General features: G+C 39.4%; 6 protein-coding genes across 18 annotated transcripts in view; 4 read left to right on the top strand and 2 right to left on the bottom strand.

The window, feature by feature from the left end:
* The window catches only part of taf1 (TAF1 RNA polymerase II, TATA box binding protein (TBP)-associated factor), a 35,550-nt gene extending 2,312 nt beyond the window's left edge, over positions 1 to 33,238 (bottom strand). Inside the window, exons 1-41 of one of the 8 annotated variants that reach the window (XM_052109280.1) lie at positions 33,185 to 33,210; positions 32,957 to 33,062; positions 25,294 to 25,408; positions 24,140 to 24,263; positions 23,859 to 23,975; positions 23,643 to 23,768; positions 23,199 to 23,443; positions 22,871 to 23,092; positions 22,496 to 22,780; positions 22,161 to 22,350; positions 21,751 to 21,858; positions 20,498 to 20,662; positions 19,510 to 19,637; positions 19,264 to 19,371; positions 18,982 to 19,155; positions 17,990 to 18,163; positions 17,679 to 17,783; positions 17,317 to 17,517; positions 16,818 to 16,959; positions 12,243 to 12,373; positions 12,046 to 12,126; positions 11,804 to 11,953; positions 11,550 to 11,669; positions 11,170 to 11,345; positions 10,852 to 11,084; positions 8,566 to 8,773; positions 8,247 to 8,412; positions 7,942 to 8,153; positions 7,731 to 7,839; positions 6,060 to 6,158; positions 5,799 to 5,976; positions 5,639 to 5,706; positions 5,440 to 5,562; positions 4,593 to 4,685; positions 4,416 to 4,500; positions 4,230 to 4,297; positions 3,958 to 4,074; positions 3,378 to 3,482; positions 1,774 to 1,869; positions 1,466 to 1,679; positions 1,221 to 1,371 (exon numbers count right to left, since the gene is read on the bottom strand). In XM_052109280.1, the coding sequence (XP_051965240.1) occupies positions 1,221 to 1,371; positions 1,466 to 1,679; positions 1,774 to 1,869; positions 3,378 to 3,482; positions 3,958 to 4,074; positions 4,230 to 4,297; positions 4,416 to 4,500; positions 4,593 to 4,685; positions 5,440 to 5,562; positions 5,639 to 5,706; positions 5,799 to 5,976; positions 6,060 to 6,158; positions 7,731 to 7,839; positions 7,942 to 8,153; positions 8,247 to 8,412; positions 8,566 to 8,773; positions 10,852 to 11,084; positions 11,170 to 11,345; positions 11,550 to 11,669; positions 11,804 to 11,953; positions 12,046 to 12,126; positions 12,243 to 12,373; positions 16,818 to 16,959; positions 17,317 to 17,517; positions 17,679 to 17,783; positions 17,990 to 18,163; positions 18,982 to 19,155; positions 19,264 to 19,371; positions 19,510 to 19,637; positions 20,498 to 20,662; positions 21,751 to 21,858; positions 22,161 to 22,350; positions 22,496 to 22,780; positions 22,871 to 23,092; positions 23,199 to 23,443; positions 23,643 to 23,768; positions 23,859 to 23,975; positions 24,140 to 24,263; positions 25,294 to 25,407 (5,711 nt within the window). In that variant the 5' untranslated portion in view covers position 25,408; positions 32,957 to 33,062; positions 33,185 to 33,210. Of the gene's footprint in view, positions 1 to 1,220; positions 1,372 to 1,465; positions 1,680 to 1,773; positions 1,870 to 3,377; positions 3,483 to 3,957; positions 4,075 to 4,229; positions 4,298 to 4,415; positions 4,501 to 4,592; positions 4,686 to 5,439; positions 5,563 to 5,638; positions 5,707 to 5,798; positions 5,977 to 6,059; positions 6,159 to 7,730; positions 7,840 to 7,941; positions 8,154 to 8,246; positions 8,413 to 8,565; positions 8,774 to 10,851; positions 11,085 to 11,169; positions 11,346 to 11,549; positions 11,670 to 11,803; positions 11,954 to 12,045; positions 12,127 to 12,242; positions 12,374 to 16,817; positions 16,960 to 17,316; positions 17,518 to 17,678; positions 17,784 to 17,989; positions 18,164 to 18,981; positions 19,156 to 19,263; positions 19,372 to 19,509; positions 19,638 to 20,497; positions 20,663 to 21,750; positions 21,859 to 22,160; positions 22,351 to 22,495; positions 22,781 to 22,870; positions 23,093 to 23,198; positions 23,444 to 23,642; positions 23,769 to 23,858; positions 23,976 to 24,139; positions 24,264 to 25,293; positions 25,409 to 32,956; positions 33,063 to 33,184 lie in introns of all 8 variants that reach the window. The other 7 variants (XM_052109270.1, XM_052109294.1, XM_052109288.1 and 4 more) reach the window with 7 other exon arrangements.
* Positions 33,239 to 34,147: 909 nt separating this feature from the next.
* LOC127631334 (rho-related GTP-binding protein RhoG-like) lies at positions 34,148 to 36,824 on the bottom strand. Of its 2 annotated transcripts, none has more exons than XM_052109438.1 (2): positions 36,783 to 36,824; positions 34,148 to 36,208 (listed from the first exon to the last, which is right to left on the bottom strand). In XM_052109438.1, the coding sequence occupies exons 1-2, from the start codon at positions 36,814 to 36,816 to the stop codon at positions 35,610 to 35,612; spliced, it is 633 nt and encodes a 210-aa protein (XP_051965398.1). In that variant the 5' UTR covers positions 36,817 to 36,824; the 3' UTR covers positions 34,148 to 35,609. The 2 variants fall into 2 exon arrangements, with proteins under 2 accessions (XP_051965398.1, XP_051965406.1); XM_052109446.1 differs by lacking the exon at positions 36,783 to 36,824 and adding an exon at positions 36,484 to 36,775.
* A 16,155-nt stretch (positions 36,825 to 52,979) lies between these two features.
* On the top strand, positions 52,980 to 72,322 carry LOC127631275 (calcium uptake protein 2, mitochondrial-like). The gene is made up of 12 exons (XM_052109349.1): positions 52,980 to 53,215; positions 54,021 to 54,156; positions 54,840 to 54,871; positions 55,054 to 55,129; positions 58,142 to 58,189; positions 66,022 to 66,104; positions 67,415 to 67,468; positions 67,727 to 67,821; positions 68,555 to 68,726; positions 70,440 to 70,548; positions 70,697 to 70,854; positions 71,126 to 72,322. Exons 1-12 carry the CDS (start codon positions 53,021 to 53,023, stop codon positions 71,225 to 71,227), a joined length of 1,260 nt encoding a protein of 419 aa, XP_051965309.1. The 5' UTR covers positions 52,980 to 53,020; the 3' UTR covers positions 71,228 to 72,322.
* Positions 72,323 to 73,568: 1,246 nt separating this feature from the next.
* Positions 73,569 to 95,182, top strand: LOC127631254 (RNA-binding protein Nova-1-like). 3 transcript variants are annotated; one of them, XM_052109330.1, is made up of 5 exons: positions 73,569 to 74,187; positions 82,903 to 83,046; positions 85,909 to 86,075; positions 88,581 to 89,591; positions 90,785 to 95,182. In XM_052109330.1, the coding sequence occupies exons 1-5, from the start codon at positions 74,031 to 74,033 to the stop codon at positions 90,830 to 90,832; spliced, it is 1,527 nt and encodes a 508-aa protein (XP_051965290.1). In that variant the 5' UTR covers positions 73,569 to 74,030; the 3' UTR covers positions 90,833 to 95,182. The 3 variants fall into 3 exon arrangements, with proteins under 3 accessions (XP_051965290.1, XP_051965296.1, XP_051965301.1); XM_052109341.1 differs by lacking the exon at positions 73,569 to 74,187 and adding an exon at positions 78,399 to 78,776; XM_052109336.1 differs by lacking the exon at positions 90,785 to 95,182 and having other exon boundaries at positions 88,581 to 89,737.
* Positions 95,183 to 112,605: 17,423 nt separating this feature from the next.
* LOC127628902 (alpha-ketoglutarate-dependent dioxygenase alkB homolog 6-like) lies at positions 112,606 to 118,061 on the top strand. Of its 3 annotated transcripts, XM_052105871.1 has the most exons (6): positions 112,606 to 112,753; positions 112,855 to 112,923; positions 113,000 to 113,060; positions 115,578 to 115,729; positions 117,069 to 117,167; positions 117,279 to 118,061. In XM_052105871.1, exons 1-6 carry the CDS (start codon positions 112,673 to 112,675, stop codon positions 117,546 to 117,548), a joined length of 732 nt encoding a protein of 243 aa, XP_051961831.1. In that variant the 5' UTR covers positions 112,606 to 112,672; the 3' UTR covers positions 117,549 to 118,061. The 3 variants fall into 3 exon arrangements, 1 of the variants encoding a protein (XP_051961831.1); XR_007968710.1 differs by lacking the exons at positions 115,578 to 115,729; positions 117,279 to 118,061 and having other exon boundaries at positions 117,069 to 117,141; XR_007968709.1 differs by lacking the exons at positions 115,578 to 115,729; positions 117,069 to 117,167; positions 117,279 to 118,061 and adding an exon at positions 113,516 to 113,597.
* A 1,289-nt stretch (positions 118,062 to 119,350) lies between these two features.
* Positions 119,351 to 142,982, top strand: LOC127621148 (calpain small subunit 1-like). Its single transcript, XM_052094640.1, has 11 exons — positions 119,351 to 119,476; positions 120,182 to 120,252; positions 120,389 to 120,425; positions 120,938 to 121,030; positions 123,256 to 123,313; positions 127,528 to 127,592; positions 132,432 to 132,500; positions 135,640 to 135,718; positions 138,165 to 138,281; positions 138,614 to 138,672; positions 142,147 to 142,982. The coding sequence occupies exons 2-11, from the start codon at positions 120,206 to 120,208 to the stop codon at positions 142,171 to 142,173; spliced, it is 651 nt and encodes a 216-aa protein (XP_051950600.1). The 5' UTR covers positions 119,351 to 119,476; positions 120,182 to 120,205; the 3' UTR covers positions 142,174 to 142,982.
* The last annotated feature ends 1,197 nt before the right edge of the window (positions 142,983 to 144,179 follow it).

The raw sequence follows: 144,179 nt of genomic DNA, 5'->3' as shown, positions 1-144,179 counted from the left end.
CCTGAAAGGTAAATTGCTTCCTTCTGCTATGACAATGTTCCCCAACACTGAGGATTGGTTTTTCCAGCAGGACAATGCTCCATGCCACACAGCCAGGTCAATCAAGGTGTAGATGGAGGACAACCAGATCAAGATCCTCTCATGGCCAGCCCAATCTCCAGACCTGAACCCCACTGAAAACCTCTGAAATGTGATCGAGGAAAATGGATTGCCATGAGCCAACAAACAAAGCCGAGCTGCTCGAATTTGTGTGCCAGGAGTGGCATAAAGTCAACCAACTGCAATGTATATGTGTGACAGGGCGGAGGGTGGGGCCGGGTCGTGATTCTCCACACCTGGGACCTTATCAGGCTAATCAAGCTTCCGAGAGGGATAAAGGCCGACTGCGGACGGAGGTGCGAGAGAAAGAGAGCGTTTACGGGCAGCTGTCCATCATATGTGTGTGTTTGTATATTTTGGTTTAAGTTCTTTAAATATAAATATATATATTTTTTTTTTTTGTTGTTGTTGTATCAAACCCTTCGTTGTAGTACCATATTTTACCCTCCAAAATAGAAGCTGCTATGGCAAAATTGTAGCACTTGGCATAAATAGATATAAATATAGCATCCTAGATATAAATAGCATCATGAGGAAGTAAATTTATGTGGATATATTGAAGCAACATCTCAAGACATCAGCCATGATTTTAAAGCTTGGTCACAAATGGGTCTTCCAAATGGACAGTGACTCCAAGAATACCTCCAATGTTTTGGCAAAATGGCTTAAGGACAACAAAGTCAAGGTATTGGAGTGGCCATCACAAAGCCCTGACCTCAATCCAATAGAAAATAGAAGGCTACCCAAAACGATTGGCTAAGTTAAACAATTTAAAGGCAATGATACTAAATACTAACAAATTGTATGTCAACTTCTGACCCACTGGGAATGTGATTAAAGAAAGATAAGCTGAAATAAACAATTCTCTCTACTATTATTCTGACATTTCACATTCTTAAAATAGTGATCCTATCTGACCTAAGACAGGGAATATATATATATATTATCTGAATACCTTTATTTTGTATAACATTTTACAAAACAAATCAATAAAAAAACAATACAACAGACAATACCACAGAAACAAATTGTAAGGATTACAATTGTGATTTAATTTATAATTTTAATCTACAAAGCCGTGGTGTACTACATGAAGTGGGTTTGTGTGCATGAATTCTAACCTGACGTTGCTATCCTCCATGTGCGTTTCCTCATCAGGCCCATCCCCTTCATATGACATCATACTCTCTTCCTGCTCTAGTCCAATCCGTGTGCTTTCCTGATGCCCCAAGTCAGTATCACTATCACTGCCACTCTCTGACAGTTGGATGGCTTCAGTAGAGAGTAGAGAGAGTAGATGTTACCTACACAACTTACATATTAAACACACTTACATATGCATATACACACACACACACATACTCACAGCAGAATGGATTGTCTCCCTCCTCCTCACTGGCGTCATCTTCTGCATCTGACATCAGCAGATCCTGGTAAAGCACACTGGCCTGTTGTTGCCGACTGGAGCCTTCATCATCCTCCTCCTCCTCTTCGTCTCCATGCATACGCCTCTGTGGCCGCATGAGGAGCTCATCGTCATCATCCTCTTCATCCTCATCATCCAGATCTCCCTCTTCAGCCTAAAAACACATATGGTATTACATTTCTGACACTGTGTATGTTTATTATTTTCAGAGCAAGAGTTGTAGGAGTTTGTTTGTCTGCGTTTATTACCGGAGCAGGTGTTTTAGGTTTGCCATCATCATCTTCCTCATATCCTTCAATGTCCACATCAGACTCATCCTCACCCATTCTGCCTCTGTGACGACCCTAAGCAGCACACAAATACCAACTTAGCAAAAGGACAGCATAGTGCTACGTAGAAGGAAAGAATGTATTATTAGAGAATACCTGAGGCATGCAGGGATGGATGGATAGATGGATGTCAAAAATTTATAGAAGTTCAGAAATTTGGATATATACATTTTTGGATGCTAAACCTTTAGGTGTTAGATTTTAGGGTTGCAGAAAAGTTACAGGCTCTAACAGATAAGCAGTAATCACAGCAGTGATATTACTTTAAGACTCCAATAAAAATTAAAGTTTACCTGATTTTAGTTAATATAAATTAGCATTAAAGTCATCTAAATGTTAGTGTACTTCTAAATGTTGACAAAACATTTTTTCAGAAGATATTAGTATTTCAAATCTGCAGTCTCTCTTTTCTGGCTAAAAAGACTCGGGAACATCCATGACGTCACAGAGAGGATGAGAAACCTTATCCAATCAAATGCTTTCTAGTACAACGAGAATGCACACTCCCCCTACAACTCTTCAGCGCGTCTGACTGTGTTCTAACTGGCGCTGATCATGCCTTCGCAGGGCACTTTAAAGGGAGCACAATCCATGCAGTAGGGTTGTTTCAAACAGAATTTCCAATAAGAATCACTTAAAAAGTGAGTACTGGCTGAACGTTATCACCTTTCAGCCATCTGAAGCTCTCACATTGGAAGGTAATTGTCTTAGAAGGGAATAGGGCATAGGGATGACCACTTGTGAATGGGATGCACCAATGCAGAAGCGGAACATGAGGAAATTTGCTGGAGTTTATTTATATTTTTTGTGTAGCCGGAGGGATGTACAGTATCAGTAATTGTTCTTTATTCTTAGTGTATTGTGATTCAAAACATAGATATACAGTATTATCTTTTACTCGCCTGTTTCTCATTCATCTTGCTCAACGGCTCCAGCCTCGTCCTAAACAAAGACATGTGCTGTGTGCGTTTGTGGGCTGGTTATGGATTAACGTCGTCAGTTAGATCATCGTTCAGTTCTAAAAGTCGGTAGAAAATTTGGCTAGTATTGTGAACTCTTCTCACGTTTCCCCGGTAAGTGGTTCTGACACGAGCAGCATGATGAAAATGGGTATGCGTGTGTGTGTGTGGCTGTAAACTAAAGCCTACTGGTTATTTTTTAAAAAGGGTCCAGACATTAAACATTTCCCACCCCCCCTTCCTGTTTCGGCAGGAAATACATCAAGACACTTCACAGGGACTTAAAATATAGCTCAACTGTTTTGTAATTGGCTGGTTGAAATCTGATCAATTGATAGGACCTACCAGTAGGTCATATTACTAAAGACCAGCCTAGTCTTCCTTAAAAGGTGATGAAGATGGGAAAAAAAGTAAATTTAACAACATGCATAATCAGATTGGAGGTATGGCCAAACATATGGATTAATGAATGGAAAGACATTTAAATAGTCAAGCTGGTTAAATGAATGAAAGGATGAACAGATAGAGCAATAGATGGATGGAAAGAGAGGGAGAGAGGAGTACCTGCCCCCCTCTTTTGTCAGGGGTGGGAGGGATTAGCGTAGCCTCTGCTAACAGACTAGAATCTCCCTGCAAACTCACAGATACATTGCTCTCACACACATCAGGCTGAGAAAAAGAAAATTAATGAAAGAAAGAAAAAGGAATACAAAGAAAAAAAAAAAAGAACAAATACAAAAGAACAAAAGTAGTAATACAAAGGAATGGAAAAAGAAAAGAAGCAGAAAAGAAAAACAAGGAAATAGGAAAAACAAGGAAATAAAAAAAGAAAAAACGCCCAAAACACAAAGAAAAATAGGCAGCAATAAAGAGAAGAGGGGAAGAAAGAAACAGTGAGGAAATGTGAATTATACAGCTAAACAGTACAGAATGTTAGGAGAGAAAGGGAGAGATGCATGTAGCCTTCTGTTCTATTTTAGGCTGAGATTCATAAACGCTTTATGCTGACATGCTTCATTTCAGCTGCTATAAAAATACACTTGTACACAGAGCACTAGAAACATCCTCAGAACATGTCAGCACTTTATTGTGTGATGTATACGCAACAGAAAGAGACTGTGCGTGTGTGTGTGTGTGTATTTACTTGTGGTGTGTATGGTCCAGGGGTCAATGGATCTAAGCTCTCAAGATCTGCGGCGTCCAGAGCAGCTTCTTTAGCAGTAGAGATATCCTTCTCCAGCTGAGTCAGGTGTTCATCATACTAAAAGACAGAGACACACAAGCTAAAATTGCAATGCTCATGGCAAGACATAAAAAAAAAGCATGCAGACTGCTAAACAGCTAGATAAACTAGCTGACTTCATGAATCGACAAGTTGACTATCGTAACCCTTTCATATCACACATACAGACATACCTCTGCTAAAGTCTGTTTGCAGAGGTTCACAATTTCCAGAGCTGTTTTGGTATATGGGCTGTCAGGCCCTGAGGGTTTAAACAATAAAACAAACACAAATTAATAACTCACATCAAAAGTTAAATCATTTGATTACACAAGATGAATCAGATCACTTATGACTTAATACATTGGAGTGCTTCTCACCATTGTACTTGACACTGTTGGCGTGGATAAGACTGACATCAGCAAGAAATATCTCACGGTTCTGATACTTGTGCTTGGAGATGTTCTACACACACAAACACATACACCAAGAGATTTGTAAATGGCTCACATTTTAAGTTTCTCTCTCTCTCTCTCATACGCAGACAGATTTCTGACCTTGCGAAGTGTGTCAAGGTCCATGGGGTCGATGATGACTTTATAATAATCAGGAACAAACTTCTTATTTACAGGATGATGGAAGGGCCATGACTAAAAAAAATAAAATAAAAAAAAGAGATAAAATAAGAGAGATTATTATTCCCGATACCTCTAATATTTTGATGTTCAAATACTTTCTCCTATTCCAACTTAATATGTAGAAACAATTATAAGTAAATCATTAGTAGGTTGATTTTCCAGAAAAGAGTAAACACTGCGGATCTGTGACACTTTCAACATTCCTCTGTTTGTTTTGGGCGACCCATCCTGCCAGACACAACAACGTTGGCTCCACCAATTGCGTGAGTTTTGGGCAGGAATATTTGTTAATTCGACCAATGGCAGATGGACGGGTGTATTCAGAAAGCAGTTTGAAAACACTGGCTGAATTATGAATCATACACTACCATAAGAATCTTATTTCTGATGTATAGAAATATGGATTTAGCTAATGTTTATTTTTGCAATTCCATTTGGTGGCGCTAGAGGTAGAGTATTTACAACCTTCTGTTTAAAGCAATGTTCCAAGTATTTTCAGCATAATGTCGATGTACTGCATCTGTGGCACACCGTCAATTACCACAAACAAGAGTTACTGTAGAAACTGTAACTATGAATTTATTTACAACTGTATTTACTGTAAACACATTTCACCAGTGATTTATAAACACTGAGGGACGAGTCGTCATTATTTTAAAACATCATGCCACAGATGCATGACTGATTTACAAAATGTCACAAAATGGAGGGAACAAGCACCCAAGACCTCAGGAAAGGATGGCTAGGACAGGAAATGAACACTTACGCCAGGAACGGCCATCATCTTCTGAGTGACAATGTTGTCAAGGATAAAGGAGAAAGCGACTTGATCATCATCGTCCAGAAGAGGGTTAATGGCTTTCTCCAAACGAACCAAACGCTCCTCTTTCTGCAAAGATAGAGAAAATTAGTCCTCAGTATTTCTGCAAGTGTTTCTTGAATTCTGGTAAAAGATTCATATCTACCTCCTTCAGTTTCTCGTCACACAGATTCAGCATCGACTGAGCAACAAGGGTTAAGAGATGCTTTGCACCTGAAAACACACAAAAACAGATCAGAACATGTAATCCGCATTTATAACTTAAAAGTTTATTTCATCAGTGTGTGTGCACATGTGAAAAATACCATTATACGTGGCACTGTTTTTGAAGATGAGTTCGACACTCTCTCTGAACTCTTCTCGAGATGGGTATATGCGCTTGCGAACGTTTTCACGTAATGTCTGCAGGTCCATTGGCCGCGTGATAATCTTGTAATAATCCTTAATGACTTTGCCGTTCACAGGTGTGTGAAATGGGTATGTCTGATAGACAAACACAGTAATTACTCAGTGTGTCAGAGTATGTAACAATATCTAGTTTGTAACTGCAGATGAATGCGTCTTACATTAGGAAGGTCCCTCATGTCGTTGATGATGCTCTCCAGAACGGAGGAGAGCGTGACCATGGGATCTGTCCTTCTGCGATGGATGGACTTATGAGGACGCTGATAGAAAGAGAGAATAATATGATTAGGAATGCCGCATTGGGATACTGCAGCATTCTGATCGTTCATTCAAGGTCTAAATCAGGGGTCTAAACCTTTTTCAGACCACTTGGTGGATAGAGTGATGGAGCAGGGACCCTCTGTTACATAATGTATAAAACAGAGGGTTGCATTTTAAGCCTTCCTTATAATAACATGCTTTAACCATTTTAATGTATTTAAATATTTTATGACATTCACATTGCAAAACCATCAAAATAATAATCGAGTCATATACATTTTAACCTCCTGAGACCAGAGCATGACTGCTGTGTGCATGTTCCATTTCCTTTTTGATTTGTAAATAGTAGCACCTAATAAACATAACAAAAATAATATATATATATATATATATATATATATATATATATATTCCCTAAAAAAATCCAAAAATAATGGCAACATACACCGATCAGCCACAACATTAAAACCACCTGCCTAATCTTGTGCAGGTTCCCTTCGTGCCGACAACATAGCGCCAACCCTCATCTCAGAACAGCATTCTGAGATTATATTCTTCTGACTACAATTGAACAGAGCATTTATCTGACTTTGTCAGTTCGAACCAGTTTAGCCATTCTCTGTTGACCTCTCTCATCAACAAGGCATTTCCATCCGCTGAACTGCAACTCACTGGATGTTTTTTGTTTTTGACACCATTTGGAGTAAATTCTAGAGACGATTGTGTGTGAAAATCCCAGGAGATCAGCAGTTACACAAATACTCAAACCAGCCTGTCTAGCACCAACAATCATGCCACAGTCAAAATCACTGAGATCACATTTTTTCCCCATTCTGATGGTTGATGTTCTATAGGTTGATCAATAGAGAATGACCAGACAGTTTCAAACTGACAAAGTCTACTGTAACTCAGATAACCGCTCTTTACAATTAAGGTGAGAAGAATATCATCTCAGATGTCAAGCTATTCTGAGATGCGTGTTGGGGCCGTTATGTCGGCACGAGGGGGACCTATACAATATTAGGCAGGTGGTTTTAATATTGTGGCTGATCGGTGTATGTGGACAGCGGGAATAAGTTGTGAATTTAAACAAAATACCAATGTATATAGAAAGTCAGAATTTTTTAATTAATTGTTAAAATGTTTCTAGGAGTGTTGGTTCTTCATGCTTTTGAGACATTACATAAGAAATTGGCATAATTCATTCTAAAAATGGCATATCGGATGAAACTAGAGACTGTAATCTTTTGACTCAAATAGGTTCCAAACAATTGGTTTAAATGAATTTAAATTATGCATTGCGTATAGCGAAACCAAAATACCATGTCCACGCATGTGTACGCGGGGGTCGCACAAGGTTCATTTTAGAGGGGAAATTACACATTTAGCTGTATATAAGCTTTTTAACTTTAGCTTAGGTTAAAGTTAAAAAAAGTTTGTTAATTTCACAAAAATGTGTTTGAGATTAAACAATTGGTGGAACCCCTGCAGTACCACTGTAGACACCCCTGTTGAAGACCCTTGGTCTAAAGAGACCTACTGTATAAACAAAAACACAAACACATTCTTACATTAAGGTAGTCACAGTGCGCAGTTGTCCCAACACGTCTTTTCTTTTTGGGAGGAAGCTGTTGTTTGGGGAACTTCAGAACCAGAGATTTTCGCCGTACTTCATCAGCACTACAACAGTACATTGAACATTCACAGATTTACCCTCAGGACAATGCTATAGGGCCTAAATTCTACCACACCTCAACCACTGGACAAATAAACATGTGCCACCTCTCAATGAGCTGCTTTCCAAGAACGATCTTGGTTCCTTCAACTTTGATGAGTTCTTCATTGTCATTGTGGATCACTGTCTTCTCCAGCTCCTCTTCCTGTTCCTCAGTCATGGCCACTGGATTTGAGGGCGGGGCATTGGTTTGGTAGTACAATGGGCAAAATTTATTAGTCCTCATGTGGCCAATTGCACCACAAGCTCCACATTTCAGCTGGAGATGAAAAAGAGTATTAGTTCTGTGAGAAATATACGGTTTTACACAGTAAGCCACTTTCCAAAGAACATTTCTGCGAGTAGCAACTACCTTCAGGTCTGGTCGTTCTTTGGCCTTCTTGGCTTTTTTCTCAGGTGGACCTTTAAATTTGTCTTTCTCCTGATTTCGTTTGAGGCGTCGCAGTTGCTCCTGAATCCTTCTGCGTTCCTTTCTCATCTCCTCCCTGTGCTGCTCGTCAAACAACGCAAACTTACGACTGCAAACAAGTGCAGAAATTCACACCCAGACACACACAAAAACAAAACGATAATGGACCATTTAGAATAAATGGATTTCATAATGTTCAAACAATAAATAACCAAAACAAATCAAAGTGTCATCACATCGAGTATACAAAACAGACACTTACATGAAGTCATTGTCCTTTGTGGTGCGTATTCGCAAATAAGCATCAATTACAGATGGTTTGCGGACAGTCTCACAGCGCACATACTCTTTTCCATCCTCATCACAAAAGGTGCGATAAATCTTCATTCTTCGCCCTGTTGCAGATGAGTTCAGGCTAGTGACGGAGGATGCGTCATCATCTTTGTGAGAGCTCGTGGATAGGGCACTTGCTACAATACACAAATACATTTTGTGTCATTAGGTAAAAGGAAAAAGCATCAAGGTATAAATTAAAAAAGTACCACCTCAGTACCAAAAATACATGTCCAAAACATCATGGCAGTACCATGGTACCATGTCCAAAAAACCATGGTCCTACTAGGGATGAGCACTAGTACTCGGGTACTTGGACGTGATCGATCGTGAAAGTGATGATCGATGGTGATCATGCATTATGTGACTTTTCACATTCTAAATTCAGTGACAATTACCTGACAACTAAACACAAACGTGTCAAATTTTTAGATTGATTATGTTCTGATTTTGAGGGGTACACATTGATTGTCAGAGACGTCTCATAGCACCCAAACTGATATACGACACTGCAATACTATCGTTACGATAATCAAAAAGTATTATTAACAGTGTTTTTTGAACACCTGTCTCGGTAAAATGTTTGCTAAAAATATTTTTTATCATCATTTAATGTAAGAACTTTGACTTGTTAATGGATATTTTTTCATAAAAGTGAATGTTTGTCACTGACTGTAAACCTCCCTGCCCTGGGTACCGAAATGTTTGGGTGAAGTAACACACCTGCATCTCGGCGAAATAAGTGTTGAAGATTTCTGCACGAGTTTCCAAGTTAGAAGCCCAACATAAAGTGTCATTCCGTTGCACTTACCCCAGTGGAAAGGTGTAAATTCTGACTTTCACAGTGGAATGCTTAATGAATCATAGCAACAACAATACGAAGCATCAAGGCTTTCCCCACAGGAGCGAACACTTGGGTAGACACACACAAACACCAGGCGTGTGGCACTGGACTCAACACACTGATGCAATGCAAAAACAGCAGGTGAGTGTTTCAAACGGCTAGACAGAGCGCAGTTAAATGGAACAGAATACAGCATCTTCAAAGATGAACTTCACATTAACACACATATTAAAACTGCGATGGTTATGGCACCTCCTGTTAAGCCAACCGCAATTTGAAAATAAGATGGTTCAGACAGTCACTAAAAAAACTGGTACGCTTACTAAGATTACTACGGTAACCTGAAAGAAGAACAGACAGCCGCGCATAGTGCAAATTCTTTCATTGAGTTGGAGAGCAAATCTTCACATAATGACAAAATATGATGCATTATAATTGGATTATGCAATATTTGTACATCTGGTAACCGATGGGTAGACGGAGACCTGGAGAGGCCTTTAAGCCACAGTGTCTCGCACCCACTCTGAAATATGGTGGAGGATCGGTGATGATCTGTTGGTGCTTCAGCAAGGCTGGAGACGGGCACATTCATCTTTGTGAAGTACAAGGTTATCCTGGAAGAAAACTAGCTTCCTTCTGCTCTGACATTGTTCCCCAACACTGAGGATTGTTTTTTCCAGCAGGACAATGCTCCATGCCACACAGACAGGTCAATCAAGGTGTGGATGGAGGAGCACCAGATCAAGACCCTGTCATGGCCAGCCCAATCTCCAGACCTGAACCCCAATGAAAACCATTAGAACGTGATCAAGAGGAAGATGGATGGCCACAAGTCATCAAACAAAGCCAAGCTGCTTGAATTTTTGTGCCATGAGTGTCAAAAAGTCACCCAACAGCAATGTGAAAGACTGGTAGAGAGCATGCCAAGATGCATGAAATCTGTGATTGAAAATCAGGATTATTCCACCAAATATTGATTTCTTAACTCTTCCCAAGTTAAAACATCAGCTTTGTGTTTAAAAATAAATATGAACTTGTTTTCTTTGCATTATTAAATGTCTGAAAACACTGCATCTTTTTTGTTATTTTGACCAGTTGTCATTTTCTGCAAATAAATGCTTTAAATAAAAATTTTACATGGAATTTGGGAGAAATGTTGTCAGTACTTTATAGAATAAAATACAAATGTTAATTTTACTCATACCTATAAATAGTCAATCCAGAGAAACCGATAATTTTGCAGTGGTCTCTTAATTTTTTCCAGAGCTGTATACCAAATAACGATAGTGTGTTCATCTGATATCATCACTGTACCATGGTACCACCACAGTACTTTTTATGTAAAAGGAAAACACTGTCTCACACACGCACACATACAGCCTTTGCGTCGTTCCTTGCGGCCCCTCTCCCTCTCATTGTCCTCTCCCATCAGCATCCGCTGCAGTTCTTTCCTCTCCTGTTCTTCTCTCTCTCTGCTCAGCTGAGAGCTGGTTTTCTTATTCTGTAGCATGTTCTCAATGTTTTTTCCCATCTCCTCAAAATCACTGTCCTCTGCGGAACTGCTGTCTGTGTCTGTGGACAACACCTCTGTGGACTCCAACACCCTAAAACACACAAAGTATTTGAGAATCTGAATGTAGAGAGGAGTAGGAGATTGCAGAACCATGCTGGGTTCACTAAGGTTCTCACTTGTTCTGCAGGTCAAAGATCCTCTGGCACTCCTCTTTATAACGTTCCTGATGTTCTGCTACAGAGAACCGAGACCCACGGGCAAATTTACTCATAGGCCCCTCCCCTGAACGAGCCTGCTCGGTAGACATTGTCCTAACGACGTCGATCACCTCCCAACGGGAAAGTTTCTTTATCTACATACACACATATACAGATTAGAAAGCTGGCAAAAATAAACATTTTGTCAAGAAACTACTAAATTATCATTAGGGATAAATAGCCTTCGATCAGTGATTTGTCAGTTAGAGAAATTAATCTGTTAACTATTAAATCATAGGTCAATCAGAGGCAGTTTCTAGGATTAGATATTAGCTTGTTAAGAGGACTTTCAGTGTCACCTCTTCCTCAGGAACTCCAAACTTGCGGAGCAGCTGTTTGGCATTTTTGAGGGACAGGCGTCGGAGATCCGCATCAGTTCCTGTCACAGTCTTTTTCACTGGCTGGGGCTCTCGATCATCCTTAAAAAAAAAAAAAAAAAAAACGTGAACAGTGTTTGTGATAATGAAAGTATCAGTGTGTGTGGAATATTTTCATCTGTCAGAGACATTTTAATCTAGACAGGAGCTATACTAAAGGACCAGACAGCAAGTACCTTCTGCTGTGTAGGTTTATTGGGGACTTTAACATACGAGAATCCTTCTCCACAACCGGTGGGGTCAGCCACCCCCGTGACCTCCAGGAGACACTTTCCCTTCATGGCAGCAATGAACGCCCTGGTTGTGTTCCATGGGGCAGTGCGCACCTGATCATAGACATACACTGACATAAGCAAATGATCAAGACTGACTTCCTTGAGCACAGACAAAATGGAGATGTTCTCTTTAAACTCCTTGCCTCATCATCAATCTTCATCTGGAATTCTTCCTCATTCTCTTCGTCAGGTGCAAAGAATGACTTATCACCATACCCAGCATCCTGAGAACAAGAATAGTGTACTTTAGCTGGTGTGTGTCTGTGAGAAAACACCTATGCTCATATAGGCATAGGAGGAGTCTGTTAATTTGTTGGTGGGTGTGTGCATCTTCATATACCTTTAGTCTCTGCTCTGCTACCAGCATACTGTAGTAAGCACAGCACTGCTCAGGAGAGACCAATGCTCTGATCTCCTCTTCAGTAGGAAGCCGAAAATCAGGCTTTAATACCCACCAGTTAGAATCCATACCTAAAAGTGTGAGCATGAGAGGGCTTTAGAAAAGTGCAAACAAAAAAGAGAGCTGTGTGATTGGATCTCAACATTTTAAAGGGAGTTCACTCAAATTATTTACCCTTAAGTTTTTCCAAACAAGTATGACTTTTTTTATCCTAAAACACAAACGGTGTCATTCCAAATGTTAGTCTCAGTCACAATTCACTTTCATCTTGTTTCCATACAATGAAAGTAAATGGTAACTGAGGGCGTCAATCTAGCTTACATCTCCTTTTGTGTTTTACAGAAGAAAAAAAATTCAAACAGGTTTGGAACAACATTTTATTTTTTGGGTCTTATCTGATATTTTTCAGCCTAATGATGATATTGGATGTATATCTCCATATTTATGTATTTGTTATGAAATTACATTAAATTCGGAGAAAACAAAACAAACAGCCGTTGTTGATCAAAAGGCAGATTTAAAATGATAAATGCAAGAAAAATACTATATTAAAAATAAGGCTCTTTTCCACATTGTTTTTCACTAAATAATATTTAGTGAAAAAGAATAATAGAATAATATTTAAAAAAAAATTATATGCACCAGAGTTTTTAATCAATGCACTGAAACTAATAATTCCAACTGATTCATGAATTAAACTGACCAAATCTAATGCCAATTTTGCAAATGAAGTTTAAATTGGAGGCACTATTTAAACCTTTATGCTCCCATAGGCTCACAAAACTAGTCTACTGCCACAATATTTTTATTTATATTCATGATATGGTGCAATTTTACATTGCAGGTAAAATCATTTTAAAATATTACGTATATCGTCCAGCCCTAATCAGTGCTAACCAATTATCTATAGTAAAAGCCTGATTTATTTATTGGCAAGAGATTTTTTGTTTTTTTCTTCGGAAAATGAGAAATATAAAATGTTTCTAATCTCTTATTTGGTACCATTTCATGTTAGGCAGAATTATCTGATTTTGTGGTACTTACCACAACTTTCTGTTCCTGCCCTACCTTTCATATATCTTGTCTTTTCTGAATCTACCACCTCTCCTGACTGATAAATCACACACAGTGACAGCAAATACTCCTCCTGTGGCCTCTTCTTCCAGTACATTACACCATTATAATTATTGAAAAATGCCTGGGAACTGGGACTGAAACTTCATCTCAGGATCCGATTGAAGATAAACTGTATGTATATGTATGTACAGTGAGGAAAATAAGTATTTGAACACCCTGCTATTTTGCAAGTTCTCCCACTTAGAAAACATGGAGGGGTCTAAAATTGTCATCGTAGGTGCATGTCCACTGTGAGAGACATAATCTAAAAAAAAATCCAGAAATCACAATGTATGATTTTTTAACTATTTATTTGTATGATACAGCTGCAAATAAGTATTTGAACACCTGTCTATCAGCTAGAATTCTGACCCTCAAAGACCTGTTAGTCTGCCTTTAAAATGTCCACCTCCACTCCATTTATTATCCTAAATTAGATGCACCTATTTGAGGTCATTAGGTGCATAAAGACACCTGTCCACCCCATACAATCAGTAAGAATCCAACTACTAACATGACCAAGACCAAAGAGCTGTCCAAAGACACTAGAGACAAAATTGTACACCTCCACAAGGCTGGAAAGGGCTACGGGAAATTGCCAAGCAGCTTGGTGAAAAAAGGTCCACTGTTGGAGCAATCATTAGAAAATGGAAGAAGCTAAACATGACTGTCAATCTCCCTCGGACTGGGGCTCCATGCAAGATCTCACCTCGTGTGGTCTCAATGATCCTAAGAAAGGTGAGAAATCAGCCCAGAACTACAGGGGAGGAGCTGGTCAATGACCTGAAAAGAGCTGGGACCACCGTTTCCAAGGTTACTGTTGGTAATACACTAAGACGTCATGGTTTGAAATCATGCATGGCACGGAAGGTTCCCCTGCTTAAACCAGCACATGTCAAGGCCCGTCTTAAGTTTGCCAATGACCATTTGGATGATCCAGAGGAGTCATGGGAGAAAGTCATGTGGTCAGATGAGACCAAAATAGAACTTTTTGGTCATAATTCCACTAACCGTGTTTGGAGGAAGAAGAATGATGAGTACCATCCCAAGAACACCATCCCTACTGTGAAGCATGGGGGTGGTAGCATCATGCTTTGGGGGTGTTTTTCTGCACATGGGACAGGGCTGACTGCACTGTATAAAGGAGAGGATGACCGGGGCCATGTATTGCGAGATTTTGGGGAACAACCTCCTTCCCTCAGTTAGAGCACTGAAGATGGGTCGAGGCTGGGTCTTCCAACATGACAATGACCCGAAGCACACAGCCAGGATAACCAAGGAGTGGCTCTGTAAGAAGCATATCAAGGTTCTGGCGTGGCCTAGCCAGTCTCCAGACCTATACCCAATAGAGAATCTTTGGAGGGAGCTCAAACTCCGTGTTTCTCAGCGACAGCCCAGAAACCTGACTGATCTAGAGAAGATCTGTGTGGAGGAGTGGGCATAAATCCCTCCTGCAGTGTGTGCAAACCTGGTGAAAAACTACAGGAAACGTTTGACCTCTGTAATTGCAAACAAAGGCTACTGTACCAAATATTAACATTGATTTTCTCAGGTGTTCAAATACTTATTTGCAGCTGTATCATACAAATAAATAGTTAAAAAATCATACATTGTGATTTCTGGATTTTTTTTTAGATTATGTCTCTCACAGTGGACATGCACCTACGATGACAATTTCAGACCCCTCCATGATTTCTAAGTGGGAGAACTTGCAAAATAGCAGGGTGTTCAAATACTTATTTTCCTCACTGTATACACACACACACACCCACACCGATCAGCCACAACATTAAAACCACCTGCGTAATATTGTGTAGGTTCCCCTCGTACCACCAAAACAGCGCAAACCTGCATCTCAGGATAGCATTCTTAGATTATATTCTTCTCACCACAAATGTATAGAGCGGTTATCTGAGTTACCGTAGACTTTATCAGTTCGAACCAGTCTGGACATTATCTCTCTCTCATCAACAAGGGATTTCCTTCCGCAGAACTGCAGCTCACTGGATGTTTTTAGTACCATTAGGAGTAAATTCTAGAGACTGTTGTGTGTGAACATCCCAGGAGATCAGTAGTTACAGAAATACTCAAACCAGCCAATCTGGCACCAACAATCATGACACAGTCTAAATCACTGAGATCAATTTTTTTCCCCATTCTGATGGTTGATGCGAACATTAACTGAAGCTCCTGCCCATATCTGCATGATTATATACATTACACTGCTGGCCACATGATTGGCTGATTAGATAATCGCATGAATAATTAGATGTACCTAATAAAGTGGCCACTACAACACCTTATCCTTGATTAATCATGCTAAATTGCTACTTGAATTAGTAGCTAATTGCTGCTAAATTTGGTACTAAAATAAAAAATCACTTGCCACTATATCAAACACAGTTGAAAGATATTTGATTTGTTAATTGAAGCTTAACATTGTCTTTGTGTTTGTTTTTGAGATGCCACAATAAGCAAAAGACTGGCATGTCTAAGAGCAATATTAGGTCAAAAATGGCAAAAAAAGATACAGATTTCTCTAGAAACTCATCTGTCAAACATTGTTTTGAGGAATTAAGGCTATACAATGTTTTAAATTGCCAAATAACTGAAGATTTCCTACAAAGGTGTACACTACAGTCTTCAATGACAAAGGACAACTGGCTCTAACAAGGACAGAATGAGATGTGGAAGGCCCAGATGAACAACGAAATAAGAGGATAAGTACATCAGAGTCTCTAGTTTGAGAAATAGACGCCTACATTTCCTCAACTGACAGCTTCATTGAATTCTACCTGCTCAACACCAGTTTCATGTTCAACAGTAAAGAGAAGACTCAGAGGTGCAGGCCTTATGGGAAGAATTGCAAATAAAAAGCCACTTTTGAAACAGAAATACAAAAGAAAAGGTTTGAGTGGGCAAAGAAACACAGATATTGGACAACAGATCGTTGGAAAAGTGTTATGGATCTTAACCCCGTTGAGCTTTTGTGGGATCAGCTAGACTGTAAGGTGCGTGAGAAGTGCCTGACAAGATAGCCACATCTATAGCAAGTGCTACAGGAAGCATGGGGTGAAATGTCACCCGAGTATCTGGACAAACTGACAGCTTGAATGCCAAGGATCTGCAAAGCTGTCATTGCTGCATGTGAAGTAGTTTAAGAAGTTCAGAATTTTTGTTTTAAATTGTCATGTTATTAAATGTCCTGACAATACATTGTGATCAGTTGAATAACACATTGATGAATAAAAGTACAGATTTCTTTCCATAAGAGCAAAATCTGTACATTATTCCAAACTTTTGGCCACCAGTGTGTGTGTGTGTATATATATATATATATATATATATATATATATATATATATATAGTGTGTGCATGAGAGAGAGTACGTAATTGCACCTGTGCGTTTAAAGTCGGCACAGAGTTTGAGGCGTTTGCGGATGCTACTCTCAGAGTGAGAGGGAAAGGCCTTCTTTATGTCCTCCATACGTATACGCCGAGGACGATCTTTACTCTTCCAGAACAGACGATAGATGAACACCTACAGAGAGAGAAATTATTTAAAGACACAAAAAATAGAGGGAAAACTTCTCTGGATGTTCCTCAGGGGTCAATGCTGCGATCTGCCCATCAAAATATATGGAGTTCTTCATTTCTTACAAACTATGCACATACAACTGGAGTTCACACATACACAAAACGGCAGCTCATTTTACTCCTATCTTGTATAATCAGCACTGGTTAGTCATCTTTGTCAGCCTCCAACAGACAAAAACTTTCAAAGCTTTTCAAATCCTTGCCCATCTGTCTGACCTACTCATCCATACACTGCTGCCTATTGCTTTTCATTATTAATAGGCACTCATAAAAACATGGGGAGGGAGAATGAGGTACATACCTGTAGGAAGTCTCGAATGTGTGTGTTGGCTCGTTTTGAGTTGGGCCCTGGCACCTCATAGAGAGGACATTCCTGTCCCACCACAAATATGTCTACCAGTTCTCTTATTAAGTAACCCTGCCGTGTCCGGATAATCAGGAAATCCGTCTCAGGCATCTTATGCAGGTAGACTGGAGCTCTGAACAAGTTATTTTCAAAAGCCTGCGATAGACACAATTAAGCCATTAATTAACAATTGATACAGAATGACAATGTGTGGACTAATTATATTTGACACCATTAGTTTATAAACAATGCTAAAAACAGCTGGTAAATAGTCTGTACTTGCTGTGTCAGAATTTGTGTAAGAGTGTATGTGTTACCTGCAGTAGTTGTCCAGGGTGCAAAGATCCCAGGAAAGGTGATGTGTGACAGTAAACAGTCTCTCCATATTTACAGTCAGGTGCTCCTGGGTCTTTACCTGGTTTCTGGACACACAGGAATAAACAACGCCATCAGCAAAACAAAACAATCATTAAATGCCAAACAATAGTTCCAAACCAATAACGTTCTCCCACTTTATCACATCAAATCTTCAGTGTGTCCTTTATATTAGACCTCACTGGGTATGATAGTTCAGCATTGAATCTCCCAGTGGCTGCTGTTCTGTGTGAATTTGCTTATAGTTACTTACTCTTTTGTAGTAGTTCTTGATCTTAGTTGCCATCCCAACTTGCATGAGAAGCGGAGGATACTCCTCGCTATATTCTGCCAAAATGAGGTCTCCATCTTTTCCCGTAAGATCCTGAGCCGTGCGCATGAAGAACATGTCCCCTCCACCCGATGCCTGACGCTCCTGCTCTCGCATCTGAAAAACAGATGTTTAAAATACAAAAGGCCAAAAAAAGGACATTTACAAACTTTAAAACATCAATGTCAATAGAGCGCAACAGTACCCGCCCACTTTTTAAGCCGTCTGGGTTCCACAAGTATTTTTCACATACATTTTTTCCCAAAGGCTTTTCAGAATCATAAAGAGTTCTAAGCCATTAACAAAACCAACTAGTTTCGATGTGAATCACAACATTACAAGCTTTGATTTGAAGTGAAAACAGATTTGAAAATACAAGGGTACAAGACTGATTACAGACTGTCTTTCATGTGGGCATGAACTACAATCCCATGAAGCACTGCGAATGACTTAAATAAAAAATCATGGAAAAAATAAAACTCTTGATTTTAAGATGTTGATTATAAATAAAAGAAACAATATACTGTATTTTAATTTCATTGAAAATTAAAAAAATATATAATTTACAGTATGTCAATAGGGTGGACGGTCGCTGCAGTGCTAGTTTGGTGCAATTTGCTGGCCGCGATTCTCTGATTGGTGTAGTGTTTCTCTTAAGGATCATGGGTAATGTAGTTCTTTCCCTGGAATTATGCCATTTAAAAAATTAAGATTAAATAATGTGGACTGATGGCTTTAACAGAAGCATATTTGATCGATTAACAACCTCGAAGCTCATGGAATGTTTGTCTTTAAAAGTTTATAAGTTACAGTTACAAAAATATTAAATGGGACTTTTACATCCGGACTGACTAATGTGCTTTATTACACTAAATTGCACTCTCTTTTTTTTATATTCACAAACACACATTAATTTTCAGTCAGTGTAAGTGTACCTTAGCCTTCTTCTTAATGTGTTTGAGGAGGGGTTGGACCGGGTGCTGGCCAGGCTGGGACAGCGCTCCAAAAGAGTACTTCTTCAGGGATGGTCGATGGAATAGACGCAATTTCATGGGTCCCATGTGAGTGGGGAAGAATGGCTGCCTCAACTCCACAGTAGGAATAGAGTGCTGAGAACGAAAGAGAGAGAGACACACAAGAGGAAGAGAAAAAAAAGAAACATATTTAAGCACTGGGGAAAAAAGATTTTTGGTAGTGTCCTTGTTTCACTGGCCTACCTGTATGATGTTTCCTCCAAAGGATCCTCTGAGCCCCTGCTGTTTGGGGTAGTAGAACTCATCATTCGACAGATTCCAGGGATCCTTAATCTCTGGCTGGGACATATTCTACGGGAGTGAGAGAGAGAGAGAGAGAGAGAGAGAGAGAGAGAGAGATCACACACATCAAATGTCTTATTGTGTCCTCTTTCCACATCCACATTTCTCTTTTCCTCAACCCACATCTTTTCTCTCACTGTCTCTCACCTGTTGAGGCTCATCTTTGATGACGCCAGTCTTTCCGAGGAGAATGCGACTTTTCTTCAGTGCCGTCTCTTTCTTGTTGTCTTTGGATGGGGAATGAGAAGCTCTTTCCTCTTTTTCATCTGGGATGTCTGTAGACAGATCAAGGTAAAAAGTTAAAATCCATATACACTAACATATATTGCTATTAATGGGGAATTGAAGGTTCCTCAAGGTTCTGTTATGGACCATAAGTCTATTTTAGTCAGATCATGAACACAGTAATAATATTTAAGCATATAACTAATCAAATTTTTGTTGTTGTTGATTTACTGTAAATCTCCTACAGAGACATGGAGTATCTGGATGTTTAAAGAAATAGTTCACCTAAAAAAGAAAATTCTCTCATAATTTACTCACACTTAATGCTATCCCAGATGTGCATGACATTCTTTCTTCTGCTGAAAACAAAGACTTTTAGAAGAATATCTCTGCTTTGTAGGTCTCATAAAATGCAAGTCAATGTTGACCAAAATTTTGAAGCTACAAAAAAACACACTAAGGCAGCATAAAAGATAAAAAACTCCAGTGGTTTAATCAATGTCTTCTGAAGCGATCAAATTCATTTTGGGTGAGATCAGACCAAAATATAACTCCTTTTTCCCACTGTACTTCTTGCCATTGTAGTCAACTTGGTGATCATGATTTTGACCTCGATTACACTTCCTAGTTTTCAACACATGCGCAAATTGCTAAATGGCGCAATAGGAGGTGTAATCGAGCTATTGCTTAGGAAGACATGGATTAAACCTCTGGAGTTTTATGGATTATTTTATGCTGCGCTTATGTGCTTTTTGGAGCTTTTACATTTTGGTCATCATTCACTTGAGACCAACAGAGCTGAAATTTTCTTCTAAAAATCTTTATTTGTGTTTTGCTGAAGAGTGAAAGTCATGCAGATCAGGGATGGCATAAAGGTGAGTAAATGATGAGATAATTTTTAAAACTATACCGAGTATGATGTTTTCATCATTGGGGTCAAGAGTGAGAATGGGAGGAGAAGGGAGGCAGTCCATGCACTGATCATCCCAGATTATGTTGTCTTCCCAACGTCCATACACAAGCTCCTCATTATCAATCGGGAATATGGAGAACCACGGAGAATCATCCTCATGAGCTACAGCAGAAACACACACAAATAAATATGAACATACACACATGCCTAACATTGCAGTCAAAGACTATACAGGAACAGTTTATCTGCTTGGCTTGAATACATTAAATCAATGATTATTTAATTGTAATTTTTATTCGATCCCCTTTTTCTCCCAAGATTGGCATGCCCAATTCTTTCTAATTCCTCATGGTGGCACACTTACTGGCCTCAATCTGGAGCCAAATCTCAGTTGCTTCTGCTTCTGAGGCAGTCAGCCCACACATCTTATCACGTAGCTTGCAGAGCAAGTTACCATAGTGAATAAGCGCGTATAGAGGCTATCGCTCTAGAAGGCAACCAATAGAGGATTTTGCGGATACAATAACTAAGCTGGTGGAAAAGGTCCATAACCGATTAATCAGCCGATCGTTTTTAAAATCGCTTCATAGAATTCTACAACATTTTCCAAGGTGGCACAGACAGAGGCCAGACTGGGTTTGCATTAAGATTGGGTGCATAACGTGGGACTTTTAACACAAAACATGCCTGAAACAATATATGAAGTTGGAGAATCAATGTATATGCTGATGAATTACGTTTCCATATAGTTGCATTTTTCTTTGCATGCCCTAAAATCAATTGAAAGAACAATTATCAGAGGATCAAGGAGAAAAAAAAAAACTATTGAAAACGATGGGCACAGATTTTTGTCGATAACTGATAGTTCCAAAATGCAACTATCGGCACCGATTAATTGGTAAAACTGTTATAGCGGTCTACCTATATATCGCTCACTTGCCACACTGAGAGTGAGAACCAACAAATGGTGACAACAAGGAAGGTTACCCATGTGACTCTACCCTCTCTAGAAACTGGGCCAATTAGCAAGCCTGGCTAGAGTCAGTCAGCACACCCTGGATTCGAACTTGTGACTCCAGGGCTGGTAGCTACCCAGGCCCCCTTGATCATTTAAAAAAACATTTGAAGTTACAGTACAGTTATATAACTGTACTAAAACATGCAGCCAGTCTTAGCATCAATTCTGTCCCCTAAAGAGTGGATATGCTTCAAAGCTTTAAACCTGACCCCAGAAAAGTGGACGTTGGTACCTTGATGATCGTGGCTGTGTTTGTCTCTTTTGGAGCCTGTTGTGGATGGAGTTTTGGCCAGAGGGGGAGGAGTCAGGGGCACAAGTTGAGAATTACTGCGACTTAGACCTAAAAAACACAAACATTCCACAGACAATGACCAGAAAACCATCAGGAAAGCCAAAAAAAGGCATCTGAAGATACTATGAATACTATACTAAGTACTAAGAATGTATGTATCCACCACACAGATGAGTGTAATTTGTAATAAGTGCATTTGACGTACGGCAGTATATATGTCTTTGCAGAACTGTGTGTCCATTCTATGCATGAATATGCAATTTCTAACCATCTGACGCACTGTGAATGTTTAAACGTGAGCATGTGTGACCTTGCATGATTTCTGTTGCATTATGGCAGAACCCTCTCACCCTGCTGAGCATTATAAGCATTGGCATTACGGGTCATGCTAGTAGGCAGCCACCCGGCCAGACTGGCACGCTGGGTCTTTGTGCCCTTGTGTTTCACCTCATCTCCATTCCAGATGATGTCATCCTCCCACTGCAGCTGGGTCACCATTAAAAACATCTCATCCTGCATCTGAGAGACATCCTCCCCCTGCTAACACACAAACATGTTAATTGAGTGGTCTGTGACATATACAATTAGCTTTACCTTACACTTCATTAAAATAAATTCAATGCTGAATATTTCAAAGGAAAACGTTTCAATAAAGTACTATATAAAAACACAGTGGCCACCAGACCTCATCATAAGCATCTTGTTGTGGAGCCTGCTCGATGACTGGTGCAGATGCTGGTGCATTCACAGTCGTTTTTGCCACGGTGTCTGTACTGTCCTGCTGTTGTTCATCTCGGAGTTTAAATCCATAATGGAAGCCACTCCCATCCTCTGGTACGCCAAGCATGTCGTACCAAAGCTGTGCTGGACCGTAACGCCACTCTGCCACCTTTGGCCTCACTTCTGAAACTTTATCACCCTCACCAGATACCTGCATGAACTTAGACTCCACTGGAGCCATCATGGTGATCTAGAGAGAGAAACAAACACATATAAAGTGTCATTTCATTTCATGTTCATCGTTTCATGTTTTGCTATGCCCGAGTATGGTCTGGATTACCTCATCATCAGACAGACACTGCTCTGGTGGTGGTGGAGGTGCATGTTCATAGTCCCACCCTGATTTTTTCTTAGCTTCTCCCTCAGGTGGATCCGAATCATTGTCGCCTGGGGCCATGTCTGCCAGTGGCTCTCTCTGCTTTCGTTTCCGTTTCCTGCGAGCGCTTCGCCAAACAGAAGGCATGTTCTTACCAGGACCAAACAACCGCAAGAACCGCAACACCTGGTTGATCATAAACATGAAATCTCATCATGAGCCTCACTAACACTGTAGTGCAAATGGGTCCATGTTATTTCTGAGAGATATAAGCAGAAGCGTGTCTCATCACCTTTCCAGGTCTGAACTCAGGAAAAAGTTCTGTGACTCCTGGCAGAGCTTTAGCCGCATCTTTTTGCATAATGCCCGCAAGAGGGAGGGTGAGGCACATCTGTCTCTGTCCTCCTGTCCCTGAACCCTGAGACGGTCTATCACTCTCACTCTCACTGTCTGATGAACTACTGAAGTCAACCTTATCTCCCACAGATGATGGAGCGATAATGGAAGGCAGGATGATGCCATCACCCTCATCACTCACTAGAGAGAGAGAGAAAATGGAGAAAAAAGGGAAATAACGAGAAAGAAAATGGAACAAGCAAAAATAAAAAGGTAAGTATATAATATAAAATCAGCCCACAGCCTCCCACATACAAAAGCCCTCTATATGATAATAACATTTTTTGATTATTAACAGACTGATTCATTCTCAATGAATCAACTGCATGGTCTATTTTACCACTGCTGGTCTGAGTGGGTGTGTCCTCTTTCTTTGCAGGGATTGGCAGACTAGGGGGAGGGGGCGGAGGCATGAGTTTGGAATCAACGTCCTCACAATCAGCATCATAGTCATCATCCCCTTCATCTGCACACCAAAACACACACATCAGTAATCAAGCTGTGTTTGTACATCAGCATTTTCCTCACCATTTGTGGCTGTGTATCTGTGCGTTACCTGCTCTCCGTGCTGGCTGCAGGCTGCCCATGGCCTGTCTGTATTTACGAGTTTCATCCTCTGCAACTTCACTGATATCAGAATAATCAACTGCATCTTCAGTGCTCCTTACCCATCCTACATCCACACACAAATATTAGATGTTTTATTAGAACTTTCCAAATCAGAGCCCTTGGTCATTTTTCAGGATTCATGGCTTGATCATGGGGTGAGGAATCATTTTCCTAAAATGACTCATGAACATGTGATTCTTCTTTATAGAGAAAGAAACACAGACAGACCTTCTGAATCAATGTTGCTCTGGTCTGGCTCATTGTCAGCCGTTTCTTCCTCACTGGCTGTGATCTCTGTAATGAGTGAACCCAAACCCAGAGAGCCCAGACCAGCCAGGTGCTTCTTTGACTCCTTAAAGAGAGAGAGAGTGAGAGAGAGAGAGAGAGAGAGAGAGAGAGAGATGAAAAATAGGGATGGGCAGTATGGTCAACTAGTCGTCCAACAACCAAATAGATTTAAGGGGATGAATTATGATATGTAAGGATTTAAGTATGCTGACAGCGTGTTGTGCTTTAGCATCCTGTTAGGCTGCCAACAAGATAAACTCTGAAGAAGTTGCATCTCTAAAATCAACATCTGTCACTACAGCCATCCTAGCAAAACTTGTTTAACACATTCAACCTCCTCAGCAAAAAATTCAAGACAGTTTTCCCCCTACACTGAGCAACGTTCCTGTTATTATGTGCATTTTTGTGAACACAAAAACACACCCTATGTGAATGCTCCTAAAAGGATAGTTCACCCAAAAATGAAAATTCTCTCATTATTTCACCCTCATGCCATCCCTGATGTGTATGATTTTCTTTCTTCTGCAGAACACAAAGATTTTTAGAAGAATATTTCAGCTCTATTGGTCCATACAATGCAAGTTAATGGGTACCAACTTTTTGAAGCTCCAAAAAGCACAAAGGCAGCATAAAAGTCATCCATAAGAGTCCAGTGTTTAAATCCATATCTTCGAAAGTGATATGATACTGTAGGTGTGGGTGAGAAACAGACACAGATTTTGTCCTTTTTAACCATAAATCTATAAAGATTTATAGTAAAATAAATTACTTAAATATTGATCTGTTTCTCACCCACACCATCATATCACTTCTGAAGATATGCATTTAACCACTGAAGTCATGTGGATTACTTTTATGCTGCCTTTATGTGATTTTTGGAGCTTCAAAAGGTCTAGCCACTGTTTACCTGCATTGTATGGACCTACAGAGATGATACATTCGTCTTAAAATCTTAGTTTGTGTTCTGCAGAATAAAGAAAGTCATACACATCTGGGATAGCATGATGGTAAGAATATTATGAATATTATTGGGTGAACTATAACTTTAAGAAATATGTCTGATTGGGGGTCTGGTGAACCATCCACCCTCTTACCGTATCCAGCACGCTGTCATCCTCCAGCTGACCATTCTCATTGATGTTGCCAAACAGAAACCCTGTCAAGTGGAAGGGATGGTCCTGGTCCTCGTCACTGTCAGAGTCTGACATTCTAAACACCCATAAAGAAAATATATCAGTATTCATTAACCCTCCAATCGTGAATACATGAATCAACGCTCGTTTGTGGATCACTGTGCCACTTGTCAGATTTGCAATTAAGGAGTCATTTTTGCACCCCCAGCAACTTACAGTACCCTTATTAAATTAATTGTATACTTGGGACTCAAACCTCCAGCCTTTCCATTTCCAGCCAAGATCTTTAACCTCTACACCAAGGGTCTTTAACTATTTTTGGACCAAGGACCCCTTTATGGGTAGAGAGAGAGCCAGGACCTTTGTTACATATTGTATTACATTGAGTGTTGCGTTTTATGCCTATAAAAACATTGTATTTACATACAGTGCATCGGGAAAGTATTCACAGCGCTTCAATTTTTCCACATTTTGTTATGTCACAGCCTTATTTCAAAATGGATTAAATTCATTATTTTCCTCAAAATACTACAAAGAAAACCCCATAATGACAACGTGAAAGAAGTTTATTTGAAATCTTTGCAAATTTATTACAAATAAAATCACATGTACATAAGTATTCACAGCCTTTGCTCAATACTTTGTTGAAGCACCTGTGGCACCAATTACAGCCTCAAGTCTTTTTGTGTATGATGCTACAAGCTTGGCACACCTATTTTTGTGCAGTTTCTCCCATTCTTCTTTGCAGGACCTCTCAAGCTCCATCAGGTTGGATGGGGATCGTCGGTGGACAGCCATTTTCAGATCTCTCCAGAGATGTTCAATCGAGTTCAAGTCTGGGCTCCCCCTGGGACACTCAAGGACATTCACAGAGTTGTCCTGTAGTCACACCTTTGTTATCTTGGCAGTGTGCTTAGGGTCGTTGTCCTGTTGGAAGAAGAACCTTCACCCCAGTCTGAGGTCCAAAGTGCTCTGGAGCAGGTTTTCATCAAGGAAGTCTCTCTACATTGCTGCATTCATCTTTACCTCATTCCTGACTAGTCTCCCAGTTCCTGCCACTGAAAAACATCCCCACAGCATGATGCTGCAACCACCATGCTTCACTGTATGGATGGTATTGGCCAGGTGATGAGCGGTGCCTGGTTTCCTCCAGACATGAAGCTTAACATTCAAGCCAAAGAGTTCAATCTCTTGTTTCTCATGGTCTGAGAGTCCTTCAGGTGCATTTTACTGAGGAGTGGCTTCCTTCTGGCCACTGTACCATACAGGCCTGATTGGTGGAGTGCTGCAGAGATGGTTGTTCTTCTGGAAGGTTCTCCTCTCTCCACAGAGAATTGCTGGAGCTCTGTCAGAGTGACCATCGGGTTCTTGGTCACCTCCCTGACCAAGGCCCTTCTCCCCCGATCGCTCAGTTTGGCTGGGCAGCCAGCTCTAGGAAGAGTCCTGGTGGTTCCAAACTTTAATTTACGGTGGATAGAGGCCACTGTGCTCATCGGGACCTTCAATGCTGCCGAACTTTTTCTGTACCCTTCCCTAGATCTGTGCCTCGATACAATCCTGTCTCGGAGGTCTACAGACAATTCCTTGGACTTCAAGGCTTGGTTTATGCTCTGACATGCACAATTACAATAACTGTGGGACCTTATATAGACAGGTGTGTGCCTTTCCAAATCATGTCCAATCAACTGAATTTACCACAGGTGGACTCCAATTCAAGTTGTAGAAACATCTCAAGGATGATTAGAGGAAACAGGATGCACCAGAGCTCAATTTTGAGTGTCATGGCAAAGGCTGTGAATACTTATGTACATGTGATTTTTTTGTTTTTGATTTTTAATACATTTGAAAAGATTTCAAACAAACTTCTTTCACATTGTCATTATGTGGTATTGTTTGTAGAATTGAGGAAATTAATGAATTTAATACATTTTGGAATAAGGCTGTAACATAACAAAATGTGGAAAAAGTGAAGCCCTGCGAATAATTTCCGGATGCACTGTATGAGGTTTATATTGCAAAGCTATTGAAATAATTATTAAAAAAGGTACAGCAAGGGTCTGCATCTTTTCTGACATGAAGTGACATTTTTAATTTTCCTTCTTTATCACTGTTCCATACCACTCCTTACTAAAAAGAAAAAGACAGACAGATTGAAATGACTGAGTGAACCTTAATTATGTTGTTTTGAGTCACCGTCTTGTGTGTGGTACATTAAGAACTGTGTATACCAGTTTGATAATGTCAGCTGTATTTATTTACATCAGGCAAGTATGCTTATGTTCTGAAAACAAAACACCACTAAAAATAAAATAAACTGTAGGCTGTCATCTGCTCAACCGCACAGCGCGACCAACGCAGAGCAGACGCATTTACTCACGCGACCCTCTGTTGCAGAGCTGCTGAACCTGATGTGTGACTCATGATGAGCATGGGCTCATGACGGAACGGTTTGTCCGCGCTTCTGCTGACTAGCTCCGTTTCGTCACACTTTAACAGTGTTTAGCGTTCCAATCAGTTCATAAATAAAATACACAACATGCCTGAATATGATAAAAAAAAAAAATATGGAAAAATCAAATGCCATGGAGTTGCGAGGAACTTCAACATGTCGATGGATTAAAATTCATCCACTTATCTCTATCCCTCCCATATGAGTGAATATTACACACGTTGTTCCAACGTGCTTCAAGGCCACCACCATCATCCCCATGCCAAAGAAGTCTTCAGTGTCCTGCCTCAACGACTACCGTCCCGTCGCACTTACACCCATCATCATGAAGTGCTTCGAGAGGCTCGTCATGAGGCAGATTAAGACCCAGCTGCCCCCCTCACTAGACCCACTGCAGTTTGCGTATCGTTCAAACCGTTCAACGGACGATGCCATCACCACAACCTCCATCTGGCCCTCACCCACCTAGACAATAAGGACTCATACGTTCGAATGCTGTTCATAGATTTCAGCTCAGCATTCAACACAATCATTCCCCAGCACCTGATTGGAAAGCTGAACCTGCTGGGCCTGGACACCTCCCTCTGCAACTGGATCCTGGACTTCCTGACTGGGAGATCTCAGTCAGTCCGGATCGGGAACAGCATCTCCACCACCACCACACTGAGCACTGGGGCCCCCAGGGCTGTGTGCTCAGTCCACTGCTGTTCACTCTGCTGACTCACGACTGTGCAGCAATGCACAGCTCGAATCACATCATCAAGTTCGCCGATGACACGACCGTGGTGGGTCTCATCAGCAAGAACAACGAGTCAGCATACAGAGAGGAGGTGCAGCGGCTGACGAACTGGTGTAGAGCCAACAACCTGTCCCTGAATGTCGACAAAACAAAAGAGATGGTTGTTGACTTTAGGAGAGCACAAGGTGAACACACTCCGCTGAACATCGACGGCTCCTCTGTGGAGATCGTCAAGAGCACCAAATTCCTTGGTGTTCACCTGGCGGAGAACCTCACCTGGTCCCTCAACACCAGCTCTATTACCAAGAAAGCCCAGCAGCGTCTCTACTTTCTTCGAAGGCTGAGGAAAGCACATCTCCCAACCCCCATCCTCACTACATTCTATAGAGGGACTATTGAGAGCATCCCGAGCAGCTGCATCACTGCCTGGTTTGGGACTTGCACCGTTTCGGACCGCAAAGCCCTGCAGAGGATAGTGAGGACAGCTGAGAAGATCATTGGGGTCTCTCTTCCCTCCATCAAAGACATTTACAAAAAACACTGTATCCGCAAGGCAATCAGCATTGTGGACAACCCCACACACCCCTCACACAAACTCTTTACCCTCCTCCCGTCTGGCAAGAGGTACCGAAGCATTCGGGCCCTCACGGCCAGACTGTGTAACAGCTTCTTCCCCCCAAGCCATCAGACTTCTCAATACTCAGAGACTGGTTTGACACACACGTGTCTTGAGTTGCACTTTAATAACTGTCACTTTATAACTGTCTGCTACCTCAATAACTGCTATGTGCATAGAACATTATCTCATAGTATGTTATGTTTACATTTTTAGAAACTGTCATCTTTTTGCACTGAGTACTGGTCGGCGCTGCACTGTCTATTGTCCTGTTCATTGTCAGTAATTTGTTGTACTGTCCTGTACTTTTTGCACATGTTTGCACGTGCACTTTATATAGGTATTTTATTTCGTTGTGTAGTCTCATGTGGTCCTATGTTGGTCCTTTGTTGTTTTTATGTAGCACCATGGTCCTGGAGGAACGTTGTCTCGTTTTGCTGTGTACTGTACTAACTGTATATGGTTGAAACGACAATAAAAACCACTTGACTTGACTTGACTTGTGGCAATTGTGGATCAAACAATAATTTGCAAACCCCCTATCGAGCAGCTTAAGACCTCACAATTTTTTTTTTTTAAACGGTCTTGAATTCGTGAATTGTGTGGTTGAACGAGCCGATTTGGCAATCTACCTGAAGTTGACTAATCAGAAAAGAATATATCTTTATTGTTGTTGTGCAAGTACAATTACAATTGCACAAGTACAATGAAATTAGGTTTACAACTTCCTTACTCGATGCCATAAAACAATAATTAAGTTAAAATAAAACAATAAGATAAAAACTATAAGTAGTAATAAAATAACAAACAGCACAAACAAAGTCCAGCAGTGGTAAATATTGCAACAACCCAAATGTGAAGTGCAGCAACAGAATCAATACAGTGTGGAAGAGTAACAAATTAACAATAGGTAACAGAGTATACACGATATGAACAGTATTGACAGCATATAACAATATAGACAGTGACCAGCAGTAATATAAAAACAATGCAGACAGCTCAGCTGTGGCAATTGCTCATCATTTCCAGACAGAATGAATGAGAGTTGATCCCTGTGTACCATATGACTTATCAGTGTCATTGTGTGGAGTATGCGTGTATATAATATATTAAGTAAATTTGTACCAGACAGTTCTGTAGACCAACAGTACATTTTGAGGGGATACTTAGTTCGGGGCAGATACTTAGCTCTGGGGAAGAAGCTATTTTTCAGTCTGGAGATGCGGGCATAAAGGGCCTTATAGTCCCTGCCAGATGGAAGGAGTTCAAACAAGTGATGACATGGATGTGGGTAGTCCTTTCAGATGCTGATAGCTTTGCTAAGGCAGCGTGATCTGAAGAGGTCCTCTATGGCTGGCAGCTGAATCCCAATGATCTTCTGCGTGCTGAAGATGACCCACTGGAGCACTTTCCTATCAGCTACTTTGCAGCTGAGATACCACATCGAGACGCTGTATGTTAGGATGCTCTCTGTGCTGCAGCGGTAGAAAGTCACCAGCATCTGTTGGGGCAGACCAGCTTTCTTCAGCGTCCTCAGGAAAAAAATTGCTGTGCTTTCTTGACCAGTGCAGTGGTGTTTGTGGACCATGTAAGTTCCTCTGAGATGTGTGCCCAGAAACCTAACACTCGCTCCACTGTCTCCGTTGATGAAGACTGGAGAGTATTCAACGTTCTTTGACCTTCCAAAGTTAATAATTAGCTCCTTGGACTTTGCTGTATTAAGCGACAGGTTTTTCTCAAAGCACCAGCTCAACAGGATCTGCACTTCCGCTCTGTAGGCTGATTCATCATTGTTGGAGATCAGACCAATCACTGTTGTATCATTGGCACACTTAATGTATTAGTGGAGAATGCAGAAACACAATCGTGTGTAAACAGGGAATTGAGGATGGGACTCAATACACATCCCTGTGGTGTTCCAGTGCTCAGATTTATAGTGGAGGACAGGTGGGGGCCCAGTTTCACCACTTGAGGACGCAGGAAATTCAGAATCCAATTGCATAGTGATGAGCTGATGCCTAGTTGATGAAGTTTGGAGGTGAGCATATCAGGTATAACAGTATTGAAGGAGAAGCTACAGTCAAAAAATAACATTCTCAGGTATGTGCCCTGTCTTTCCAGGTGAGACAGGGCAGTGTGAAGAACCAGTGAGATAGATCTGTTTGCTCTGTAAGCGAACTGGTGTGAGTCCTGGGTGGCAGGGATGATGGCTATGATGTGAGAGAGGACTAGCTTTTCAAAGCATTTCATTTTTGTTGGTGTGAGGGCAACTGGACGATAATCAATTAAAAGAGAAGATGACACGATCAGTGAAAACTGAGTGTTCATGATGCTTTTACACATTTGGAGAAAATGGCTGTGTTAAAACTGTGTTTTTCCAATATTATTCATGACCACATCACTTCTACAGAAATGCCAAGGATGAAAGTTATACCTGTCAATCAACCGCAGTGCAAAAACAAGATTTTTTTTTTCAACTTTGCTACGTGCGGCTTTAAAGTGTGTTTTCATGGTCAAGACTTTCAAGAGTTTTCAGGTAATGCAGCCCCTGGCCATGCAAGTTTTTTTTTTCCTAAATCGCAAGCTGCAAAGAATGAAAACAATGTCCTCCTCTGGCTTTATTGTTTAAAATTATAAATAGCGTAAACATTCCTGTGATTGCTTCGGAAATCGCCAGGTCGTTAAAGCTGCTTTCACACTCCCAGTGACACGCAGCGACAAAACGACCTCATCTCATTCATTTTCAATGAGAGCTAGCGACTTCCGGCAACACGAGCGACGGCGACCGGATATGGGCGTATCTAGCGACGTGACAAAGTTGAGAAATGTTTAACTTTATGCAAATAAAGAGCGACTTTCGGGAGCGACAGCCAATACGAGAGAAGATGGTAGAGCTAACGTGAACCTAATGTTTTAATACTACCAGTAAAGAAACAGTGCGGTTTAGACTCCATACACACCACTAGCGACCTAACCGCCAGCCACTCCATACCTGTCAACACTCCCATATTTCCCGGGAGTCTCCCGTATTTCACAGCCATCTCCCACCCCTCCTGTTTTGTTATTTCTCCCGGAAAACTCCCGTAATTTGTATGGCCCAGACCTCGTTATATCACATCAATATATTTTTCCAAGGTTGTCCAGTTTCCAGATATTATATGAAACGCATCCTACTCACACAATCGACACATCATACACATTTCAACCCAATCGTGACCTCAACCTGGCAACCTACAATCCAGTTGCGCTGTTGATATCTGCGCAGGTAGTAGACGCGGGAAACTTAATGAAGCATCACTGGTAGATAGGCGGAGTATTACTCAGGTAGTGCTCCGGCGAAAAAAACGAAATATACTGGGCGGAAGAATTTAATTTAATATTTCGAAGCCATATCAACAATGCCCACGCCTTTTGCAATGTGTGTCGTACTGTATTCATAGACATTTGCATTGAGCTGGTCTCTGCTTCACTACATCATAACTTTGCACTCAAAAAAACCCTTATTGTATATACTCACATATTTTATTTATTTTGCACTTCTGGTTAGATGCTAACTGCATTTCATTTTCACTGTACTTGTATTTTGCACAATGACAATAAAGTTTAATCTAATCTTTAAAAAAAATTGTATTGTATGCCTCTTTACTGATGGAGAACAGTTCACTTTCTGCATACAGTGGGGAAGACATGTGTATTACACCGTTCCTCTTCTCACACACACATACCTTCTTACTACTGTCTCTGCACTTTTGCCTTTACTCTTATGTTCAATTTTAAACACTGTTATGAATTCAGCATAATAATCTTTGAATGCACGTACACGTTCGTCTGTTGGTATTATCCTGTAGGCCTCTCGGTCCTCGGGCTCGAGTAAAAGTCTGGCCGGAGGAGTCGTTCCCTACCCTGTGCCGATGACTGGTTAGAAACTAGCGAGTGGACATAAGAGCGCAGACTCACCAATAACGTTCGCATTCAAGAGTGTAATACACATAAGTCTCGTACTTAAGTTAGTATGATAGCTAGCTCAAAATAAGTGAAACATTCCTACCTGTGCGGACGGTTGCAGCAGTGTGTGTTTGTTTGTATCCGGAACTGAGCTGGCTGGTTTGTCTCCCCCCTCAGGTATAATACTGTAACTGTCAGTCTCTCCCCTTCTTGATGGACTAACTATTTTCTACAGCAGATTTCTCTGTTCGGGTAATATGCTGAAGGGGTATCATTTGTTTCATTAATTGAATTACAATTAAACGAAGCTAAACCAGGAGTCCCTAAAACACACATTAAATAATAGTCTTCCCTTACAAACTGTTCTGTAATGTTCATTGATTGTGTTCCATGATAATACCATGGTATGGTACTGTTTTTTACCAAATTCATGTGGTGCACCATAGAATTACTATGGTGGTTATTCCATGTTCTATTTTATGGTAATACCATAGTACGTTTAGTATAAGCTTATCTGCTGAATACTATGTCATAGTATGTTATGTTTACATTCACTGCATTTTCTATTATGTTGCAATATATTTTTGCACTACCTGTTTCGTCTGACACTTTCACACTAGAACTGTGTACTGGTCGGTGCTGCACTGTCTCTTACTATGCCTATTGTCCTGTTTCAGCAATTATTGTACCATCTTGTTCTGTATGCACATACACTTTATGTAGAAATGTGTAGGTCTTTTAGTTCTGTGTAGTCTCATGTAGTTCTGTGTTTGTTTTGTTGTTTTTATGTAGCACCATGGTCCTGGAGGAGTGTTGTTTTGTTTCGCTGTGTACTGTAATAGCTGTATATGGTTTAAATGACAATAAAAGCCACTTGACTTGACATGAAACAAATGTAAAGCATTCAGGCATTAGATCATTATTCGAAGTCTAACATGTCAATGCCTCGATACAATCACACATACACACAGCTGACAGTTCTGATATCTGTAAAGCATTGTGAAGAATGTAAGAGTGATACAGTTGTTCTTTATTTCTCACACTTGTTCTCACTCATTCCCTCCTTCTCTATCTACTTACAATATTCATGCAAAGTAATATACATTGAAAAGATGAACAGGAGCCAGGCAGTCTGGTTTACTTTACAACTGGTTTATTTTGTCATGCAAGTGGAGGTATAATCTTAAAATAATTAAAAATTTTAAAAGTAAAAACTGTTTTAATACAACAAAATTGGGCCAATTTTTGGTGTTTCATTAGTGTCCTAAAAACAAAAAATATGATAAAACAGCCTTTGGCTAAAAAAAAAAAAAAAAGTAGACATTCAATATATAAAATGTACATGTGGACCTAAATGAAGCCTAAACCTGCACTTTTAGTGTTTGTGAATATTAATCACAGTCCAAATATTTTGGAAAGAAAGCTTATCTCCTTCCTGGACAGTTCATAGCATGGCACTTCATTGGAGTGGATCAACATTTAAGTTGTGTAAAATACAAATAATTCAAATAGTAGTGGCACTTCAGTTTCAATAACGGGTTTGTAAACGGAGGATTCAGGCAGAGCGAGCCAAATATGGAAAGATCTTCATTACTTTCTCAAGAGTTTTATACAACAGCACTTTATCCCTTCATTAACAGCTCTAATAGGAGGCAGGTGAGCTACAACAGCTCTCTATAAACTAACATAGCCCACTGTAAACTTTCAGCAGCACTTTCCAGCAATAAATGTCAGCTGGCACCCAAAGTATCACCCTAGGTGAAATGAGCAGAGAGGATGCATTTATGAGATGTCAGAGGAGGAGCCAAGCTCGGGCTGAGCCTCTGAAGGCACGCTGGTATTCCACAACATGTCCTGACTTGAAAGGCAATCAACCCAATGGTGATCATTTACAGGTCATAATGTAGGGAAAACAGGATGGCATAGTTCCTATAGGTGGGTCAAAACTATAGGTCTTGTGCTAAGATACCACACATATTAGTAGGATTGCAAGGTCTTATGTTTTGCCGTTAGGTGTAGGGGAGAAGTATACACTGTTGAACAGAGTACAGATGTGCACAGGGGAAGACAGCAAATTCATATGTTTTAAGAAGACATCCAGGCACATTAGACAAAATTGACACTTTGGTGCATTAAATATCCTCTGAGTGTTTCCTTATTTTTTGTTATCTTTTTGTGCTGGGGTTTTAAGGCATTTTGGGAATGCAGCAGTCATCAATGCCCGTAGTCCTTCAGACAAATTCATCCTCTGCCTGCCTTCAGATTACAGCACTGTAGTGCTGTATTAATGTCTTAGGTGATGATATGTGTTTAAAGTTTAACACAAGCACAGAATCTCAGTCTCAAACACACTTATTAACAGTCTGTGCACCTACTGCTATCTGTAGTGAAGAGATACAAACATAAAATGGTAGTGACTCACACACACTCGCATTGTCAAATCAACAAGACAATCGCATCTAACTCCCATTCATACCCTCACTGAAACTCAGTAACTCTCTCACACACACACACCCAACCTCTGGTAGTTATAACAGCACACATTTCTTGGTATGCTTCTTGACGTTGGGGTAGAGAACAGCTCTAACTGCCTCGTTGAAGACCTCTCTGACTCCGTCCTGCAGAAGAGCTGAGCACTCCAGATATCGCACCGCGCCAATGCTGCGAGCCAGCGTGCTGCCCTGCTGTGGGGTGGTTGGACTCATCCCCTGCTCCTTCAGCCTTTCCAGGGTCTCCTTGTCTGCCCGCAGGTCTCTCTTAGTGCCCACCAGCAGTACAGGGACGCCCGGGCAGTGGTGGCACACTTCTGGGTGCCATTTATGCCTGACATTGGCATGAGAGGAAGGACTAGCCACTGAGAAACAGATAATGAACACATGCGTTTGCGGGTAAGAGAGGGTTCGCAGACGGTCATACTCCTCCTGACCGGCCGTATCCCATAGGTTAAGGCTGACGGCACGGCCGTCCACACAGGTCTGTGTGCTGTAGTTGTCAAACACCGTCGGAATGTACTCATCTGGGAAGGCATTAGTGGTGTAGGAGATCAACAGGCAAGTCTTTCCCACCGCACCATCACCAACGACAACACACTTTATGGTCTGCATTTTGCTGCCTGGCACAGGGGTCCCTGAGATAAAAAGAGAGAGGGTGAGATATCATAAGCCAGTGAATATTAAACAATCTGATCTGCAGTCTTTTTAGATAACACTCCAGACAGACTGCGTTTGCCCCCAAGTAAAAGGCAAGCATACACATAAACCCAAAACAAAGTAATAAATCTGTTCAGCTAGTGAGTTAGCAGCTGATCCGCCGAGTAAACACCGGCCATTATGAGATGCAGTAAGGTAGCACCACATAAACATTATGCATTTTAATTTTTTTTTTTTTTTTAGTACGACTCACTGTGTTTTGGTGGCCGGAGGAGCTAAATGAGTGTTTGCTTTAAGCTGCTTAAGTTTCCATCATCGCAGCGGCAACGGCGCTCTGCTAACCAACCAGCGGATGAGACTCACATTAATCTGTTATTAAACATATACATCAACACTAGGAGGAATATAACTACGCGTAAAAGTCGTATAAAAACTGATCGCGAGAGAAAAGGCTCAAAAAGATATTAAAAGAACATAACTGAAGGTAATTAAAACAAAATCTTCACTGTGAATCGCACTCCTTATCTCTTACTGGCTCTTTCTTCAACTTACGGGTAACGCAGACGACATTGAGGAACACGCCCATGTCTTCTTCTTCTTCTTCTTCTTCTTCTTCTCGTTTTATGGCCGTTCACTCCTTTGGAGTATTACCGCCACCTACTGTATACTTTGCGCACATGAGTAATGGATCTGATTTAAAAAAAAAAAAACTTTTACCATCCCAGAGTATCAGAGCCCGAGCTTCAGCTGACGCTGCGTGTTCAGCTCCTCCAGCTTCCACACTGAGCTCCTCAATCTCCAGGATGATCTGAGCTTGCTCTTCCTCAGGCTCTAGATCCTGTGATCTAGACCTGTAAGCTCTAAAAATGTTATCACGTCCTTAAACCTCTGTCTATCACTCTCTCTTATAACCCTTTCCCAATAGGTCCATGATACTCACTGGCCTGTTCTTTATATTACTAAAAAGACCACTACGCTGTTCTTCATATTTACTACAGTTAAAAAACACATGTTCTACTGATTCAATAATACCACATTCATCACACATACCATTTCCATGCTTTCCCATTAATGCCAGTGTTGATTTTAACCCTGTATGACCCATCCTTAGTCTAGAAATCATTACCTCTTCCTTTCTATGTCTTCCATAGCACGATTCTTTTTTCCCTACTGATTTTACAATACTATAATACCACCTACCTGTACTGCTACTTTCCCATCTTTGTTGCCATAATCTTATTATTTCTCTATTAATTATTGATCTAACTTCATTTCTTCCTAAAGGTATCTTAATATCTACCAAGTCTTTCCTTAACGCTTCTTTTGCTAATTTATCCGCAATTTCATTTCCTACTATCCCAATATGTGCCGGCACCCAACAAAAGTATACAATTATACCCTCTATGTTCAGCCTATATAATAATGTATAAAATTCTACTATCAGGTCTTCTCTGTCAGTTTTTGTTGACAATATACTTTTAAGTGCTGATGCAGAATCTGAGCAAATTACAGTCGCCATTCTATTTGGCTTAGTCTGCTCTAACCACTGCAGTCCTACTATTACAGCTGTTAGTTCTGCTGAATATACAGACATTTTATCACTCAACCTTAAACTTATTTTTGTCTCAAATTTTGAAATATATACTCCTACTCCAACTTTTTGTTCGACTGGGTCTTTAGATCCATCTGTATAGATCTGTATACAAGAATAAAAATGTTCTCTCATAAAACCATTGATTTCATAACTATTAGTATATCTTCCTTCTGCTTTCTCCCGATCCTCCAGCAATCTCATTTCAACACTAGGTTCAGGAATATTCCACACTGATACCCCTTTTAATGGCATATTGGGACAAATAACTACATTTTCCAGACCACATTTCTTAACCCATTTTTTATACTTCCATCCAAAACTATTCCCATTATTCTTCTTATATTCCCAACAGTCATTTAAAATTGCTCATGTACAATGACTCTTATTACAACCCTGCAAATTAACCCAGTACATCATTGTAAGCTTTTCCCTTCTTAAATCTAGTGGCATCTCCCCCATTTCAACCCTGATGGCATCTAGAGGGGTTGATCTTATTGCTCCACAACAGATTCTAAGTGCCCTAGCCTGTACGTTGTCCAACTTCTTTAGCTCTGATTTTGCTGCACCACCATACACTGCACACCCATAATCTAAACTAGACCGTATTAAGGCTTGATATACATGTAGTAGTGCGCTTTTCCTTGCTCCCCACTCATATTTGGCTATTGAAGTCATGCAATTTATTACTCTTTTGCACTTGTTCTCAATTTTCTTAATATGTCTATTCCATGCTAATTTTCCATCAAATATTAGTCCAAGGTATTTAAATTCTGTCACTCTTTCTAATAATTGACCATATAATTCCAAAGTCAATTGTTCCATTTTTCTTTTCTTAGTAAAAACCATATATTGGGTCTTTAATACTGAAAATTTTAGACCCCATTCCACTGACCACCTTTCAACTTCGTTTATTGATTCTTGTATTCCTTTGACTACATTCCCTAAGTTCCTACCTCTTTTCCACACAGCACCATCATCTGCATACAGTGCCTTCCCTATACTTGGTTTAACTCTTTCATAAATATCATTAATCATTATGTTAAATAAAATTGGACTGATTACACTTCCTTGAGGAGTCCCATTTAGAATATCATGCATTGTTGAGATTTCTTCCCCTATCCTAACCTGAAATGTACGTTTAAACAAGAAATCCAATATCCAGTTGTACATTCTCCCCTACTCCGATTTTATCTAGCTTAATTAATAGTCCCTCCCTCCATAAAGTGTCATATGCCTTTTCAATATCGAAGAAAACAGCAACAAGAAATTCTTTCATTGTTAAAGCTTTTTAACCTCACTTTCGAATAATAACAAAGCATCCATTGTAGATCTTTTCCTCCTAAACCCACTTTGGGCTGATGACAAAATCTCATTTTTCTCCAAAAATAATTTAATCTTCTTACTATCATTTTTTCCATCACCTTACATAATGTAGATGTAAGAGCAATTGGCCTATAACTACTAGATTTTGTTGCATCTTTACCTGGTTTTGCTACTGGTATCACTATTGCATTTTTCCACTCTTTGGGTAAGGTGCCTTCACTCCATATCTGGTTATATACATCCAGTATTACTTTAATGGCTACATCCGGTAAGTTTTTTAACATACTATAGCTTATCATGTCTCTCCCTGGTGTTGTATCCTTTGAATTACTAATAGCAATTTTTAGCTCAAAGAGATTAAAATCATCATCCATGTTACTATCAATTTCTTATTTTTTCTTACAAACATTCTCATACATTTTATTTAACTCTTGTCTTCTTTTTAAAAACGCATCACTCAAGTTTTCAATACTATGGACTTTAGCAAATGTTTTGGCCAATATTTCTATCTTTTCTTTATCCGTTCTGGCCACCTTTCCATCTTCCTCAATTACAGGAACTTGTTTGTGAGTATTAATACCATTCATTTTCCTTATCATTCTCCATACCACATGCATTCCAGTCTCTCTCCCAATTGTGTTACAGAACTCCTGCCATGCTTTCCTCTTTGCGCTTTTAATTACCCTTCTTACAGCTGCCCTTTTTTTCTGATAATCTATTACTGTATCTTGAGTTATTAACCTTTTAAAACCCGAATGCCTTATTCCTTTCTTTAATTGCCACGGTGCATTCTTCAGACCACCATGGAACATTTTTCTTTCTTTTTCCATTGCCTCTTATTAATGGAATAGATAGGTTCAGCTGCTAAAATAATTTCACTTACTACTTTTTAATATCTCTCCTCAATACTCCCTTCCATCTTCATATTTTTGAAATTTTCTTCACACAACACACAAAACTCCTCCCATTTTGCCTGTTTAAATCCCCACCTTGCACACTGGTTAAAACTTTGCTTTTGTACTGCACTCTGAATCTCACAGACTATAGGCCAGTGATCACTGCCCAAATTATCCTCTTGTACGCTCCAAGTGCACTTACCTGCTAATGCAGCTGATGTTACTGTGAGATCCAAACATGACAAGCCGCCTTTAACGATATCCATTCTTGTTGATTTCCCATCATTCAAACATACTAATGAGTGTTCTTCTATAAATTCTTCTACAACTAACCCATTATTGTCTGTACTCTTACTACCCCATAGACCATTATGTGCATTAAAATCCCCACATATAATGACTTTACCCTTTGACTCACCCATCACATCTTCTAGAATACTATTATTTATTTCTTTGCATGGGTTATAAAAGTTTGAAATTCTAATTCCTTCATATCTCCCCGTTACTTCTATACTTACACATTCTACATTATTACTTGTGTTTATTCTCTTATATATTATATTTTCTTTAATAAATGTTGCACACCGCCCCTCTTCCAGTTACTCTGTCTTTCCTCTCTACTACATATCCGTTGATCTTAAAGTCCAAAGAATTGTTTAACCATGTCTCTTGAATGCACATGATGTCTGGTGTCTTTTCCATTTCTGATATATGTTTTTTAAATTCTTGACCATTTGCTATTAAACTCCTAGCATTCCAATGTAGTAGTAGGAAAGACATCGTCCAGCTAAGGATTATTACTCTGAGTCATACCCATGGCAGCAGTTCCTTCCTCCGCTTTCAAAATCCCATGCACCTCCTCTGCTGAAACTCCTGTTAACTTGAGAAATTTATTAGCACATCCTACGATAATCCTTAATTTATCAGATCGCTTTTCCACTTGTGAAGTGCCATTCACCACCGCACAAATGAATGCCACAAAGTCAATTTTGTTTACTGTGATATGCAGATCTGGCTCATTCCTCTCGTGATTCACTTCTCTCTGAGAATAGGATTCCATCCTTTTTCCTGGCACATTATTTACCTTCGGTTCAGCTTTACTTTTGTCTGTTACCTTACGCATAGCTTCTGCATATGTTAAATTTTGCACAGTTTTTATTTTTTGAACTTCGCGGGCTTCTTGTTGTACAGGACATCCTGCGTATGCTGCGCTATGTCCACCGCCACAGTTACAGCATTTAATCACTATGCCCTCCTCACACTTGCCATATTCATGTTCCCCCACACTTTACACACCGCATTCTCCCTTTACAAGAATTTGCAGTATGTCCCATCCGTTGGCACTTGAAGCATCTCAAAGGTGGAGGTATGAACTCTCGCACCAAGAAGCTAACAAATCCTAGCTTCACTCTTGTGGGCAAATTACTCCCTTCAAACAGAATCATCACACTCAGACTTTCACACCTTTTGTTGTCTTTCCACATCTGCAGTCTTCTAGTAGAGATAACTGTGCCTCCACTTAGATTTCCTTTAATATCATCCACACTTACATTAAGAGGTACTCCTGAGATAACCCCTCTGACTCCATTACCTATTTCTGTGCATGATATCTTTCCTCCTGCCAGCGTTTTCATTTTCAGAATTTTTTGTTTTTGCTTTTCATCCTTACATTTAATCATTATTCTTCCATTATTTAGACAAGCTACAGCTTTCACAACTCCTATCTCTTTCTCAATTGCTTTTGATAATTTAACAGGATGAGTTTGTTGTTCTGACTGCTTAGCAAAAGTAATTAGGACCTTGATTTCTCTTTCCTCTTCTTTATCAGCTTCACTTCTCGTTTGTTTTACTTTATTAATTGCTCGTTCACAATCAGATCCATCACCCATGCTGCTCTTTTTCTTCCTTTTATTAAACCTTACTTCTTTATAATCCATTTCTTGTTCATTATCGTCATCCGATGTTTCTCCCCACACTTTCCTCCCTTCCGCCGCCATTCTTCCTCAAGAAAAACCAGCTCAAGTCTCTTCTTGCTTCTCTCGACCGCCGATCAGTTTGAATTCAGACGCTGCGTCTGACGTAAGAGCCTACGTCATTCCACACGCCCATGTCGCAAGGAACTGTGGGGAATGTAGTGTAGTTTCAGAACAAAAACACAACAGAATAATTATGAAGGCTTCTTCTGTCTGTGCATATGCGTCGAGGATCAACCAATCTTACAAAATGGATCATATATTAGTACCACGTCATCAAGGAACATTGAGATAGTTCATAGTGTCAGAAAACTCAATTTCAGTTCTCTAGATCTAAGTTTGCTCACTTTAACAATTTTGACTTGTGAGGCAATCTATTATATAAATTGCAAATGTGATTCACACAAATCAAATCAACTAAAACTCTTGAACATGTTTTCAATTTCTGAGTTCAAAATCATTTTGATAATTTTTTTCTTACAGTAAAGTTACAAAAGTGGTGTGACTGTATGACGACAATAAACAAGCTGAAATTCTGTAAAAAAAAATACAAAAATGTTTGTAAGATAAAGCATTCATGTGCCCTCTTGTAGTTGTGTCTAACTGTATTTCCCTGTTTTCTGCCCCACCCATGATCAGCTGTTTTGTTTCATAATGTGGACTTTATCCATTATCCGCATGGATTATCAGTCTAGTCAAAAATGTCCTCAGTATATTAACAGACTAGTCTTTTACAGTGCCAAAAGGCACTCATAACATAAACATATTTTACTTGTGCTCTCATGCTAATTACATCTAAGCAACGTAAAATTAAGTTAAAATTTAAAGATACAATTAATGTATAGAAAAGCTATTAGGGTGGCACAGGGCTCAGTAGATAGCACTGTCACCTCACAGCAAGAAGGTCCCCAGTCGAGTCCTGGCTCACCCAGGGCCCTGTGATAAACTGGCCATTTGTTCAGGGTGTTTTCCTGCCTTCGGCCGAAACAGCTGGGACAGGCTCCAGCACTACAAGTGACCCTACATAGGACAAATTGCTATAGAATATGGATGGATGGAGAAAAGACGTTAATCTACAGGGTGAGCTAACAGTGTATGTGTCCTGCTTTGTGAATGTGTTGAGCATGCGTTTGTGTGCATGCCATACCTGTCAACACTCCTATTTTTTCAGGAGTTTCCCATATTTCACACTTTGTTATTTCTCCCAGGAAACTATCGTAATTTGTATGACCCAAACCTCGTTATATGAATAATCACATCAATATATTATTCAAAGTTGTCCAGTGTATGATATTATATGAAACGCATCCTACACAATCGACACATCATACACATTTCAACCCAATCGTGACCTCAACCTGGCAACCTACAATCCAGTTGCGCTGTTGATATCTGCGCAGGTAGTAGACGCGGGAAACTTAATGAAGCATCACTGGTAGATAGGCGGAGTATTACTCAGGTAGTGCTCAGGCGAAAATACTAAATATACATGTAGGCCTACGTTTAACAACAGCTGGACGGAAGAATTTAATTTAATATCTCGAAGCCATATCGACAATGCCCACGCCTTTTGCAATGTGTGTCGCACTGATTTTAATATCAGATACGGTGGGAAAAATTACGTTACTCAGCACATTAAATCCAGCATCCAGCCGACCGGATTTTAATTATTATTTTTTTTTAAAATTATTATTATTGCAATTATACATCACAAAACAGGGAGCATTCAACAACGTAAGACACATAACAAACTTAAAGTAACATGGACAAGGAGCAAGATTCAAGACCCAATAGGATATATACGTAGATTCATATAAACATATAAATATATAGGCTATATATATATATATATATATACACACACATAAATACATACACACATATACATATATGCATACACACACACACACACACACATATATATATATACATACATACATACATATACATATATAAAAACACAAAACAAGGATGTACTAAAACAACAAATACTTTGACACAGAGGCGTTTCCAGCATTGAAGGACATCCGGGGCTTAGCCCAGACAATTTTATTTTCACACTAGCAACCACTTCTCTGTAGTCCAAAGCTGGTGAGAGGGTATTCTTTGAGTTTTGTTCTGGCTGGGCCTGTTTCTACAGTTCCTAAATCTTCCACTCTACTATCCTCGACTAACTCATCCTCTCTCCTCCCTGAATCATCTGTGATGCAAAAGAACAGATCCAGCACATAACTTATTGCAAATCAGCTTCAAACAACTAATTCATCAAGTGCTACATATTTCAAAGTGTAGACCAATACCATTGAAGAAAATGTATTGGGAAGAGCAGATCAGTGGGATTGCCCTAATATCTATCATGATTCTTGAATTTTCATGTACATTACCATAAAGTAATCACAAAAGAGTTATATTATAGTGAGTAAAGTGAGGTAAAAAAATATTGAATATAAATAATTTATATTCTTTTACATAAATAGTCAAAATGATGTATAAGATCCTAAGTTAAAGCAATACATGTATAACTTTAGTCTAAGTTCATTGATACACCATGGCAACGAACTGTATATAATTCTCATCATCTCTATGAGAATAATTCATCTGTCAAAATCCTTTCATTAGGATCATTGAGATAAACAATGTTTCACTTTTAACTTTCTCTAAAGTAAAGTGACTGATTAATTATTAGCAGTTTCCATGCCTGATTCTGGCACAGCTGCTGCTGCTCCTCAGTCTGGAGCTCATCTTCGCTACACTCTACAAAACCATTGAATCAAATCAAAGTGTAGGGGGTAGAGTGGGGGAAAACGCCCCCCTTAAGGAAAATGTGACATTACTGTGAAACAAAAAATAAATGTCACTAGAATTGCCATCCCAGATTTGAGTGACTGTGGCAGGAGTTATTTACCAAATAATAAAATTGCTCAGCCTTCATGATTAATTAGTATTTTGACTGAAAATAGTTTTGTACAAAAGGGGCGTTTTGCCCCAGCGGTGGGGTAAAACGCCCCCTTTCATAATAGCCAGTTTGCTTCATAGATCAGCAGCAAGACTATTGTTTTTAATCTCTAAAAGTAAAAGGCAAGTAATGTATCAACATGTATATATATATATATATATATATATATATATATATATATATATATATATATATATATATATATATATATATATATATATATATATATATATATATATATATATATATTTTAATGTTTATTTCAGGAATATTTTTTACATTTTATATTTATACATATAACATATAACTAAGACATACAAACAAATATGTTGTAATTAATAAATAAATAAACAAACATTAATTCTTGACTGATTCTTGTGCTTGACTGGTTCAACTCTTATCTCTCAGAAAGGTCCTTTGAGGTAGCATGGATAGGGGAAGTATCCAAGCCACACCAGTTACTTACTGGGGTACCTCAGGGATCAGTGCTTGGGCCACTTCTCTTCTCCATATACACAACATCACTGGGACCCATCATTCAGTCACATGGTTTCTCTTACCACTGCTACGCTGATGACACGCAACTCTACTTGTCTTTCCAGCCCAACGACACCACAGTGACCGCTCAAATTGCTGCCTGTCTGGCAGACATCTCAGCCTGGATCTCACCTTCAACTCAACCCTGCCAAGACCGAACTCCTTGTCTTTTCAGCCAACCCGGCTGTTGAACACAACATCACCGTGCAGCTGGGTCCAACTACAGTTGCGCCTTCCAAAACGGTCAGAAATCTAGGGGTAACCATTGATGATGGGCTAAATTTCACAGACCACATTTCAAAAACTGCAAGATCATGTAGATTTACACTCTACAATATCAGGAAGATAAGAACGCCCCCTTCCTCTCTGTACATGCCACACAACTGCTCGTTCAGTCCCTTGTCATAACTAGACTGGACTACTGTAACGCTCTCATTGCAGGCCTTCCTGCATGTGCTATTAGACCTCTGCAAATGATCCAGAATGCAGCAGCACGTCTGGTCTTTAATGAGCCTAAGAGAGCACATGTTACACCACTCTTTGTCTCTCTCCACTGGCTGCCGGTTCATGCACGTATTCAATTCAAGGCCCTGATGCTGGCATACAAAACAGTCACTGGGTCTGCTCCAGCATACCTAAAAACATTTATGCAGAGCTACGTTCCCACCAGAAGCCTGCGGTCGGCTAAGGAACGTCGCCTTGTCGTACCAAAACAAAGAGGCACCAAAACACTTTCCCGGACTTTCAGTTTCATCATACCACGGTGGTGGAATGACCTTCCCAACTCAATCCGGGAAGCTAACTCACTCTCTATCTTCAAAAAACGGCTAAAAACACATCTTTTCCAAAAGCACTTAACCGGTCACTAAAAAAAAAAAAAAAAAAAAATAATAATTATTTACATTTCTTGTTGCACTTAAATCTGTTTGGTGTACTATTCTGATGATAGTGAAACTTTGTAATATGGCACTTTTTGTACCACTGTCTCCCTAAGATGATTCGCTGATGTTCTTCCTCTTTTGTAAGTCGCTTTGGATAAAAGCGTCTGCCAAATGAATAAATGTAAATGTAAATGTAATTCATTGTTCAGCCATGCAAATTTTGCAGATGAATTCAATAGCTCTGAGGGCATTTTGTAGAGCTTGCTCTGTATAAGCACCACGGTTACTTTGTCTCTTATATGTCCGCATCTATAAGGAGAGAAAAAAATATATATGAGGTTGAAATTTCTACAATAGGCCTACATGGGGATGGTAATTGATGTATTTGTTCACCACTATCATCAAAACAAACAGAAAACCCTAAATAAATATTAAACTTAGAAATTAGTATATTTATGTAGTGAAATATATTCAATAAATGCATTAAAAGCCACTGTTTTATCCTTGTGTCACCTAACCACCTTCCATCAGCTGACTGTGCTAGCAAGCTAACTAGCTTATGCTCACTTGAGGTAATTTTTTCATGTTTTGTTCAAATATTTTGATTTTACCACCTAGTTATCCTGCATTAAGTGTAAAACAAAGGATTTGATAGACAGAAATGTGTAATTATGATAGAGAGAAACTATGCCCCCTGGGGGGCGTTTTACCCATCAGCGTATGGGGCGTTTTACCCCACAAGCTATGACTTTTAAAAAAATTGTTTAATTTAAAAAATATAATTATATTCCTTATAAATAACATATGCTCTCAAACTACAGACTTCACTGTTCATCTATCATACATCACTGCGATATCCTGCAGAACAATATTCTCTTAAAAACTTGTTTAATAATATCTGAAAATTATAGCGCTTACCATGTAATCCTCTTCTCTTCAAATACGCCGCTGGTGTCAGCTTATCCATGGAGATTTGTTTATCCCCGTTGTCAACGTAGTTCATAGAAACAGTAAAAATATATCTTGACTCCCTCTAGTGGTTATTTTGGGGAAAACAGGTGGGGGGCGTTTTACACCAGGGGGGCGTTTTCCCCCACTCTCAGGCCCGGATTAAGAATTCAGAGGCCCCTGGGCACAATGTCTTGTAGGGCCCCTCACCCCACCCACACAATCAAGCTTTTGTATTTTTGGAGACTATTTGCTGGTAACACCTATAGCGAGCAACTAGCTGGCATATGGAAGCACATAGTGCCTCACCTTTACCAATCCAGTTATATGAATCAAATTCTTCCATAATTAACACACAAACACGTACACACACCCATTAATGTGGCTTTCCTGTCTGTCTCTCTCTTCCTCTCCTGTCCTCTACTCCTCGGCTCTACAGGGCTGCCGCTCTTTGTCTCTCTCCCCCTCTCCTCTTCCTGTGATGAAAAGGATGCAAACAGTATAGGTCATCTTAACTCAACTTTTTTACTCTTCTTTATACTCTCTCCTCTTTATACTAAAAAAATTATTTGTTTGATGATTGAATGATAGTGAAATGGTAGTAGACACATTACAAGATGCTGTAAGTATTATGGTATAATATTGGTTGCTTACAATACAAATTACAATTGCTGGTGTATGTATGACCTGTCCAACTATTGACAAATGTACTACATGTAAGTCGCTTTGGATAAAAGCATCTGCCAAATGCCCTAAATGTAAATGGAAATCAAATGTACAATAAAGCAGCTTGTTTTTGTTTTTTTTGATAATACTATATTTCATGTAAGTTGTTCTCTCTCTCTCTCTCTCTCTCTCTCTCTCTCTCTACACACACACACACACACACACACACACACACACACACACACACACACACACACACACACACACACACACACACAATACCTCCTCCTCTCCTCAGGGTCTGTCTGTCTGTCTCATGCTCTCCTCCTCTCCTCAGGGGCTGTCTGTCTATCTGTCTGTCTATCTGTCTGTCTTTCTCCTCCTCTCCTCAGTCTCAGGGTCTGTCTTTCTCCTCCTCTCCTCAGGGGCTGTCTGTCTCATCCTCTCCTCCTCTCCTCAGGGGCTGTCTGTCTCATCCTCTCCTCCTCTCCTCAGGGTCTGTCTGTCTGTCTCATGCTCTCCTCCTCTCCTCAGGGGCTGTCTGTCTGTCTGTCTGTCTTTCTCCTCCTCTCCTCAGGGGCTGTCTGTCTCATCCTCTCTTCCTCTCCTCAGGGTCTGTCTGTCTGTCTTTCTTTCTCCTCCTCTCCTCACTTTTTTGTCTGTCTGTCTGTCTTTCTCCTCCTCTCCTCACTTTTTTGTCTGTCTGTCTGTCTGTCTCTCCTCCTCTCCTCTCTCCGGCTGCCCTTAAAAAGACTTCTTCCTGGCTTTCCTGTTAGCAAACTCAGTTACAATGTCATCAAAATCCAAGTCCATGACCAGCTGAGATTCAATGGCCATCAGTGACAGTGCACTGAGGCGCTTTTGTGTTTGTGTTGTTCTAAGTTCATTTTTTAAGGTGAAAAAAGAGGAAGAAAAATAACTTATCTCGTTATTTCAATATAATAATAAGTCGTTATTTCGACATAATAAGGGGACATTCTAATATGCATAAAGCCACATTTAGCTTTCTTATAATGTTTTTATATGGGAGGAAAATACTTAACGTGAAATTAAACGCGTTACGTTCATATTCTGGACTCATCTGATTTTTTGTAGTATACATACTTTATTATGATTTTAGTATCATAATGATTAATAATACTAATTTAATAGATCAGATGCACGCACAATTATCCGTGAACTTGATAAATGTTGCAGATATGTTCTTCTAGGATACCTGTGCCTACTATCCACAAACAAATTGCTTTCAACTTATGTGTGCAAAATTCAGAATTCAACGAATGTGCAGCAATTTCTACAAATAGAGACATTTTTGTGAATAAAATGTTGTATTTTGTATTAGTGATCATAATTTGCGCATGCAACAAAGAGGATGTAGCAGGTGACGCGTGCATTTATTGACGTCTTTTCTGAGTCGATCTCATTTGAGTGTATTCGGCAATGCTTATAACGTAATTAAACACGTTGAGTTTATATTCTGGGCTCATCAGATTTTTTTTACATAGTATTATTAGTATGATTTTTACTGTCTGTTAATAACACTGTCCGTCTCTTTATGTTAAGGTTTGTATTAATTTCGATATGCCAGAGGGCAGAATAAGACAGGGAATTAAAGAATGCATTGTAGTTATGACCTACTGTTTTCATAACACTGGATATTCTGCTAATTCATACTTTTCTAAAACGTTGCATAATGGCAATTAACTTATTTAGCAATTACACTCAGGGCCGTATCAAGACAGTGTGGTGCCCCTGGGCACTATACCTCAAAAGGCCCCCAAAAAAAAAGTTTGATCACGCCGCACACACAAACACACACACACTCCAGCATTGCAATCTTGATCAGACTGTTCATTATGCGAAATAGAGCAATATGTATCGCTATTTAGTTTTATTTATTTTTATACCGTGTATTCTCCGTGTAAATTCGTGCACCGAGACGTGACGCCCGTACCGTTTCGGTTCAATACGAATAACTTACATGTACCGTCCCACCCCTAATATTTATCTTCATTAATGTCCTCTTCCTCACCCGAGTCTTCCTCGCTCCTGTCTCCCCAAGGACAAGGAGAATATCCTCATTCACCTGGCGGTCATCGCCAGACGCCCTGACTAACATTAGCAGCTGCTGCATCTCCCCGCTAGCAGCGCCAGCGGTGTCAGTCTTAGTGCTGCTGGTGTCTGCAATTCCCATGTTCTCCCAAAAAACTAGTGATTTAACAAAAAATTTGTCGATCCCTGGAACATTTTTTATTGTAGCTAAACATCTAGCATCCTTCTCTTTCTTTAATCTTCATTTTGCTGAAACCACTCAATTGCCGTCTGTCCATTTTGGATTTTGATTCATTTTCTGTAGTAGCCGTTAAAAAAATGACACATTTGTGCGTAATTGTTGTGGACCAACTCAACTGTGACAGATTGGGAGGGGGAGTGATAGTGGTCATGTAATCTTCATTTATTTATAATTTATTATTATTATTATTAAATTAGTGTTCATAAACAAGTTATGTATGGTCTTTCAAAATTTCAAGTTAATAATATAACAATTTACAAAAATATTTTTAAAGCTTGTGTCATGTGGTGCCCCCTAGTGGTTGTGAATGGTTGGTGCCCTTATGGATAATCCGGCTCTGCCCACTCTACCTATTTACTACAAACTAATATCACAAAACAAGTCACACATACATTTTATGTTAATGCTTATTGGTTATCATTAGCTAAAACAACACCTGATAAACAAGAAAAGTACACTCCAAACTGGATTCAAACCTTGGTCTTCGGTGTGAAAGGCAAATGCTCTAACATTGAGCTAACAAATAACAATCTATACAAGGAGGCTACAAAATGTAATCGCAGTCGGTAGTGAACCTCTTGAGGTTTAGCCTACTGTGGGTGAAAGCCAGCTAAATGATGATCTTCAGACTTTAAGGACAAAAACAAATGTGAATTCTTACCCACTGACTTCTTTCGGAAAAATCCCCAAAGCCTCATTTGCTTCATTTTTGCTATCTTTCCTGCTAATTGCCGTTAACTCGCCACTAAGTAACGTTAGTTGATGACAACGACTGTGCAAGCTCCTCCCCTACCTGCTGCATATTCAACAGAGAGGAAGAAACGGAGTCGCCCATAGGCTACCGACAGCAAAGGAACTTATTCTATAGGCTAGATTATGCCTATGTCTATTTTTACAGGCTGTATGCAGTATGTGCAAAGCAAAAAATAAATGAAATAAGGCAACTTATGATTTCGGGGATTTACATCCGGTTTCATATTTGTCAGTCAACTTTTCAAAATATATTCGGGGCTACACTCAAAACATTCGGGGCTGAAGCCCCCAGCAAAATCGGCTGCCGCCGCCTCTGCTTTGACATAGCAAAACATAACGATTCAATCTGTCTATTTTATTTTTTTAAATATTTGAGGCTCTGGAATGATTTCACAAAATCACAGAAAAATAAATTAAAGGAGGGGTTTCTTTTTTCCATTTAAATGTATGAATATGATATTTACCCAGCAACAATACCATATTAACCATGTCAGAAATTTGGGGATTCAAACTGTTTTTATAAAAAAGGATATCTTGTAGAACAATAGGAGGCATTGTCTCAATTTTTACTGATAACCAGTTATATATGTCAAGCCAAAATTGTGAAGTAAATTCACATTGAAAAAAAGGTGATTAAGTGTTTCAGGGAAGAAAGAACAGAAAACACAAGGATCCCCCTCGAAATTAAATCTTTTCTGTAAAAAATCACCTACAGGGTAAATCCTAAATAGGATTTTGTAATGAGTTTCCTTAACCTTTGGAGCAACAGGGTATGCAAGATAAAAGGGTGAAATGTTTATCTCTTACTGAAACTTCAACATCTCCTAGAAAATAACACTGAAAATCCCCAGTGATAATATGTTTAAACACTTTATATATAACTTTGTTACTACACTTATTATCAACTAGTTCCAAATGACAAATTTTCAAGGAAGGCAGAGAAACAACAGGCCTAGATACAGGATCAGATAAACTACTTTGAATTATTCTTAACAAACCAGTGGGTATAGCTTTACATACTTTATAATAACTTTTAAATGTAGTTCTAACACTATATTTATGAATAAATTCATTATAAGATAACAAATTCCCTTCTGCATCTAATAAATCTTGAATAAAAATAATGTCAAAAATAATGACATACCAATCACTTTTATAAAGAGACTTCCTATTGATAACTACAGACCTATTATTAGATCTCCCGGATTTGTTACCCAAATGTTGACAGGTATGGATCTTTCTTAAATGATAATATTCACTGATAATAAAGCAGAAAATGTAGGAAATCAAAACCAGACTTTCAAGAAACAAATAAAGAATGTACGGATACCTGCCAACAGACAAAGTGTAGGCTACTTTTATATCCCTAGTTTAACAAGTTGAACCACTTGAGATGTTGCCTACGTGTTTGTACAGTGTTGAAATGCCAAGTCAGGATGTCAAAACTCTGGAAAACTTGCACAAGATACAGCACAAGATATAGCCTATATAGGGTTATTTTTATAACAAGACTACAAGACTACAATTTTTATTAATATGTATGACAGGGCAAGGAGTGAAACCATTCACACCTTCATGTTATTAGCTATAAAATGTAAAAATAAAACTATTTTGTGAAGAAAAACATGAAAATGTAGTATTTGGGCCCAATGTTTTGGAAAATAGCAATACATATATTATCTAATGTACACTTATATTTATGTTCTTGTCCATTAATCACCTTCAAATAGTCAATTCATTAGAAAATATTGTATTTATGTTTTATTTTTACTTGTTATTATCGTCTCCCTCATTTTTGGAAGAAAACAAAATTGAGAACTGTTGTTCGAAAGAATCACAATCGGAAGCTGTGTACTGACTCTGTAACAGTGTAGATGCGCTTTAGGCTGTTGTGGGCGCCAAAGCACAGTTTTTCCAGTGTGTCTCCACTATCGACCAAAGAAGGGCGATACAATCTTCCCCATAGAAAAATGGCGACTTGGCTCAGGGTAGGTGTTAGCGTGCGGAATATGCTCAGAAGTTTGTCGTCTCACAGAAATATATGGTATAGTCGTACAGTGGGAGCGGGACTGCTGAGCACTGTTTTGGCAGGCGGATTTATTCGGTATAAATATGATCCGCAATGGAAACTGTGGCCCCACATCGTGTACGCGGAGGAGGTGAAGGTAAATAAATAATCAGACAACTTTTCAAGTCAATTGTAAGTAATTTCCTAATGTTGCACATTAAGTTTCAGCTATGCTATAAGAGCCTCCCAGACCCGTAATCTGTTTGCTTCATCTGTCACTGTGTTGCGACTTATTATTCTGTTTAGTTTTTAGGTTTATATATTCAAGTGAAACCAGTAGGCATTTAAAAATGAAGTTTTACACCAATCTTTTTATTTTTATTTCTCTGGGATGAATTGTGTATGTAGTCTCAATAAAAAGCCTAATGTGCCCTGTTTTGATGTTGTTAGTATTTATGTGTGTATATTTGGGCTTCTGTCAAGGCAAACTGAAAGTGCTATGTGTCTAGTTATTTTACTTAAATGTTTTTGTAATGAATAATTTTCTAATTTATAATATTTTGAAAATACATGATTTAAACATGGTAAAAGAACTGCAACACTTTTTGTAGCTTAAAGCAATATCAAATTAGCTAGAATATTTAATTAACACATTAGAAGAGATGTGAAATGTGCAGAGTGTAAAGTAATAACATTCATACTTGTGAGTGAATGTCCATGCACAAATCTGATGTACTCAGTCTAAAATGACAGTAAACTTCATTAAAATGGAATGTGAGTGAATCTGGCAACGTGTCTGTTTTGTCAAGAATATGCAGTTAAAATGTTGCTGCATATTCAGATCTAATGTAACATCCAAGTTTGTTGTGGATTTATCCAGCTAACAATTATTTCAGCTTAATTAGATGTAAAGATAAAGAACATATGTTGCATAATTCTCTCCATATTTGTATGTTTGTCAGAAAGCAGAGACCACAGTGTCAAATGTGTCAACGAGATGTCTGCGATTTAACCAGTTTGCCTCCATAATGTATGAACAAGAGCCATATATGACACCCAGAGACTTCCTCCATTCAGTCATGATGGAGTATGTGGATCGTAAGTGACCAGAGACAAAAAAAACACTCGTACACTCGTTACACCCACATGAAAATGCAGATATTCTCAAAAACTACATGCAGGGATGCACTATAATATATAACTTCTGGTAGTATCTGATATTGTAGATTCCTATTCTATTGGACTATACTATACTATGGACTATAGTTATATTATTCCTTACTTCGCATGATTATCGAAAAAAATGTCTGTTTAAATATGAGCTCTTATAGGGCTGCTATCTGCAGACAAAAAATGTATAATAACAGTGAATGTATTTTACCTGATCACAGCAAACCCTGCAGAACTTCTATGAAAAGCTCATGCATTTAATCCATATGTTTAGGTTGGTTCACACTTCTGTTTATTCTGTTTATAATACAGCAAGGTACCAGACAATACTAAGACCCCTATTTGGTTAAACATATATTTTTTCCACAATCCCTCTCTCTTTCTCACTTATGCTCTCATTATATTGACATCTTTCTGGTTTAAGAGAGCATCACAGTTCAAGTGCTTTGCTCCTTGAAGTAATCGCATCTGCATGTTAGGCCTTGTATTCATAAAGTCTGATCATAGTGTACTCCGAGATCTCTCAAACACCATGACAGGCCTCAAATAAAAATGTTTCTTCTTTTGTTGATTCTCACTATGCAGCAAAATATTGTCTTCCTCTCTTTCAGACAAACTACAGAAAAAGATCCTGACGAAAAGTGTGAGTGAAATCCATAAGCCATAAGCATAAATGAGAGCTATTACTATGCATATAACTTGTATGATATTGAATGTGTTTATTTGTGCTGGAAATCTCTGCTGACACAAGCAAAGCTCGCAATATTTTGCTGTCTGTTGATTGAGCCATTTACTTGCTCATAATTAGATTGTTTCCCATGACAGGAAGTGGAGGAGATGATGAAGGTGGCTTCCAATGCTGAGGCAGGAAATAAACTATTCAGAGGAATCGGAGACAAAGGTAAAATGTTCAGCAAACACCTGTCTCACCCATGCCGGAGTCCACCTGCCTCAATAAAGTGCCTGGGTCTACGTGTACGATCACTTCATTTATGTTCCATTTTTAAGTGTTTTAATTAGGGATGTGCATATACAGACGCTAAGCACTTCAACATGCTAACAAACTAAATGGATAGGATAAATATTTATAACATCATAATGCACAAAACTATCAAAGTAAGAAAATAGGAGAGGCTCCAATACAGAGCAGCATGAAACTGCTTATATCCGCAACCTGAACACAGAATGACACACTTCAGCTTAACCGCTTCAGGTGCTTCAGGACGATCCTCGCTGCATATTCAAAATCACAGAGCTGCAAAATAATAATGCGGGTACATATCAGTTCATGACATCAAGCATTTTATACCTTTCTAACGGCAACTATTTATTTAAGCAGTGTCAGACAGAATCACCTAAAGACTTTAATCTCTCCACAGCACCTTACAAATATGGGAATATTTCACTCAGCAGAGAATTTAACATCTGAGAGTGATCGTCTTGAAATAAGTTGTTGATGCGGTGCTTTACTGTAACAACAGTGCATAAAAAGACTAAACTTAAAACATTAAAGAGACGAAACTTCTAGCAGAGTTTTACTGTGCTGACTGTTATTTACTGTTGAGCACAGCAAGTTATCATAAAAAAGTGCTCTCCAAGAAGTTGTGTCTCTTAATTATTTAGAGAAATATGTCTCATTAAAACCACCTCCACTAAAAATATTAATGTTAGTGTAACAAGTTCACATGATGGGCAAGGAGGAAGCTGGGATCGGATTGACAACACGTAGACATTTATTTTTACACATAAACATAATATAATACAATACATGCTGCTCCCCGCAGACACGTCGAACACATAATCACATCTTCATGCGTCTCTCTCTCTCTCTCTTTTCCACTGTCTCCTCTTTTTAAATACTCCCGCCGCCCTTCAGTGGAACGCGAAGCACACAGGTGGAACTCATTCACCACTTATCTTCCTTGCCTCACTCTGCCCAGGCACCGCTCGGCCCCGCCCTGCTAGACACCTTTATTAGTCGACCCCACTAATTAGGGTTGCATTGGTATAAGATTTTCACGATACGATAACCGTCTCAGAAAGTTTCACTGTATAACAGTATACAGTATTACACAATTATTATTGTCAGTTATAATGACCCTTAAAGGAGTGAAAACAGAAGGATTTTTTTTTTGTTGTTGAACAAATGCTTTATTATAATTTAAACTTGAAACCATTTTATTTTAATTAAAGTATGTGTAAAAAAAAATAAAAAGTCTCCCTTTTGAAAATAAATAAGAAAGCTAACAGAATTATAACAATAAACCAAATTATACACACGATAAAGAAATATCATGTAACTATATCATGTTATAAAACTAAAGCATGTTAGTTTACATGTTAGCATAGCATGTAAAATGTAGTACTTAATGAAAAATAACATCAGCTGTGTGAGCTTTAAAGTAATGTCTTGTGATAAGTAATAATTAACATATGCTGTAGGTGTGCAACAGCGCAGTCAGACTGCTCCTGTCTGTACCTTTAACTCAGTGCTTATCAACTGGTTTTGCTTCAGGACAGATTTTACATTGAAAATTAAGTGGTGACCCACTATAGTAAAAACATAACTTGTATTTAATGTATCCTGGGTCATGTTGCATCAATTTGTTCTTGATTTTCAAGTACAAGGACGTCAAGTGATATACTTTTTGTTGATGATGTCAACAACAAAAGTGTCAGGAAGTTTTCTCTCACCCTTTTAAAAATTGAAGAGCATATTTACTTATATGAGCCCATTATTATCCTGTTTGTTTCCTAATTTCAAACATAATTTAAACATAACATATTACACGGGGAAAGGCTCTTCATTACCATGATTTGGTCAGTGTAGCTAGTCTTAAATAATAGTAATAATACGTTTTTGTATTTATGAAAAATAAGTACCAGCTGAAACACTTGAAACTAACTACAACTGATATAAATGAGGTCTAATAGATTTCATATGGAACTATAACATTTTGCCAAAATGTAACCGTTACTTGTGAAATCGAGAATCAATTTTGTAAAGGTGGTGATGTATAACAATGAAAGAAAAATGTGTGCATATCACACTGTTGCTCTTTTCCTCCTCAGTGCTATTTGCCATGGGCTGCGTACTGTTTGAGAGGTTTGACTTGACTTCCTCCGTAGCGCTTTAAACTAGAAAAGTCTCACTAGAATTTAAATTGGTCACATCAGTTTTGATGTCTGTGCTCCACAATATCGAGTGAAGCACAGTTATTGCATGCACGTGCCAGAGAACATAGTATATCATGATCACGAGCTGGTTCCGTTAAACTCCTGCGAAAGTGCAAATGAGAAGCCTTTAGCTGATTGGGAGATTATCATTAAATCTGCCTCGGCAGTCCTAAATGGGCTATCAATTGGGTGGCTGCCGAAATATCTTCAATGGGAGAACCATGGCATTGTTCTTTCCCCGCTGTCCGTGATCCAGTCCGAATAGACCCACGCCCCACCAGTTGAGAAACACTGCTTTAACTCACTCACACACTCACTTATGTCAGACCCCCTCGTATCGCTTCTCTCTGACATTTCTCTGCTGCATGTGTGTGTGTGGCACAAGTTGACAACTTTGACAGATAGTCGAGGAGGAAAGGAGATGCAGGCGCAGGTGAGATTCTCCGTCCATCTCAGTACCGTAGATAAGCAAATGTACATGGTATGAAAACCATACATTTTCATACCGTGATATACTGTGAAACCGGTATACCGCTCCAACCCTACCACTAATCAACTTATCATAAGTCACTAATCAGTTGTTTGACAAATACTCAATTAGTCGACCACCCTGGCAAATCCCTAGTATTAATGAACAACTTGGAAACATTTGCAGTGCAGGATATAATTTGTGTGTCTATGTGTTTATAAATGAGCTGTATGTTATTTCATCTCCTTGTCTGAATTGTGATTTCAGGGCTTATCTCTTACACAGAGTACCTGTTTCTCCTCACTATTGTTACAAGTAAGTGATTCTCACACATTCTAGTTTCCCAACAGCTCTAGATCAGTGCCAGTCCCTAATCTCTATACATCATAGACCATTTGTGCTTTTAGCTACTCGTTTATCAGGCAGACAAAGATGAGTCTTTGTCTTCAGCAGTGATAGTTTTGTAATTCTTTGGAAGTCTAACCTCAGGGATGTTTCTCCACAGTCCCAAAAGTCACAGAAGACTTGTTGTTAATCACTGTAATCAAAGGTATCAGAATCGGCAACTCAACAAATTTGAGAGAAGTACAACATTATGCTAATAAGGACCAATGCAACCAATTGGAGCATAGACAGTGGAGTATATGCAATCTGTCTCCTGTGAGATTAGTGGAGTGCAGGCAAGATGAAGCAGATAGTTACTGTGAGCAATATTACTGTTCTATATGATTTGTCTCTGCCTACATACGTGGATATGATTAAAAATATGTGGAAACTGATGTAAAAAGTGATCAGTATCAGAGTGATTTTCATTGATTTATATATTGATAATCCTTCATCTTGTTCATGATATGATGCATTATGCACTACTTAAATTTATATTTAAAAAATTTACTTCCAGAATGTTACATTTTAGCAGCAAGAAAAATTATTTCTTGTCAAATTAGAATGATATCTTGTTTTTACTGGAAATACATCAAATTTGTGATCAGATATTTAAAATCTATGGCCAGTTGTGCACCAATAACGTTTGGGCATCCAGCAGAAAGAAAATCTACTAATGACCAAACAGTACAAGTGACCTGGGGGAGTATTCCTGAAAGCACGGATAAGCAACTCGGACATAAACCCATAATGGTATAACATTTTTCCATACGTGTACAGTAGAAGCCTAATGCAGCATTCTCTACACTGTTTAATACAGTATGTTGACTGTTAAGTTATTTGTCTGCACTGAACTTCAAAATAGCAAATGAAAATGAACAAGTCTGAAAATGTTTGCATTTCTTTATATACATGAATTATAGCGATTCAAAGTCAAATCTCTGACCTCTATTCTATTTCTTTGGTCCATCAGATGATCACATATTATCTAGTTAGTGAAAAGAGTTTAATTTGATTGCTTAAGCTTTAAAATGGTAGACATTACCTGAATAAGGATATGTAATATTATAATTAACATTCATTGACTAAAGGAATTGTAAAAAGAATGTGGGTTTAATATTTTCATTCTATGACATTTGTTGATATATTCATAATATTAAGATCATAAAATAAAAATATTTGTAGTGCTAAATATGAATGCATAAAGCTCTTTCTTTACAGTTAAGAGTGTGGAGGCCTCTTCAATGTGTTCTATGTTGACAATATTACAGTATTTAAAAAATAATTTACAAACGGTCCAATGTACTTTAATTCGTTCACTTTTAAATGCAAATCTGTGATGTGTGAGACTGGAAATGGAGGGCAGAATATTTGAGAGATAAAGTTAAGATTGCTGTATATCATATTAGTGCTTTAAACAGAGACTAAAACTGAAATTATGTTTTATTTAGATTTGTTCTGAACTGTATTTTTTTTCATTGTGATTCATATGCAGCCTCCTTTCCAAAAGGTTACTGGTTAGAACAAAAAATATGGATAATAGTGTTCTTTTTAAAATGACAGTACTCTGCGCTAAGGGGTGGGTGAAAAACCAATTGCAGTATTGCCAGATCTCACAATAGAAAAAAAGCAACCTGGTCTGGAAAAACAAGCCCAAAATAAGCTTAATTTAGCCACCAGGATCAAAGCACATTTTTTATATTCTTTTGGGCACCATGAAGTGGTGTAGTTACACACCATTTGGCCTTTAATTTCATGAAAAACAAAAAAACAAAAATAACGAAACAAAATTAACCGTTACCAGCATTTAAAAAAAACAACTCGGTTACTAACGTAACCTCGGTTCCCTGAGAGGAGGGAACGAGTATTGCGTAAGTAGCTTACGCTATGGGAAAACTCCATTTCTCGAGAAATATTGAAGTCTTTATGTAAAACGCATTGCAGCTGCACAGCAGACAGTAATGAGCGAGGCAGCTCGGTCATTGGCTGTGCTGCGGCAACTGCTCGAACCAATGACGGGCGACTCTGAACGCGCGACCAATGGTAGCGCCTACGCGTCCAGCGCTCAGAGCCCGCCGAAATTAGCATAGCCAGGCTATATAATGGGCACCCGTCATACGAGTTCCTTTAGGTTCAATCGACTGAAGCTGAACTGACCAAGCACAAGCACGGCAGCTTACGCCAATACTCGTTCCCTCCTCTCAGGGAACCGAGGTTACGTTAGTAACTGAGTCGTTCCCTATAGAGAGGTCTCTCCTATTGCGTAAGTAGCTTACGCTATGGGAACACCATGTAAAACGCTGTGCGTGCTGACTTCACTCTATAAAGCCAGAGGCAGATGCCTGAGCCTTAAAGCAAAGTGATTATTCCACGAGCCGGCCAACGGCGAGCTACATAATAGGATAGTATAGAGCCCTTCCAAGGTGGTCCATGGTGGGCGCTCATAGTACAAACACAAGCACATATCTTATGTACTGAGTTTTCTATGTGCTGATATGCATAAAAAATCCTCTAAGTCGGTCAGAGACGGACCTTATAAGGGAGGAGATAATGCTCAGCATATACATACTCCAGTCCATTCTACAGTCAGGCTGATAGAATGTTGGAATGCAATGAGGGGACCTGTAGGTTATAAAACCTGATAAATGTCGAAGGCGAGGCCCAGCCCGCCACCGCACAAATATCTTAAATGGGTATCCCACTCGACCAAGCCCACGAGGAGGCCATGCTCCTCGTAGAGTGAGCTCTGACGCCTAAGAGGCATTGAAGGCCCTTGGCTTCATAAGCTAAGCTATAGCATCCACTATCCAGCTGATATTCTTTGCTTTGAGACTGCGAGACCTTTAGTGCAGCCGCCAAAGCATACGAATAATTGTTCTGTCTGTCTGAACAGGGCAGAACGTTCCAAATATACTCTGAGCGCCCTGACCGGGCAGAGTAAATTAGCGTTGCTTTCATCTGCTGGGGACGATAAGCTGCCAGAGATATCACCTGTGCTCTGAAGGGTGTGGAGAGCACTTTAGGAATATACCCATGCTTTGGCCTAAGGACAACTCTGCAGTCGTTAGGTCCAAATTCCAGGCAAGCAGCACTTGATGACAGCGCGTGTAGGTCAGCCCACTCTCTTGACTGAAGCGGCGCCAGCAAGAGCGCAGTTTTGCTGTTTAAGGTGCACGGTTCGGAGAGGTTCTAATGGGGCACTCTTGAGTGCGTCCAGGACCGTGGCCAGGTCCCAGATCAGCACCGGGCGAGGAGGGTTCATCCTCCTAAGCCTCTTAGGAAACGAATGATTAGATCGTTTTTCCCTAATGAATGTCCTTTATCAGGATTGTGTGACGCCGCTATGGCAGCCACATAGACTTTGAGCATGGAGGGTGTGCGGCCCGCCTCCAGCAGCTCTTGCAAAAAAGGCGAGTACACTTGGTATCTCACACGATTTGGGGTTCAAGCTCTTGGTATCACACCAGTCACTGAACACTTTCCACTTTTGGGCATATAAGCGCCTCGTAGAGGGTGCTCGCGCCTCAGTGATGGTTCTCAAAACTCCACTGGGGAGGTTCTCGGGAACCCGTTGAGGGGCCATGCATGGAGGGCCCTCCATAGAGTGCAGGAGCTCAACCTAAGTCCACCCTGGCGATTTATATCACGAAACTACCGTCATGTTGTCCGTTCGGACCAGGACGTGTTCGCTTTTCAGGTACGGAAGCAGGGCTCTGAGAGCCAAGGCGACCACCTTCATTTCCAGACAGTTTATATGTAGGCTTTTCCGGGTTTGACCAAAAGCCGGAGACAGGCCTGCCCTCGTAAAGGGCCCCCCATCCTATTTTGGAGGCATCTGTCGTGATCATTTTTCTCCACGTGTTCACGCCCAGACTCACGCCGGTTTGATACCAGTTGATGGCTTTCCAGGGCGTCAGGGCTTTTATACAGCCGTGATTCGTTCTGATCAAAAAGTGGCCCGAGCGCCACGCGTGAGTGGGGACACGGCTCTTGAGCCAGCGCTGGAGAGGACGCATGTGCAACAATCCTAGCTGGAGTACAGCTGATGCCGAGGCCATGAGACCGAGCATTCTTTGAAATCGCTTGACGGGGGCGCTCTGATGAGAGGCGCGCTGTCATCTGCACTGAGTCTAGCACTATTCCCAGAAGAGATATTCTGGCTGGGGGATGGCACGCTCTTTGCAAAATTGATTCTCAGACCCAGGCATTCTAGATGGCTGATAATCCAAGATCTGTGTGTCGTTAACTGACCCTCTGATTGTGCTATGATTTGCCAATCGTCGAGGTAATTCAGTATTCGCACTCCCCGCTGTCTCAGGGGGGAAAGTGCCGCGTCCATACATTTCGTGAATGTACGGGGGGGCCAATGATAGGCCGAATGGTAGTACTGTGTACTGGTATGACTGTCCCTCGAAAGCGAATCTCAGAAAAGGACTGTGATGAGGCGCTATCGGAATGTGAACGTAAGCGTCTTTCAAATCCACTGATAGAAACCAACCCCCGGGGCGGACTTGCGCGAGGATATGTTTGGTTGTTAACATTCTGAACGAGCGAATCATAAAAGCTTTGTTCAGATGTCTGAAATCTAGGATGGGGCGGAGGCCACCGTCCTTTTTCGGGACGAGAAAATAGCGGCTGTAAAAACCTGCCTCGCTCATAGAGGGAGGAACAGTTTCTATAGCGCACTTCTCTATCAGTTCGAGCACCTCGGTGCGTAGAACATGTGACACATCTTTCCTCACTTTCGTCTCGACCACCGCTGAAAAGCGGGGTGGTCTGCGAGCGAATTGAAGAGAGTAACCGTGTTTTATTATGTTCAAAACCCATTTTGGCATGTCGGGGATTTTTTCCCAGGCTTTTGCTCGCATAGATATGGGCTGAATGTTGGCTGGGGGCGTGTCACAGTGACGTATGTGCCCTACCGGCAAATTGCCTTGTGCTAACACTGAGTTTACAGCTCCCAGAGGCGCAGGTGCGCGCTGAGCAGCCGTGTTGAGTGCCGAGTGCAGGGGTGCGTGTGAGCTTACAGGCACGCACGCTATCTCCGTAATGCTCGCATCGTGAGCTGGAGAAATGTTTGAAACTGTATAGACAGTGTTTACAGGTGGGGGTGCATACATTGTAATAGGCACGCGCGCCACTTTCATAAAGCTTCCCGCTCTTAGCGGGAGTTTCTGGCTCGCTGCGTCGCATCTGTGACGCTTGCGGCATGAGACAGAGAACTGTTTGAAACTGTATGTGCAGCGCTTATGGGTGGGGTGCATCTACTGTAGTAGGCACGCCGCCACTTTCATAAAGCCTCCGCCATGGGCGGGTGTTTTTGGTCATGCATACAGTGTTTGTAACTGTGGAAGTGCGCAATTTAGTGTGGACACGTGACCCCTTAGTGACACAGGCAGAAAATGTGCTAACACTGAGCTTACAGCTCTCAGAGGCGCGGGCGCGTGCTGAGCAGCTTTGTTGAGTGCAGGGGTGCGTGTGAGATTACAGGCACACGCGCTATCTCCGTAATGCTCGCAGCAAGAGCCGGAGAAATGTTTGAAACGACAGTGTTTACGGGTGGGGGTGCATATATTGTAATAGGCACGCGCGCCACTTCCATAAAGCTTCCCGCTCTTAGCGGGGAGTTTCTTGGCTCGCGCGTCTCATCTGTGATGCTCGCGGCGTGAGCCAGAGATCTGTTTGGAACTGTATGGGCAGCGCTTATGGGTGGGGGTGCATCTACTGTGGTAGGCACGCGCGCCACTTTCATAAAGCCTCCCACTAGCGGTGGGGTTTTTGGCCATGCATACATTGTTTGTGTGTAGGGGTGCGTGCAGGACAGCAGGCAGGCGCGCTACATTTATAGTATTTCCCGCTTTTACTGGGGAAGTGTTTATAACTGTGGGAACAGTGCTTGTGTGTAGTGGTGCATACATGACAATAGGCACACGATCTACATTTATGGGGCGTCCAGCTCGAGCTGGGAAAGTATTCGGCACTGTTTGGACAGTATTGATATGTGGGAGTGCGCACTTTAGTGTGGACACGTGACCCTTAGTGACACAGGCAGAAAATGACTCTTGTGATTTCTGTGTGTTGCCGTTAAAACGGCGTTTGATTGCAGGTGAGCGAAGTTCTGTGACTGGCCCATTGACTGCTGTACAGACATTTCCAGCCGCCTGTAAGGGGACTGGGTAATGTTTTACACGCTTTGCTCGCTGCAGTGAAGCGCTCAGCGAACTCTCTTACCGTGCTGGTGCCCGTGCTCGTGTCCGCTAATGTCGACGGCGCTGGGTCGAAGGCCGAGCCCGCCAGTCGCCTGATGCAGCGCCAATTGGAAAGGCTGTCATCCTTTTCACCGCTCGTCCCTGGCGCCCGAACGAGATGAGACCCACCGCTCTGTTGGAGGGGTGCTGGTCCGTCTGCGTGAATTGGACTGGCGGCGGGGAGTTCTCGGGTGGTGGTGAAGCACACGGGGACTGGCCCGGCGTGACGTCACTGAAGTCCGCGTGCTCTGACGGCCTCCGTGAGCGGCGCTTTTTCTTGCGCGGCTCGAACAGAGGGGACGGCAGCACGGTGGTAGCAGGCTCGTTCGCTGAAGGAGATTAAATCTAAAGGAACTCGTATGACGGGGTGCCCATTATATAGCCTGGCTATGCTAATTTCGGCGGGCTCTGAGCGCGCGAACGCGAGGCGCGCGCCCATTGGTTGCGCGTTCAGAGTCGCCCCGTCATTGGTTCGAGCAGTTGCCGCAGCACAGCCAGTGACCGAGCTGCCTCGCTCATTACTGTCTGCTGTGCAGCTGCAATGCGTTTTACATAAAGACTTCAATATTTCTCGAGAAACTGAGTTTTCCCATAGCGTAAGCTACTTACGCAATAGGAGAGACCTCTCGATAGGGAACTCCAGAACAATTGAAAATCACTTTGTTCTGGTTTTCGGTTACGTTCTGCTAAACTTTTTGTTCGGATTTGTTCCTTGAACCGTTTTTAGTCCCTTGCATTTTATGATATTGTGCGTAATCTAAACTTCTATGGGCACCATGTCTATATCAAAAAGGTAGGCATATGCTGACAACCTCTGAAACTTCATGGCAATTACCTGAAATAAACTAACTCTGGAAGAATATAACCTGCTACGGAGCAGGTTAGGTTCACAGGGTAAGTTGCTATGGTTACTAACATACTCTGAAAGATACGGAAAACCGCTTACTCTGATTAAACTAACTTGGTGTAGTTTCTTACTCTGCTTTCTGGAATACCCCCAGCAAGAATTTTATGAATAAATAAATATGATATCACTGGCTGTTAATGTGGCATCATAAACAAAAGTTAAACTGTTATGGGAGACCAGTTTCAGTCTTCTTTCAGTTGCATGCTTATTTCAGAGCTGTATGTTTGTTTTTGATATACAGCTTCCCTAAACTTCTGGCAAAGTGAAATGTTTTGATGGCTTGCTGCTCAGTGCTTGCTCATGAACAATTAAGTGTCTTAATTAAGTGTTGATTCTTGTTTGATCTGAGGTTATACTTTAGCATACTGTAGTTACCATAATAAAATCACAATTGGATCACAGTAATACTTGTCTTACTGACTGACAGTGATAACGCTCTGTAGCTGCAATCACTGATCTGTGTGTAGATCAAGTCACCTCATTAAGCTAATTGGGGTTTTAGCACCCACCTTTTACTTATTAGTGGCCACCCACTTCCTTGTTCAGCTGAGGGTTATTCCAGAAAGCCAGTATCCATTGCTTTGTATTTAACTGCATTGTGATTCCAGAACCTCAAACAGGATTTCATATTGCTTTCAAAATGCTTGATATTGATGGCAATGAGCATGTGGACAAGAAAGAGTTTCAGAAGGTATGGCATGTCTTTTCACACATCATTTTTTATGACATAATTTCAACAAAAAGTTTATTCCTACTTCAACTGATTTTTGGAAATATTGTTTAGAAACTATTTGTTTTTACAATTGGAATGATTGGTAAATGGTACATTTCTAGAATAATATGAAAGTGTGCAGAAATAAAGTTCTAGCAGAGTTTCTCAACTTTGAAGACGATGTCCTATGTGGGGTCTGCAGAGATGCAGATGGGGTTGTGGGCGATTTCTATTAACTGTATCTTATTTATGATATATTTTTCAAGAGTTTAGTTTTGAGCATAAATAAGGCAGGAGGTTAGACCTATATATAGATATATATATATATGAACTATGCAGCTTCCATTAGCTTAAAGAGATCACCCAAAAATGAAAATTCTGGCAAAAGATGATGTTATGCTGCTAAATGATATCCGTAGTCACCAGTTCCTTCTATTGTATGGAAAAAAGGATGCAATGGTGACTGAGGCTGTGATTTTTACCCAACTTCTCATTTTGTGTTTCTTGGAAGTAAATGATAGATCTTTCCTTTTTGGGTGAATTTTTTTAAACAATCCCTTTAAATTATTATTGAAAGTGTAGGCTAAAATATGACCCAGATGTAAAGGTGAACTCTCTGTAATGTGCCAGCTTCTGCAAACGGTAAATACAGTATATGCAGAACTGTCACTCACTTGAGCAACTTAAAACTGCTGGTACCATTTGTTTGCACTTATTTTTCAGCATGCTTGTTTGCATTAAGACCAAATACCGACCCAAGCTGGTCATAACAGCAAAGGAGAGGTGGATCTGTGGGGGGTGGGTGGGATGCAAGAATTTTGTAAAAAATGGGCCATGGACAAAGAATGGTGGAGAACCCCTGTTCTAGAGCATTTGTTCTCCTGACTGGATTTGGGAGTGCTGGATTGTGAGTTATGTGGTCAATCTGATGATGCTTTTTGTCTCTGTTAATGCTGGCATGAGAGGACAGATGTGTGACAGGTATGTGGGCATGGTTGATGGATGGTTGGTGCATGGTAAGAACATGAGGAGATCTTAGTTTAAATTTGGTTTAACATTTGTCTATTAACATGAATGTGGTGAAAGCAGAAGAATCACACCAGCTTTAAGAAAAAATTTGATAAGACTCAATATTTGAGTTTTACAGAACAGATCAACATTCCCTCATCCCTTCTGAAAAAGAAACATGTGCATATACACAGAAGAATGAGTTGATCAGGGCCAGTTACGTGAGTGTGCATGACTGAATCTTTGCCAGCAGTCTAACAACTTTTCTCTCTTCTCTGAAGCTGAAGAAAATAATTAACCCGAGGAAAAAGCTTCTAAAGCTGGGTGGGGCAGAGGTGGGTGTTCTGTATGTTTGAATAAGATCAGCAACTTATCATTGATATGTTAGCATTAAGGCAAAACATGTTATATGGAAATTGGAACATGCTGATTTTTCTTTTCATATGTCTTTACAGAAACATTTCCTTGTTGCATCAAGTTAAAAGTTAATGTTGTGCTGAAATATCTGCTTACATGTTTGTAAAAACCTCTTCAGGACATTACTGTGTAAGCACACTAAGATTGAACTTAGCCCCAGTATTGTTTGTTTGCAGGGTTTAGACACTGTTGATGAGGTCAGCACCACACTACAGGTGGTGTTCTTTGGGAAAAATGGCAAGATGAAACTCCATTACAATGATTTCTGCAGGTACAAACAATTTTACCTCAGTGGCACACTGCCTGTAAGAGAAGCATCACTATTACTATTACTCATACTTGGGTTAGGGTGAGGTTAGAGTTAGGGATTTGGACAAACCCCTAATATAACCAGAGTTTGGGTCAAAAATGACACAGAAAGAGACAAAAATGACCAAAATATTTGAAAGATGGTGGATGTGCCTGTGGTGAATAACCTGTAGCTGTATTTTCTAGAAAACAGTAACAATTGTTCAGATTTTGAATTTATTTATATTCAGTGATCCAAATGAAGTATTTGACCTAAAAGGACGAGTCACATCCACAACTCATAATTACTTTAGATCATGTTTAAATCTAGCTATATATAAAGTATTTGTATGAGTTAAATTTAATTAGTGTGAATGATTTGGTGATAAATTATACCAATGATATGATATTGTGACCAGCAGAATTTATTAACCTGCCCATACCATGAAACTGGAATTTTCGATCACTTTTACTTATTTAGTGTTTGTACAAAAAGAAAATAATTCTAGGAATTTCCAAATTAGGATGTTTTAGGTGATAACAATGTTTTGGTTAAATATTGACAGAGCGTGGTAGAATACAACAACTTATATTCTAGACTTTATATAAAAGGTTAAGCTTGCTACATACAAGTGATAGGACATTATTCTGTGTCTTAAAATGTTTTTAGTCTTCAAAGATGTATTGTTGTACAAGAATTTATTTATTTTGTGTAGGTTTATGGAAGACCTACAATCAGAGGTGCAAGAAATGGAGTTCCTACGGTTTTCTAAAGGGATGAAGACCATGAGGCGTGAGGACTTTGCTGAATGGCTACTTCATTATACCAATGAAGAAGATAATGAGGCATACTGGGAAAATATGAGGAAGAGGATCCCCACTGGACAGGTAACTAATTTTAAACATTAACACTGAAAGCCCAGAATTAAGATGCTGATTTTTCATTTGACATAAACTAGAATTCTTATAAACTCAAACGGTTCAACTGTAGGTGGGTGACTGCTTGTAAAACTATAAGAGGTGAACGCAAGACGATTCACGATTCAAGGCAGTCCAACAGAGTACAGAAAAGTTCTAAACACTAAACTATATGAAATGTACACTGATGATCCAAAACATTATGACCACTCACGGGTGAAGTGAATAATGATGATAATCTCCTAACAAGGCCACATGTCAAGGTCTGGGTAGATTAGATGGTAAACAAACAATTAGTTCTCGTATTCAACATGTTGAATGCAGGAGAAATCGGCAGGAGTAAAGACCTGAACGACTTTGACGAGAGCCAAATTGTTATGGCCAGACGACTGGGTCAGAGCATCTATCAAAAAGCTTGTGAGGTGCTCCCGGTCAGCAGTGGTGAGTACCTACTGACAGTGGTCCGAGGAGGGACAAACCATAAACTGTCGACAGGCTGTTGGGGCACCCAAGACTCATCAATGCGCAAGGGCAACGAAGGCCATCTGGTCCAAACCGACAGAAGATCTACTTTGGCACAAGTCACAGAAAGTTTAATGATGTTACGGGAGGGATGTGTTACAACACACAGTGCATCACACTTTGCTGCGTATGGGTCTGCGTAGCTGCAGACCAGTCAGAGTGCCCACAATGGGCACGTGAGCATCAGAAACTGGACCTCGGAGCAGTGGAAGAAGTTTGTCTGGTCCAGTGAGTCCCATTTTCTTTTAAATCACGTGGACGGCCGTGTACGTGTAAATGTTGTCGTTTACTTGGGGAAGTGACGGCACCAGCGTGCACTTTGGGAAGACGACAAGCCGGTGCCACCTACCTAAACATAGTTGCAGACCAGGTACACCCCTTGATAGCAATTGTATTCCTTGATGGCAGTGGCCTCTTTCAGCAGGATAATGCGCCCAGAATTACTAATATGAAATAGTTTTTCATTAGTGCGTTGTGAAACCATAGTGATAATACAGGAAAACTAAAACTTTGGTAATAAAAATCATAATGTTGTGGTTATTATGGTTTTACTATACAAATACTATAGTTTAATTATGGTTACTGTAGTAAAACCATGGCTTTACTATATGTAATCATGACAGTTCAATGTTTTTTGGCAGAACCATGGATTTACTATAGTAATATTACTATATTAATAATTGTGGTAACCATAGTTTTTGTTGGAAATAATGGTTTTACTATAATAATATTTTAGGCTGTAGTAACCATAGTTTTTGGTGTAAATCATGGTTTACTATAGTAAAATTGTAGTAACTATGAAAAGTAACAGTTTCTTTTTTTTCCTTGTGATTTTGATTATTCTTGTGGTTACTATGATTTGACAATGGTATTTGATACAAAATGATGATATTTATTACCATAGTTTTTGTTTTACTGTATTATTATTATGGTTTTACTATCAATATCAAGGTTAAAATATGTAGTAAATTTAAAGTTTTATTGCGTTTATTACATTTATTGCGAGGGAACACAAAACTATTTCAGGAAACAATTCCTGCCCTGTCCTGGGTCTTTGTATATTTCACATGGTAATAACATGGTGGTAGTATTGTAATGTCATTGGCATATTTTAAAGTCTCAAAGTTTTTATTCAGGAATATTTTGTTTTGTCTATGTCAGAGCATCTCCTTTGATGAATTTAAAGCATTCTGTCTCTTTACCAACCACCTGGAGGACTTTGCCTTGTCAGTCAAAATGATTAATGATGCCAGCAAGCCAATTGGAATGGGTAAGACTGATCTTGATGGCAATATTTAATCTAATTCTAGAGAGTGTCCTGAAATGTAATTCTTGTCAGGGTATTTCCAATGTCAAAATTGGCAATTATGTTTTTGAGTGATTGAAATATATAGCATTCTCCATTTGTTTCACCACAGCTCAGTTTAAACGAGCAGTAAAGATAGCTACAGGTCAAGAGCTTTCAGAGAACGTTCTGGACACGGTGTTTAAAATCTTTGACCTGGACGGGGACAACTGCCTGAGTCATAAAGAATTCCTCACCGTAGTGAAAGACAGAGTACTTCGTGGGCTCAGGGTGAGAAATCATTTAGTTCATTAATTGATAATTAATTAATTTGCACAATTTTATATGGTTTACCATTACAATGTTGTGCGATTTATGATTTAAAAAAATATATAATTAGTGTTAGGATTGTAATTGGTAGTAGAATTTGACATTAAGACAGTAGAAGCATTTGAAGAACATTTAGAGTCTAATCTGACACTAGTTAATCATTTTACTGATTGCTTTTATTTGGCTTAGAGCAGTGACGGGTAGATTTTGGTTGCATCTGTGTGTTTCATAGGTTCAACCCCAGTATGGCTTTTCTGATTACTGGAAATGTGTGAAAAGAGAGACATTGCAAGCAGCTAAAGAGGCACTTCGGGAAACCGGCAGCCCTGTCTGACAGGAGAAGGTCTGGCTGGTATATGTGTCTGATCAAATGTGGTTATACTTGTAAGTTTAATGCTTTTGGGGAGAAAATGAATGCATAATTAATTACCTAGAAATGACAGGGTTTGTTTATCTTGACTTGTTTTGATCTAGTTTTAATGAATACTTTTCTTAGAAAATGTTTACACAGGCCCAAAATATATTACTTATGTAGTGATATTGTTGTTGGCCCAAAACCTATTAAATAGCCTAATATTAAGAATAATTGTATTTAAAAATATGTAGTTTCATTATTATGAGCTTTACTGTAAATCTTGATACAAGAGGTTTCACTACATGCCAAATCTGTGATGTGTTCTTCAGACCTGTTTTATTTTGTGAAATGTTATTAAATTTGAGGCCTGTGAATACTCCAAGATTATGCTGTCAGTTTGCAAAGCTTTTGCTTGTATCGAGTGGACATAACCATTTCTTTTTAATAAGTAACATGTTTTAATTGTATTTACTTTATATTTTACTTGGGATATGGCTGTGGTATTTACATATAACCTGAATTGTATTCTCTGTCATGTGAAGCTTTGCTGTTATAGGAGATTACAAAATTATCCTGTGGAAAATGTGCATGTAATGCAGATTTATTGAATTATGTCACTATCACGGTAAAACTCTACAGCACTTTTATACTGGGTGTAGTTGCTTTTGGATGTTGTTTTGCGATTGAACAGACAATAAAATAATAAGCTGTTATTATACATGGCAGCATAAATCATAGGCTGCAAGTGGTCAAACAAACAGATTAATCGCTAGAAAACACATTGTAATCTTTGATTTTCAGTTGTGAAACTATCAGATTTAACTCTGAAATCCAGTTTTCTGCATTTAATTAGAAAGAATCCAGTTGAGTTATTGTCAAATCTGGATGGAAATTCAGTTGAACCATTTTCTTATTTTGGTTGTTTGGGTACTGTTATTAAATTTTATTAACACTGTAATGTTTTCAGTCTTTGATTTTTCAGATTTTTCCCCCAAAAATCTGATTTTTAATTTTTGATTTCACAGAATTATGCTTGCTAACAAATGTTGGCTTGTATTTTGCATTAATAAAAGAGACTGTAAAATAACTATCATGTGATGACTATCAATTCTAGAACCTTGAAAATGAGAACTTAAATTTTTTTTTCCACCAGACTGAATCGTTGAATTAGACATGCCCCCTCCTTTCAAAACTCCGCCCTCCAAAGATAGCTTTAAGATCGTCAAGAACAGTAGATCAGTGCGTTTTCTTATGTTTGTCAAACGCAACAGAAGTTAAATAGCACCCTCAGCTGACAACTGTTATGAATCTGAATATGGCATTAAAGGGATAGTTCACCCCAAAATGAAAACTCATTATTTAATCACCCTCATGCTATCCCAGGTGTGTCTCAATTTCTTCTGTTTAACACAAACGAAGATTTGTAAGTCTATATACAATGCAAGTAAATGCTGGCCAGAACTTTGAAGGTCAAAAAAGCATATAAAGGCAGCATAAAAGTAATCTATAGGACTCCAGAGGTTAAATATCTTCAAAAGCGATATGATGGGTGTGGGTGAGGAACAAATCAATATTTAAGTCCTTTTTGTTTGTTTTTTACTATAAATTCTCCTCCTTGCCAGTAGGTGGCGATTGTGAATCGCCAAAAACAAAAGAATGTGAAAGTGCAGATTTATTTTTTTTTTTAAAAAAGAGAGATTTTATTATTTATCTGTTTCTCACCCATACTTATATCGCTTCTGAAGATGTAGTTAACCACTGGAGTCTTATGGATTACTTTATACTCCTTTTATGTGCTTTTTGGACCTTCAAATTTCTGGCTACCATTCACTTGCATTGTATGGACCTACATAGCAGAGAAATTTTTCTAAAAATCTTCGTGTGTGTTCAGCAGAAGAAAGAAAGTCATACATCTCATAAAGGTGAGTAAATTCTGAGAATTTTTATTTTTGGGTGAACTATCCAATTTTTTTGCATCAATTACTAACTACACTATGAGAACGTGCAAAATTATTGAAAGGCAGAAAGCACATCAAAGTATTTTGATTGGCTGACCAAAGAATGTGTACAATACAATTCCATAAAAGAAAATCAATTAACAGCTAATTTAAAGAGCTAGTTTTTAAAATATGGAATCCAAAAGTTGCTAACGTTCTTCGTTTGAAAACTTTCTGACGTCAGGAGGGCTCAAGAGCTCTGGCTCGTAATTGGTCCAGGGAAGCTGTGCGAGAGCTCTGTCACCCGAGCAGCAGTAGGCGCGCGCTGGCCAAGACTCACATCTCCGAAACAAAATCTCTTCTTATACTCTTAAACAAACGAGCTGACAGAGACAACAGCATCACACCACATCCAAAAACTGCCCCCTCTGCACCGAGACTTGAACAAGGAAAGCTAAACAGTCACGTTTGTAACTCTCTGGTTCTGCGCGTGAATCTCGATTTTGTTTATGTTTTCGTAGTTGGTCAGCGCGAGATAATGATTTCGCTGCGCGTGAAAGCATAAAGAGTGCGTTCGCTAAATACACAGAGACGTCTCAAGTGTCGGGTGCGCGCTAATGAATAGACTTCACTGAATGTATTTTTATATTTAGAGCTTTAATGCGCCGCATCTCTCGGGGGCAATACTGGACAGCGAGGCAGAAACAAGACACACATGCAGCATGGCATTTTTTATGACATTTTAAGGTCCAAGAAACATACGGACAGCTCGAAGAGGAGACGCTGTCCGTTTTAAAGCGGGTTTCGGTTCTGTATCGCGGTGTAAACACCGGCCGGGTTACAAAATGATGATTTGCGGGGCAGTTCAGCAGAACGGGGTCTTCTCCACTCCTCAGCACCTCTCACAGTCACCACACGTGGACTCGGACCCATCCGATTCCCGAAAGAGACAACTGGAACCCCCGACCGAAGCGAGCAGCAGCAAGCGCTCCAACACCGGAGGTAAGACCGACAGTTCACGGGTGCTCAGTCAGTGATCGGGCCTGCTCCTCTGTCTGTCAAACGAACAACAAGAGTCAGATTGAGTGTAGCGTGGTCTAGATTTAGACTTGCATATCAAAGTAATTGTTCTGTAACTTAAGAGCAGAACTAATATTGTAATCCACACAACAAACCCGACTCTTGATGTTCGGCTCGCATCTGTCCAGCCTGACCCGGTGGGGTGATCGCTCCTCTGGGAGTTAAGTTAAATTGAGCAGAAAATGAATGGAAGGGAGAAAGTGCACATGCTGCTTAGTTCAATCCCTATTCATATGCAGTAACAGACTCCAGTAGAAACAAAAAGATTGAATTCCTTTCCGTTCCGTCATGTGGAGCTTCTTTATACACACCCAATTGATAATTAGGGACTGTTTTCATTTTAAAAGGTTGACATTAGATGGTATTTTAAGTCACTTGAGGACAAAACAGAACATCAACAACAACACATTTAATAGACGTTTATGACTTTAAGCATGAGTCAGGAATAGGTGTGCTTTTAGCAGGTTCATAATGAGATCTGATCTTATTTTATTTCTTCATGATGGTGTGAGTCATTGCTCTTTAAATACTAGCAGAAAAGGTCAAGGGAGAAACAGAAAGTTGTGTAGCTATGTCCATCTTAAAAACGTGTCTATCTGGAAGTTTTGGATAGGATAAAAAGAAAACGTTTCAGTCAAGTTGTAGGTACATTTATGTGAGTATTGCTGTGGTTGACCGTGATCCGTGGGGCAGCGGCTCCCGCTGTGGTGACTAAATGTGGTGCAGCTGTCCAGCGTGAGTTTGACCTGACATCACCCTACCAAAATCAGCCAGACGCCAGAGTGTAAGAAAACAGACACAGGCGCGCGCTGTAAGACTGTGTAGGCTACACTGTTTTTCAGTATTGAGAGCTTGACCTCAAATGAGGCGTGTCAAGTGTTGCATTGAGGGTTTATGACTTGATTTCGTTGAGGCACCGACCTCTGGAGCTTTTACATAGATTAGTTTGCTATAGACAAACTTTTGATACTGCTTATTATGTGTATAATTATTACTGATGAAGTTCAATATTTTTGACTTTGCTCTAGTGACAAAATGTTGGCTGCATCAAATAAAGGCTGTATAATTTTTATTATTTAATACGTAATTACTTTCAGTACTATGATTTTATTATTAGTCTATTATTATTGAAAATAATACACAAAAATATTTAGAATGCAACTGATTATTATTTATAATAAATATTAATAATTATTTTAATTATGTTACTATTTCGTTTGGTTGTTGGTGATTGTGCATTAAAGTCATGTGTAGACCAGAAGATATTTGGAATATATTACAACTTGAACATCAGTAGAATATTAACCCTTGTGCATCAATTAAATAAAGTTACACATAGGTTCATTATGGACAAAAATGGCCATGTCCAAAAACTGTCATAAAAATATTATAGATTTATATTTTTTTCCACTTTCTCTGACATAATTTTTTTTAACCAGCATCAGCTCTAATCATAATGACCAAACATTCATTCATTTTTAGAATTTTAACCCTTTAAACGCTGGTTTGTTTACATAATGCCACTGTTGTTTTTTTAGGAAAAAAATGAAAAATAGTAATTATTTTCAATTTAATAGCAGAATTTTTTTTCTTTGATTATTAGAGCCTCGGATATGTCAATGATTAACAACAACATTCATTTTGATGCTTTCATATTTTTTTTATGCAGTATCAGATTTAAAAAAAAAGCTACCACTTAGGTCCATAATGGACAAAAATGGCCATGTCAAAAAAGTGTCATAAAAATATTATAGAATAATATTTTTTTCTACTTTCACTGACTTATATTTTAACCAGAATCAGTTCTAATCATAGTTACCAAACATTCATATATTTTCAGAATTTTAACACTTTAACAACAACATTCATTTTGATGCTTATACAGTATCAGATTTAAAAAAAAAAAAAAGCTACCACTCAGGTCCATAATGGACAAAAATGGCCATGTCAAAAAAGTGTCATAAAAATATTATAGAATAATATTTTTTTCTACTTTCACTGACTTATATTTTAACCAGCATCAGTTCTAATCATAATTACCAAACATTCATTTATTTTCAGAATTTTAACACTTTAAACGCCGGTTTGTTTACATAATGCCACTGTTGTTTTTTATAAAAAATATAATAATTATAATTATTTTCAATTTAATAAATGCTAAACAGATTTTTTTTTTTTATTTTTATTATTAGAGCCTCAGACACATACAAACCACACTCTGAAATCCATACCAACACACTCACACAATTATATATTCATAATGTATCAAATTGGCTCTATAATATGCATAAGCCAAAAACAGCAGAAAACAACAACAAAAGCGATGATATGCCAAACCTGAAAAAATGGCACGATCTGGTAAAAAATATTTAAAATGTAAATTTTGAAGCCTTGCCAACATAATGAAAGCATGTTAAACAAGATTGCATAATTTTATAGTTAAATGGCACTGGGATTAAAAATCGCAGTTTTAATGGGTTTCAATGTGCCATTTTTGTCCAAAACGACGCTAAGAGGGAGTATTTTGTGTAACTAGTGCAAAAAATATTTTTTTAAAGAAAATAGGGTGAAATATTAAAATTCCAATACAAATTCACACCTGTGGAAAATTTTATGCAGTTAGCATTAACACAGACAAAGTTATCAAAAAAACAATACTGAAAAAGCCAAAAATGTCCATAAGGATGAACAAGGGTTAATGTAGTGCATTAGTAAATTATAATATGATAAATTATTATAATATACAAAACATACAACTATACCTAGATTTGTATAGTGGGAATGTTGCCTTTGGTGTATTTTTAACACAAATCATGTATGTGAGCTTTTGTTGAGATATTTAAGCACATTTTTCAGATTAGTCTTCTATTTGCTCACTCAGTTTGTTATCTCTTTGTTCATTGGCAGTTCGGCCCATCAGTCAATTATAACTATCCGCCATCCTAGCTTTGTTAATTAAAACATAATCCTATCAATGAACGCTCACTTCCCCCTGCATGACCTTTGACCTGAAGAGAGTTAAGAACAGGATGGTCAGTGACTGAGATCCCTTTTTATGCCCTTCTTTTGTAAAAAGCCATTGATTGCTGATGCTAATTTTGCCAGTGTCCACGCATTTACTTTGTGTCCGTGCGTGTGTATGTGTGTGTGGCCTCTTACCACATGCATGTGTAATGTAACATGCACATGTTAATGTTGCTAATGGAGACTTTGGCAGAGCTATTTATGCTGGTGTGTTTTTGTGTGGTTCAGTATTAGATCAAAAGGTGTGAGAAGGAGAGAAATAGAGGGAGAGAAGGACACAGGTGCCCTTGCAGTGTGTGGTGACGTGAGTTGACTGTGAATTGGGCAGGTGGTGGGGAGAGGAGGGGCTAGAGAGAGAGAGGGCGCATGTATTCTAGAATGTCCAGTGGATGTGTTGAACGTGATCGGTTTGCCTGAACAGGAGCATCTCTGCTCTCTGCATTTTGTATCCTAGACACCCAGCAGAGCGTGTCAATATACCTCTATGGATATGTAGAGAATTTATCAACCTCAGCTGAAAAAAGCTACTATGCAAATGAAGTATGACCCTGGGACCACGCTTGCACACCCTCCCCCACCACGCACAGACGCACTCCCACGCCAGTTAGGTATAGCGTTGTAGGATTTATAGGCAGTAATTTTGTTGGCCGGCCCCTTGGCGCTCTGCGGCAGATCCTTTCTGCCATTTTCAAATCTCTCTCTCTCTCTCTCTCTCTCACACTCTCACTGTTTCCAACATGGCCATCCAAGGAGCCCACCGCCTCCCCGTTTTTGATCTATACCTCCTCTCCACTCACGCAAGGTCACTCCCTCGCACTTTCTCTCACTCTTTCTCTTTCGTGTGCTCTCCGCAGCCTCCCTCCATTCTACCTTTTCATATTTCAACCAAAAGTGAGCGAGGCGCTACTTCTTTTATAGTGCTGCGTCAAAGTGGTGGTGGTGGGGGGGCAAAGAGGAAGAAAGCCTTGGTGTGTGTATATGTGAGTGTGTGTGTGTGTGTGTGTGTGTGTGTGTGTGTGTGTGTGTGACGCTGGGGAGGGGTGCTGGGTGATTGGACACGCTAGGTGCCTCTCTGTAGAATGCAGCACAGGGCTGGAGCTCTTGCTGAATATGGATGAGAAGGAAAGCAGAGGGTGATGCAGTAGGAAGATTCCCCCGTCAGTCCGCCTCTGCCTGAACAATACAAGCCTCTCCGCTTCAAACACTCATACATACACACAGCAATTGCATTACCATCACACACAATCAGAGAAAGAGAGAGAGGGAATAGAGAGGGAGACGGGGGCTGACTGCGGGTATGGAGGGGAGGATGCGCTGACGTTGTCCCCCTCTCGGATACGAACCTGGGGAAAAAGGTTGACTGGCCACATTCCTTGACGGCAGCAGAGCTCCTGTGATCAGCCTGCAGTCGGGTATCGCTCACTGGTACAGCCTCTCCGCGTCCATGGCTATCTGAACCCCGTCACCAGCACAGTACAGCAGAATGGGTAAGAGATTCTGTCCCCTTTTGTTGACTTGTTGAATGCAAGACGAGTTAACCGTTTTTGTATTCATTTTCCATTCTTTCGCTCTTTCTTCTCCTGTCTTCTGCTGACGTCTCTTCATTTATTATCTGGGAAGGGGAGGCATGGTTGTCCTTGCAGCGTGCCTAGGAAAGGCCCTCCTTTTCACATGCAGAGTGTGTGTGTTTGGGGGTGTGGGGGTTTAACAATGCAATCCTTTGACCCACACCCTCTGTGTGTTTGCATGACACTCTCTTCACACTGTATGTTGTGTTTGTAATCATAGGTTTCAGCCCGTAAGTGTCTGACTGTGCTAGCGACTGTGTAAGAATGGCTCACTGGCAAACAGCAGCAACAGATTGTATTATTTACTCAGACTCTCACTGCTGAAAACCTGTTACACCAGCAGTCTTATATCATTGCCGCAAGCAGGGAGAGCAGCGCTCCCAAAGCGCCATTCTGAAATCAGTGCTGCATAAGAATGTGCTCTAGGTTTCCCTTCTAACAACAGGTAACCGACAGCAGCTCTTTCCCTTTGGCTCTTTCTGCCTTCAGAATGTTGTCTTGAAGTCGTTCTGGAAACCATTGTAAGGCTATAGATAGCCAGCTATGATGGCGAGAGTGAAGTTTTCACTCTTTGCTGGCCAAGGTCAAACAGTCCCCATGCTGTCACGGCTCTGTAAATCGGCTGCTAGTATGTACAATGAGATTCAGAGATTTGGTTCCTGCGTTTGGTGAAAAGCGTTGTGGTGCGGCGTACTTCACTGATTACGAGAGCCCTGATTGCCCTTCTGTTTTCTTACTTTGTATGTCATATAAACTTACTTGCTCCTTATTTCTCCTCGCATCCCTATGGCTGCTTTCTTCAAAAACCTCCATCATGGATTCCTGATAGTGTGTCCACTGCGTCCTGTCCTCTTCCTCTTTTCCTTGCAAACTGCCCTCATTAAACCATCCCCATAACAGTGTCTGCATTCATTCCATTCACACTCGCACCCTCCCATTTAACAGACTGGTCATTGATAAGATCGGGATCTTCCCAGCTCTGCATGTGTGTGTGTGTTTGTGTGAACCACGGCTGCAGCGAGCATCGTGGACTGAAATCCTATCATTACCTGTCAGTCATGTGTGTGGAAGGGAGCATCGAGTCGGGTGAGACAATGATGTAATGCGTATTCTAATGCGCACCTGGAGCGCTGCAGAGGACAGGTACAGATTGAGCCTCTGTGCACGGCTGCATTCAGATCCTCATCATGTTCATTACCCCCTTTCAAGGGCCCTACAGAGGGAGATGGTGGTCATCATGTCCTTGCGAATATGTGTGAGCATTTGTATATGAGAGTGTATGATGCCTTTATGAGATTAAGCATTTGTTGGATGTTGCGGTGTTATTAAGAAACCATAAGGTCAGTCCCAGTGCAGAGAATAATTAATCTTCACCCTGTGACATTTACACTTATTCATTTAACAATATATTTTTTTAGAGTGACTGAGCACAGAGCAGAGCAAATCAGCCAGAGAGAGATGAAAAAAGAGAGGGATGAACAAAATAATAGCAGTGCTGCAGATAAGAGCTTTTAGATCTATATAACAGAGACAGGAATACAGTTTTTATTCAGCCTTTTCCACTATGTCATGCAGTTCCATAGGAATGTGTGGAAATGTGAGCAATTGGGTCCCTCTGTGTTTTTCTCGAATTGTCTTTTCCATTTAAATTCTGCTCGGGTATCTTTCTAACTGTGCATTGTGCATTGCACATTCAGCTGCGTATAACAACTTGTACTCTGTGTGAGCTTTATTTCTTTCTTTCTTTCTTTTTCTCTCTGTCTATCTTTTTTCAGTTTTTCTTTATTTCTTTCTGTCTGTTTGACCTGATTATGTATTACAACTGAAGCTAATGTTTGCTTTGAAACTGGTGCCATCTACTAAAAGGCCCTCCCACTCTTGGCTTGTTAATATATGCCTGAGCTGACAATAAAAGTTCTTTAGATTTCTCTTATTTTATGTATTAATGGGATTGTCTGGGTAGGACGATTGATTACAAACAGTATTGACCAAACTGTCCTTCCAGTGAGAGCGTGTTGTTTTTCTTAAAGAACCTAACAGTTGTTCCATATGAAATTACTCGCAGCAGCAGTAGTGTACAGGTAAAAGCGTTGTTCTGCACTATGCTATTTAGCGGACTTCAGTGTGATTGGAATTTATCAAGTGTTCCCGTAGGACAGTCAATCAGAGTTGCTTAGAGACCATAATATTTTTACCTTCTGCCTGCCGCCCCTCCCCTCTTCTCTTCTCTTCTCTTTTCCTCTCTTCTCTTCTCTTCTCTTCTCTTCTCTTCTCTTCTCTTCTCTTCTCTTCTCTTGATCTGTCCTATCCTCTCATTGTTGTTGTATTCCTCCACCACTCTCTGGAATAATCTTTTCCTTCTGGTAGAATATTCCCGTCTTCGTTCCCCACAAATCTTTTTCACCCTGTCTTTTTTTTTTCAGCTTCTTCCTTTTACTCATCCTTCACACATTTTTTTTATTATTTTCTTCTTTTGTTTATTATTAGCATCTTGGCTCTTATCCTGTTTACATCCTGCAGTCTCTCGCTCTCTCTTTTTCTGTCTTGTGTCTCTCACTCCCTCTTTCTTCTTCCTCTGCAGTGGTACAGGGTCAGCTGCTGGAGATTGGGGGCATTTGAGTCTGCGAAACCCATCTTATCGCTCGGATTTACTACAGTCTCCATAAGACACAGATTTAATACGCAAACACAACACACTTTTCCCTTCAGTACACATAATACTACACAAAATACTAATGCATTGAAAATAATCTAAAATACCATCTTTGCTGCAAGCCATTTTAAAAGGTTTGTTTTAGTTGTGCCAATACAATGTTTTAGCAGGCCTGCCAGGCTGTATCGGATATCCAACATGTTTGAGCAGCCTGACATCATTGTGATGTCATAGAGGCCATGATGGGAAATTGTTTGAAATTTTGGTACCAAAGGTTTTGTTGATGACTAATTCAATATTGAAATCTCTATAATGTGTAAACCTCTGAACTTGCCTTGGATTAGTAATGCATTCTGGGCCATATGTTTTGTTTTGAATAGTCTAATTTTGCATTGAGAGAAAGAAGCCTCGTCCCCCTGGGAACCTGTGACTGACTTGTGCTCTGTTGGCTGGGTTCTTCAGGACAAATTTGAGGATTTTGTATCTATATGCTCCTGCCTGTACAGCCTTCCAGGCAATTACCCACAAGCCCATGGCCCCCCATACTTTTTAAACCTCAAACTTCTGCCTCTGAAACTGTACCATGATGCAGAGGACCTGAGTGGTCTTTCAGACGGCCGACCCTTTGTGTGTGTGTGTGTGTGTGTGTGTGTGTGTGTGTGTGTGTGTGTGTGTGTGTGTGTGTGTGTGTGATGGCAAAGAAGATAGTGAAGGACACAAAACGTGGAGACTGTTTGGTTAAATTTAGACCTCTACCAACCCAAAGCAGGTCACTTTAGCTCTGCATGGGGAAAAAGTGGGACAAAGGCAGAATCCGTAGGAACACATCAGGGAGAGAAAAAGAGAGAGAGAAAAAGAAAGAAATGTAAAGAGAAAGTGAACAAAAGAATCAGACTACTCTCTCATGTTTAGTAGATATAATGTTTCAAAATCAGGATCCGTAGTGATTTAATGATGCTATGTTCGAGTAGCCTCTGGTTGACATCACAAGGTTTGCAAACTGTTACATAATCTTACTACAGAACTGTGTAACACATCCCAAAAACCCTCTGAATTAAATAAAACAATGACAAAATGCACATCAATAACAACAAAACGAAATATTGTGATATTGAAATAATTACATTTACATTTATTGTTAATAATAATAAATATGATTATTATTACTACTTACTACCTATTTTACAATAATACTAATGATTTATTATTATTATTAATTTATTACTATTATGGATTTTTGCCTCAGAATTGTTCATTTGTTTTTAAGTTCTGATTGGTAATTTACAAACAAGTGTAAATACTGTATGTCTCAGTGAAATTTGGTTAAAAATATTCACTGTAAAGATGCTTTCATCTCTAACTTTTTGTCTCTTTGTGTGTATGTGTCTACAGAGGAGGGTGAATATTTCCTGAAGGTGTTGATTCCCAGCTATGCTGCTGGTTCGATCATCGGTAAAGGAGGACAGACCATCGTCCAGCTTCAGAAAGAGACTGGAGCCACCATCAAACTGTCCAAATCTAAAGACTTCTACCCAGGTATCATGCATATAAGAGCACATCTTTGATTGTTTATGTCTGGCTTTATTGATGATGGATATCTCACATTTTAGATTTTAGCACTTTTTAGTTTATTATAAATAAAACACTCCTCTATACCTCATCTTCTGTATTTATTCTTTGTTATTAGATCTATGTTATCAATCATTTTATTTACTGTGGAACAGATGTCACAATTAATGGGCTCATGCAGAACTCTAATTCAAACTAAATGGTTTTGAAAATAAAGATGCTTCAAGTATTTTTAACTGTATAGGATTCTTGAATTGGATCTGGGCAAAAGTTATTTATATTACATGGTGCAGATCAGCATATTGGTTTCTGTCAAACCACAACTTTGTTCTGCAAATTTAACTCTTATTATACTGGATGTCATTTAGCATTGTCATTTATATGATTACAGTAGCCTTTGTAATTATATGAATAGTAAAATTTTTTATCTGTACATGTACCCCTTTTTGGAAATCACTGCTTTAAAGCACCAGTGCATAAATGAACTAGAGAATAAAAAGTTATTTTGAATATAGAAATAGAAATTAGAAAATAGAAATAAGAGGTCCTTTCATGACAACAGGCTATAAGACTTTGGATTGTAATTGTAACCTTTATTTTTAAGACTGAAAGATTTTTGCAATGGAAGGATTAAGGAAAATTAGCTTTTATTTGTATAAGCAATCTTCACTCTCACTGAAAGCCATTGATTTTCTACATTAGTTGATTTTTGCATTCTGAAATTTCTTTTTGCAAGCTGAAAAATCTTTAAAGAGCAGCAAGCTTGTAAATGCAGTAGGTCTGACTGATGGCTTCACCGTGATAGAATAGTGTGTTTACATTTGTTTACAGGTTTTGGTATTTTTGTTTCATTGTCTGTAGTATCTTTTACACCATGTGTCATTAAAAAGCTGCTTTATATTGTAGCCAGATTAAATAAAATCAACAGTGAATGACTGTGTAAAATGTGTCCATGGGCAGGGGAAATATGTGAGAAAGTGTGTGTGTGTTTCACAGCTGTGAAGTGTATAGCTGAATATTGAGAACATAATTTGTCTGTAAATAGCTACTGTATGTATTAATTCATTAAACACACACTTTACAGCTAAAACTATCTTGAAACCACCTTACTAACACACACATTTCTCCACAAATTACCTTTCAACCCACTGTAAATTTAGAACAGTTTTAACATACCGTATCCCTTCTCATTTCTATTCAGTGTGTCTATACTAACAACACAACATCATAGTACCACACAATGTAAGATACAGTACAACAAAACGATGCTGCTCTGGCACACACACAGCACATCCTCAATCCTTCTTGTCTCTAAAATAATAGCAGCTTCTCTTCTAGACCTCATTTGTCTTATGAGACTCTGATAGGGAAACGTTTAAACTCTCTGGTGCACAAGAGAGCTATAAAAAGAATTCACCTACAGTTGAGCGGCTTTATTCCAGCCAGTGTGTCCTTTACCACACACACACACACACACACACACACACACACACACACACACACACACACACACACACACACACACACACACACACACACTGTAGCCTGTCACACTTGCACTTGTACATTACACTTCAGACTTTTCTTATTAAAGCTTATTTAACTTCAGAAATTTACCACAAACCACACCTCCTAAAAGAAAGAGAAGGACTAAACTTTACACTGCACACACCCACCCACTTGTGTGTAGTTAAAACTTTCATTAAGACATTAAGTTTAGTATGCTTATTAAGCCATTTTTTCTAATCGAGACCTGAGTCATGCACATACACTCTGCTTTGGCGTGTGTGCTGCGCTTCAGATAAGAACAAATGTTTGTGGAACAGTTGTGTAATACTCAGTCTGGTGGTAAAAAAAGCAGAGGAGCGCAGCCGAGGAACAAACGCTTGGTCAAGTATGCTTGTGTGTTTGAGCGCACATGCACGGCCATCTCTTTGCACTGTTGCCCGGAAACAAACACACACTATCAACAACCTACAGTACATACCCCCAAATCCCATCTCTCTAACATCCAAATGAAATAGAAGATGATCATGACAGTATATTTAGGACACTGAATGATACTTTTCACCACTAGACTGAACAGATCCTAACCTGAATTTAGGTTGATACAAACGCAGTGGATTGTGTACAGGAACTCATTGTTGATTGAATCTCTCTGGCCATGGAAAACCGGTTCCAGCCCAGCGAGACCTCTGTGGGTTCTCTCACAGTTACTACCGTATTCTGGACAGGTTGACTGCTTCAGGAGATTCCAGCAATATGTTTATCATTTTGGATCATTTAGCAATGGCAAAACAGATACATACACACATTTACAAGTATTCCACAAGACGAAATGATAAATTGACTAACCCAAATTATCCTGTTTAGATGTTTACACCCTTGCAGAGGCAACACATACTTAACAGGATAATTTGGGTAAATTAATTTATTATTTTACCTTACTTAAATATTTGTTATGCAGCTTCTTCAGGGTAGTACTGAAAAAAAAGTTTTTTAAAGATTTTTATAATCTCACATTTTTCTTGCTGGTTGTGAAAGAGTGGTACATGCAACTATATGTGTATTTTATATTGAACAAATAATTTAATTTTTTGGGATTTTTGTTTCCATGTCATTGATTTTTATTTTTTTATTGTGAAGCATCAAACCACAACAGTTAGTCTGTCAAATTGAGTCTGCATTATCATTATTTAGAATATTAGTTTACGTGATAGTTTAGGCTTTAAAAATACTTTTGTTACACATGCACTCTACATACTAATATTATGTGTTTTTATATTTGCGTATATGATTGCTCATGTATGTGTACGTGTGTTTTCTCAGGTACGACAGAGCGTGTTTGTTTGATTCAGGGTACGGTGGAAGCGCTGAATGGAGTCCATAACTTTATCGCTGAAAAAGTTCGTGAGATGCCTCAGAGCAGTCAAAAGGCAGAGCCAGTGAGCATTCTCCAGCCACAAACTACTGTTAACCCAGACCGCATTAAACAGGTTGGTTTTGTGAGCCTTCTTTACCACTACTCCACAATGTCCAAAATCCCAACATATACAGTACTGTGCAAAAGTATAAGGCACATTAGATCTTTTACAAAAACATTTGTTTTAAGATGGTTATTTTATATATCCTACTTTTGTGTGTTAATATTAAATATACATTTTAGATTTACAAACATTCATTGTAAATAAAATGGAAAAGAAGTAGACAAGGAGTCCTGCAACAGATGGCATGGCCCCCAAAGAACATCATTGAATCAGTCTGGGATTACATGAAGAGACAGAAGATAATGAGACCGCATAAAAACTGTGGCAAGTTCTCCAAGAAGGTTGCAGCAACCTACCTGCAAACAACTGTGCTCAAGTATACTTAGGAAAATTGGGGCTGTTTTAAAGGCATAGGTATTTTTTTATGAAGTTTGTTGATATTGAATGTTTTTTACTGACATTACTTTTGAAAACAGCCTCACCAGGGCTTGACATTAAGCTCTGACAAGTGATCATTCTCTTCCGAGTAAAAAGGTACTTGTCCGGAGAGAAACAATACATTTAAGTAATAGTTACACACTCAAGTAACATGTCAAAGTTTCTGTTGCATGCTTTCTAAAATTACGACAGCTGCTCAACCTAATAGTATGCCTATGCAATCACCTCGATTCTCTTCGACAGAAATGTAAACTGTGCTGGGAAGGGGAGAAGGCTATTGTCATATTGTAGTTATATTATGCTACAAACAGTAGTCAAATAAAGAAAAGCCTCCATTGCCATCATTTACAGCAGGGGTGCTCACAGCCACTGTGGAATGAGATCTACTTTTTCATCATGTTATTGCAGCAAGATCTACAGTACCATGCACAATACATACATAGTCACAAATTTACAAAATTACCAAACTTTCAGTAGTTGGTATTGAGATTGTACTATTATTGATCCCAGCTTCAACAAATAATAATACTAACTCATTTGTTAATTATGTAATTATTGTTTCAAGTTCTCAAGTAATTATTCAATACTAGTATACAGTCAGTAAAAAAAAAAAAAAAAAACGAAACCGCAATGACTAGAAATAAATAAAAAATACTAGAACAAAAAATACAAAATAAGAAAACAGTGCTTTTTTTAACAGCTTTAAATTGTTCAACAGCAGTATCAAGGAGTCATGTAAACATTCAGAATGAAATGCGACATAACTACTACTGGTCTTTACTGTATGGTTAGAACAGACTCTACTAAAGATACTAAAGGTCTCCAGCCAAGAGCAGTCAATGTTTTTCTTGTTTTCTTGTTATGGTTGTCTGATTAATATTAACGCCACACTAGAGGAGCAGGTCTATTAGGTTACATTTACACTTACAATCTGACATTTTGACACAAATCTTCTTTTACCCCACTGTTTACATTCATTTTAGACATAACTCACTGTGTTTACATGAATACCTCACAAAGATGGGCATTTCGGCTGAATTTTTAAATGTTTTTGACCTTTCAGGTGCGTAACTGCATTACCACTAACTTTCTCTGAGAACACGCGCATGTTCAGTGCACACACATAATCCACCTGTCAGTCAAACAACGCACAGCTATTACTATTACTATTGCTAGTGAATTATAAAATTGCATCCTCTGGAATATTTTCAACAGCAGAATAAGAATATGAACTTTGTAATAAATTACACAGGCATAGGCTAAATCCCAAATACAGCCAGTTTATTTTTTCTGCTTGCCCCTTCAAAACTCCATTTGTCCCGGACAAGCGAACAAGCATTAATGTCAAGCCCTGTTCACTATGAAACATTTTTCACAACTGCTTAAAACTTTTGCACAGTACTATATGTATGTTACTAGTTGGTGTTATTTGATATGTGAAAAAATCGAAATCAAATGTGCAAAACAATTATTCCCCTGAACTGCATTTTAGTCTAGTAATGTACTTCCCATTTTATTATGGAATGACAGCACAGACACTAACAGCTATCTAAAGATCAGCAACACTGAAAAATGTAGGTAGATATACCAGACCAATGAAGGCAGAGGGCAGGACAGTCTGGTGGTTGTTCCCCAGGGAAAGATTGGCTGAGAGGGGCAGCAAAGTGTGAGAGCAGTGTTTTATTTTTACCTGCTTGATCCTGGCAGAATGAGAAATAGAGAGGGAGTGAGAGAGCAGCTGCAATATAAGACTAGGGATCAACAAATGGCTGATATAAGCACTGACTTAAACACACACACACACACACACACACACACACACACACACACTATTATACACTCTTAAACATATACAAGCAAACAGAGTTACATACTGTAAATGCAGTTCCTTAAGCATATTGCAGCCATTCATTTCAACATTGTCAGAAATTCAAAAAGTGAGCACAGAAATCAAGCATCTACACAACCAGAACAGACACATTTGAGTTTATTACAGGGTCTATTTTGGGGGCTGCATGCAGACTTATGCATGCAATTCTGTTCCTCAATCAAAGTGACACTCCCCCTCCTCCACAGGCTAAACTGATCGTGCCCAACAGCACTGCTGGGCTCATCATCGGTAAAGGTGGAGCTACAGTTAAGGCTGTGATGGAGCAATCAGGAGCCTGGGTGCAGCTTTCTCAGAAGCCTGAGGGCATCAATCTTCAGGAGCGCGTTGTGACGGTGAGCGGGGAGCCAGAGCAGAACCGCAAGGCTGTGGAGATCATTGTTCAGAAGATCCAGGAAGACCCACAGAGCAGTAGCTGTCTCAATATCAGTTACTCTAACATCACTGGTCCCGTGGCAAACTCCAACCCAACCGGTTCCCCATTTGCCAACTCTACAGAGGTTTTACCCAATGCCGCTGCGGCAGCTACGGCCTCCACACTGCTTGGCCAGGCGGGCCTTGCCGGCATGGGAGGGTTCCCTACCGCTATGTCTAGTTTCTCCGGTAATGATCTGCTTGCCATTACGTCTGCCCTGAACACTTTGGCCAGTTATGGCTACAACACCAATACATTGGGACTAGGCCTCAACCCGGCCGCTGCGTCTGGAGTTCTTGCTGCTGTTGCAGCTAGTGCCAATCCTGCTGCTGCAGCTGCTGCCAACCTGCTTGCCACTTATGCCAGTGAGGCTTCTGGAGGGGGCGGTCACCCTGCAGCACCTAGCTTAGGGGGCTTCTCGCTGGGCTCTCTAGCAGCTGCCACAGGGGCATCTAATGGGTATCTGAACCCTGCATCCCCACTGGTGGCATCATCTCTGCTAGGCACAGAGAAGCTGGCAGAAGGTGGAAAGGAGGTGGTTGAGATCGCTGTGCCAGAGAACTTGGTCGGTGCCATCTTGGGAAAGGGTGGCAAGACTCTGGTGGAGTATCAGGAGCTGACAGGGGCACGAATTCAGATCTCCAAGAAGGGAGAGTTCATTCCAGGCACACGCAATCGCAAAGTGACCATCACAGGGTCACCAGCGGCAACACAGGCAGCCCAGTATCTAATCAGCCAGCGAATCACATATGAGCAAGGGGTCCGTGCCACCAACCCCCAAAAGGTGGGCTAGAGATGGGTCGGAGCGGGGAGGAGAACAACAACAAAAATGGGAAGCGAAGGAAAAGTGAGAATGAATATATGAATGAAAGAGAGGAAGAATTGACAGGGTTGGAGCTAAAATCATGGCCAAATATTTCAACACAAAATAAGGGCAACAAAAAAATGTGTGTGTGTGTGTGTTGGGGGGTGGGGGGTGGGCCGGAAAGAACTGTGGATAGATAATCTGTTTGGGGAGAAATTGTGAAAAATTGATATTTTGTGACTGAAATTCTGCTGTATTTTTAAAGTTGTGTTAAGTTATGTAGGTCTGAGTATTGTGCTCTGGGGCACTCAGAGAAGTTCCCAACTTCCTCTCTCTTAGCCAGGGGTTTTTTGGATTCTGTTTTCAGCTGTTTGCTTCCATTGTAGAGCCCTCACACTTTAGTTAATTACCTGATCCACACCCAGAGCAAGGAGATTGGAGTTTGAAATATCAGTAAATTCAGTCTACACAAATGTTAGTGTAGGCCGTGAATGAAAAGGTTATCTTGTTGGGTCAAATATTGAGAAGATACCTATGATGAATTTTACTAACTTGTGATTTTTCCATTATTGTTTTCAACTGAGACTTAATATGAAACACCTGTTGGAAGCTTTCAATCTCCATTACATTACTGAATTTCTGTGATTGTTCTCCATTATGGTTGGTTCACACATGGTCACACCCGGTTTCTTTTAGATTTACTAAAACCTGTGATTCCAGGTTGACCTGAATGTATTATGACTTCCTGATATTGTTGGGTTTTTTATATTCAAATTGGTATCAAATTGAGATGCTGTTGAGAGTAGATACCTAAACTTCAGCCACAGACAGGCAGAATATGTCAAATGTTAGATACTCAGCATTAGAGAACAGGAATGTAAACCACACACAATCAAACCTATACATCTTTATATCCAAACAAACTTGCATGTGCAGTCCCACTTTGGTGCTATAAGAAAAGACATGAGATCAAACTTTGAAGAGATTTTGTTGTCAAATCTTCTGATTTTAGTAATTGTGGTTTCTTGTAGCCCTCATTAAGTGTTACAGGGCATTTTGTGATTTACTCTGACAGTGAGTGGATATTCTAAAGCTCAAGCCAGAACAGAGACAAAACAGTGCGATCGTAAAAAATTCTGTTTTTACTCACTAACTTTTATTTCTCACTACAGCAAACTTTTGGACACACTACCAAGGAATTTAAGTCCTTAAAATCCTGAACTTGAAGAATAATTGGACCTGTTTAGACAGATGTACCTCTTAACTCCTCCTCTTCCTCTGATTGGAGGGGCCAGGCAATGTCTGTGCCTGTTTTGTTCGAAAGGAACTCAGGTTGTCATACCTCATGTTTGAAAAGAAGGAGAACGATTTCCAGTTTGTATGCAGTAGAGCAAAGTCTTAGGTGCATTACAAATGTCACTTTGTTCAAGTTGTGGTTAATCCCTGTTTGCATCAATCTCTCAGCAAAAGGTTGAGGTAGTGAACGAGAGACTAAAATGACCTACAGCTTTTGTGATCTGTTTGAACTGATTCCAAGGCCAGAGGATGCCTCTGTCATGACTGTCAACTTTCAGCCTTCCTCTGTACAGAAGTGTTACTGCAAGGCAAACTCTTGCAGATGAACTGATCTCATATCTGCTTCCTTTTAGAAACCAAACATCTAACAGCTCCTAAAGCATTGGTTGAGAGATTCATTTGACCACCACCTTTCCACTGATCAACTGGTTGTTTTCTTGTACACCAGCGGTGATAGTTAATCATTAGTTAATTCCACAGTTGTACACTGCATCAAAGTGTTTTGCTGCTAACAGCATTTTCGGTCTTGCCAGCAATTGGCTCTTGCATGGAGATTGAGCAGGAGCTCCTGTACAGAGCGAGTGATTGTCTCTGAACCACACTGTGAATCCAGCAGCCTGATGCCATCGCAACTATGAAATGTACTGTACATATTAAACCATCAAGTGTGTGTCCGTTAAGACAGCATGACAGAATAAAGCACTGAAATCGTGCGAGCACAAGAACACAGGACACAAAGCCCTGCTGTAGGAACGACTACCTGTAGTTTACTTTGCTCTTTCTCTAAACTGGAGGTCGCCGAGGGTCAGATTCTCCCGCCGCGGGCCCAGGCCTGTCATTGATTAGCAGATCTCCATTTGAACCCTGGACTTCTATATACAGTATAAGGACACTGAACAGCCCAATCTACTGCTGACCTACATACATACTCTAAAAGACATTCATCATCTCCCCTCAACTACCAGTTCTCTAATCTACTCTGTATGGGGGGAGCAGAAACGTAGAAAAAGGAGGGAAGAGACAAACAGAGAGAGAGAGAGAGAGAGAGAGTGATCGAGAGAGGGAGAGAGTGACCTATTTATATCCATTGAGTAATTGTGAGAAATATTAGCATTAAGTGCATTTTCCATCTCTCATGATTGCTATTTTTTAATACAGTTTAAAATTTGACATACCATGTCATACCTTACAGTTCATATATTCCCTATTAAACCTTACTGTATTTGAGTACCAGCCGTAAGACATCAGGTTCTCCCGAGTAGTAGTTATGTACATTAGTACTGTTTGGAGATCAAATTATGTACCTGATTTCAGAAGCACAAGCACTAGAGGTAGTGCAGCAATATGAGGGTAATATGATTACTGACAAGGGAGATTAATTTATATTCGGAGAAAAACAATTCTATTTGTTGAAAATAAACTTGATGTTTAGAGATTATACACTCATGACTCTAGGAGTAAGTCCTTCTCTCACTCTCTTCTAGTCTCTTGTCCTCCCTCTGTCTTTAGACTACCTCTTTATCTTTCAGCTAGAGCTTCTTATGTCTTGCTCTCTCACCAGTTGTTTTCTGTTTCTCTGCTCCTGTCCCCTCTCGGTTTCTCCCTCTCCAGACTTCCGGTCGCCACGGATGTGTTGTGTGTGTATTGTGGAGGTTTTGTGTCTCTGCAGGGGTCGATGGGTATTCTGCCCTGTGTCGTGAACACCTTACCTCGGAACTAATATACCGCAAAGTCCAACGTTAATACTCATGATTAGATTCTCACGCTCTCATTGAGGTTCTGCCTGATAATGATTCAGTATATTACCTTAAGTTAGCTAGAACAGGGAATTTGTACAATGAGAGAACAAGGTGTGTAAACCCAGAGGAAAGAACTCTGGGTTAAAAAAAAGGATAAAAACAAACAAAAAACAATAACGGAAGGGAGATGGATGTGATAGCCACCTCAAACTCAAACGATGAATTCACCATCTTTTGAGCTCTGTGTTATCTCTTTTCTCTCTGAGAGCTATCTAAGATAATTTCTGCATTCTTCCTTCATTTAAAAAAAAAAATATGAAACTGTGGAATCTGTCATGTCTCATGTTCTTTGTGTATTTTGGTGTAGTTCCTCTAGTTTGTGGTCTAAATGCAATTTTGCGCTGTTGGTTTCAGTGTGTGATTATCCGTTATACTTGTGTGAATGATGAAAGTGCCAATCAAGCCTGGTTAAGATTAGCTTTGCGATTTGTTTGTGCTTTAGAGTTGCTCTCTTTGGAGAGCTGGTGTCCATAGCTACGTCACTGATAATTTTAGATTGACTTAAAATGTAAAGAACTATTGGAAGCAATATTGTAGCATGTTGTCAAGTTTTGTGTTTTGTTATGTCTATTGTATGAGCCTTTGGAATTACTACAAATTTTGAATGAATAGGTTTACATGTACTTTTTTGTAATAACGTAAGTTGAAAAAAAAAATAATTAAAAAATGCTGCTATTTGATAAGTGAAAAATACAGAAATATTTTAGTTGGAAAAAAAACAAAGTCTGGTCTGTTGATTAGGATTGTGCTCGTTTTCTACAGGGGTATAAACGAGGTGTATCAATATTAATTACATAGACGCAGAAATAATCTAGTCTGTGCCAAACTAGACCTTCACAGCTTCTGTACATGTAGGTGTGTGATGAAACATTAGATATCGATAACTTATTTAGAAGCATTGAACAAGTGCCAATCAATCAATATATTTTAGTTCCAATGAAAAGATAATCAATAAAGGGAAAAAAATTACATAGCACAATGTTAGTATTGTTTTTACCCCATAGCTGCATAGACTAAGAGAAGAATTGTTTTATGCATACATATGGTTTTAATACACTCAGTAGAGGCATCCTGTGCATTTGTTTGACCTGTGGCTTCCGCACTGCTTTTAAGTCATATTGTCTCTGTAGGTCGGCATGGAGTAGGCATACACATGTTATACACATGTTATTAAGCATTCATAACACTCCATTTATGAAAGTGTGTTTTGTGGATTTAGGTGTTATATTTTTGCACGTCTCTATTGCATGATATCCAAGTGAATTAATGAGGGGTGGGAAATGAAAACAAACAGACAAGCAAACATGAAACAATTAACAAATTGTTTTGCATCTTGTGTCGCTCTGAGACACAGTTCTGAATGTGTCCCAAACGGAGCACTCTTTCTTTTTGTCACTTCATTTCTTTTTCTTTGGTTTGTAGTACTGCTTGTTTTTCTCGGTCAAATGGGTGTGGTCTTTTAAAGGCCAATACACATAGGCCTAAGAACAGCAGTGTAACCATGGGAACTGGAGTCAATTTAGGAATTTATGAAAGCAAGAGGATTCCAGTTCACGACAATGTGAAATGCATCAATCTTTTGGTTGGGAAAATACCCATGCATGGAAATGTCATTTCAGTTCAGATTTTTTGCCTTTATGGTCATATTTTGTCATACGAGAAATTGCATTTATTGGTTTTCAGACATCTCTAGTTTCTCAGCTTGATTCTCCTGACCCCACATGTAATTTATGAATGTATTTACATTTGCATAAACTGAAACAAAATGTTATTTCAATGTTAAATGTCTTTTAGGTGTGATGTTTACGGCGGAGGTTGTAAAAGTTCATGAAGCTCGATCATATCTGTCAGTGTTAGGAAGGCCCAGAGCCACATTAGCACCCAAATTCATTTCTCTCTTCCTGTCTGCTGATGCATCAAATGCACTTTACTGAGCATTAGGTCCCATCACAAACACACACAGTGTAACCTTCTACTGGATGCAAAACTGAACCAAGCAACCTGTTTTTAACATGGGAAAACTTTGACAGGTACATTGTTGTTTTTCCTGTTGTTGTGTTTTTATTATTTGCATTCTTTGGTGTTTGTAAATGAGTTGTACTTTTTTAAAGTGTGTTTATTTTTGTAATTTTTATTCATTTCGGGGAGGAGAGGTCAGAAGGAGATTGTACGATATCTGTCTTGCATTCCACTGTCTCTCCTTCTACATTCCCTTCCGTGTGTGTGTGTGTGTGTGTGTGTGTAATTGTGTGTGTGTGAGAGAGAGAGAGAGAGAGAGAGAGCACGTGTGAGTGAGAATGTTTGCATGAGTGTGTGTTTGTGAGTGTCTAGATAATGACACGCAGACACTATTGTTACCATTGTACTTGCCAACTGTGTGAAGCTGAACTGCTTTGAAAGTGAAAGGTGTTATTTTTGATTTTTAAAACTGTACGTTCTGTTCAGTTTAGAAGAATGGAAAATAAATTGCAGAAACCTCTGAAAAGTTTCAGTGTTCTCCATTCATTTAAGTTTATGGTTCAGGTCATGCTAATGTTGTCTATTTAGGTACATTTAGGTAACACATTAATTAAGGAAATAGTTCATATACACAATGAACAATACTTTTACAACATTTATTAATTATGCTATAATATAATATAATACTATTATAAAGTTGTATATGTTAACATCAGTTATTGCTTTATGAACTAACAGTGATCTATTTAAAATGTAAGATTCATTTGTGTAATATATAGTATGTTAATAAGAAATAATGGTAACATGTGGAAGGTTATTGTAAAGTGGGACCAATTTACAATTAATTTTAAGATCTTGTATTTTTTGAAGCCACAATTCGTATTCGTCTTTGGCATATTTAGACAATGTACACAGTAGAAGTTGCACGACTACTGATTTTTAAAAGTCGACTAGTCAAGCCCATTAGTCTAGTCGAAATTAGCTAATCGTGATGTCGTTCCATCCCCAAAACAACAAATTTGTGCTGATCATGTTGAAAATCACTAACTAGCGCCAGTGCTAGGTTTCCTTTTTAAATTAATATTCAAGGGTTCAGTACAAGTTAAGCTCAACCGACAGCATTTGTGGCATAATGTTAATGACCACAACATTTATTTTTGACTTTTCTTTAAAAAAGCAAAAATTTATGTTACAGTGAGGCACTTACAATGGAAGTGGCCAATTTTTTGGAGGATTTAAAGGCAGAAATGTGAAGCTTATAAAAGCACTAGCATTAATTCTTCTGTTAAAACTAGTGTATTATTTGAGCTTTAAGGTTGTTTAAATAGTATTTTTTACAGTCCTTTTAGGATTTGTTGACATTACATCATTATAAAATTGGCTAACTTTTCACAGAAATCACATTTTAATAAATCATGTTAACATGCATTCTGTTTATATTTTTGAAACAATAGCGCTTTTCCACTATTGGGCCAGGGTTATCAACTGGCAAACCAAAATCGATCTGCGTTTCCACCATCGAGCCAATAGCCCAGCAGTGTTGCCATAAAACCCACCCAACGTCACACACCCTGCCCCTTTCACAAGCATGAGGGAAACTCAAGCTGAGGTATCATATTTTCTCGTTATCTAGAATAATGAGTTTATATCATTTCTAAACATTAGCTAGCTAGCAAGATAAGTTAGCATTGACAACTCGCCGAAAGTAACTGCCATAGTATCCCAAGTAGTCTCTCCACTATCAGCGGGACAGTGTCCCAGCACACCATCCATGATCTTGAACCATGGAAAGTTCCTTCTTTTGGCACCTCTTTGTCCATTGTGTGTTTTAACGGATTTGAACTATACCAGCAATTGATAATTTTTCCCGAATCTGTACCATTGTGAGCTGGAAACACAACCTGGCAAGTTCGGCATAACTCCCCATTTCACATAGACTCCACCTCAATCCCCAGTTGGCCTTGTTTGGCTCAAGGGTAATCGGCAGGCCAAAAGCCACAGGTCGTTGGCCCGAGTAAGCCCCAAGGAGGCACAATTAAGCCATGGAGGTGACAGTGGGGAATACACTAGCACACCCTCATTTGGCCCGATAGTGGAAATGTGGCTAGTGTGATTTAAACGTTTACTGATTGGCCCCATTCACTTCCAATGTAAGTGCCTCACTGGAACCCAGATTTGTGCTTTTTTTATAGAAAAGGAGGGAAGGGTCAAAATAAATATTTGTGATAATCAATATTATGCCACAAATGCTGTTGATTTGGCTTAACCTGTATTGAACCCGGAATATTCCTTTACATGATTATGCATAGCACTTGTATTTCTGTTCTATTTAAAGGCCACTTTGGATATATTACAGGTTACCATAGCATTTGTGTCTTTGCATCTTTATTAAAGTAGCCTATAAAATCCTGAACATTATCAGTGTTAAAACAGTGCTATGCGTACATTCAATACAGATTGTTGTTGATACATGTGGTTGTTGAGCTGAGCAAATACCAGTTATGAAGTGTATTCTGTGTGTGTGTTTTTTTATTGTGAGTCCAACAGAATATCAAAGCCTACGTTTCACATACTGCACCTTTTCAATGCAGAGCCACTGGGCTCTACACCCACTGTATGTCCTTTAGACATTGTTTTATAAGTCATGTGGTGTGCAACTAGTTGACTTTAGGCTGACAGTGTCGACTACATTAGTTATAGTTGACTAGTTGTCTGTTCAACCACTAGAAAACACACATTCATCTGTCCACCTAAACCTCACATAACACAGGGCCTGTAACAGAAGAGCCAATAGAAACTGATCTCGAAGCTCTCTTTTTTCTCTCATCTTCACACAAACACATACATACACACAGAGAGAGGTGGTTGTGTGGTAATGCTGTGTGGAAGTGGTTTGGTCCTGCAGTGCTGCAGTTTGACAGCTTGGTTGAAGTGTCATTATGATGAATGGCGACTTCAGAATGAATCATCACAACTGCTTGTGACACTGTTAGATCGCCTAAAGCCAAAAAGTGCATGTGTATATTTGAGATAAGCAATGAGACATACATAAACAACATTCATGTAATGAACTGAGAATTTGTGCGAATCATTGGTCAAAAAATAAATGCATGAATGTTTAAACTGAGTTTCATGATATAAGGTAATAAGGTAATAGTAGAGACTATGTACATGGTTTACTTATTAATAAATTCAAAGTATTTTTTTTCTCCCGTACTCCTGAGCTGAAATGGGCTACCTGGTTGCCTTGGATACCTCTTGGTGCCATGCCTCAATGTCCTGTTTCTTGCTCTAACAAAACCCTTTTTAACCACACAAATACAGTACATATGCAAACCTGCTAAATGCCAAACTGACTTTCTAGTTTCTAGTGTTTCTTTGCATATTAAAGCAACAGTAAGATTTTAATAATAATAATCTATTTGACTGTCATAATATCCAAGGAAAGACTAAATGTTTAATGGCTGTTTTTTTCTAGAACACTGTAAACGTAATATTATAATGACAGTAAAATAAACAGTTAAAATATCCCTCTCCATTTTCCCTGTGTAGGGGTCACCTCATTTGCACAACAAACTTAAAGAGAAGTTGCATCATGACATTGTCCACTAAAACTGCCATGTGCACTTACATTTATATTTTTTCTTGGTTTAAATTAATTCAGTTGGTTCCACACAATGAAACTGAGTTTCTTAGATATGAAATTAAAATGTAAGCTGAATTCAAACACCTTGTGTTACTGAAACCTAAATGAACTGAATTAACTTACATTTTATCTGTTTAAATAAATCTATAATACCTTGAAGCTTGTTACTAGCTAGCAGCGATCACATTAGCATATTGTATGTAGTATACAGTATGTCTTTTTGTGCTGTATAACAAGTATGGTGCTGCTGAGAGTTTACAGATACCAATCAGTCATTATACAAATTATCACTCAATATTTGTTTCATAAGAAAATCTATTCACACTGATTTTGATGTACTCAACCTAACCGTTATCTCCACTCTTCTCCACAATGACAACCTCCAAAAAAATGAAACATGACAGAAACTCCCTAAATCCCATAACAAAAAATGTAGCACTAACAAGTCTCCTTGTTTTTTTATGTATTTTATAAAAAAAAAAAATTTGCATTTAGGGCTGTCAATCGATTACTATTTTTAATCGAATTAATAACATGGTATCCCGATTAATTAATCGGGATTAATCGCATATACAAATATTCGCTAAAAGCCCCTCATATAATAATAATTCAATATATAATGATGAAATAATTATACATAGTTGTCTTTTATATATATACACTCACCTAAAGGATTATTAGGAACACCTGTTCAATATCTCTAATCAACCAATCACATGGCAGTTGCTTCAATGCATTTAGGGGTGTGATCCTGGTCAAGACAATCTCCTGAACTCCAAACTGAATGTCAGAATGGGAAAGAAAGGTGATTTAAGCAATTTTGAGCGTGGCATGGTTGTTGGTGCCAGACGGGCCGGTCTGAGTATTTCACAATCTGCTCAGTTACTGGGATTTTCACGCACAACCATTTCTAGGGTTTACAAAGAATGGTGTGAAAAGGGAAAAACATCCAGTATGTGGCAGTCCTGTGGGCTGAAAATGCCTTGTTGATGCTAGAGGTCAGAGGAGAATGGGCCGACTGATTCAAGCTGATAGAAGAGCAACTTTGCCTGAAATAACCACTCGTTACAACCGAGGTATGCAGCAAAGCATTTGTGAAGCCACAACACGCACAACCTTGAGGCGGATGGGCTACAACAGCAGAAGACCCCACCGGGTACCACTCATCTCCACTACAAATAGGAAAAAGAGGCTACAATTTGCAAGAGCTCACCAAAATTTGACAGTTGAAGACTGGAAAAATGTTGCCTGGTCTGATGAGTCTCGATTTCTGTTGAGACATTCAGATGGTAGTGTCAGAATTTGGCGTAAACAGAATGAGAACATGGATCCATCATGCCTTGTTACCACTGTGCAGGCTGCTGGTGGTGGTGTAATGGTGTGGGGGATGTTTTCTTGGCACACTTTAGGCCCCTTAGTGCCAATTGGGCATCGTTTAAATGCCACGGCCTACCTGAGCATTGTTTCTGACCATGTCCATCCCTTTATGGCCACCATGTACCCATCCTCTGATGGCTACTTCCAGCAGGATAATGCACCATGTCACAAAGCTCGAATCATTTCAAATTAGTTTCTTGAACATGACAATGAGTTCACTGTACTAAAATGGCCCCCACGGTCACCAGATCTCAACCCAATTGAGCATCTTTGGGATGTGGTGGAACGGGAGCTTCGTGCCCTGGATAAGCATCCCACAAATCTCCATCAACTGCAAGATGCTATCCTATCAATATGGGCCAACATTTCTAAAGAATGCTTTCAGCACCTTGTTGAATCAATGCCACGTAGAATTAAGGCAGTTCTGAAGGCTGAAAGGGGTCAAACACAGTATTAGTATGGTGTTCCTAATAATCCTTTAGGTGAGTGTGTGTATATATATATATATATATATATATATATATATATATATATTCAGATAATTAAAATGCATTACATTCTTGTAGCAGAAGAGTTAATCATTAATAAGACAATTAAAAAAGAGGCTTTAGAATACAATGTATTGTTTACTACCATATTATTGAACATAAGTCAGTCATTGGCACACAGTTCACAGTAATCCATTTCACAAGTAAATTTTTAAATCAGTTGGAGATTTATTATGAGGGCAGCACTGTTGCCTCACAGCAAGAAGGTCATGGGTTCAAACCCTGGTTGCCCTGGCCTTTCTGTGTGGAGTTTGCATGTTCTCCCCGTGTCTGCGTGGGTTCTCTCCGGGTACTCCGGCTTCCTCCCACCATCCAAAAGACATGCAGGCTAGGTTAATTGGTGTCTCCAAAAAAATTGCCCTAGGTGTGGATGTGGAGGTGAGTGTGAGTGTATGTCTGTCTATGTGTGGCCCTGCGATGGACTGGCGACCTGTCCAGGGTGTCCCCCGCCTTTCACCCAATGTTAGCTGGGATAGGCTCCAGCCCCCCGCGACCCTGTACACAGGATAAGCGGTTGACGATGGATGGATGGATGGATGGATTTATTATGAGGGCTTGTTTAAGGGCCCGTCAATGTACTCATGCGTCAGACATGCTTGTGTAGCATCTCGGGTGTGTTGTGTCATAAACATAACATTTTTAGGTCACTGTGTCAAGTTAAATATAGTTTAATACTTAGAACACATCTTGAGATCCCTTAGTTCGAATTTGCACTCCATCAAGTGTTTTGAACGCAAGAACATAACCTGTTTTCTTCACTGTATAAACTGCGCCTTGCCACACAGCTGAAATTTAAATTACTGCCCTCTGGAGTAAACAGGTGATACTACAAGCTTGCATTTCTCAGGATTCTTCCTTATTAAGGTCCGGTGGCATTGCGATTAATTGCGATAATTTTTTTTACGCGTTATTTTTAATAAAATTAATCGCACTGAGTTAAACCGACAGCCCTAATTTAAATACACACACACACAAAAAACACATAATTAAAAACATTTCCTCTCCCAATCCATTCCCATGCAAAGCAGACTGGGAACTGGAAATCCCCTGCCTGGTTTCAGCAAAATATTGATGCAACAACTATTATTCACAAAGTCACAGAGTAGACAAAGAAATTAAGTTGAGACCAAATGCTAAAGAATTGTGTTGTATTTGCTCATTGCTCAAGTTAATTGAGCTAGCAGTAAAAATTACTTTAAGTGAACACCACCCGTTAGAAGTCTGAATCCATTTAAACATTTCCTAGTAATGTGATCATTTGACATTTTGATGACTGTGTTGAAGATCACTTGCGCAATATAATTAATGTTATATTGCGTAAATTATGCAATATAAATATGCATAATATAATTATATTGTATAGCTCTTTTAAGCAATATATTTATGTTCACATCTTAAACAAATGTATTAGGTTGATTTCAAGTGTACGGATTTAGTATTTTCAGTCGAGCTGCTTTCCCTTTTTTTTCAGTGTGAGAACGTAGCATTGGATATTTTTTATCAAAATTTTTTAAAATCTTTTTTGTCTTTTTATTTTTTCTTTATTATATACCCAAAACCAAGAAACACTTGAGGTGAATAATTACTTCTTGATCGCCTCAGTGGTTGCCATGGCAATGAGTCTGCTGTAAAAATCAGTTATGTATGGATGCTTGTACGTGCTACGTTTCCTTGCACAACATACTGCCTGTGAGCAAAATAATGTTTCCTGGAATGCCATTCTAGGCTTCAGTGATAGATTATGAATAGCATTGTGTCAGTGTGACACAGATAATAGTCAGACTGAGGGATATTTGATGCTATCCAGATTAACACATACCTCTGTTACTGTTTTTATATAGCGAAATACTAAACTAACACTATACTGTATATACGTAGTTTATGTGTCTGGTAACCTAATACATTTGCTTCATGTGGTAATATCTAAATTAACTGGTTTTATTCACATCACAAATATGATTAAATATGACTAAATCAACCAGAATACATCAGGTTACATCAACAAAAGTAAATTTCTCAGTTAGATCAAGTAGAAATAGATCCTTAAGTTAATAATTGCATGTTACCAATTTTACAGTGCACACTGTACTACAAAAACAGACAAATCTTGATGTAATAGCATGATGGCATGCTATAAACTTAAGCACTAACAAGAGCTAGCATAGTTTGTGAATGATCTGTGTCCCGTCTGTTGCAATTACATCAAACCACATTCTTCTAGATGTTTTTTATGATTGAGGTTTTGTTGTACAAGAGAACTGCAGTTGGTTTGCTGTTATCCTCTTATACTCTGAAGGCAAATATTGGACTGTATAGAGAGAAAGAGACTATGACTCTTTTAATTTTGTAATCATTATATTTTTGTTAAATTAGTCAAACAGGTGTCATTCATTGGGAGTAAATGCATTAATTGAATATTGTTGAACAACATAATCTAGTTGGCACAAAGGGACTAACACTGTTGGTCATAAAATAATTGGTCTTCTGCTAGTGTTTAGTAGCAGCACATTTCATTATAATAGACCCAATAGCTAATTTTCACTACTCAAAGCTCATGATAACTTATTAAGCCAATATATGATGGAGAATAAACAGAGGGGATCTTTTATCATGAAGAAATTTAACTGATGCTCCCAGTGTTGTCCAGTCCTTTAGAACCTCAGGGATTTATTGTTATTAATGTTTTTCAATTTGTTTGGATTGGGATTGCATTTCACAGCAGCAACTCTGTATTTTGTGAAGAACTGCACTGCAGACATCAAGCCGTGTCTAGATGAGGAACTGTCATTGAAGACTAAATGAATGTAACAGGTTGCTAACCTAAAGCAAAAAGCGTTATCTTTCCATGTCTTGTTTAATACAGCGCGCAATTACTTAACAGGTCCCACAGGAGACAAGTACATCTTTTCTCTGCACCTTATTAAAAGCATGTCTTACTCACTCGATGAATCTGGCATCTGGTATATGATACAGAAAAGGACTTAGACTGTGTAATGTTTCTCAGACATTCATTTTTAAATTGCTGATATTTCAACACCTGTCGCAATGGAAGAGGTTTAATTGTTTAGGTGTCATGGTGTTTTTAAAGAATGAGAGAGAGTGTGTGTTTTATTTAATAATTTATATATTTATAGTCAGAAATGTTTCCTGTTTCTTTAAAAGCCAGAGCGAGTTATGTGTATCTATATAAAACAGTATCCACCACTAACAAACTTCATCTGTGAACAGATCAGATGAATTTAAAGTTCACTGAAACTGAGGTAAGATACAGGTAAGATCTGAGGTAAGTGTGTATGTATGTATATATGTGTGTATGAATGTATGTATGTATATATATATATATATATATATATATATATATATATATATATATACTGTCTTATTGTGTGTATATATATATACTTTATTTTCTGATCAATCTTTTTTATTTCAAATTATTTTTATTTCTTTTTAATTACTTTTTATTATTATCTCTGTCTTGATGCTATATTGTAGATGAATGCTCTGAAATCATGATCCGTGTATATCTTCCCACTCCTACAGAATATTATCCAGAACGAGCTAATTAAACATTAAACAGGATTTTCACTAGAGGGCGAAATGCAACTGTTGTATCCAGAGGTAGGAGACAGTGAAACGGGGGCATTTTTTCCTGTCAGTCATTGCTGTTCAATGACAGTTTGGGCATACTAAGATGGCCAGTCGAACACTTCCGGTGGCTTTACCTCCTGCAGGCAGTATAATGTTGTGTCAGCGATCCAGTTCTATATATACCACTGTGGGAGTGGTGGTGGCGTAGTGGGCTAAAGCTCTAAACTTTTAAACAGAAGGTTATCGGTTCGATCCCCACAGTCACCACCATTGTGTCCTTGAGCAAGGCACTTAACTCCAGGTTGCTCCGGGGGGATTGTCCCTGTAATAAGGACTCTGTAAGTTGCTTTGGATAAAAGCGTCTGCCAAATGGATAAATGTAAATATATTTATCAGTGGTCCTGACCTTGTCTGTCTCAAAGTCCCCATCAAGGCAAGTCAGTCCATCCCATGCAGCTATTTTCTATGGATACAATCAGCAAATGTTCAGCTAGTATCTACTCGATTGGGGAAAATGTGAAATCTCCAAAATGGTCATTCACACATCTGCCCAAAGAAAGATATGCCTCTATAACCATGTCTTTATTCTGGATATTTACACTATTTATGGCGGCCTGGGTAGCTCAGCGAGTAAAGACGCTAATTGGCACCCCTGGAGTCGCGAGCTTGAATCCAGGGCTGCTGAGTGACTCCAGCCAGGTCTCCTAAGCAACCAAATTGGCCAGGTTGCTAGGGAGGGAAGAGTCACATGGGGTAACCTTCTCGTGGTTGCTATAATGTGGTTCTCGCTCTCGGTGGGCGCATGGTTTGTTGCGCCTGGATGCAGAGGGGAATAGAGTAAAGCCTCCACGTGTGCTATGTCTCTGCGGTAACATGCTCAACAAGCCATGTGATAAGATGCACGGATTGATGATCTCAGACACAGAGGTTGCCCCCCTGCCCTCCATTCAAGAACTGTACACTTCCAAAGTGAGGAAAAAGGCTGGAAAAATCACTCCAGTGGACCCCACTCACCCTGCCCACTACCTTTTTGAACTGTTGCCTTCTGGCCAACGCTTCTGCCCACCAGAAGCCTGCAGTCGGCTAAGGAACGTCACCTTGTTGTACCAACACAAAGAGGCACCAAAACACTTTCCCGGACTTTCAGTTTCATCATACCACATTGGTGGAACTCCATCCATGAAGCTGACTCACTCTCTGTCTTCAAAAAATAACACATAAATAATAAAACACATCTTTTCCATGAGCACTTAACCAGTCACAAAAAAACAATAACAAAATGTAATCTGTTTTGAATACTATTCTGATGCTAGTGAAACTTTGTAGTATGGCACTTTTCGTACCACTGTCTCCTTAAGATGATTCGCTTATGTTTTCCTCTTTTGTATACTATCACTATGAAAGTGTCTGCCAAATGAATAAAATGTAAATGAGGCAACTGAGATTCATCCTCCACCACCCAGATAGAGAATTGGGCATTCCAAATTGGGGAGAAGAGGGGAGAAAAAAAGAAAGAATAAAAACCACTCTTTTATAAACCTGTCTTTGCAGTAGTATAAGCGACATCATAAATTACAATAACAGATAGTAATCAGCATATTATGGCCGTGTGTTAGTGCATTAGCGTCATGAATTCACAATGTAAACAAGACAAATTAAAAATGTTTTACTGCACATATATTGCTTTTACTGACCTCATATAATTTCAACTCATAGAATGATGCATAAGTCATTGTGGTGATGTGGGCTTGGCCGAGCAACGTCTGTGGAGAGTGAGGCTGGGAAAGGAAGAACAGTAAGGATTGACACCTGTGTGAAATTATCTCGTTTTCTTAATCTTTTTCTTTAATACTACTTATATTAATAAATAAATTGAATAAAAAGGCTGATTTCCTCACAGTGATAGGTCGGTGTATAGTGTCTGTGGGACACTAAACAAACACACTGCAGTTATGCTGCACCACAGCTACATATAATATTATATTCTCTTTTCAATATTATGTTATTTAGTGTTGTCAGTACGGCATATAGCCTATACGCAATTTTGTTTGACAAGTTACATTAGCCTAGTTTGACAGGTTATATTAGCCTAATGAATATAATGCAATGTTTTGTATTTTGTCTCCATGAAACTGCTCTACTTGTGCCGTATCGTAATTGACCATTGCAGGATACAGAAAGATAAACGTTTTCATCGTTTTATTCTTGTCATCTCAAGTAAGTCATATTTTATGACATAATCTACATAACTTCGTTATGGAAATAAAAATCTACTAGCCTACACATTTGTATTTTTGTTTGTCCTCTGAAAATATCCATCTGTAACTGTATAATTATTCTTTTGTCTTATAGAGACACTATTTCATAGATGTGTGGAAGCATTTATCGACATGTTATAATCATTAATGTATGAATCAAATAAAGACTATAATGTCATTGTTTCTCTGTGATATACGTGACATAAAATAAGATTTGGATCCCAATTCAAATTAAATAAGAAATACAACTGTATATATTTTCAAAACTGAATCAAACTAATAATAATAATAAAAACATATAATAGTCATCCATAACAAACAAATTCCCTCCAAATATTCAGCAACCTCTTGTATTATTTAGAAGATTAAAATCCCTGATACTCAAAAGTTATTGGTATGCAATATGTCTACTATAATTCTGATATATAATTTTTTTTAAGGAAATGCAATCATTATTGCACTCTCTTTTTATTTACTCATAATGATAGATACTGTACATGCTGAATAAAATGTTTGCATTAAAACATCTGGTATATCGCTCTACGTACATTTATAACATGGATTTAATCCACTACGTAGTGGATGTCCGTGACGTAGTAGATGAAATTCACTACATCATAGTGCTACAGTCTGCAGTGAGGACCTCTTGGGTACAACTGCAGGTGCACTTACTGTCCTCTGCTGACTGAGCTTCATAAAAACATGAAGGTGGTACTGTTCTTAAAGAATTGCATTGATGGAAGGAAAATTCCTCATTACAATCCAGGGCATGATTGCATAATTTTTTTTAACACATTCTGTTTTATATAATTAATCACACTGAATTAACATGTTACATCAACAGACCTAGTAAAAACAATTTTTTGATTTTTTTTTTTTATGGAAACAGGGAACCATTGTTGATTTCAGAACCATCTGTCCTCTATCACTCTCCACTCTGGCCTTCAATCAGCATGTAGTTTTATAAGCTACAATTAAATGTAAATGTAATAAGCTTTACATTTAATACTGTCCCACATTTAAATGCTTAAGAGACACAAATACGGGGCCCCACTGTAGAATAATGCTTTTAATGCTTTCGCCAATAATGATTGTTGGCGTGGCACATTAAGTCTTTTCTCACATGCCTCAGACCGTTCTGAATATGTCACAATGCTTTGTGCAGCATTACAGCATCACTGAAATTACTTTAAATCTTAAAGACATCTACATTACAACTAAATGGTTGTGTACAATAAAATAGGTATCATTATTGCAACAAGAATTGCATATAAAGCACAGCTCATGACAGTAAGCTTTTGTAACCAGGTTATAAAACCCCTCACAGTTATCCTTTTTTTTCTCCCCGATTTGAATGCCCAATTCCCAATATGGTCTAAATCCTCGTGATGGCATAATGACTCACCACAATCCGGGTGGCGAAGAACAAATCTCAGTTGCCTCCGCGTCTGAAACCATCAATCCGCACATCTTATCACATGGCTTGTTGAGTGCGTTACCACGGAGACATAGCGCATATGGACGCTATTCTCTGTGACATCCAATACAACACATCAGGTGCTCCACTGAGAATGAACCATTTTATAGTGACCATGAGGAGGTTACCCTAAGTGACTCTACCCTCCCTAGCAACCGGGTCAATTTGGTTGCTAAGGAGACCTGGCTGGAGTCACTCAGCACGCCCTGGATTCGAACTCGTGACTCCAGGGGTGGTAGTCGGTGTCTTTACTCACTGATCTACCCAGGACCCCTTTTACAGTAATCATTAATATCACAGACATAATCAGACCAGTTTCATCTGGACAGCACAAGACTAATTGTGACTTATTTGAGTGGAGGGTAATACTGTGCCAACTTAGATGACATTCAAGGTCATCAGAATGCATGAGAATCAAATTGTTGTGGCAATATGGATTCAAAACATTCCAACCTTGCCTAGCAAATCTTTTCAAATGGCAGAACAGTGTGTTGTGTAATCATAGTGGAAGGACATAAGTAATCAGTGATATTACTGTAGCAGCATTTGCTGCCGTTTCCTATGAAGGTGTCTGTTTTTCAAAGGTAGTTGTATGGAAGGATCTCGTCATTAAATCATGTTGTCAAGGCGACAAGTTTGTGTGGAGTGTGGCTTTGGGGAGTATGTTCAGAACACAGGCGTATTCCTGTCACGATTTCATCACTATTTCTTCATAAGCCTGGCAACCTAAACTCTCCAAAAGCCACACCAATACAACCAGGTAGAAACATAATAAAACATTCACTTGAAGAGCTTTGCCAAGACAGATTCATGGTGCAAAAACAATCTTGTACTGTAAGCATTTGTAATACTCACTAGTTTGGTTGGGGCTCTGGAGCAAAATATCCATTAATCCAACACAAGTGGTTACATTATTTAACCATTGTCTTTTCTGCAGGACTATGAATAAAGGATATGGAGTACATGTTGGTAAAATATGTTCTGTCACATGTATCAGTGTTTTTCTCTTCAAGATTAAACTGACACAGACACTGCAGTGGCCAGTAGCAACATTTACATGCTGTCTGCTCCACTCTCTGCTTCCAGTGGTCAAAAGTGATGAAGGCATATATGCAGTCCTACACTGTGCTCCTGGAGTTGATGTTGTTAGCATTATCAAACCTGATCAATATCCATTAATGAAGGAAGACATAGCTGATTTAAGATGTGGCTCTTGCTCTGTCGTTGCCATGGAAACCAGCACTGCAGCGCTGCAGGCTCAAATTGGGAGTTGGAAGAGAAAGATGGGAAAGAGAGAGAGAAAAAGATACAGAGAATGAAGGGGGTTGAAAGACAGAGGGGGGATGAAGACAGTTCCTCAGAGACCTTTAACCGTATAACTAAGAACAAAACACCTTTGGTCATCTAATTTGCTAAATAAATGTTTTGATTTTATACATAAATATTTAACATCATATTTTCTCTGTCTTTAATTTCTTTGAGGGGTTGCGTGTACTTCCTGGACTCAAACACCATGTTCTTCTTTCATACGTTTTATATTAAAAGCACAGATTCCTGACAATTCATTTCAATGGTCACAGCGCACTAGGTAGCTTAATGCTTCTCCCGCTCCAAACCTTTAGATGGCGACGTTCAGTTGTATGTCTCACCAGTGCAAAAACAACAACAAACGAGAAAACACTCATACACACCATATATACAGTATATATCAGTGCATACACACCAATGAGCTGTTTTGCTTATTAAGCAACGTTTCAGCGTTTAAAATGTTAGAATATTGTGAACGTTATCGATGCCGATCTTTGTATGTTTGTCATATTGTATTTTAGACGTCATAGAGGATAGATGAATTTACTACAGGCGAGATTATTACAGTATCTTCAATTATAAAAGTACAGTAATCCATTAGTTTAGAAAATTATTCACCAAAATTATATTTTCTCATTTTAAAGCCTGTATTAACTTCCCAGAGGATAGATGAACTTACTACAGGTACAATTATTACAGTATCATCAATTATAAAAGTACAGTAAGCAATTATTTTAGATAATTCACCAAAATGATATTTTCTATTTTTAAAGGTTGTAGTTACTACATGCTGCCACTTCAGGTCGCTACGTCAATGCATGTGACCCACAACTTGAAAATATTGACAAGGCAGGACAGCTACATGACTGGACTTGATACAGATTTACTGGAGTCAGTGGCAGAGAAGAGGATGCCAACAGCCAACTCAGATCATCCTCTCCACAACAGCTTACTTTGGAGAACCTTGACCTGAAAAGTGATAATGAGGATTTTTCTTGGCCACAGCGATCAGACTCCTTCCATCAAGTACAAATGATCTGTTTGTCATCAACATCTACTTGCACAGCCTATTACTTTGCACTTGCCTTCATGATCGTGCTCCTTATTATCTGCTGTTTACACAGGTTCACCTGCTCCAGTCATCTGATTCCAAACTGTTTACTGTGGCTCGCTTCGATATCTCTACAATGGGTAGCACATTGTTTAGTGCAGTGCACCTAAACTCTGAAACTCACTTCCACTCCATTTTTATGACATCTCTACTATCTCCTCCTTTAACTCTCAGATGAAACCCTATCTATTCTCTAACTGTTATCATCTTACCTCTGACTGGTGTGTTGTTGTTGTTATTGTTTTTCTGCTTGTTGTGTCTAATATTATTGGTTTATGTCATTACATTATTATGTCTTTGTACAAATTGTATGAATTTGAGCTTGCCAAAGAAAAATTTATTGAAAAATTAAGTTCTGTATTTGAATAAAGGGATGAAAAATAACATTTTGGTCAATTAAAAGTTATTGTACTAATAATGTAACCTGTACTGTAATAATTTTACCTGTAGTAAGTTCATCTATCCTCTGGGAAGTGAGAAATTTAGAAAATATTTTGGTGAATTTTAGTGAATATTTTTCTAAAATGATGGATTACTGTACTTTTATAATTGATGATACTATAATAGTTTACCTGTAGTAAGTCTTTCTATCCTCTGGGAAGTTACTACAACCTTTGAAATGAGAAAATATCGTTTTGGTGAATTTTATTGAGTATCTTTTTTAAATAATTGATTACTGTAATTATTTTATTGATGATGCTGTAATAATTGTACCTGTAGTAAATCTGTCTGTCCTCTGGGAAGTTATTAGAACATTCTGAATGTGAAATTTTATTTTACTTATTTTTTTGTGTGTAACTTGCACGTGAATTAAATGACTGAGTGGACATATCCTATGTTTTAGCGTAGTGAGTGGAGTTTTCAGATGGTCCCTTACATCTGTGAAAACGAATGCCTAACATCAAACTAACTTTACCCCATGTACAAACCTAAGGAAGTCAAGAATTCATAATAAGCAATATCTTAAATGCTTGTCCAAATGGGGGAAAACAAATTAAGGCAATAATGAGATTTATTAAGAGCAGTGGATTAAAATATAGGATATAGAGTATAGAGAGAAATATAAATTTCATTATCTTCACACTCCATCACGGAAGGTAGCGGTATGCACCTATTAAGTTGGTTCGCAACCAAATAAAACCTAAAGAAGAAGAAGGAATTCTTTTTTTTTTTTTTTATTGAACAAAAAGCACAGGGGATACATGTATCAAGCACAGAGAAATAAAATAAAATAAAAATAAGACAGTACACTCAAAGTAAGCAAGGCAATAGGCTAGATAAGGGATAGTCCACTAAAAAAATAAAAGAAGGAGTTCTGTGCCACTTGATATTAGAAGACTAAAGTTAATGTTGATTTACTGGAAAATGGTAAAAGGTCACTATGAAACTCATCCAATTAAAAAGGTATTGGTAAAATGCTGGGTATATGAGTCAGCCAAGCTAAGAAGTTTTGGATGGATTGCTGAAGAAGAAGCCCAATCATGTGGAATAATAAATGTAGAAGTGAGCCCCACAGTAGTAGTGTCACCTATTTCTCCTTGTCTATTTTCTTTACCATTAGTTGATCTTAATATGCAAGAAATTTATGATAAAAATAGAGTAATAGTAAAGGATGCAATGGTTAAACAGTATTTAGAGCAGAAAACGCTCAGTTTTCACTGATGGCTCTAAAGATCCTGAAACAGGTAGAGCATCAGCAGCTGTATATGTCCCACGTTTTCCAGTTAAAATTGGTAAAAGAGTATCTGACCAAGTAGGAGTCTATTCAATAGAGATGGTAGCGATATTATTAGCTATCAGGTGGATGGAGGACACTCAGCCAATGAATGTGGTGATATGCTCAGATTCATTCTCTGCTTTATCAAGCCTTATTAGTGGGAGATCCTCAAAACAAGACATTTTAAATGACATTATTTTTGGTAAATAAGTTAGGAATAAAGATGTATTACCTGTGGGTTCCAGCACACGTGGGAATAGATGGAAATTAGGTGGTTGATCATTTAGCAAAACAGGCCCTGAAATTATCACATAAAAGAAATTAACATCCCATTAAGTAAAGATGTTAAGGCAAAAATCAGACTATCTATAAAAGTGAAATGGCAAGAACTTTGGAATGAGGAGGGAAAAGTAAGAAATCTTTATCATATTCAAAATCAAGTAGGATGTGAAAGAGGGCATTTTGGTAGAAGAGAAGACACAAACATTACCAGACTTCGCCTTGGGCACACTGCTCTAAATTATTCTCTATATAGAATGAACAAACATGAGTCTAGGAATTGTAGATTGTGTGGATCAGCAGAAACTGTCTAGCATGTACAAATATATTGTACTGCTTATGAAAATGAAAGAGTATTTCTGTTGGAAGAGAAAAGAGAAATGGGGATAGGAAATCTTACTCTTAAAACACTGCTGCTTAATGACTTGAACCATCATAATATATATAATGAGATATTTAAGAAAGGTAGAACTGTTTATTAGGATTTATAAGGTTATAGAATTTTTATTGTATTGTATTTTTTTACTTTTATTTTCCCTATTCCATCAATGGGCCACACTCCAGCCCAGTAGGTGGCGGGAATGCACCTATCGTTTGTTTGCCAATCGCCATAAAACCTCAAAAGAAGAATAAGAAGGGGTTCTGTAAACAGACTCATGACAGGCTGGTTTTTAATTATGAATAAAACATTCACATGAAAACAATGATGGCAAATCCATGTAATTTTGCAGCGGACCTGGAAAAGTGGATTATTTATATTATTTACGTAAAAGAGGTAAACTTTGAATTGTATCCCAGTGCTATTTTAATGTTTGTATGTAAAACTAAGATTCATCACGGTTCTTTCTTTTGATCATTTAAATGTTTTATATTCAGGCTCCTCCAACTGTTTATTACATTCCAAATTTCATAACAGAGACTGAGGAGGAGTATCTGCTGCAACAGGTAGGACTTAACATCGATGTGATGTTCCGACGAATGATTATATCATCAGTAATTTACACTGTGTCTCTTTTACAAGGTATACAGAGCTCCCAAACCCAAGTGGACACAGTTATCAGGGAGGAGGCTCCAGAATTGGGGTTTGTCAAAGGATTTAATTGAGACCATGCTTTAAAAATCAATGCAAAACACTAAATTAAACATAGATTTCGATTGTTTATGTTTCTATCTGTCAGTCTATTTATCTAAATAACTGTCTGCCCTATCTCTCTCTCTCTCTCTCTCTCTCTCTCTGTGTGTGTGTGTGTGTGTGTGTGTGTGTGTGTGTGTGTGTGTGTGTGTGTGTGTGTTTTGTCTGTCTGTCCTATCTCTCTCTCTCTCTCTCTCTGTGTTTGTCTTGTCTCTCAATCCTATCTATATATCTATCTCTCTCTCTCTCTGGGTGTTTGTCTTGTCTGTCTGTAATATCTATCTATCTATCTATCTATCTATCTATCTATCTATCTATCTATCTATATCTCTCTCTCTCTCTCTCTGTGTGTGTGTGTTTGTCTTGTCTGTCTGATCTATCTATCTGTCTGTCTGCTGAATCCAGATCAATCCATATATATATATATGTGTGTGTGTGTGTGTGTGTGTGTGTGTGTGTGTGTGTGTGTGTGTGTGTGTGTGTGTGTATATAGTGTAGTGTATATATATATATATATATATATATATATATATATACACATACACACACAGTACTGTGCAAACGTTTAAGGCAGTGGTGAAAAATATTGCATAGTGTGGATATATTCAAAAATAATGCCTTCTGTCTCTTCATCTAATCCCAGACTGACTGGATGTTCAGTGAGGTCTCTGTGGTCTCTCCCTGTTCTTCTATTCTATTTACAAAAAAAATGTTTGGGAGTCTAATATTTATATTTTCTATTGACACACTGAAGCTGAAGATACACATAACAATCTTAAGATAAATGTTTTTGTGAAACATCTTATGTGCCTAAGAATTTTGCACAGTACTGTATATTTATTCTAAGTCATTCAGAATTTTTCCTTTATAAATTATTGTGGCTGTATTTGTAGCTCTTGTAGTTAGTGTTGTCAAAAATACCGGTACCCCGGTACCAAGTCGATTCTCAAACAAAAAATAATTTACGATACCAGGTACGATATCTACCCGCAGAGTCGGGAAGTTTCGAATGCTCACAACAAGAAAAAAAGATGACGACAAGCAAAGCTGCTGCAGAGTCTCAACTGAATCTTGTCAAAAAGAAAAGTGGAAAAAGCCAGGTTTGGAAATTCATAGGTTAGGGAAACATCATAGATCAGCAAAAATATTTGTAAACGCTGCTTTCGCAATTTTCTGACGAAAGGAGGAAACACATCAAACTTAATAAAGCACATGAAAGACAGACACCCGGATTTATTCAAGCAACTAAAGCATATTATAATTTGCATTAGTGCTGAAACGTTTAGTCGACATTATCGACATCGTCAAAAATACAAAATTGGTGAGAAAAATGTTCGTTGTTGAATAGTCGTTTGATCTCATTTAACGTAATATGATATCACAATAAACTATAAAGATGACGCGTGAGAGCAGCAATTCATGCCTGATGGAGGAAGAATTACACAGATCAGTCCAGATGCACTCTAAACTTTCACAGTTTATTTTATGTAGATCCCAAAGTATTAGGGAATTATAAAAAAAAAAAAAGTACATTCAGAAGCATGTACCTTTGTGGAATAAGTGGAGGCGGAGCTCTTTAAAGGAAACATCCCGGCATTACATCTTAAATGCGTTTATATTTAATGTGTTATAGCTTTATTAAAGTTCAAATAATACAGAAGCAGCTAATGTTAATAACTATAAACTCAGATACTGGCATTTCTCTGTGTGGTCGGTGCCTCTTCAATGAGTTGCGCAAATGTCCCGATCTAAGGAGGAGAGATTGAACCTGCATCCGGCTGAGAGAGACTCTGCCTCGGGGACACTCATTCCTCGAGCACGGACACTTAATGCAGCTCGATTAGAACTTAAATCATAATATATATATATATATATATATATATATATATATATATATATATATATATATATATATATATATATATATATATATATATATATATATATATATATATGACCATATATATTTCTTATCATGAAGAAAAATGGCAAAAAGCAGCTTTATTAATAAGAGCACTTTGCACATTAGTTTGGAAATAGTTTTTTATTCATTCTATTGTATGCTTGTTGATTTAGGTTTTGATTTTTAGTACTTGGTAAACATTTAAATTAAAAGTTGCAAAAGTTGAAGCAAATCTTATATAAGTGTTCAAAAATACTTTAAGCATACATTGTTCAGTTTTGTTATAATTAAAAAATTATATATTTAAATTAAAGTGTTGCTCAATGGCATATTTTTGTTCTTAGTTCGTCTGCTAATGTTTTGTTAACTTTGTTAATAAAAGAGTGTTCTTTAGTAACCTGTTTTTGTGTTTTGCTTTGGTACCGAAAATGGTATCGAGTACCGTGAACTCAACACTACTTTTAGTCATAGATTGACATCACTCATCTCTCTTCCATAAGAGATTGGCATTGCAGAACTGGACGGAGTTTGTTCGAAACTTTGATACATATTTTTAGATATCAGGTGGGCTGCCAAATTCCAAAGGAATGCTTGCTGAGAAACTTCCAGATTGGCTACTGAAGTACACAGAGAAAATATCTGCTTTTGGGGCATTTGCTGGAAAATCCACTAATCATGTGCTGGTAAATGAATACAAGCCTGGGGAGGGAATTATGGTAAGGAAAACTGCATTTACTGTTAATTTACCATAGTCATTGTGTGTATTTATGATTATATATTTACATTTATTTTCGGGATACATGTATATCAGTATATATCGACACATATATATCATAATATATTGGCCAATTATTGACCAAATTAAAACAATCTGCATATCGGCTATATGCATGAAACTGCTGATATGAAAAAGATGGTTGATATATAATTAACTAGTAACACATTTTGTAAAAACTCACAAAACTAATAACTAATAATAGCTACAATATCTAGAAGGGTTGGCACTCCTAAGAACATATAATGTTGAATTTTTATTCTTTATCGTTAATGCAGAAACATTTTGAGAAACCATTAAAAATGCTTGGAAACCAGCAGACTTTGACTTCTGAGAAATCGTTATGATGTCCATTATTGATTGATTGATGTTCTTGTGAGATAACTAAACCAGAAGAGGCTGCGTTTCTGCATTACGCACTTCAGTCAGTGCTGTGTGAGTAAGTGGCTCCCTCAAGCAGTCTGGATGGCAATTGTCCATTATACCACTATAATACAGAATTTAAAAGAAGACTTTGTTCCTTTGGTGTAAACCTTTTATTTTTCCATGATGTGGTTGGTATTTCTGTGAAATTGCCCATCATACCCATGCATAGTATAATTTTGTAATGTTCTATCTATCATATACAGTACATACATGTAAAATGTGAGTTCTGTTGTTTTGAACTGCAAAAATGGATGTGCAAAAATGTTTTAGAATTACAAAATAACCTTTTTTCATATCAATCATCATTTTATCATATTTAGTTATTCTTTTAATTGTATCTTTTTATCTTCTATTTATGTTGTATTGTGGCTCTCTTAAAAATGTTGGCCTGTCAGATCCAGTCCATGTTAAAAGGAAATTATTTATTGTTAGAACAGTGAAAAAGTTTCTATCTATTTGTACGTTTCTAAAGAATAATTCCAAAGTAAAACTGTGATCTAATGACAAAAAAGGTAAGTGCCAAAATATTGGTATCGGCCAAAAATTGTCATATCAGTGCATCCCTAATTTACTTTCTCTGTGAATTTTTCTAATATTCAATACTCAAAGCAAAGTGTGTAAATGCAACACACAGAAGATTCTACAATATATTATTTTATATGTCAATCATTAGTGCCTGTAAGGATGGCATGCTGCTTGCTTGACAATTCTGACTGAGTGGAGAATCTTGATCTGAGTTCATTTTTATTTTCTTCCTTTTTGTCCTCCTGAACCTATCCCTTTCATCACTCTCTCCTTTAACCTTTCCTAACCCACCCATCCTGTTTTCATATCCATCTCCCTCTCTTTCTCAGCCTCATGAAGATGGGCCACTGTATCACCCCACAGTAACAACTATCAGTCTGGGCTCTCACACACTTCTGGACTTGTACAGTCCTGTTTGTGAAACACAGGTATCAGCAGACAAAGTCAGCCTAACGATGACGCACACTCAAAAAATCTAACTATCAATCACATAAGTGCACCAAATTCTTATCTTTCTCCCCCTGTCCCTCTCCCTCCAGCTTGAAATTCCTCAAACAGAAGAGAGCCACTACATGTTATCACTGTTGGTACAGCGAAGAAGTCTACTAATTCTGAAGGATAACGTGTATGAACGCTGCTTCCATGGTATACAAGGAGTTTGTGAGGATACATTGTCAGAACATGTGGTAAATCTCTCCTCAGCGCAGAGTCAGGTTGGCGATACATTGCCCCGTGGTACCAGAATCTCCCTTACCATCTGCAACGTTCCCAAAGTTATCCGAGCCAATCTGTTGCTTGGCAAGAAGTAACACACTCAAGGACTTGCCTGAGCTTGGAACTAGACAAACCGGTTACACCTGTCTAAACCCTCAAAGCAAAGTGTGTAAATGCAACACACAGAAGAGTCTACAATATATTATTTTACATGCCAAGCATTAGTGCCTGTAAGGATGTCTTACTTTAAATGCCTTACTGGATGGCATGCTGCTTGCTTGACATTGTATGTAACACAATTCTGACTGAGTGGACAATCTTGATCATTTGGACATCAGAAAATAGCATTAACCAGTGTGTTGACTGTGACATTATGTTCATTCACTCTGTTAATGCACAGAATGTTAAAATGGGCAGCAATTTGACAGAAAGCAGAGTGATAGAAGACTGAGAAATATGTCTCCACTGCAATCTCCCTGAAGCTAAAATGTCTTTAAGGTTTATCTAATCTTATGCACACACAAACATTGGCCATGTTCAATGAAAAGATGAAGCAAATAATAAAACAAATCAGCTGCTTTTTCAACTGAATAAATATACTGTGTATATGTGTGCGTGGCAAGTTTTTTGTATACTCTGACATTTACAGGTGAAACTCGAAAAATTTGAATATCGTGCAAAAGTTCATTAATTTCAGTAATTCAACTTAAAAGGTGAAACTAATATATTATATAGACTCATTACAAGCAAAGTAAGATATTTCAAGCCTTTATTTGATATAATTTTGATGATTATGGCTTATAGCTTATGAAAACCCCAAACTCAGAATCTCAGAAAATTAGAATATTACATGAAATCAATAAAAAAAAAAAGAAAGAAAAAGGATTTTAAATACAGAAATGTCGGCCCTCTGAAAAGTATAATAATGCATATGTACTCAGTACTTGGTTTGGGCCCCTTTTGCATTAATTACTGCCTCAATGCGGCTTGGCATGGATGCTATCAGCCTGTGGCACTGCTGAGGTGTTATGGAAGACCAAGATGCTTCAATAGCGGCCTTCAGCTCTTCTGCATTGTTTGGTCTCATGTCTCTCATCTTTCTCTTGGCAATGCCGGTCAGGCGAGTTTGCTGGCCAATCAAGCACAGTAATACCATGGTCATTGAACCAGGTTTTGGTACTTTTGGCAGTGTGGGCAGGTGCCAAGTCCTGCTGGAAAATGAAGTCAGCATCTCCATAAAGCTTGTCTGCTGAAGGAAGCATGAAGTGCTCTAAAATGTCCCGGTAGATGGCTGCGTTGACTCTGGACTTAATAAAGCACAGTGGACCAACACCAGCCGATGCCATGGCTCCCCAAACCAACACAGACTGTGGAAACTTCACACTGGACTTCAAGCATCTTGGATTGTGTGCCTCTCCATTCTTCCTCCAGACTCTGGGACCTTGGTTTCCAAATGAGATGCAAAATTTGCTCTCATCAGAAAAGAAGACTTTGGACCACTGAGCAACAGACCAGTTCTTTTTTTCTTTACACAATATTCTAATTTTCTGAGATTCTGAATTTGGGGTTTTCATAAGCTGTAAGCCATAATCATCAAAATTATATCAAATAAAGGCTTGAAATATCTTACTTTGCTTGTAATGAGTCTATATAATATATTAGTTTCACCTTTTAAGTTGAATTACTGAAATTAATGAACTTTTGCACGATATTCGAATTTTTCGAGTTTCACCTGTATGCAAACCTGTACCAGCATGAAATGCAAACTAGAACAAGTATCTCAGGTGTTCTAACATCCCCTCCTATTATTCGTGGAAACGTGGGTAGGTGTTTTTTAAGCTGTTTGCGTGTCGCGCTTTCAGAATGTGGGTTGGTATCACTGATCTATATAGAGCAGTGGTTGGTATTGTATTTTTGTCATTACGCTGTTTGCGTAACTCTCTTCTGGAATTTGCCTTGTAAGTCTTGTAAGTTGCCGCTTTATGACGGGGGGATAGTTTACATTACCTTCAACTCTTTACTGGTAAGTTAAATGCTCAACAGCGTTTTTTATCAACAGAGTACACGTACTGTAGTAAAAGTACTGTCCATTGACATTTTACTTGCAGTTTTATAGAGTTCACATGGAGTCATGTCGAGTAGCTTGTTTAGCGTGCTAGCATGTTTTTTCCGCTGTCAAATTTGCATCTAAAAATACGTTCATGCTTCATTGACCAGAAACTATTTAGTAAAGCTAGCTAAAATATTGTTATCAAGAGTATATCTCTGACGAACCAGCACCACGGGCTCACTTGTAAAGCAATTTGCCCAATATAACTTTAAACTTATTATTTATTGCAAGCATTATTATTTTTTAAAAGCATCTTAATGTCAAATAATATATATATATATATATATATATATATATATATATATATATATATATATATATATATATATATACATAGTTTTAACTTCTTGTGGTTTAATTAGAGTGGATGGGGGACATAATTGCAGTGGGTGTGTCACCATTCGGTAAACACTAAGATGATTGACATTGACAAACCCTTTGTGTTATGACGTTTATGAATTCAGCATTTCAAGAATTATATATTAAAATGCCTATTTAAAGATTGGAGTTAGATTGATGGGTACAGTTACATCAACGCCTGCGACTCAACACTCTTTACTGTTGTCATTATGATACATTGCATAGGGATTTACAATAGTTTATCTTATTCTCTCGTAGACTTATTGGACCAGTTGTGCCAAGATGTTCCTAGCCAAGAGACTCATTGGAGGCATTCTTGATGTGGTCAGGTGAGGGAATCTTTCACAACATAATAACACATCTCAGTGATGTAAGGCAGAAATATGGACCCCACTTTTGAACTTGTGTATTTGAAGATTGAATGATTTTAAATCATAATCATGCCTTCTTTTCCCGTTTCCACAGCAACATCGACCCCAACCAGTTTGTGCCCTCAGAGCCTGTGAGTAACAGGAGCTCTTTTTTTATGATGTCTTAAGTGCTTCTGATACTTGATCTTGTCAGTCATTTGTAACCTGTTTCAGAAATGAGCAAATGGAAAGAATCTTTCAGTGTTGTATTGCCCTTTATTTCAATATAAAATATATGTGTATAAATTTGTGCATTAATGTTGCATTAATGCTACAGAAGCTATTTCTGGAGTACTACACTTTTATGAATTCTTAACAAAATTAATAGTGTTCTTATAATGGAAAGCAGTTATATAGCTACACCTGAGTTCTAGTCTTTAAAGAGCTGTGTTCAATCTAATTGAATCTTTGCCTAATGCTTCTTTTTAGTGCAGATGTTTCAATGAATGAACCATAACAAATTACTATGAAAGTAATGTCTATATCATAAAGAGACTGTACTGTAAAGCATATTCTCTTCATTATGTTAACTGGAGAAAAGAAATTCATGATTAAGAGTTCTTGCAAAGTTAAGATGCTAATACTATTGACATCACTTCTCCAGCCCCCACCCCGCAGACCACTGGCTTATGCTGAGAGCAACGATACTGAGGAAGAGAAACAGTTCCGCAAAGTATTCCAGCAGCTTGCTGGCGATGTAAATCATTCACAAACCCTCATATGAACAGTTATTCTCTCTCTCTCTCTCTCTCTTTCTCTCTTATATATATCAGTGCATCCAGAAAGTATTCACAGTGCTTCACTTTTTCCACATTTTATTATGTTACAGCCTTATTCCAAAATGGATTAAATTAATGATTTTCCTCAAAATTCTACAAAGAATACCCCATAATGACAAGGTGAAAGAAGTTTGTTTGAAATCTTTGCAAATTTATTAGACTAAAAAATCACATGTACATAAGTATTCATAGTCTGACATTGACACTCAAAATTGACACTCAAAATTGAGCTCAGGTGCATCCTGTTTCCACTGATCATCCTAGAGATGTTTCTACAACTTGATTGGAGTACACCTGTGGTAAATTCAGTTGATTGGACATGATTTGGAAAGGCACACACCTGTCTATATAAGGTCCCACAGTTAACTGTGCATGTCAGAGCATAAACCAAGCCATGAAGTCCAAGGAATTGTATGTAGACCTCCGAGACAGGGTTGTATTGAGGCACAGATACATTTCTGCAGCATTGAAGGCCCCAATGAGCACAATGGCCTCTATCATCCGTAAATGGAAGAAGTTTGGAACCACCAGGACTCTTCCTAGATCTGGCCGCCTGTCTAAACTGAGTGATCGGGGAGTAGGGCCTTAGACAGGGAGGTGACCAAGAACCAGATGGTCACTCTGACAGAGCTCCTGCATTTCTCTGTGGAGAGAGGAGAACCTTCCAGAAGAACAACTATCTCTGCAGCACTCCACCTATCAGGCCTGTATGGTAGAGTGGCCAGACGGAAGCCACTCCTCAGTAAAAGGCACATGACAGCCCACCTGGAGTTTGCCAAAAGGCACCTGAAGGACTCAGACTATGAGAAGCAAAATTCTCTGGTCTGATGAAACAAATATTGAACTCTTTGGCCTGAATGGTAAGTGTCATGTTTGGAGGAAACCAGGCACCGCTCATCACCTGGACAATACCATCCATACAGTGAAGCATGGTGGTGGCAGCATCATGCTGTGGGGATGTTTTTCAGTGGCAGGAACTGAGGGACTAGTCAGGATCGAGGGAAAGATGAATGCAGCAATGTACAGAGACATCCTTGATGAAAACCTGCTCCAGAGCGCTCTGGACCTCAGACTAGGGCGAAAGTTCACCTTCCAACTGGACAACGATCCTAAGCACACAGCCTTGATAACAAACGAGTGGCTACGGGACAACTCTGTGAATGTCCTTGAGTGCCCCAGCCAGAGCCCAGACTTGAACCAGATTGAACATCTCTGGAGAGATCTGAAAATGGCCGTGCACCGACGCTCCCCATCCAACCTGATGGAGCTTGAGAGGTCCTGCAAAGAAGAATTTGAGAAACTGGCCAAAAATAGGTGTGCCAAGCTTGTAGCATCATACACAAAAAGACTTGAGGCTGTAATTGGTGCCAAAGGGGCTTCAACAAAGTATTGAGCAAAGACTGTTAATACTTATGTACATGTGATTTTCTTTTTTTTATGAAAATAGTTCTTTCACGTTGTCATTATGGGGTATTGTTTGTAGAATTTTGAGGAAAATAATTAATTTAATCAATTTAAATTAATTACAGCCTTAAAACAATTTAAGACTGTTACACAACAAAATGTGGAAAAAGTGAAGTGCTGTGAATACTTTCCGGATGTGTGTGTGTGTGTGTGTGTGTGTGTGTGTGTGTGTGTGTGTGTGTGTGTGTGTGTGTGTGTGTGTATATACACACATTACACACACACACCGATCAGCCACACCATTAAAACCACCTGCCTAATATTGTTTAGGTCCCCCTTGTGCTGCCAGAGCAGTGCCAACCTGCATCACCACAATTGTACAGAAAAGTTATATGAGATACCGTACACTTTTTCAGTTTGAACCAGTCTGGCCATTCTCTGTTGACCATTCTGAGTAAATTGTAGAGGCTGCTGTGCATGAAAATCTCAGGAGATCAGCAGTTACAGAAATATTCAAATCAGCCCGTCAGGCTCTACTGTAACTCAGAAAACCACTCTGTACAACTGTGGAGAGAATACTAGCATCTAAGAGACCTATTCTGGGTTGGTGCTGTTTTGGCGGTACAAGGGGGACCTACACAATATTAGGCAGGTGGTTTTAATGTTGTGGCTGATTGGTGTTTACTGATACACGCATACAATAAACACTGGCTATCATAAACATGTCCTCTGGTTTCAGGACATGGAAGTAAGCCCCACTGAACTTATGAACATCCTCAACAGAATCATCTCCAAACGTGAGTGGTGTTTGTGTTCTGTATGTGTGAATATCAAAATCTATACACAAAAAAATGGATTCCATTTTTTTAATCTATACACAAAAAAATGGAACATTTTAATGTCTATATATATATATATATATATACACTCACCTAAAGGATTAATAGGAACACCATACTAATACTGTGTTTGACCCCCTTTCGCCTTCAGAACTGCCTTAATTCTACGTGGCATTGATTCAACAAGGTGCTGAAAGCATTCTTTAGAAATGTTGGCCCATATTGATTGGATAGCATCTTGCAGTTGATGGAGATTTGTGGGATGCACATCCAGGGCACGAAGCTCCCGTTCCACCACATCCCAAAGATGCTCTATTGGGTTGAGATCTGGTGACCGTGGGGGCCATTTTAGTACAGTGAACTCATTGTCATGTTCAAGAAACCAATTTGAAATGATTCGAGCTTTGTGACATGGTGCATTATCCTGCTGGAAGTAGCCATCAGAGGATGGGTACATGGTGGCCATAAAGGGCTGGACATGGTCAGAAACAATGCTCAGGTAGGCCGTGGCATTTAAACGATGCCCAATTGGCACTAAGGGGCCTAAAGTGTGCCAAGAAAACATCCCCCACACCATTACACCACCACCACCAGCCTGCACAGTGGTAACAAGGCATGATGGATCCATGTTCTCATTCTGTTTACGCCAAATTCTGACACTACCATCTGAATGTCTCAACAGAAATCAAGACTCATCAGACCAGGCAACATTTTTCCAGTCTTCAACTGTCCAATTTTGGTGAGCTCTTGCAAATTGTAGCCTCTTTTTCCTATTTGTAGTGGAGATGAGTGGTACCCGGTGGGGTCTTCTGCTGTTGTAGCCCATCCGCCTCAAGGTTGTGCGTGTTGTGGCTTCACAAATGCTTTGCTGCATACCTCGGTTGTAACGAGTGGTTATTTCAGGCAAAGTTGCTCTTCTATCAGCTTGAATCAGTCGGCCCATTCTCCTCTGACCTCTAGCATCAACAAGGGATTTTCAGCCCACAGGACTGCCGCGATACTGGATGTTTTTCCTTTTCACACCATTCTTTGTAAACCCTAGAAATGGTTGTGTGTGAAAATCCCAGTAACTGAGCAGATTGTGAAATACTCAGTCCGGCCCGTCTGGCACCAACAACCATGCCACGCTCAAAATTGCTTAAATCACCTTTCTTTCCCATTCTGACATTCAGTTTGGAGTTCAGGAGATTGTCTTGACCAGGATCACACCCCTAAATGCATTGAAGCAACTGCCATGTGATTGGTTGATTAGATAATTGCATTAATGTGAAATTAAACAGGTGTTCCTAACAATCCTTTAGGTGAGTGTATATATATTTATATATATATATAATTTATTTATTTTTTTTTTACAGCGGCGGCCAAAGGTTTGGAATAACGTACAGATTTAGCTGTTTCTGAAAGAAATTGGTAATTTTATTCACCAAAGTGGCATTCAACTAATCACAAAGTATAGTCAGGACATTACTGATGTAAAAAAAAAAAAAAAAGCACCATCACTATTTGAAAAAAGTAATTTTTTATCAAATCTAGACAGGCAGCATTTCCAGCAGCCATCACTCCAACACCTTATCCTTGAGTAATCTTGCTAAATTGCTAATTTGGTACTAGAAATTCACTTGCCATTATATCAAACACAATTGAAAGCTATTTGGTTCATTAAATGAAGCTTAACATTGTCTTTGTGTTTGTTTTTGAGTTGCCACATTATGCAATAGTCTGGCATGTCTTAAGGTCAATAGTAGGTCAAAAATGGCAAAAAAAGAAAACTTTTTGAGGAATGAAGGCTATATAATGCTTGAAATTGCCATAAAACTGAAGATTTCATACAAAGGTGTACACAACAGTCTTCAATGACAAAGGACAACTGGCTCTAACAAGAACAGAAAGAGATGTAGAAGTCCAGATGTACAACTAAACAAGAGGATAAGTACATCAGAGTCTCTAGTTTAAGAAATAGACACCTCACATGTCCCTCAGCTGACAACTTCATTGAATTCTACTCGATCAACACAAGTTTAATGTACAACAGTAAAGAGAAGACTCAGGGGTGCAGGCCTTATGGGAAGAATTGCAAAGAAAAAAACATGAAACAGAAAAAGAAAAGGTTATATTTGGCAAAGAAACACAGACATTGGACAACTGATAATTGGAAAAGAGTGTTCTGGATCTTAACCCCATTGAGCTTTTGTGGGATCAGCTAGACTGTGAGGTGTGTGAGAAGTGCCCATCAAGATAGCCACATCAATGGCAAGTGCTACAAGAAGTGTGGGGTGAAATCTCACCTGAGTATCTGGACAAACTGACAGTTAGAATGCCAAGGATCTGCAAAGCTGTCATTGCTGCATGTGGAGGGTATTTTGATGAGAACAGTTTGAAGTAGTTTAAGAAGTTCTGAACATTTTGTTCAAATTGTAATAGTAATTTTTGACATTATTAATGTCTTGACTATACATTGTGATCAGTTGAATACCACTTTGGTGAATAAAAGTACCAATTTCTTTCCATAAGAGCAAAATCTGTACATTATTCCAAAGTTATGGTTGTGTATGTGTGTATATTTGTGTATATATGTGTGTGTGTGTGTGTGTGTGTGTGTGTGTGTGTGTGTGTGTACAGTATCTCACAAAAGTGAGTACACCCCTATATTTGATTATATCCACCATGTGGCCACCATTATCTTGGAGGTGTGTTTTGGGGTCCTTATCATGCTGGAATACTGCCCTGCGCCCCAGTCTCCGAAGGGAGGGGATCATTCTCTGCTTCAGTATGTCACAGTACATGTTGGCATTCATGGTTTCCTCAATGATCCGTAGCTCCCCAGTGACGGCAGCACTCATGCAGCCCCAGACCATGACACTCCCACCACCATGCTTGACTGTAGGCAAGACACGCTTGTCTTTGTACTCCTCACCTGATTTCCACCACACATGTTTGACACCATCTGAACCAAATAAGTTGATCTTGGTCTCATCAGACCACAGGACATGGTTCCAGTAATCCATGTCCTTAGTCTGCTTGTCTTCAGCAAACTGTTTGGGCTTTCTTGTGCATCATCTTTAGAAGAGGCTTCCTTCTGGGACGACAGCCATGCAGACTAATTTGATGCAGTGTGCGGCGTATGGTCTGAGCACTGATAGGCTGTCCCCCCACCCCTTCAACCTCTGCAGCAATGCTGGCAGCACTCATATGTCTATTTCCCAAAGACAACCTCTGGATATGACGCTGAGCACGTGCACTCAACTTCTTTGGTCGACCATGGTGAGGCCTGTTCTGAGTGGAACCTGTCCTGTTAAACCGCTGTATGGTCTTGGCCACCGTGCTGCAGCTCAGTGTCAGGGTCTTGGCAATCTTCTTATAACCTAGACCATCTTTATGTAGAGCAACAATTCTTTTTTTCAGATCCTCAGAGAGTTCTTTGCCATGAGATGCCATGTTGAACTTCCAGTGACCAGTATGAGGGAATGTGACACCAAATTTAACACACCTGCTCCCCATTCACACCTGAGACCTTGTAACACTAACGAGTCACATGGCACAGGGGAGGGAAAACATTTTGGGGTGTACTCACTTTTGTTGCCAGCAGTTTAGACATTAATGGCTGTGTGTTGAGTTATTTTGAAGGGACAGCAAATTTACACTTATACAAGCTGTACACTCACTACTTTACATTGTAGCAAAGTGTCATTTCTTCAGTGTTGTCACATGAAAAGATATAATCTAATATTTACAAAAATGTGAGTGGTGTACTCACTTTTGTGAGATACTGTATATGTGTGTGTGTATGTGTATGTATATATATGTATATATATATATATATATATATATATATATATATATATATATATATATAAAATTAAATTATGACTAACCAATTTCTTGCATGTTTTTTGGGGCAAAGAATATAGTAAATATATTTTTTATTATATTTTAATGTACCACGATTAATCAGAGAAAACTGTGCAATTAATTTGTTTTTTTTCTTCTATCGATTCACAGCCCTTCTTATTATCTAACACAATTTTGTTTAAGAAGTACATTTATCATTTAATGATGTGTATATAATTTTTACTAGGAACACATGACAAAAATACAGATTAAGTTAATGATCTTTGCCATGTGGAGAGATGTGGGTTATTGATTTATTTACTCTGCCCTGTATGTTAATGCAGATGCTGATCTGAAGACAGATGGCTTTAGCATTGAGTCATGCAGAAGTATGGTAGCAGTCATGGATGTATCCTGCTTGATTTGATCTGGACACATGTACATACATGGTAATAAGCAGGCCCAGACAGAATTTTTAGACTGCAGAAACATTTTTTTGTGCTGTTTTAACAGGGAAATCTGCAGATTTTTTCAGAATGGAATTAAATTAGGTAAAATGTGTGAAACGAAGCTTAGAGGACTATACAATTACTGGTAGTGGAAAGCATATTCAAATGAGCCAATATTGAATTGTCACGAACCCCGCTCCTCTGCCCTATCCCCGCTTCGTCGCGCACACACTCACTCCGCCCCCTCGAGCTTTTCACGCTCTTTTTGCTCGCTCGAGCCCTCACGCCCACTTTGCTCCTACTCGCTCACATGCTCGTAGGCAATCTCCCTTCCTCGAGTTTCTCACGCGTTTCCAATCCCCCAGAACATTATGACCACCTGCACTCGCGTCATCTGCACTCCTGCACATTAGTTTCACCTGCACTCGTCTAATCACCTATCATTGTTTACACCTGCACTCGCCCCTATATATTTCACAACCCGTTCGTCTCACTCCTGTTGGTTATTGTATTTAGTTTCCCGTGTCTTTGCCCCCCGCTAGTCTCGTCTAGTTTTGAACTCCTCTTGTCCTCCTCTTAGCTTGCCAGCTCCACTTGTTCCCCTGTCTTTTGCTCCCACTAGTCCCGTCTACTCTGATCCTGTTTCCCGACTTTGACCTCCCCACTCTCGTTGACCACTCTTTCCCGGATTTGCCCCTTTACTCGACTTTGTTTCCCCGGCTTTTGACCCTACGCTACCCTGACCATTCTCCCTCTGGATTTTCCGTGCTGTACTTTTGTTTGCCTGCAAATAAACGCAGTTTTGACATACATTGTGACTGTCTCTTCCTGTGCGGGTTACAAAATAACCAACCGTTACCGAAGACAGTCACAATGCCCCGCGCTGAGGATTCGCGCAGCTCACTAGAGCGGAGGTGCACGTCACATTCGGCGCGAGGAGCTACAGTTTGGAGGCAGGACCAAGCGCTCGCGGCCCAGGGGCAGCAGGTATGTCCCTTGTCTGATTTATGTCACCCTGTTTCACCTGTGTCTGCCCCTGAGCCCGTTTATGCCTCCAGTGCATTTCTGAGCGCCGTAAGCCTTCAACCCCCTGAGAGGTTTGATGGCTCTTCGGGCGCTTGCCAAGGGTTGTTTATGCAGGGCAGCGGTTGTATAACTTTTAACCGTGCCCTTAACATTATGGACCCAGCGGCCCAACTCTCAACCCTTGGAGGCTTATGTGGTTGATTTTTGTGCCCTGGCCAACCAGGTGAATTTTGATGAGGTGGCTCTGAAAGACATTTTTCAATTTGGACTGAATGAGCCAGCCTCATCATTCATGCCTGGTGGTCGCTGCTCTCTCAACCTGGCTCAGTTTATTGACCTCACCCTACTGTACGCTGGTTCCTCGTTTACTGTGGGGGAGGCAGAAACTGAACCAACGTTCCATACCACGGCCCCCGTCTTGAAGCCTACCACGGCCCCCGTCTTGAAGCCTACCACGGCCCCCGTCTTGAAGCCTACCACGGCCCCCATCTTGAAGCCTGTCACGGCCCTAGTCCCGAAGCCTGTCGCGGCCCTAGTCCCGAAGCCTGTCGCGGCCCTAGTCCCGAAGCCTGACACGGCCATAGCCCCGAAGCCTTACACGGCCCTAGCCCCGAAGCCTTACACGGCCCCAGTCCCGAAGCCTGTCACGGCCCCAGTCCCGAAGCCTGTCACAGCCCCAGTCCCGAAGCCTGACACGGCCCCAGCCCCGAAGCCTGTCACGGCCCCAGTCCCGAAGCCTGTCACGGCCCCAGTCCCGAAGCCTGGCACGCCAGCGAGTCAACGCCCATGCCTGCCACGGCCAGAGAGCCAGCACCCATGCCCGCCACGGCCAACGAGCCAGCGCCCATGCCCGCCGCAGCCAACGAGCCAGCGCCCATGCCCGCCACGGTCGGCGAGCCAGCGCCTGTAGCCTCGACCGTCCCCATGGCCACGTCCCCTGTTGGCCGAGGACGCAAGAGAAGGAAGAGGGCCCCTTCTCCCCAGTCTCGTCTTGTGCTCAAGACCGCAGAGGTTCCCTCAGAGTCTTCCACGGCTCTGCCGGGTTCTGCTCCGCCCCCAGAGTCTTCCACGGCTCTGCCGGGTTCTGCTCCGCTCCCAGAGTCTTCCACGGCTCTGCCGGGTTCTGCTCCGCTCCCAGAGTCTTCCACGGCTCTGCCGGGTTCTGCTCCGCCCCCAGAGTCTTCCACGGCTCTGCCGGGTTCTGCTCCGCCCCAGAGTCTTCCACGGCTCTGCCGGGTTCTGCTCCGCCCCAGAGTCTTCCACGGCTCTGCCGGGTTCTGCTCCGCCCCCAGAGTCTTCCACGGCTCTGCCGGGTTCTGCTCCGCCCCCAGAGTCTTCCACGGCTCTGCCGGGTTCTGCTCCGCCCCAGAGTCTTCCACGGCTCTGCCGGGTTCTGCTCCGCCCCCAGAGTCTTCCACGGCTCTGCCGGGTTCTGCTCCGCCCCCAGAGTCTTCCACGGCTCTGCCGGGTTCTGCTCCGCCCCCAGAGTCTTCCACGGCTCTGCCGGGTTCTGCTCCGCTCTCAGAGTCTTCCACGGCTCTGCCAGCCTCTGCTCCGCTCTCAGAGTCTTCCACGGCTCTGCCAGCATCTGCTCGCCCCTCAGAGCCCTCGCGGCCTCCGCCTCTCGAGTCTCCCAAGGCTCCTCCTCTCAAGCCTCCCAGGGCTCTTCCTCTCGAGCCTCCTAAGGCTCCTCCTCTCGAGCCTCCCAGAGCTCTACCTCCCAAGCCCCCCAGGGTTCTGCCTTTCAAGTCTCTCGAGCCTCCCAGAGCGCCGCCTCTCAGGGCTTCTCCTCCCGAGTCTTTCAAGGCTCCTCCTCCCAGGCCTCCCAGGGCTCCTCTTCTCGAGCCTTCCAAGGCTCCTCCTCCCAAGCCTCCCAGGGCTCCTCCTCTCGAGCCTCTCAGGGCTTCTCCTCTCGAGTCTTCCAGGGCTCCTCCTCCTCCCGAGCCTCTCGGGGCTCCGTCTCTTGAGTCTTTCATGGCTCCCCCCCTCGAGCCTCTCGAGCATTCCAGGGCCCCACCTCTAGAGCCTCTCGAGTCTTCCACGACCTTTTTCCCCGAGCCTCTCACGGCTCTACTCCCAGAGACTCCAGAGCTTCCTAGGGCTCCGCCTCTCGAGCCTCCTACGGCTCCGCCTCCCGAGCCTCCCACGGCTCCACCTCCCGAGCCCCTCACGGCTCTGCTCCCAAAGACTCCAGAGCTTTCTATGGCTCCGCCTCCTACGGCTCTACCCCCCGAGACTACAGAGCCTGCCAGGTCGTCGCCTCGGGGACCTCCCACGGCGCCACCTCCATTGGCTCCACCTCCTGAGCCTTCCAGGCCTTCCCCCCTAAAGCCTCCTTCGGCTCCACCTCCAGAGACTTTCAGGCCTTCGCCCCTAAAGCCTCCTTCGGCTCCACCTCCAGAGCCTTCCAGAACCCCACCTCCAGAGCCGCCTACAGTGCCGCCTCTGACGGCACCGCCTTTCACGGCTCAGCCCGGACTTCCTGACCCTCTCCCTGTCCTGTGGCCTCTTCCCTGGCCTCCGGACCCTATTCCTGTCCGGTGGTCACCTTCCAGACCCCGGACCCAGTCCCTGTCCTCCAGTCGCCTTCCAGACCCCCTGACCCTGTCTCTGCCCCTACGGCTGCCCCCTAGATCTCCCGACCACCCGCCCCTCCGCTATGTTCCCCTGACCTTGCCTTGAAACTGCCCATTGACCCCATGGACTGTCTCATTTCCCTCTGTGCCCCTTGGACTGCCCTCAATTTTGTTTGTGTGTTTTGTGGGTTGTCTGTTCAGGGTTTTTTGTTTGTTGGGATCGTCCAGCACCACTTCCTCGCAACCGAGCGCGGCCGTCAGGAGCCGTCCGTTTTAGAGGGGGGAGTACTGTCACGAACCCCGCTCCTCTGCCCCATCCCCGCTTCGTCGCACACACACTCACTCCTTAAGCTCGCACGCTCGTCTCCGCCCCTCGAGCTTTTCACGCTCTTTTGCTCGCTCGAGCCCTCACGCCCACTTTGCTCCTACTCGCTCACATGCTCGTAGGCAATCTCCCTTCCTCGAGTTTCTCACGCGTTTCCAATCCCCCAGAACATTATGACCACCTGCACTCGCGTCATCTGCACTCCTGCACATTAGTTTCACCTGCACTCGTCTCATCACCTATCATTGTTTACACCTGCACTCGCCCCTATATATTTCACAACCCGTTCATCTCACTCCTGTTGGTTATTGTATTTAGTTTCCCGTGTCTTTGCCCCCCGCTAGTCTCGTCTAGTTTTGAACTCCTCTTGTCCTCCTCTTAGCTTGCCAGCTCCACTTGTTCCCCTGTCTTTTGCTCCCACTAGTCCCGTCTACTCTGATCCTGTTTCCCGGCTTCGACCTCCCCACTCTCGTTGACCACTCTCTCCCGGATTTGCCCCTTTACTCGACTTTGTTTCCCCGGCTTTTGACCCTACGCTACCCTGACCATTCTCCCTCTGGATTTTCCGTGCTGTACTTTTGTTTGCCTGCAAATAAACGCAGTTTTGACATACATTGTGACTGTCTCTTCTTGTGCGGGTTACATGAATAAACAAACATCCAAGGACTGGGGATATGTACAACTTTTTGCCGAGTTCTGCTGGTGCTACGGTAATTTGGTCTGAGCCTGGTAATAAGTATTATACTTCCTATATGTACATAATCACCTTCCCTCTTCTTTCAAATTGTCTTTTTTGTTTGGCATTGTGTTTTGGGAGGGAGCTTTGAAATGTTGAGATTTTTTTATTGTTTTATCTTGACACTGTGCTCCAGAGTGACAGCACAGGTAAACTGGGCTTCCATGAGTTTAAACACCTCTGGAACAACATCAAGAAGTGGCAAGTGAGTACAAAGTTTAACAACACACTTTGGTGGGTGGGTGGGGTGGGGTGGGGGGTTCAGCTAGTGTTTATGATTTAAATGTGTGGTGCATTTGTGAGTTGTTAAGTTTATATTAGGGATGTATTGATGTAACTGAAGCCAGCTGGTATGTGATAGCTGTGGGGTGTGTATTCCTCACTTTCCTGGTCTTAACAGATGCAATAGCAACCAAGGCTAGAGGCGATGGCTTTTATAGCCTCTTTGCTAGGGCATTCGACTTCCATGCCGGGGATTGCTGATTCGTATCCCGCTCAGAGTGGATCGAGTAGGACCGGCTACATCAATACTTGTATCAGAATCTTGCCCGATACCACACTCATTTGCTTGTATTCATAAAAATGCTCAGAAACCAAAAAGTGATACCTTAAGACATACAAATGTCATTATGTAGACATTCAGCACACAAATTAAAATCACGTTATGTCCTAGTGAGATTATTACATAGGCTGAGATTCAGTTAAATAAATATATAATTTGCATATTCTGCATGCAAATGTGAGTGCTTGTGAATAGGGATGGGTATTGATACAGATTTCCTGATATAATTCGACTCACAAGCTCTTGATTTGATTCAGTATCGGTTTATCGGTAAGTTAAAATGTCCCTTTTGGGTTCATATAAAAGTGGTCTCCCAGCTAATGCTGTTAGTTATACAGGGGAACTTTTAACTAGGTACTTTAAGAAAATATTAATTTTAATAATTATATTTTATTACTTTTCATCATTTTGGTCACATATTGGCTTTTTAAAATGAAAAAATAGATGTATTCAATCAATAAATAAGAAATTATATCTCATATATTATTTTGGTTACATATTTATTGTTAAATGTGCTAAAACCAGCTGTTAATTTCTGTTAACAGCCTTTAAATGAGCGCATGTTAACTAGAGAGGACTCGAATGGCTTTACCTCATCTGTGCGATACATGATTAGAATTAAATGTTTTTTTGTTGTAGTTTTTGATCAACAACTGCCTGTAAAGACCAGAAAGGGTATTAAAATTGACCGTATTAAATGACAAATGGGTTGCGTGGATTTCGTCTTGGACACACATTACAAGGAACAACTTTTACTCTTAACACACTGTGAAAGGATCTCGCTGCTGAATACATCACAACTAAACTACACAATTACTGATGAGTGAAATGTAAACATTTACCAGCCAGTTGCCAAATATATTTACTTTAGTCCCTTAAATTTGGTTGCAAATGCGAGTGATTTCCTCTCATTGTAGTAGAGGGTTGCACACTGAGTGAAAGATCGATCTTGAGATTTAAGAATCTATTTCGAGATTGTTCAAAAGAAGATGGCGATTAATCGGAAAAACTATATTTTTTTGCCACCCCTACTTGTGAATGTGTATAGTTGGTGTTGTGCAGAGCTCCTTGGCTTACACACGGAAAACACCATTATGAGCATTGCACGCTTTGTTCGTAGTAGATGATGGAAAACAGAATGCCTATTCACTTTGTAGCACGAGGTACATACAGATTACATATTTATTTAATTAAATAGCAGCCTTTTGCGTTTAAATAATCACATTGGGTCAGGTAGCAACTGGCTTTTCTGGAAGTGAGAAGCTACTGTCTAAACACACTGAAACGGAAAGGGCTTCAAGATAAAAGCTTCTGCCAAAATAAAAGCGCAATTTAAATGGAAAAAAGTACAAATTATATCACTACTGTATAGTTATATAATACTCACTGTAATACTACTACTACTACTATTAATAATAACAACAACAATAATAAATCAATAGTAATTGTATTATATTTAAGCAATATCTTGCACCTGTGATGCTGATACACAGCACTTTATTTGTCAAAAAATAACTCCAATGTTGTTTTGGATTGTGCTGTGAGGTTCTGTATAAAAGCAATTCATTTGATAAAATAATAAAAAATTTTATATTATTTATTCTATCTGTATTTGATTTAAAGTTTTAATGAATACATTTTAATGAATACATTCTTTAAACACCATTTTAGTGACATAATTCAAATAAACTGTTGATATGGAATTCAGAAAAAACTAAAAGGAAATATCGGTACTCGTCCTCGTTAAAAATGGACATCACTACTTTATACTTTATACTGTATAGATCTGTTAATGTTGCTGATTGAAGACTTGCATTATAATTTATAAATAAATTGCTGTAATCAAAAACTAATTAAGCGTCTAAATGGTTGAACATAAGATAATCTGTAAAAGTAAATTTGTTAAAAAAAAAATAACAGGATTGAGACAAAACAGTGAGATAATAACAAACACTAAGATAACCCTATTAACTTAATCAAGGCCAAAAGTCTGGTTCCAGAAGTAAAAATACATTAAATATTTTCCATAGACAAATTGATTTTCAACAACAACTTGTAAACCTTTAAAGTCCTACCGTGAACTCAGAGGTTGTTCATCGATGGCGTATTTACATTTATGCATTTGGCAGATGCTTTATGCCTTAGTTGAAGCCATCAGTCCACAATATTTCAACTTCATTGTTTTAAAGTGGTTTAAAAGTGGAATTTCTGATGAATAACTACACTACCTATGGAACAGCAGAGAGAGATCCACTGATCAAAGAACCAACCACAGACAACAAAGCCCGCCAAACAAGTCCATTAGTGACTGCCCACTTCCATGATGCACTGTGAATGACTCAATTGAGTTGGTCTCCCTACACCCTCAAACTACACATATATTTGTATATATCTGAATATTTTGCAGTAAACTTAAAATATTTTTTCTATATTTGCGTATAATCAACAACCTAAAATCAGTAGTTTTATATATTTCCATAGTTTTTTTTATTCTATAACGTCATTCGCAATGCTTCATGGGATTTAAGTTTGTGCCGTTGTGAAAGAAGGTAGTTACACAGTCCTGTACCTTTGTCTTTTTGTCTGATTTTCAAAAACGTTTTTATTTAAATAACATTTTGTAATGATGTGATTCAGCTCAGAGCTGGTTGGTTTGGTTCATGACTTAAACTCTTTTATGAGGGATTTTATGAAAAGAAAAAATAGGAAAAATACTGTAATCAAACGGCTGAAAATGTGGGTGGGCAATGTTGCGCTCTATAAGCCACTGTCTGTTTTACAGGGAGTGTATAAAGATTGTGACAAGGATGGCTCTGGAACTATTGGAGCAGATGAGCTTCCAGCTGCCTTTAAAGCTGCAGGTAAACCCCCATGTCACATGACATGATAAAGTGACTTTCTTTGTAAGGTGCCTTGCATTGGAGGTCATTTGCTTAATCCCCATTTTTTTATGTTAATAAATCACCATCAATGTATGCTTAAGGCTCAGAATGTACAGGGGCAAGAAAAAGTTTGTGAACCCTTTGGAAATATCTGCATTTATGTATACTGGCTGCCAAAAGTTTGGAATAGTGTACAGATTTAGCTATTTCGGAAGGAAATTGATACTTTAATTCACCAAAGTGGCATTCAACTGATCACAATGTATAGTCAGGACATTACTGATGTAAAAAACAGCACCATCACTATTTGAAAAAGACAAAGCTTATCATTTTCTTTGTGTTTGTTTTTGAGTTGCCACATTATGCAATATACTGGCATGTCTTAAGATATATTAGGTCAATAATGGCAAAAAAGAAACAGCTTTCTCTGGAAACTCATTTGTCAATCATTGTTTTGAGGAATGAAGGCTATATAATGCTTGAAATTGCCACAAAACTGAAGATTTCATACAAAGGTGTACACAACAGTCTTCAATGACAAAGGACAACTGGCTCTAACAAGGACAGAAAGAGATGTAGAAGTCCAGATGTACAACTAAACAAGAGGATAAGTACATCAGAGTCTCTAGTTTGAGAAATAGATGCTTCATACCAGTTTCATGTTCAACAGTAAAGAGAAGACTCAGGGGTGCAGGCCTTATGGGAAGAATTGCAATGAAAAATACACTTTTGAAACAGAAAAAGAAAATGTTAGAGTGGGCAAAGAAACACAGACATTGGACAACAGATAATTGGAAAAGAGTGTTATGTATTATAACCCCATTGAGCTTTTGTGGGATCAGCTAGACTGTAAGGTGTGTGAGAAGTGCTCAACAAGACGGCCACATCTATAGCAAGTGCTACAGGAAGCATGGGGTGAAATCTCACCTGAGTATCTGGACAAACTGACAGTTAGAATGCCAAGGATCTGCAAAGCTGTCATTGCTGCATGTGGAAGAGTATTTTGATGAGAACAGTTTGAAGTAGTTCAAGAAGTTCTGAACATTTTGTTCAAATTGTAATAGTAATTTTTCACATTATTAATGTCTTGACTATACATTGTGATCAGTTGAATGCCAGGTTGGTTCTTTCCATAAGAGCAAAATCTGTACATTATTCCAAACTTTTGGCTGCCAGAGTAAAATTTGTCTTAAAGTCTGGTTTGATCTTCATCTAAGTAATAATAATAAACAAGCACAATATGTTTTAACTAATAACACAAATGATTGTACTGTTCTTGTACATAGAGTTAGGAGTTTGCAAATCTGGCATCCAGTTAATGAAACTAGATTGGAGGTGTGGATTAGAGGACTTAAAAAGCACTAAAACATTTTGAGTTTACTATTCACAATAAGCGTCTGCTGACATGGATGATGCCTTGCAAAAAAGAGATCTCAGACAACCTACTTGTTGCTTTGCATAAATTGAAAGGGTTATAAAGTTATTTTGAAGAGCTTAGATATCTGTCCACAGTTAGACAAATTGTCTATAAATGGAGATGATTAATTACTGTGGCTACTTTCCCTAGAAGTGGCTGTCCAGCCATGACTCAAAGGGCACACTGAAGAATGCTCAATGAGTTAAAAAAGTGACAGAGTGACAGCTAAAGACTTGCCGTAAGAACTGGCTAACATCTCTGTTCATGAGTTTACTATATGGAAAACATCATGGAAAGACACAACGTAGGAAGCCACTGCTTTCCAACAATAACATTGCTGCACGACTGAAGTTTGCCAAAGACCAACTTGACACTCCACAGTGCTACTGGGAAAATGTTTTGTGGACTGATTAAACTAAGGCTGAACTGTTTGGGAAAGAAATAAATTCCAACTTTTTGAGTGGCCCAGTAAGGGCCCAGACCTCAACCCACTAGAGATGATGTGGAATGACCTCAAGGGAACCGTTTACACCTGACATCCTAAGAATATGGATGAGCTGAAGCAGTTTTGTGAGGAAGAATGTTCCAAAATTCCTTCTGAACATTGTGCAGGTCTAATCCGCAGCTACCGGTAATGCTCGGTTGAGGTTATTGCTGCCAAAGGAGAATCGACCAGTTATTAAATCCAAGTGTTCATTTACGTTTTCCACAGCATTGTGAATGTTTATTAGGATATGTTCAAAAAAGACATGAAAGATTATAATTGTTTGTTTGTTGTTATCTTAAGCACATTGTGTTTGTGTATACTTGTGACTTAGATAAAAATATTATCACATTTCATGACCAATAAATGCAGAAAACCAGCTAATTCCAAAGGGTTTGCTTACTTATTCTTGCCACTGCATATTAATACTTTATATAGCGTTGTTTCTACTTGTGTTAATGTGTACAGTATGTGGAGATCACAGTTGCTCATTTATAATGGTCTGACTCTTGTGTCTTCTACAGGTTTCCCTCTAAACGATCAGCTCTTTCAGATGATTATTCGCAGATACAGTGATGAGAATGGAAACATGGACTTTGACAATTACATTGGCTGCCTAGTGAGACTGGATGCCATGTGCCGTAAGTTGATTTCAGAATGTTTTAGCTAAGTTAATTGGTTCCTTTCCATGGTTAGAGATCTAGGAGCAGAATTATCCACTCTTCATGATGGACCAAATGTATTGATAACTAATTTTGCATGTATAGGTGTATACAATATTTGTGCAATAAAATGCTCTCTAGAATTAGAATGCCCTTCCCCCTAATACCAACTTTATGCATTCCTCAATAGGTATTTAAGGCCAACTCTTATAGCTATGCCATTCAGTAATTTTATACAGAATAAAAAAAAGAGATACTTTAGTTAATGATGTGTTAAAGCTACTGATTTATGTCATATGCATTTAAATCAGGTGCCTTCAAGACTCTTGACAAGGACAACGATGGCACAATCAAGGTCAATGTTCGGGAGGTAAGGGAATTATTACCTCAATCAAAACACAAAGCTTTATCATCTGTGTGTGTGTATATATACAGTGCATTCTTTAAGTATTCAAACCCTTTCATTTATTACATTTTGTTATGTTGCAGCCTTGTGCTAAAATGCTTTAAATTATAATTTTTTCCACAACTATCTACACACCCCATAATGATAAAAAAAAAAAGAAAAGATTTTTGATTACTGGAAATGCATTAATTGACAAAACTTAAATATCACATTAATGTTTTCAGACCCTTTGCTATGACACTTAAAATTTAGCTCAGGTGCATCCCATTTCTCGGGATCATCTTTGAGATGTTTCTACACTTTGACTGGAGTCCACATGTGGCAAATTCAATTGATTGGACATGATTTGGAAAGGCATACACTTGTCTATTTAAGGCAGGGGTGCCCAATACGTCGATCGCAATCTACCAGTCGATCGCAAAGGCAATGCTGGTAGATCGCATAAAATTTAAATGTACTTTTGTTAAATTTTAATAAAAATAAATATAATATCTTTCCTTTTAGTTTCTGTCTGACTTGCACTTGACGAGTAAATATTGACCAGGCGAGAATTTAGTTTATTCAGTTGCCATGACAACTGGGTTTGCGCATACGCGACTTCCAAGGGCTTCTAAGATCAGAGCGCGAAATTGCGATGCTAGCAGTGTTTGAGACCTGCTACCAGCAGCTACTGCCCGGATAATGCTAAACTGTCTGATTCCATTCAGTGCAAGTCATCAGAATAAGGTAAATGCCCTGGCTATTGTAATCTATTGTGCTGTAGGTGTTTTGGGTTTAGCTTTAAACTGAATGATATCAACATTGAACATTATTATATATTTTTTTATTAATTAGAAGATGAATTCCATGTAGGTATACATGCAGTAGTCCCAACAAGCATTTTCTTTTTTTATATGAAACTGTGTTTTTTTTAGTTGGTAGATCTTATTGAGTTGGTCATTTAAAAGTAGATCATCACGCAAAAAAGTGTGGGCACCCCTGATATAAGGTCTCACAGCTGAAAATGTATGTAACAGCAAAAAACAAGCCATGTGGCCAAAGGAACCGCCTGCAGAGCTCAGAAACAGGATTGTGTCGAGGCAGATCTGGGGAAGGCTACAAACAATTTGGCTGCATAGAAAGGTCCCAAGAGGACTATGGCCTCCATAATTCTTAAATGGAAAAAGTTTGAAACAACCAGGACTCATCCTAGAGCTGGACCTTTGGCCAAACTGAGCAATCGGGGAGAAAGTGAGAGGTGACCAAGAACCCAATGGTCACTCTGTGGTGTTTTTCAGCAGAAGTCTCTGTCAGGGTTGAAGGAAAGCTGAACGCCGCAAAATACAGAGATATGCTTAATGAAAACCTGGTTTGTAATTGATGCCAAAGATGCTTCAACTAAATACTGAGTTAAGCGTCTGAATACTTAAGTCAATGTGATATTTCAGTTTTTTTCTTTGTAGTAAATTTGCAAAGTTATCAGAAATCAGTTTTTTGCTTTATCATTATGGGGTATGGAGTGTGGATTGATGTGAAAATATAATAATTTAAAGCATTTAAGGCTGCAACATTACAAAATGTGAAAAAATTAAGGGGTCTGAATACATTATTAATGCATGTATGTGTGTATGTATGTGTGTGTGTGTGTGTATATGTATGTGTGTGTGTGTATATATATATATATATATATATATATATATATATATATATATATATATATATATATACATACACACAGTATCTCACAAAAGTGAGTACACCCCTCACATTTTTGTAAATTTTGATTAAATCTTTTCATGTGACAACATTGAAGAAATGACACTTTGCTACAATGTAAAGTAGTGAGTGTACAGCTTGTATAACAGTGTAAATTTGCTGTCCCCTCAAAATAACTCAACACACAGCCATTAATGTCTAAACCTCTGGCAACAAAAGTGAGTACACCCCTAAATGAAAATGTGCAAATCGGGCCCAAAGTGTCAATACTTTGTGTGGCCACCATTATTTTCCAGCACTGCTTTAACCCTCTTGGGCATGGAGTTCACCAAAGCTTCACAGGTTGCTACTGGAGTCCTCTTCCACTCCTCCATGATGACATCACGGAGCTGGAGGATGTTAGAGACCTTGTGCTCATCCACCTTCCGTTTGAGGATGCCCCACAGATGCTCAATAGGGTTTAGGTCTGGAGACATGCTTGGCCAGTCCATCACCTTCACCCTGAGCTTCGTTAGCAAGGCAGTGGTCGTCTTGGAGGTGTGTTTGTGGTCGTTATCATGCTGGAATACTGCCCTGCGCCCCAGTCTTTGAAGGGAGGGGATCATGCTCTGCTTCAGTATGTCACAGTTCATGTTTGCATTCATGGTTTCCTCAATGAACTTTAGCTCCCCAGTGCCGGCAGCACTCATGCAGCCCCAGACCATGACACTACCACCACCATGCTTGACTGTAGGCAACTCCTCTCCTGGTTTCCGTGACACACGCTTGACACCATCTGAACCGAATTATCCAGTAATCCATGTCCTTAGTCTGCTTGTCTTTAGCAAACTGTTTGGGCTTTCTTGTGCATCATCTTTTGAAGAGGCTTCCTTCTGGGACGACAGCCATGCAGACCAATTTGATGCAGTGTGTGGCGTATGGTCTGAGCACTGACAGGCTGTCCCCCCACCCCTTCAACCTCTGCAGCAATGCTGGCAGCACTCATATGTCTATTTCCCAAAGACAACCTCTGGATATGACGCTGAGCACGTGCACTCAACTTCTTTGGTCGACCATGGCGAGGCCTGTTCTGAGTGGAACCTGTCCTGTTAAACCGCTGTATGGTCTTGGCCACCGTGCTGCAGCTCAGTGTCAGGGTCTTGGCAATCTTCTTATAGCCTAGGCCATCTCTATGTAGAGCAACAATTCTTTTTTTCAGATCCTCCGAGAGTTCTTTGCCATGAGATGCCATGTTGAACTTCCAGTGTCCAGTTTAAGGGAGTGTGAGAGCGATGACACCAAATTTAACACATCTGCTTTCACACCTGAGACCTTGTAACACTAATGAGTCACATGACACCGGGAAGGGAAAATGGCTAATTGGGCCCAATTTGGACATTTGCATTTGGTCACTTTTGTTGCCAGCAGTTTAGACATTAATGGCTGTGTGTTGAGTTATTTTGAAGGGACAGCAAATTTACACTGTTATACAAGCTGTACACTCACTATTTTACATTGTAGCAAAGTGTTGTCACATGAAAAAATATAATCAAATATTTACAAAAATGTGAGTGGTGTACTCACTTTTGTGAGATGCTGTATATGTGTGTGTGCGTGTGTGTATGTATATATATATATATATATATATATATATATATATATATATATATATATATATATATTATATATTATATCAAATAAATTTTACTAAGGATAAATGTTTCTATAATATATCATTACAACATGAAACTTGTCTCTTCACAGTGGCTGCAGCTGACCATGTACTCTTGAGCAATGTGAACACCTGGAACGCGGTTGAAACTATCAGTCCAACGCTTGAATCCAATAATGAATATATGCTTTACACAGCTTGCTCTCTCTCTTTCTTGTTTCTCACATAGTTTAGCAATAATTGTGGAGGTCTACCACTGGTGTTCTGTGGGTCACACGACTATGACATTTTCTTTTTTTTATAAGTTTACATTTGCCATGTGTTTTTTCCATTAGTAGCATTGTTCAATAGAAAGAAAATTTGACAAAATTAAACACATTTTATTCTGAAGAGTGTTGGTTCAGTTACAATTGTTCAAAACTGCGTTGCAATGTCTACACATGTGTGCAATACATGCTATTGTCATTTGGTGCCTTTTTTGCATGAAGCCAGGGGTGATGTAAGGGATGTGAATTTGTGCCATGATTAAAGAGATATGTGTGAGAATCCAGTGTCAAATACAATTTTATATTGAATTAAAAAAAAAAGATGAGACAGTGATAAAAGTTGTCTGTTTTCTTCAGTAGTTTGATTTCCTTTGGGAAAAAATAGCTCAATCTCTCAGGACTATATTGAGGCCAAGTGCTCCTTGGAGGATAGAGAGGCAGAACAGGGAACCCATGTATCATACTGTTTAAAAGTATTGTGTTAACATTATATTTACATTTACGTAGTCATTTAGCTGATGCTTTTATTCTAAGCAATTTACAAATGAGGAACATGAGCAATTTATCATTCAAAAGATCCTACTGTTACATTTTAATCCTGGTATATGCTGTGTGTGTGGTATCATGGTCATGTATTTGTACTTTTTTGTGATGCTTCCATTGCAAAGCAAATAAAATAATAATTATTAAAATATATTAGTATTATTATATTGTGCAAAGTAGTACTTGTACATTACATTTTGATTTGATTTTATACATTGTAATGTGGGAAGGAACAATGAAAAAGTTTATTTAACTTTAGCTTTGATTAATGTTGTATTTTTGTTCAACGCATTTTCATTTTTCCACAAACATTATTTTGAGATCAAGAAAAACTAGTCTAAAAACATTTATTTTTATTAAAAACATTTTTTTAACGCAATTGTTTATTTATAACAATTACAATTACTCCAATTAGTATAATCAAAACACCTAACTGTTTAATAATAACATTATAACTATTCACCGCCAGATCTAGCTATAAAGCCTGAATGCTGAAGCATGTAGTTTTAGGTAAGCACCAGCGCCAAATTTACAGGTGTGGTCAGACCTGGTAACTGCATCCATCTCTACGCCACGGAGAACAGAACAGAGCTCACTCTAGTGCGCTTGCGCAGCGAATACGCAGCTCTACGAAGTTTCTGGATATCTGGGCGCAACGTAAGATATTAATTAAATTTCCATCACGTTAAGATATTTTAACCATCATTTGCCTTCTTAAAGTACGCGTACATGCTTATGGCGTTTCTGGACTTTGAAAACTGACCGAAAAAGTGATTGTGGAAATGCATTACGTGTAAAATAGCTAGCTAGCTTAACTGGCTAAACAGTAAAGATGAAGCCGTATGGAAAATGAGGACGAAATGTCCGACCGCATGCAAGTCCGACAGAATCTATAAGCAGGGAAACATAAATTATGTTAGCGCAAAGAGCATTTCTGTGCTGCTTGGGGATACTTATATTTGGTTTGGTTTAGTTTAGCTGCTTTACCGCGATGGCGCTGAAAAGAGAAACAAAGAGCGAAGCCGTAATCGTTATATCGTTACGAAATTCAGGAAGTGCATGTCTATATGAACAGGCGCGCTTGTCCGTAACCAGCAGGAATGGAGTGCGTGAATGAATGAGCGGATGTTTTGATATGATCAAGTAAGTGTTAAGATCGTTGGAAAGGGAGTGAATTATTGATCTAATACAATTTGATAATATAAATAATTATTTCAACATAATCACACTCACGATAACACGCACTATTTCTTCAAATGGACCAGTGCACACCTAAAAGAGAGAAACATGAGTTTATCATGCGCTTTTATTTCTGT

This window comes from Xyrauchen texanus, chromosome 3, assembly GCF_025860055.1.
Source record: "Xyrauchen texanus isolate HMW12.3.18 chromosome 3, RBS_HiC_50CHRs, whole genome shotgun sequence".
NCBI lineage: Eukaryota > Metazoa > Chordata > Actinopteri > Cypriniformes > Catostomidae > Xyrauchen > Xyrauchen texanus.
The sequence above is the reverse complement of the archived record's forward strand: the minus strand, read 5'-3'. Positions and strand labels throughout refer to the sequence as shown.

Coding starts and splice junctions, on each gene's coding strand:
- LOC127631275 (XM_052109349.1), top strand. CDS start 53,021: ATGGCGACTTGGCTCAGGGTAGGTGTTAGCGTGCGGAATATGCTCAGA. Junction 67,822..68,554: donor CATTACAATGATTTCTGCAG/GTACAAACAATT, acceptor TATTTTGTGTAG/GTTTATGGAAGACCTACAAT. Junction 70,855..71,125: donor GAGTACTTCGTGGGCTCAGG/GTGAGAAATCAT, acceptor TGTGTTTCATAG/GTTCAACCCCAGTATGGCTT.
- LOC127631334 (XM_052109438.1), bottom strand. CDS start 36,816: ATGGGCGTGTTCCTCAATGTCGTCTGCGTTACCC. Junction 36,209..36,782: donor CAATGTCGTCTGCGTTACCC/GTAAGTTGAAGA, acceptor TTTTTATCTCAG/GGACCCCTGTGCCAGGCAGC.
- LOC127631254 (XM_052109330.1), top strand. CDS start 74,031: ATGATGATTTGCGGGGCAGTTCAGCAGAACGGGGTCTTCTCCACTCCT. Junction 74,188..82,902: donor CAAGCGCTCCAACACCGGAG/GTAAGACCGACA, acceptor ATGTGTCTACAG/AGGAGGGTGAATATTTCCTG. Junction 86,076..88,580: donor ACCCAGACCGCATTAAACAG/GTTGGTTTTGTG, acceptor CCTCCTCCACAG/GCTAAACTGATCGTGCCCAA.
- LOC127628902 (XM_052105871.1), top strand. CDS start 112,673: ATGAAAACAATGATGGCAAATCCATGTAATTTTGCAGCGGACCTGGAA. Junction 115,730..117,068: donor AGCCTGGGGAGGGAATTATG/GTAAGGAAAACT, acceptor TCTCTTTCTCAG/CCTCATGAAGATGGGCCACT. Junction 117,168..117,278: donor GTCCTGTTTGTGAAACACAG/GTATCAGCAGAC, acceptor CTCTCCCTCCAG/CTTGAAATTCCTCAAACAGA.
- LOC127621148 (XM_052094640.1), top strand. CDS start 120,206: ATGTTCCTAGCCAAGAGACTCATTGGAGGCATTCTTGATGTGGTCAG. Junction 121,031..123,255: donor TCCAGCAGCTTGCTGGCGAT/GTAAATCATTCA, acceptor CTCTGGTTTCAG/GACATGGAAGTAAGCCCCAC. Junction 123,314..127,527: donor CAACAGAATCATCTCCAAAC/GTGAGTGGTGTT, acceptor ATGTTAATGCAG/ATGCTGATCTGAAGACAGAT.